Here is a 142,272-nt window from a genome sequence, read left to right on the forward strand (position 1 = left end):
AGAGTGGGGTCCAGACCGCTGGGCGCTGCCAGGCTGACAGAGCTAACAGGAGCAAAGACTGGGTGTGACATCAGGGGAGGCAGGTAAATACTTGGTGCTTTTCCAGCAGTAGATCTCAAAGCCCATTCCGAAATGGGGGTGAGGACCATTCCTCTCCCTCCGCTCCTTTCACCAACAGGGAGACCAGAGACGTGCTCAGCACCCAGGATGAAAGGGCACATGGACCTTGCCCAAGATCACTAAGCAAGTCAGAACCCAGGTCACTCCCCACCAGCCTCATGCTCAATCCAATGGTCCCTACCACTCGGACTCATGGGGGGCAGATATGTCGCGTAAGAAGGTGCCACAATTAACACCCCCTTTCTGACCTCAGGCATCATCTCTATTCCTTGGGCAGCTCAGCTCTCCACCCTGATGTTCTCTGCCCGCCCTACACCAGGAGCTGGGCCCTGCAGTTCACCTGGGGACCACCACTGCCAGCCCTCAACTGCAGGGCACGCAGTAAAACTGGCCCCATGCAGCGGCAACAGCGGCTGCCCCCTTTGTGGGTAAATACACCGTTCTCAGGGCTAGCACTGCACCAAGAAGAGATCTTCAGCTTCCCTGGATGCCCAAAGCTGACAAAAGCCACGCACCCACCGGTCTTTGACACCAAGATCTAATCACGGGGACCCCGCCTGAGATGCAGGTGAGGACACCTGTAAGTGTGCACACAGCACAATACAGTAAAAACAACAAGGAGTCCGGTGGCACCTTAAAGACTAACCGATTTATTTGGGCATAAGCTTTCATGGAGACTCCATGCATCTGCAGAAATGGGTTTTTTACCCACGAAAGCTTATGCCCAAATAAATCGGTTAGTCTTTAAGGTGCCACCGGACTCCTTGTTTTTGTGGATACAGACTAACACGGCTACCCCGATACACAATACAGTAAGGCATCAACTCCTCCCTTCCCCCCACCCCAGCTGAAGTGTCACCTCCCTTCCAAAGGCAGTGATGAGAATGGATGGCTGGCCAGCACTGACACACCCAGATGTCCCTCCCTTCCAGCCAGCCTTCAGGGCACAGCAGCACCTGCCCCACAAGCCCATTGTGCTGGGAGTTGGACAGCAGCCTTGCAACAGGTGGTTTTCAGCCCGGAGGCCTTGCTGCCCGGGGGAGATCCAGGGAAGCAGCCTGCAGACGCTGCTGAAAAGCATGTCAGCGCTTAGCAATACATCCCGGGAAAGATGCTGCAAAGCCAGCTGGATAACTGCCCTGCCCTTAGCGAGAGGAGCCATGCACTGCTTTGCAGTACCCTGCAGCTGGACACCAGCCACTGAGAGAAGCTGCACCAGCCTCACACCAGCACATTTCTGAAGCTGGATTTTTCCCAGGCAGCCAGATTCTCTCTCGCCCAACCCAGTATCCAGGGACGCTGGTGGGGCTTCCAGTAGCTGTAGCGAGAGAGGACGATGGCACGACAGGCGGATTTGCAGCCACGAGGGCTGGTGCCTTCGTGGTGCCCCGCGAAGCTGCTTGTTTCAAGTCACCGGGAGGCCAGCCCCGCCAGTCTCTGCACAGTCACTGCGACCGCTCCCAGCCCTTGTCAGCACGCATTTCTCAAAGCTGCAAGCCAGCTCCCAGCGAAGGGGACAAAGACGAGCACGCTGTCAGTTCCTGTCAGGGGACAGCGCCTCAGCAAGGTACTCAGGGCACAGGATTAGCTCAGGCACATGCATCTGTGGGGTGCAGGCACAGAGGGGATCTTGGAAAGCGAAGCTGCTCGGGAACCCGGAGTTCAAACCCAGTTCAGCTCAAAACCAGAGGCTGTTTCTGACCTGCCTGCAGAGCCACAAGCAGCTTCAATGTCACCAATCCAGGGAGGCTGGGCTCCAGGCTCCTGCCACAGACATGCCTGTCAAGCGCTCAGCAGGCCAGGAGTGGTTCAATGGCATCTCCCATTGCTCCCACCCATGATAAAACAGCATCTGAGCTGCCATGCCGTTTACCCACTGACAGGTGCTAGCCGGCCGGCTCTGGAGACTGATCCCCACGGCACGGAGAGCGGCCAGGCCAGTTAACCCCCCTGGAGAGTAAGCCTGCCCCAGGGAGGCCTGCCGTAGGGCACGAAGAGTTCTGTTGAGGGCCAGGTCAATCCTTTGCCAGTGGGGCTGGTGCTTTTTCTGCCGTGGCCACCTGTTTACTAGGACCCACCACCTCGGAGACTCCTTGGAGGGCAGAATTACATGGAAACAAAATCCACGTCAAAGCCTTCACTGCTCCCTAACCGAACAGGGCAGCAAGAGGCTGGATGGACACAGCATCTCCCAGGAACGTGCGCTCCGGCAGCAGGGAACCAGTCAATCCCTTAGCACTGGCCGTCACCTGCGAGAGGCACTATCATTTTAGCACAGGGTCACCGCACTGTGTCCCCCCATAGGCCACATCGGCCACTTGCTCTGAGTCCAAGGGCTGCTTCTAAGATCGCTGCTATGGGGAATGCAGGTGCCAGCTGACCTACTCGATCCAAGCAGCCATGTGAACTCCAAGGCAAGGCCCAGGCAGGTTTATTCTACGGTGCCCCGTGTGAAGGGAGGAATTTTGTTCTACACAGCTCTCTGCTACTGGGGGATTGTGTGGGGTTTGCCCCGGCTGATCTCACACCAGGTGAGACACTCCCTGCGCAGGGATGCTGCACCCATGCCATAAGTGTTAAAACTCAGCCACACAATGGTCCTGCCCGGGGAGAGCACAATGTCCTGCTGCTCTCTGGGCGGCTCGGGGCCAGCCTGGCGCTGTCGCAGCAGTGTTTGGTGTGCAGAAGGGACACACTGTGGGGAGATTCGGCCATGGCAGAAGCATGTAGCTGCTGTGCCGTGCTGCTGCCAGCAATGCTCTGGGACAGGCAGCAGCCCCGCAGCTGTTTCCAGCCACCAGGCGGGCCAGCCGGCGAGACACTTGGAGAGGTGCCCATGTGGAACGGGAGGAGGGAAGCCACCAGCACCAGTGATTTCCTCGGTTATTCGTGCTTAGTGTGAGGGAGGGAGGGAGGCCCCAGCTTTCCACCAGGGAAGGGAGAATCACTCAACAAGGGATTTGTTTTACCTGCAAACACCATAACCCCGGCATAGGCCCGTCCGTCACCCCAGCAGGGCATGCAGCCAAACCGCAGCATTCACAGGAGCTTTCCTCCCGGAGACACGGCCCAACCACCAGTGGGAGCCTGCACTGACCCCTCCCAGCTCCACCCACAGCCCAGGCAGCGGGATGGGGAGCCTGGGGTGCATTTGCACCAGGGGATGCCAGGGGCAAGACGTGAATGAGCCTGAGCTGAGGGATCCACACTGCCGGGGAACAGCCAGCAGGGTGTGCCTCAGCCAGAGGGCACGGCGATTCCCGGGTGCCCACACGGCCTGGCTGCTGGCTTTCACAAGGGGTCCAATGGCAGACAGAGGGGGTTGACTTCGGTGCTCTCAGGAGAAAGGCCACAGACTAGCAGCGAGGCAATGGCTTTGTGGCAAGGGGGCTCCTTTAATGTGGCGGCTTCTTCAGCCTGCTTTAAAAGACACATTTATTTCTGGTGTTCCCTAAAAGTATAAAATTGAGAGGGCAGGGCCTGGGCAGTTCCCATCTCTGCACGGCTGGCACCACTGGGCGCCCATCTCCAGCACATGATTCCACCAACACGGCCGGCCAACCGACCCTCCGACGTCATTCCCCACCGCCCTCCCCCCGCACACCAGTCTGCAGCTTCTCAGACAGCCGGCCCCACGGGGAGAGGCAGCCGTTGGCTCTTGCCAGCCTCCTTGCTCGGGTCTGTGCCCTCCGCTTTCAGCCACTCCATCTTCTGCTTGTGCTGCTGCACCGTGTCGGCCACGCGGGCGTCGATCATGGCCTCGGTCAGGACGCCGTCCTCGGACGCATAGGCTGCAGCCTGCAGGGGGGAAGAGAAAGCCAGGTGGTTAGAAACGGGAGGCCCTGGCCTCCTCCCTCCTGACAATACTCAGCACTTTGGTTCCTGAGCACCCTGCTAGCCACCAGCGCAACTGCCCCAGGGCAAACCAGCAAAGCTGCTATGGGCACGGCTTCCTGAAACCAGGGTAAGATTCACTGGGGCTAAAAGCAGTTTTGTCTGCCTGCCGTAGAGGTTTGCACCGGGATAGCTGCACTTGGGGGCAGAAAACAGGGCAAATCCCCATCCTGGACAAGGCTGTGGCTAATTTCAGTTTTTTCACCTTTGAACGATCAGAGGCAGCAAGTCTGGTCTCGCCTGGATTTGCAAGAGGGTCAGCGAGCTGCCCTGGAGCTCTCAGCCCTCACTTGAAGGGCTGGCATCACGTGCAGAGAGATCTTCCTTCCCGTTCGACAGGCATTTGACATACCTTCCCCCCTCTTTGCCTCCACCATTGGAGCAGCCTCACTAAAAATCCCTTTCATTGCTCGGGTTTCCCTTGCTTCATCCTGTAACCCTAATAGTTCTCCAGTTATCCACAGGGCAGACAAGCCCATCACTTCTCATGTAGCAAACAGTAACAGCAACACACTGTAGCTTTTTGGTGGTAAAAGAGAAAAAACAACTCTTCCAGGGCTTCTCTCCTCGTCATAAAGCAGCAGAGAAAAAAAGACAGACAATATTTCACTCGCAAATGCCACCTTTTATTTTTTAAAAAAGTGTATCCACTGCAAATCATTGCAAAGGGAAAAAAAATATTAAAGCACTCCTCTTTTGGGGGAGGGGATGCTAACTACACACACAGCCTCTTACAAAACGCTACAGATGCAAAAAAACTGAGACACATAAAAGACTAGCACAAAATGTAAGCCTGGTTATAAACCCATATTGATCTCCCCACTCCAGTGAGGAACAGAGGTCTCCATTCAGCTTGTGCCTCAGAACTGAGAGACAAATTATCACATGGCAACAGCCAGGCTTGTCTATTGCTAATGAAAGGTGCTAGACTGACTGCCCGAGAGACTGAAAACTTGTTTGCCCACGATAAGGTGCGGCATGACCACGCAAGGCCCCCACCCTGGGTTCCCTTAGCAGCTCTACCGTGTGAACTAGGCAAATGGCCACCACTCTGTGCCTCAGCGTCTCCATCTGTAAAATGGGACAAGTCCATGTGCCCCATGGCAGTGTGGGGGGGGGGGAGGGGGAATCAATGCTTCGAAGCGCTTTAAGCCCCTCAGCTGGGGGTGTTCCAGCAGTGCTAAGAATTATGGCAGCATTTCAGAAGAGCCAACAGAGGTGTCAGCCTGTCGTGGCCTCATTCCACTGGACAGCTCACCTCAAATGGAAGAACCCCCCTTTTCTACACCCTCCCCCTCCTCACTAGACTGAACTCCTCCCCTGAGCGCTTTCACCCACGAGCCCGCTTCCTCTGTGGACTCAAGCCGCACACGCTAATTCCTGCCTCCGATTCGTAAAAGCACGACACGTCATGGCAACGTCCGTCCCGAATACAAATCAGATTGAACAGTTCTGGGCAAGAAGGGCTGGCAGGAGCTTAACTTGCTTCCTAACAGTTAGCAACTTCAAAAGCCACCAGCAGCAGACCGGCCATTTGCCTTGTGTTCTGGCACAACGTCTTGTGTCACTTAGCCGCCCCCACCAGGAGTGCTGGGTGGTAAGGACAGACACATGGAGCAGGGAGGACGGCCACACTCTTTCCGCTATGCTACTCAAACTTGAGCGCCTCACCTTCCCTGCTAATTGCAATTGTGCCCCAGCCTCCACTGCCCCTCTCGTTTGCTCCCTACGCTCCCCCCTCCTGGACCTTGACCCTGCCAAATCCTGACAGCACCCTCCCCTCCCCGTGTGCCAATGGGAGCGAGGGTGCTTGGCACGATGCAGGATGGATCCCCTAGCTCATGTCCCCCACGCTGGGAACAGTCCCAGACTCCTTGCCACCTGCCCGCGTCTCCTGCCCCACTTTGTGCAAAGCCAGCCAGCCCTGCGCGCCACCTGCCAGCAGTGGTCCCCCGGCAGTCTGGCAGTGGGGCTTCCCCACGGATCCCAGGTGTCTGGCTGAATTACAGGAGAAGCTCTTCAAGGCAGAGGCCGCGTCTTGCATCTATAAAGCACCGGGCACAAGCACCTGGCTCCATAAATCATTAATGAGAGTCTGACACTGAGGCTGCCAGGCAACAAGGTTTGCAGCATTTAAGATCCAGCAGCCTATGAAATGGAACGCAATGGCTTCTAGCTCCCCCCGCTTGTTCTACAGGCAGACAGTAAACGAATCCAAGAGGGAGATGCTGCACAGCACTGTATCAGCAGAGGAAGGGGATGGCTTCACCTGTTCGTGTGATTCACGCCTCCCCATTACAGCAGGATCGGAAACAGCTCTCTCCTAATCACAAGGCACAAGGTTCCCAACTTGGTCCTTGCCCCTCTCCCATCCACCCTCTGCCCCTCTTCTTCCTCAGACAGCTGGCCAGCGAGCAAGTGGAGGAAGGCTTATCTGGCCACAGCAGGGCACTCCACTGGACATGCAGACCGTGTCAGATTCCCAAAGGCTGCATCACCCTCTCGTGTCTCCACCCCGGGAGACACTGGGGTGTAGCCTTGCAAATTTCTGCACTTGCCCTGGGCAAAGATTTTGTGGCAAGCAAGGTAACAATTGGTCGCCATCACCTTTGCAAAGGTGGGCACGCAGAGTTGAGGCCGGAGCCGGGAAGTCTGCACGACACTGCGGGTCACGCCCGGGGGAAGCCAAGACCCACAGGGGAAGGCAAACCTTGCCAGCGCAAAGAGCAGGCAGTCACAGGGCAGGAGTGTATTGCTTTTTGACTGCAATGGGCATCTGAGCACAGGCTTCTCCTCACAAAGCCAAGGGGACGTCCCACTCTCATCCCTCCCTAAAGGCACAGACCTGGAAAGGGAAGCGGATTTAAGTGAGGTCAGGACACCCCTCCCTCCCTTCCTCCTCCTAAGAAGCTGCTTGATCCCTCAGCAGGTGCTGCTTTGCAGCCCAGCTCTCAAGCCCAAGCTGTAACTACTTAAAGCCTCCTAGAGAGTGATTGGTTGGGGCAGGCAAGAGGGCTGACTGCTCACAGGAGGGTGGGGCCTGAGCAGGCCCATGGCAGAGCAGTTCAGCTCGCTCGCTGGTCACCTCTTCAGTCATGTTTTAGTAAGTCCAGAAGGAAGATTCCTGCCCCCTGGGGAGGTGCTGGGGGCTGCCGATCGGAGCAGAGGGCTGGAAATTAGGACTGCTCCATTCTATGGCCGCCGAGTCGCTGATGCACCTGAGATAAGCCTGTCCAACCTCTCTGCCTCCCATTTCCCCACCTTGGAGCAGGGGTAAATTCCCAGCTCACGGAGGTGTTTGTGCACCCTAAAGTTAGCGAACAGCATCAAGGCACGTGGTTGAGAAACGCCGCAGGAGGGGAGGAAAGGACAACGTGCCGGGGCTGCCACACGCTTGTCCTCCACATTCAAGCCCTTAAACCAGGCAGGGAGGCTTCATGCTGCACAGTGACATTGCAGGTCCCATTCTGTAGCACGCTGGCAAGGGAGCCCTGGCATCGCTTACTGGCCAGCCCGTCCCCATGAATGCTCATTATAAAGTGACGGGAGCCTGGGCGGCTCCTTCTCGCCCAGCACCTGCTGCGGTGAAAAGGCTGGTTTGAACATCCCTTCTTCATGGCTGTGTAGCCCTTCTCGGGATGCTACCAAAACTGCCTGTTTTCCCCCAGGGCAGCCCTGCAGTCGGGAAGATCCGGCATTTTAAAATGGGGTAAGCGCTTCCCTGGGATGTGTGTATGCACCTGTGGTGAATAGACAGGAGGCGTTCGCTTCTTCCCCACCACTGCAGAGCCCATCAATTCCATTGTGAAAGCTTCAGCAATGCTGTGCAGTTCACGCTCTGTTGATTTTCTCAATGACTTTCTATAAATAGAAAGCCCAGGGCCCTAGCTCTCAAGAAAGCAAATGGGAAAGCGGCTATCCCTTCTGGGAGTAGCTTACACTCTAAAAGCAGCCCCACGCTTCATTTATATTCATACTTCGCTCTTCCAGGCGGACATATTTTAACCCATTTTCTCGAACGCAACTTTGCAAGCTTGAGAACGTGGACCCAGACACGGACCCATTCTGAGGCAAAACTAAATAATTTTGTCTCTTGGTGAGGGAGCACAGCATAAATCCCTTCAGAATTATCTCACCGATTCTCCCAAAGCCCCTCTTCAAGGAGGAGAGATACTGTCACACTCAGCTGACAAGCTCTGATCTGTACGCCCCGGGTTGTGTTTACCAGAGATGGTGCAGCATAGGACAGCCTGCCCTGTAACAATCTCACCTTGAACACCCTTCAGCTCAAAGCACTTCACAACCATTCATTCTCTGCAAGGCAGGTATTCTGCAGATGAGACGCAGACGGGGGAAAGTCACACAAGTCCGTGGCAGAGGAGGGAACAGAATTCAGGAATACTGACAACAGCTCCCCTATTTCTAACTCTTGGGCAACTCTGCCAATGGGACAAAACCAGGATTCCTGGGATTCTCGTACAGCGAGGTTCTGAGAATCTTCCCTCGGTTAGCAGATGGGGGCTGTACCACTGAAAACTCACTTCATTTGCTGGTATTCCAGAGCAACAAGAGCAGCCACATATCAATGAGTTTCAATTCAAGATGTACAAGTCGGGAGCTTGGATAGTACTGGAAACATCTTGGAAGAAAAGACCATCAATACTTTTGCCGTATCAGTAAGGGTCAGCTTTGGAGAAGGCAAAGCCACCGGGACAAAGGGGAAGTCAGACTGACAATTGTCTGTAAAAGAGGGCTTAAGTCTTAATATGGATTTCTAGCATGCAGACTGTTAGCCGCACATTGGACAGAGGTGTAGTTTTCTAGTGCTAGCGAGTAGACATGCTGACTTTCTGCACCTTAATGTTTATGCGTAAACATAGAACGGGAAGGGACCTTGAGAGGTCACCTAGGCCAGTCCCCTGCACTCATGGCAGGACTAAGTATTAACTAGACCATTCCTGACAGGTGTTTATCTAACCTGCTCTTAAAAATCTCCAATGTTGGAGATTCCACAACCTCCGTAGGCAATTTATTCCAGTGCTTAACCACCCTGACAGTTAGGAAGTTTTTCCTAATGTCCAACCTAAACCTCCCTTGCTGCAATTTAAGGCCATTATGTCTTGTCCTATCCTCAGAGATTAAGAACAACAATTTTTCTCCTTCCTCCTTGTAACAACCTTTTATGTACTTGAAAACTTACGTCCCCTCTCAGTCTTCTCTTCTCCAGACTAAACAAACCCAATTTTTTCAATCTTCCCTCATAGGTCATGTTTTCTAGACCGTTAATCATTTTTGTTGCTCTTCTCTGGATTTTCTCTAGTTTGTCCACATCTACCCTGAAATGTGGTGTCTGGAACTGGACACAATACTCCAGTTGAGGACTAATCAGCATCTTAAAACAAGTCCTGGCAAACTAAGCCAAACTAAAAATAATTGACCATAACCCACAAGTTGGTTTACATTAGAGGATCAATTTTAAATCCAATTTACAATGGGATTAAAACTGCATTAGCTGTAACATCTATCCCGATCCCAATCCTTATTTAGGCAGGATGTTAGAGTCAGGGGCAATGCTGTTCACACAGCATACGAATACATATTATTTTAAGGTACTGGAGGCTAAGTGACACAGTGGGTTTGTGCACCAGCCTTTCACTTCTGCAAACCCTCATTCACCTTCCTATTGGTACAGGAGCAAACAAAAGTTTGATAATTTTTTATCCTAGTCCCTGGCTGGACGTTCATCCACATCACAGAACCACCACCAGAGTTTGGTATGACTGGTAACCCCCAGACTAGAGGATCATTACTGCAGAGACTAAGAACCCTAGTGATGGACCACGATGCCAGCAAAGCGGGGGGCAGGGTAGTGGTGGTGTGGTTGCAGGCGGAGATCAAGGTACATCAGCAGAGCTGAGGGGTCCCCGGACCCTGTGGCACTGGACAAGCAGGAGTCTCAGCAGCCCATGAAGGGATGAGTGCGTGTAGGGATGAAGGAGCGCACACGTATAGAGGAAGAGCGTGGGTTGGTGCAATTTATGGTGCAGTAACACAAACCCGGCATAGCACCCGCCTGCTGCAACCCAGTAGCTCAAACCCTTCGCTTGTGATCATCTGTTTCACCCAAAGTCAAACGCCTTTTTGACAGCGTTTTAATAGATGTGTTCTCTGCCTGCCTTTCTCCCCGGGATGCTGCTGACTTGGAGGGGTGGGGGAAATCAGAGGGCTGACAGTGCTGTGTCTGGTGTTTCATGGGTGATTTGATCAGGTTCAACTGGGTGGAAATCAGAATGGAAATCAGCTGCAGCATGGCCCTGGCCCGCTTTGAGTAGGCAGAGGACAGATCTCCTGGAACGCAGCAGCAAGCCTGCCATCTCGCTCCTGCAGCATTCGGTGCTCCGGCCAGACACGACGAGTGGTTTTGTTTGGTTTGAGACACATGTAAGGAGGTTTAATGATTACAGACAGCAAGACGGCAAACGACTGCTGGAGAAAAAGCTAATTAAGAAAATAGATACATGAATCTGAGACAAATTAAGTGACAGGCATGTTGCAATTACGCCTGCTCTTTGGGGATTAGCTTAGAGTCACGTCGAGGGCATAATACAAAATAGGCCAAAACAAAAGACAGATGAAATGATCCCATTGAGCATTTTGCTCCGGCATTCATAACTGACAATTTTTACTGGGACTTTGTGCTATAAGCTTCATTGGAATAGGTCAATTTCACTCTTTTTTTTTAAATTTAATAGTCTTTAGGCATATTAGATTTTGGGAGCTGTTGTGATGAGCCCATCTTGAGAAGATTTGGAAGCTTAAATACCTCAAGCCGGAATTGCTTCAAGGCTGCTTCGAGGACTTTTAAGGAGCACCTGGCTCACTGCATCTGCTGTTTACCAGCTTTAAGGCGTAGCTAGGAGTAGAAGAAAACCAGGACTGTAATGATGACACCATCACATTTGCTTTGTTCACAAATTTCCCCTAAGTGTTAGCAGTTAGCACTGTGAACGCAACATTTTTTAGGGAGGAGTGTGTGTGTGTGTGGGGGGGAACTGAGCTACCAATCGCAGCCTCTAAAGATTCTGGACCCCCACCATAGTGACCCTGTGGATGCATGAAGCCGCTGGCTGCATTCTAGGTATTACACTGTTGCAGTACCAAGGTGCCTCAGACTGGGGGTTAATGTAAGATTATGTTACACGAGTTTCTGGAGTAAAGCTAATCACAGATGACTAAAATAAAGACTTGCTGGTGTTCAAAAAGATGCTGATCTTTGGGAGTTCTTTTCTGACCATAGCCACATATTTGTTGTTGTTGTTGTTTTTTTAAAGGTACAGTAGGTTCCGCATCTCCCCCCTTAACCTTGCATATGCAGCACATTTTGTAACAAAGAATTCAGCAATGAAGGGATTAGTATGACCAACTGTGCAAGGGTATTATGGGCTGCAATGTCACCTAATACTAGAGACCTCTCTAAATGGTCTGGCTTAGCAGTGTTTAATTTCTACCACCTTAGGTTGAACCACAAGGGAAAGGGAAATGCAGTCAAGGAACAGACTGTCCACAAAGGGCAGGCAAGAGACAGTTTGGGAGCTGACTTATCTAGATGCAGTGGTTTGGGTTAATTTTATCTGCATGATGGAAACTTGATTACTGTGTCTCAATACAGTACACAAAGCTAAATCCTTCACTTGTGGGAAAGGGCATTATCCCAGCCTCAACTGGCAGTCCACCATAGACTCCTCCTTCAAGGCTGATACAGATCTACTATATTTATACCATCCCAAAAGATCAGCTAGGTTTAGAAGACCTTCTTTTAGTTAAAAACCCGCTTAGGGTACAATAATAAAATAAAATAATAATAATAATAATAATAGGTACCGATATAGTGGTTTTCATCCACGGATCTCAAGTGTTTTATCCAAAGACAGGTTAAGCAAAAACAGAAAAAGCTTAAGTAACTTTCCAATGTACATCAATGGCGGAACCTGAAATAAACACTTTTGTAAGGCACAACCCTCTGCTATGATAAATTGTGGCATGAAAACCTTTTTTACACACACACACACACACACACACACACACACACACACACACACACACACACACAGAGTGAGTTGAAAGCTCCTGAAATCGATGCTCATGGGGAAACAAACAAAAAAACGAGCTAGGAATCAAGGAGAGAAAGTTCAGTGCAAGAATCCCAGTCCTTGACACAGCTCTGCCAATGCACCATACCCAGACCGCTCTTCTCAAGAGACCTATGTCTGGTCAACTGGGTGGAGATTTCGCGATGTGCACTGGGATGTAACTGAATTAGTGACCCTATCCTTGCCGTGATCGGCATCTTCACCAGAAAGCCTGGGGCTTTAACTCATGCCACCATTTATCCAGAGGACTGTTTGGATCACATTTCTCTAAATGCCATGCAGCGTTTATACCCGAATAGTTTATATCCTGCTTATTTCTCCTCCCCTTGAATCTCAGCAACCCTCCGATTTTCCAAATGCCTTGTATACTGTGAAATCTGCAGATACGAATTTAACTGCTGTCATTTTGCATGACTGCTTGTTTTGTTTCAATAGAGCTATTGCTGGGATGTACATTTTACAGAAGTAATTAGGATAATGGCACTAAGGAAATCAAGGTACTGTACCTTCCCTCCCTTGGTATGCTAGTTCAAGATCACTTAAAGAATAAATGATGGACGCAGAGGTCATTCCTGGGGATTAATGAAGGCTGGGAGAGTTGATGGCTTCATGAAAAGCTGAGGGCCATTAACTGCAACCATTCATTACAGAAAATGCCTGGTACCAAGCCGCTTCACCTGCGTTAATAAGGTGGATTTTTTTTTAAAAATCAAGTAAATTAAGAAACCTGTTTCAATGAAAGGTTTGCTGTGTCTCTCCATAACACTATGTCTCTCTCCAAGACAGCTCAAAACAAGGACTCTAAGTCTAGACTTGGGATTTCACTGTAGGTGGGCAGCAGCCCATGTAGCTGCCCTGAGAAAACCAAGTGTGAACAAGGAAACCATTTACTGGGTGAGCGTGCCCTACTTTCAAGCAGAGAGAATGTGGTCTAGTAGATAGAGCACAGGTCTGGGACCCAGAAAACATAGAATCTATCCCCAGCTCTACCACTGCTGTGACCATCTCTTCCCATCTGTCTGTTTAGATTGTAAATTCCTCAGGAACTGTCTATGTACAGCACCTAGCGCCATGGGGCTCCAATCTCAGCTAGGCACCACTGTAATATACATAAAAACTCACTGGTTGCTGTCCACCAGTTGCTAAATCCCATGTACAGTCAAGACTTGGGGACTGACCTTATTAAGCCTCCTGATCAGGAAAGTAACAGCCATAATCCAAACCACTTAAGATTGCTGGATAGGTATCTGCCCTTTCAAATAATAAGCCAACCACTTCTTGTCATCATAGCCAAGGTCTCAGCTTTCACTGTATTCTGTAACTATGTGAGAGTTGGCACACCGCAGGAATGAAAAATTTACCCCAGCAAATTGATTTATTGAATCCCAAACAGACAGACAAAAATGAAGTAAGAAGACTGTCAACAGCACTCATGAGCAGTTGCCTCTGAGCCCAAATAATGTGTACAGCAATTCAAGTGGATCAGAAGGTAGCAATGCTATCTGCTGGTTGAAAGGCAGCAGGAACAAGTGGCTCTCAGCAGGGATGAATTGCACATGAACTTTGTAAGTGTCTGTGCAGTTGCTAAACGGTGGATTCTAAAAGCAATGTGTTGCAGCAGCGTAGAGAAAGTTGACTTTAGACGGTTGCAGCCAGCTTATAGGATTTGGAGTATTAGGATGAATTTTGTATTACCACAGCGCCTAGAAATCCTAGTCACGGAGCAGGACCCCAATGTGCTAGGTGCTGTACAAATTGTTGTGAACTTGACACTACTGGCTTTCTTCTTTAAAAAGTTTTACTTTTTTTTTGTATAAGTGCTCTCACCAATTACACGGGCAAGACAGGGTAACTATAGCTCTGAACAATTACTACCAGCATAGTGATTGTGTTCATTTTTCCTCATGTAGACACACGTGTGTGGAAGTAAAGAGGTTTCCTTTCTTTAGATTTGGGGATTAGTGGAGGAATGACTTTTAGTGCTCATGAAGAGGCTGAAATACCTGTCGAGACATCAGTATAACATGAGGCTGTGGAAGTGCCGCCCCCCCCCCCCCTTCCAACCAGATGCAATGTTCCAGATACTGCACTGGTGGGTCTCCTCAGCCAGAATGGACACTCGTGCTGAATGATGCCAATTCTGTGTAAGGATTTCTGAAACACGACAGTTCTCCACTAGGATAAGACTAGCTGCTTCCTGGCTCGTTTGAGTTACATCTCCCAGGTCCAGTGTGGATCTGGTACTGTTCTGCATATGAACAGCTCGCTTTCACCTTCTTCCTCTACCTGCACAAACCATGCTTCCAGCAGCTGTTCATAGAAGGAACGCTTTTTTTGGGTTTACCAGTAGAATCATAGAATATCAGGGTTGGAAGGGACTTTAGGAGGTCATCTAGTCCAACCCCCTGTTCAGGGCAGGACCAATCCCCAGTCAGATTTTTGCCCGAGATCCCTAAATGGCCCCCTCAAGGATTGAACTTACAACCCTGGGTTTAGCAGGCCAATGCTCAAACCACTGAGCGATCCCTTCCCCCCAAGTAGAATAGCAAACAGATTTGTCATCTCTTCCCCTAGTACAAACTATTACGGAACCCCCCGCCCCCAATTCCAGTTCAAACCCTCTCCCTTTTCACTGAACACGCAGTTGGCTTATAAAAGTCTTAATAGCCCAGTGCTGCAGCAGCTTTGCAAAATTGAACTCCCAGGGCAAGAAAGTGTTTGCTAGGTGAATAAAATACCATTCACTTCATTATGCGAAGGGCAGGGAAGCACACTGCGTGCCAGAGTTGCTAGGTTCACGAGACGCTTGCAAGACCGTGGTTCAAGTACACCTGAGTTGAGCGCAGGCAGCCCATCTAAAACAATGACCTTGAATTCACTTGGCTGACAGTGGAGAAGAGAGTGTGAAATTCAACTCAAGGAGCTGATTTACTGCCAAGGGGGCAAGGGGAAAGGACAAGACTATCTGTGGCTGCTATATTTCAGCCTTTAATCTTGTAAAGGAAGCCTGGCTGAGGCATTGCATAAGGCTTCCTAAGAGCACACTACACAGGACTTCATAAAGAGGCCCTGCAGCCCTTTTTAACGGAATGACCAACGATAGTACTGATCACTCATTTGGGGGGGGGGGGGGAAGGAAAAATTCTTGAGTGATTTAGAAGTTACTAGGTATGAAGAAAGCTGCTTGGCAGCTAATGAAGTAATCCCAACACCTGGCTTCCACATCCGATTTATTATTTAGCGCTATGACTGATTGGTTTCAACTCCAATCGCCGAGAGCGGGCAGTTGTGGTGATGTGGAAGAAAATGACGGCGTTCTCAATTACGCCTTTCCCGACATGGCTGGCTGAAGATGATCTGAGGCAATAGGCAATAAAGAATGCAAGCCGTACCGCTCTCCAGCCAACAGTGTTACGACTGCAAAGCATTTTCAGTCTCTCCACCGCTGACTGGTCCATAACCAGGGCTCTATAAACTCTGCAGCGTGAGGGCCCTGGAACTGGCTGCTCAATCGACCCCTTGCTGCAGAACTGTGCTTCACAATCTCGGCTTTAGTTTAAAAAAAAGCATTTCAAGCCCTTGTGTTTTGAGAAGCCAGCCCTAAAAACCAGCGCAAAACTCTACTAGATATCTTGAAACAACAGTGTGGGGAGGTGTGAACGGCCCTCTTCATATCAATGGGGCTTTCCTTTTGAAGTCTAATGACAATGACTTACCATTGCAGAATTATCCAGCTGATGTGCTGGTCCCACAAACCTGGATCAACTCCCATGCCTTTCTGGGTGCCAAAAATCCCAACCTATCTCCTGCTCAGTTGCCAAACCACTTCTAGCTTACTCTCTGCTTCCACCCCAAACTTCTCAAGTGCAGTTCTGCATTGTCAGTACAAAAGTCTCCAGGAAGATCAAAGACTGCAAGTGCAGGGACAGCAAAAAATAAATGGATTTACTATCACAACAGACACGGGATACTGCACTGATGGTATTTATCTTCATACTTAAGGCCTTCAAAATCTCAATACTTCATTCAAACGTAGCTGACACAGGTGCAGCCTGCCGCAGAGTGCTGCAAAACTCAGCGTTCTTGCTACAAAACTTGGGCCTGGTTTGTCATGAAGTACATGAACTGGGCCCTTATCCAAAACTGCCAGCAATCAAGACAAGAGTCAAACTCTTTGGCAGAATAAACCATGTAATTCCACTACCCCTGTCTCTCAAGTAGACCTATTCTGCTAAGCAAGGCAACTGACAAACCAGATTTGATCTGGTTTTGTAATACTCCTCTGATTTTTAAAACCTTCACTGAGTTGTAACATCATTTAGAACCTCACCTCCTCTTTATGCAGAAGGGAGAGCAGGTGACCCAACTGTCAGAAGATAATCTTTTAAAACTCAAAGCTGCACTTTCCAGTGCTAGACAGGGATGTCCAGAAGAGTTGTGTATATGTTAGAAAACTAACTGTACCCAAGTGTGATATGGCTCAATTTTTAACCAATGGTTCCTTGTGACAGAACAATTGACCACCAAAGGGAGTTTCTTTGATTTCATTTGGTCTGCTAACAATGTCTGAGTATTCTGAGGAAAACACACACACTTCAGGGCTTAAACTCAATCAAAGAAACCACCTTTTGATGAACATGCCACAAAAGCCAAGAGCTCTTGCCTTGCAATAAGTTCAGTTTAGGTATACAACATTTTGGAGTCTAACGAAGTACACAGACTTTTGATGGAAAGTGTTAAGACACATTTTTAAGTTGACATCACTAACAGTTTAAAATGCATTGGTTTGACCTGTGAATTTGTCGCTAGTCCAATTCATTAATCCAGAAAGAAGCTGTTGCAGGTACAGCATGAAATTCTTTTTTTAACACCTTGTGAAATTATTGCTGAGGCATGTCAGAAGGTAAAGGCAAAAACCCTGCTGACTTGTCTTTTTGTTCAGGATGTAGAATCAGCCATAAGCTTCCACTGACCTGCCCAGCTATCCCACATATATATGTGCTGAGGTTGATTTTCAAAGCTGGGTGCACAAGTACCAGTTACAATTACTGCATTTGCCTTCACAAATTGGGTATCTGGGCATGAAGATGGACAGCAGCTGTGCATGTGAATATGCAATTTATACGTACAATTGTAGGAATTGTGAGCGCCGCTCTAAACATGCAATTATGTTCACTTCTGAAAAATCAGGCTCCCCATGTCCACCACTGAGCTCATTAACATGAAGCCATAACACACAGAGTTACACATTCCAGCTAATTTCTAAGGAACACGCTGCTGAAAGGAAAGTTAATTCGATGTTTGACTTTTGAGTTGAACTACCAGATGTTTCCTGGTAGCAGCCATAACATACAACAATATCGTGGGGAACATTCTTCTGGAAGCTTCCCACGGTGGAATTGCAGAAGAGCTCTGCTATGGAGAAGATGCTTCATTTGATATTTTAAAAGATTAAGGAGCGGAACAGAGTAAGTAGCATCCCGGACAGAGAGCAGAGTATGTAATTGCTCTGATTGCCACAGAACAAAAGGTAGGGCTTGGGAACATGTAGATTTCTGCAACTGTAGGACCCAGGAGATTGGGAAGAAGATATGGGGACAGAGAGAGGAGACACATAAGGCTAACACCATTAAGATTAGTTACGTTTGCATGGATTAATTAGGAGCCAAGCATTACCACATTTCAAGGAGAAAAAGGGAAACTTTGTACACACTTTATTTCTTCATGGCAATGTGAAATTGTAACAGCAGCCAACTATTGACAAATTAACCTAGTACACCACTGGTTTTCAGCTCCCAAAGTGATCCAATCAGCCAGCTTTGGGAACTCCCTTTTATGGGGGATTTCCAAAGAGAATGGAAAATGACATAGGACCAGTGAAGCTAGAGCTAATGGCTTGTAACAGTCAGCCATGTGCCCAAATCCAGGCGCTGGGGGCAGGTTTGGGAGACAAAATAGCTTCAATTCGAATGGCAGCATCAGGTCGATCAGCAGGCTCCACACTCCAATCTTATTAAGTAAATTGCCAGTTTACTGCAAATTGTTATTCACTCCATAGAAATGATCACTCAGCCATTTCTGTACAAAGTCATTTTTGGTAATTTGCGATGGAGGGAGTCGATGCTAATGGACTCCCATGTTTACAGGGAGAAGGGTGTTATCCCTTTCAAGTGCAACAACAGCCCCATCTTGCAGCTTTGCTGGTCTCCCCAGCAGCAGGAAGGGGGTAGATGTGGGATTCTGCAGCACATGGTGGGAGTGTGAGAGGGCTCACCTCTGTGCGAGCAGTACAGGGGACAGGGCAGCGCAGCAGAGATCAAAATGCGAAAACGTAAACCGCTGCCATTGGCAAGGAGAATGCCCCAAGTTATGTCGTCCACAAGCTATTCTATAGGTTCTCTTGCGGCCTCCCAAACGCCTGGGCATCTGATCATACCTGAAACCTTTACGTTTGACCCAATGCTCTGTGGTACCCTTTTGTTCACATACAGTACACTCCTCTGAATTTCCATCATTAACACCACAATATAACTTGGGTAGGGAAGTCTAGCAACCCTGCGTAATCCCTACACTCAGTTCTGCTCCCGAGAGCTGTCTGTACGAATTATTTCCGAAGGCGCGAGGCTGAACAGATGCATTGAGGGTTAAATAAAAGTCAGCTGGACCGACTGGTGTAACTCCATTGAAGCGATGTAGATTTACATCAGTCTGGCTCATTCCGCATCTAGCTTATTTCCTTTTAAAATAAAACCCATACGACGAAGTTGTGAAGAGGGAAGGATGTGTTCATTTCAGCTGCTGTTTGGCCAAGCTATTAGAAAAGTAATTTTGAGACATGCGCTTTTGCAGGCAGACTGCCTTAGCTGTGAATTTCAGCAATTCTGAGGTTAGACTATATTCTGAGCCGCGGTTAATATACTGGGAAGAATAAACTCCTGATATACTACCAGCTTGTGGAGGCAGAGAATTCAGGGAAGATTTCCCAGGAGATGGTCAAAAGCCCATCAGGCTGAGCACAGGTTTGATCTCTGCCTCCAAGCTACAGAGAAGAGGGAAAAGCCAGTATGAGGATTGCTGGATACAGACTGAGTAAAAGGACGGAATGAAGGGTTAAATGAGAGAAGAGATTTATTCCCTGACTCCCAAGATTAGGTTTCATACCCGATTCCTCAAGTAGAATAGTAAATACTTACAACTTATACAGCGTTTTTCCATCAGTAGGTCTCAAAGGACTTCACAATGGAGGTTGGGATCATTATCTCCACTTCACAGATGGCAAAACAGACAGAGAAGTGAAGTGACTTGCCGCAGGGCACCCAGCAGGCCAGTTGCAGAGCGGGGAACAGAACCCAAGTCTTCTGAGCCCCAGTCCTGTGCTCTGGCCACTGGGCCACAAATCCTAAACCCCTAGCGGAACAGTTTAGCCAACAGGACTGCACTGTGCATGAAGTTAGAGAGGAAGACCCTGGGAGTTACAAGACCTGGGCAGATCACGGTCTCTGTGCCTCAGTCCCCACCCCCATGATGAGCACAATACTTGTCTCATTTGCGCATGATATTACTCAATTTGTGGCTGCAAACACAGCAATTGTGTACAGATTAGACATGCAATGATACACTTGAAGGCTAAAAATTTGGACTGGAAAGTATAAAAAAACCTAAACCTCTCCTTTTAGGTGTTACTATAAAATTGGGTTGGCCCTATTACAAGAGTGAGCACAGGCTCACAACACCTTTATTGGAAACAGTGACCCTTTGACTAATTTCTCTAACCGAAATTAGAGGATCTCCCCTTGCCGTACAATTAAAATGGTTTTCAAGTCCACCACATTTTATTCCTAAAGAGCTGTCAGCAAACATCTGCTCTTTCAGGTTAATTTCAAGGTAAATGCCCTTCAAACTGACAGGAAGATAGATCAGGCGATCGTGAGCTTATCTCAATATACAACTCAATCAACACACCTCTAGATTCTTCTTGCATGGAAAGGAATGCAAATGCCCCACTAGAAAATAAAAATTAACTTTTACTTGTATTCCAGCACTAAAAGAAATAAGGCAATTTTATAACAGCTCAGCGCTTTCATTTTCATCTGTGTCCTGAGACACATGGATAATAAAATGATTTATAGTCTGCTCTAACATCTTTTAAGAATAATTTTGTACCAAGATTTCCCATTAATTTGAAATACCGTTAGAAATTAAATCCCACGTGTTTCATGCAAAACAGACAAATAGTCTATTTGTAAACAATTTTGCTTAAATATTTATTACATTTCCTTTCCTTCTGTTTTAAATATGCAGGAAGGACAGGAATACATAGGTGTAACTAGTTTTTATTTTCCCTGATGCTTATTCTCAATCCAAAATCATAAGCTTTCATTGATTTCCCAATTTGCACACTATGCAATACCAGAAGATTAGGACTTCAGCACAAGAAGATATTCTTACATGAAAGCAGAATCTTTGCTCTTGAGGAGGTCTTTAGCAACAGAAAAAAAAATACAGAACATAAAAGCTATATAAATGGCATTATTTCTGGTATATATTAATTTCCACCAGGCCATAAGTGTGCATTTGCTTTAAAGATGCATAAAATGTACCCATAACCCCAGGACCTTACAATCTAAGTGAACAACTATTCACGTGGCATTAGCAGGCAAGATAAGAACATAAGAATGGCCACAGTGGGTCAGATCAAAGGTCCATCTAGCTCAGTAGCCTGTCTTCTGACAGCGGACAATGCCAGGTGCCCCAGAGAGAATGAACAGAACAGGTAACCATCAAGTGATCCATCCTCGGTCTCCCATTCCCAGCTTCTGGCAAACAAAGGCTAGGGAAGCCATCTCTGCCCACTGTGGCTAATAGCCACTGATGGACCCTATCCTGCATGAACTTATCTAGTTCTTTTTTGAACTACGTGTAACTTTCAGAGAAGTTGTATAACTCTTCTTTAGTAACTTTAAATCTGTACATGGCATATTGACTATGAAAAGGCCAAACTCTGCTCTCAGGCATAACATTGTAAATCCTGAGTTCTCCACCGAGGTGTAAATCCATCAGGACTTCAGTTACTGTGCAGAATTTAGCTAGAGGAGTCTGTTCAATCTTCTACACTTCAGTGTATCTAACCAATCCGGAGGCGTCACAGGCTTCTTATCAACAGTAACAGCCACAGCAATACAGATCGTCAGCAAGAGACCAATGCTACAGAGGAAAATACCCAGTTCCAATCTCTATTCCAGCAGCTCAGTAACATGTATTTACGCAGAAATCAGCAGGTGTGTATTTTGCGTTCTGCTTTGGGGCACCTGCTGTAAAAAAGCAACAGACGGTCTGCTCTGACTTCTGTAATTTACACCCAACAGAAGGTCAGGGGAGCTGCTTATGTGCAACAAGCTCTATGCCACCACCCCGGCATATGCCACTGTGGCTGCTGAAGAATTAAGTTTTAATGAGAAAAGCAATTCTGCAAGGCCTCCTTTCATGACTGCAAAGCCAGAAGAGGGAATTGAGCTGAAGCCAAATCACTGTGGGGCTGTTCTTTTCATCAGCCACAGATGTAATCCATGTCATAGCTCTGATGGAGGGAAAGGGGAGCAGGTAATGTGGCTGGCGTGTGGGCTTTGTGTGGGTCTGTATTCTAAGTGTGTCTCAGGACCAGTTCTGGTTCCAGGCTAAAAAGTGCTCTGAAGAAGGTAAGAGGAGGAGTTTTATTCCAGACTAAATGAACAGGCCACCATAATACAAAGAGGTCTCACCAGAGTACCAAACAATCTAGCACTAACACATGACATAGTACTTGGGTCTCAAATACCCCTCCTTCCGGAAACACTGATCAAGACTCGACCTTCCAGCCCACATCCACAGGGAGCACCGATGAAAAATGCATCCGCAGTGCCTCACCACAAGACCAAGCGCTCCTACGCATCCTATGGGATGCCACGTCAGGCTCCCAACGTTCCCGCTTGACTGAAGCGGAGAGAAATGTTAGCTAACCCTCAGCTGTAAACTTGGCGCGTGGGAGAGCATAGCCACATCATACGAGACCACTTCAGAGTGCACCATCTTTCTGTCATTACTTTGGGTGGATCCCCAGACCCCATAAGCAGAGCTGACCAGGAAAGCAGTGCTCTGTTGGATGCCGGGAAGCACCCCTGGGGTCTGAGGGAGGGGCCACAATCCACAAAGCACTTCGCTGCCTTTGTGAGCTACAGAAAACGGACAGCAAAGCTACTTTTCACATGTCAAAAATCCAGACACACGCCCAGCCCCTACTACCTGGACCCTCCCACTCCGAGGCCAGAATGTCAGAACAAGCCACCATCACTTGCCCGATAGCTGCTTATGAACTAGGTATTTTCAAATTTTTAACAATGACTTAGAAATCCACTAGCAGAGACCAAAGCTGTCTCCCCAGCACCTGTCTTTCCAATCTGTTCAATATGCTTCTTGTACGACACCCCAGATCCTGGATAACCATCAGCCCTCTGTACAGCATCTCAACGATCTCGGACGTGGGCTCTAAGCTGCCTGGATACCGCAGTATTTGCTTTGCTTTCGGAACAGCTACCAAACATTAGGAGGATAGGTTTCTGACTCTGCCTGCTCTGTCTTGGGTACCTGTTTCCTGACTGCTGTAAGGGGTGTAATTCCAGTGAAGTCTCTGCATCTGCTTCCACCAGGTCTGAATCTGGCCCCTCAATATTTGGCCCATTGGTCATCCCTGACAAACGTATCTCTATTGAGACCAGTGTCTGGCCAGACCTGCATCTTCGGGCCCTGACTCTGCTCTGTATGGAGGGCCGCCTGGAGATCTGCCCTTTTTTCCCTTGCTTTTGCAAGTGTGAACAAGACTGGGCACTGCTTCTCTCAGCTCATGCATCATTTATCATCATGCTCTGGTAGGCTTCCTTACTGAGCCAGTTTTCTCCAAGTCAGGTATTGATAAACCAATTGCAGGACACCCAGAACACAGCAAGAGGGGTTAAAATGTCACAGGGAAATGCAAAAGCTGACCGGCTGTTGAGGTGGGAATGGCTTATTGTAAGTGTCCCTTCTGCTACTGCTGTGCAGTGTGCTGGGTACTGGCTGACTGATGCCATCCACCCCAGAGCTGGCTGCATTTCAGCCATGCTGTCTGAGTGTAGTTTGTGACGTTCTATGTGAAAGGCAGGATTTGAGATTTCACTAGCGCAAATGTAAAGCTGCCGTCAGCTGATTGCTCGAGCATGGACTTGGGTTGAGCCCTTCCTTAAAAAAGAAAAACCACCCAAGAATGCCAGTCTTCAACTTCTAGCTTACCTGCCACGCCACAGCGAGTTGGGAGATCTCTCGGCCAGACATGCCCTCTGTCAACTTGGCAATCTCAGAACACTTTTTCCCGTAGTCAAACTCGGCCAGCTTTAGACGCCTAAAGGTCAGAAGCACAAGGATTAGTTTCCATGCAGTAACATCAGGAGAAAAATAAAAATGGAGGATGGGATTTTGAAAAGTGCTCTTGCATCCATTTAAGTCAATGGAAACAGAGACAGGCCAGTGCATGAATGCATGCCTGTTGGTGCTTGTGTCCCCAAAAAGGGGAGACACTCACTGTCACCGGGATCAGGAATAGCACATGGACTAATGCTAGCCACAGCCCTCTGTGGTGGGCTCCCAAAGGCAATGTGAGACTTCTGGCCTGATTTAGACCCTGCCGAGAATGTTAATTAGGCCATGGGCATCCTGAACTGAGGGAGTGGAGTCCGGCAAAGGGGCCAGGAACTGGCTGAAAATAACGGAGAGGTGGCTGCTGCACTGGTCAACAATCAATACTCGAGCAATTTTATCTCCCAGCAGCAGCTCTATTTTGGAAATTAGGAAACAAAGGCTCAAACTGGCCCCCCAGTGAACTCTTGATTGTCACAGCTGGTCATCAGCTCTTCTCTCATTAATTAGCGTTTCCCCTCTTGCTGGCAAAATTTCCACTTCTCTTCATGAGGTCTAAGCCAAATGTTCCAGCATTTCATAAGCAATAAGAAAAAAGGGGGATTTGCCGTGAGGCTGAATCTCTAGCCCATTTGTGGGCTGGGTGCCGGAAGGACAAAAGACAGCTCAATACAAAGTGCGCAGAGGACTGGGAATCAAGAGACCTGGGTTCTACCCCCAGCTCTGCCACTGGCATCCTGTGTGATTGACTGTCTCCAAGCCCCAGTTTACCCCAGTCCATAGCATGCTGACTCCCACCCCCATGACTGCCGTAAGAAGGGCAAAGAGGGGAGATTCTCAGAGGAGCCGCTAGGAATAAGACATTGTGTAACTATGAATCAGACGCTGAACGAGAAGTGTTCTGGAAGCAAGTTATATTCTAGAAGCAATGCGTGCAAACTGCAATATGGGTATTTCACAATAGGGAGTCTGCGGCTCACTATTCCCCCTGCAACTCTCAGGAGTGGATAAAGACACAAACCCCACAGTTTAATGAAGTATAAATGTTTGGCTAGCAAACGAAGACTGGAATAAACTTCTTAAGATAGCAGAGGGCACACTCGAAATAAGTCAATGCCTAGGAAATATTTCTTCTGCCTTCACTTTGCCCCATTTCCCCCTTCTCTAATTATCTCCTGATTGTAGTCACTAACAAGAGATGCTTATTCTGGGAGGAAAATAGGGAGAAGAACTCTGACAGACTGGGATATGCCCCAAGCCCACCAAAACTTGAAGTTACATTTTCTCGGCCTGATTTTAACATGCATTGCACTGTGTGTCACTAAAAGCAAGTGATACTGCCTTAAAATGAACCCAACAGGAGTGAGACTTGGGATGCCAAAGACAAAGTATCAGTTATTATCATAGCACTTATATGTCCCAGTCACGGACCTCATTGTGCAAGGTGCTGTATAAACAAAACAAAACGATGGTCCCTGTCCCAAGGACCTTACAACCTAAGTCTAAGACAAGACACAACAAATGGCTACAGACAGACAGTGGAGTACAAGGAAATGAGGCAATAATGGTCAGCATTTTCCCCAATGGTGTCTGCACACCAGCAGCCTAATCACGGTCACCAGGGTATGTTACCTGTCCCTTACCCCAAGCCTACTGGTCATTACGCAGCACAAACACTACTGAAGCCCAGAGGAATCCACCTTCAGACCAATAGGCACAATTGGCTGGGAAGAGGGCTTTGGTCTCCAGTGATGATTATCAAGGAAGAGCTTTTCTATGACAAGGACAAAACCTTTAATGACCCTACTGCTCTGAGGATAGGATACTTACTGTTTTCCCTCTGTGGCAGGCTTCAAGACGTGCTTATCAAAATACATCCTCACCAGACGCTCCCGCTCTTGTAACTGCGGTAGGTCAAAGTTCACCATTTCATCGATTCGGTCGTTGATGGCCCAGTCAAACTGCTCGGGCTGGTTGCTTGCTAAAACAAGCATAAACCTGGACGTAGGAGGGGTGGGGGGGGAGTAAGGAAGAGACAGGAGGTAAGATCAGTGAGAAAGACACCCATGGATGCAGATCCAATACGATGACTCATGACTGCTATGGCCCAGAGATCTGCACACCATACAGAGCCTATGTGCGGTAATCTTTCTTCCTCAAGCTCCCCAAGCCCATCTTCTCCCACTATCTAATGCTCCAGGGAAGGTCTACTTGCAATGCGGAAAGTGGTATTGGCATTGCTACCACAGTGACGGACGCGGGCTGGAAAGAGGCTTGTCGCATCAGTGCAGAAGCAGCTGGCTGGAGTATGAGCCCCCCCCAAGACCACCACCAATATCACCTGTACGAGCCAAAGCAAGAGACAGGCCTAGGTCTGGCAAGGGGACAGATTTCATCACACCTGAAAGCTCTTACCCTCTAGCAGCAGTCTGGTGGCTTAAATGAAACAAGCTGGGGGGGCAGCCTCAGTCCAGTTCCTAGTGCGCGCATGTCCACCCCACAAAAAGCCCTTGCTGGCCCTTTCAGTGGAAGCCCCAAGGACTGAACAGAGCCATCTTGGCGGTAGGCGCGCCCCCTTGCACGAGGGGAGTGACACTGGGAATGGCACACAAGGGAGGCTTGCATTGCTGGGGCTGCACGCGTTTTGTGACAGGAGGATTTGGGTCTCTAGGGCTCAGAAGCCAGCAGTTTGCAGGCACACTAATTCCTTTTAAAAGATGGAAACATTTAACAGCAGGGAGACTGCAAGTGGCAGGGAAATTGCTTTTGATTTAAAGCTGGGTAATGCTAGACGGTGTTTCCTTCATTGCGAACATCCTGTGAGAGCCCAGCCTTTCCAGCGCACCTAAGGGAAGCAGGTGTCCAAGAATGGGCAGGCTGACCTGACCTGACCCTCCTCTTGCCCCAGCACACTGGACGCTGCTCCAGCAACCTACCCCGCTCTTGCCCTCTCCCTCCCTTTCTGGTCGCTTCCCAATTTGCATTTTGAAAACGGAGCGGCTGCTTTTTCGCTTTGTGATGATGCGCTCTCCCCATGCCAATTTCGCTTTAGTGCATTAATTGATGCTACTGGCTTAATGGTGCAGTATAATTTGAAATGGGCTTTTTACAGCAGCTATTGGAATATTGACCCTCTTGCCGCTTGTTGAAATCCAGGCCTGCCGGGGGCCATGTTCTTCACATTTATTTGCAAAGATAACTTCTCTGGCCCAAAAGTCGCATTGGCATTCCCCTGAGCCATGGTGGAAGCACAGCTGGGCCTTCCTAGACAAAGGTCTTTCCTTGGCGAGGGGGAAGATTATGTGAGACAGCTCGAGAGAAGGGAGTGGGGGAAGTCGCTTGGAGATGTTAGTAACAGGTACCCAACATTGAGATTTCCCAATACGTCCTTTGGGGAAGCTAAGATCGGCTACATAAAACCTAGCACTCATTGAAGGCAGTTCCTGCTAAGTAACAGAACTCCTCAGGGTCCCACTGACACAGGTAACTCTAGTAGCCCATGTAAATACACCAAACAAAATCCCCATATATTGCTGGCAGGGAGGACTTCTCTAAAAAAGCTGCAGTGAGACTCTCTGAAAATTAAGCAGTGCACAAAATCAACAGGAGACGTTCGCTTCCCTAGAATGGTTCACTGCAGGAGTCATGGGCGAATTAAGTACTCATCAAAATGAGAAGCTGGCCATTTGGATTGGAGCATGGGACCAACAAGCACTGGAAGAAGCTTCTCCAGATCTGCCTAATGCACCTCAAAAAGGGAGCTAGAGCAAGGGGTTGGTATGAACCATTCCCCGCCTGCCGCTGGATCGCAGTGTGATTGTGACTCTGACGCCAGGCTTCAGTTTACCCTTGGAATTGTGAGCCATAAGGTTTGCAAAGCGCTTCACTCCTTGGGAGGAAAGATAGGAAATAACTTCGATAAATCTTGAGCTGCAACACAGTCTATTAATCCTGAGTCCCGGGGCTTCTTCTGGCAGAGCTCCCTTGCTGAGCTCAATTGCTTTGGCAGGGCATAGGGTAAAAGACAGTTCTGTTAAGTGACCTGATGGCTAGATTTTATCAGTTGTCACCCTTTAAATCTTTGCAGGTTTGCTTTAAAACAACATTACACCCACTCAGTATGTGCAGTGTTCATTCTACTGCCATACCTCTGGGAAATACTGAGGTAGCCCTGGTTAATTCTTATGACTAGTTGTGCTTAAATTCTTTGCGTTGCTAGAGCTTTTCAAAGTGCTTCAGAAAAAGAGGACAAGAATCATTAACCCCATTTACAGCTGGGGAAACCGAGGCACAGGAATTGTCCAAGACCAAAGAGAGCCAGGAACAGAACTCAGCTTTCATGTTTTGTGCTTCAGTGCCCTATGCAGTGGGCCACATTCCCACCCTTCTAAGGCAACTGAAAAGTTTAAGGGTGACCAATGTACATAAACAATAAACTTGGCAGACTATAGCTCCCATCGTTGCGAATGAGAGTCCTGGGGGTGCCCCGGGAGAAAAACTCCAGCTAGTGTCCTGAACCAATCACACAGCGTTACCATAACAATGTGCACTTCGTTATCTATGTCCTTCATTACGTTTTAATCACTGGGCATCTGACCTCCCCGCACTCAGAAAGGAGATGGCGATTTTTGACTTGGCTCCTTTATAAAAGGAGAAATTTAATCATCAAGCAGACTTGGCAAAGAACCAAGTAAAAAAATTACTTTAAAGGGGGAAAAAATCATCTTCATGTGACCATGATGATCGCAGGGAAATGATTCCCATTAAGCTAAGCGGTGCTCTCCGGGCAGGAAATGCTGACTACACAGAAACTGGGCACAAGATGAATGACAGCCAAGACAATTCATATGCACACGTATTTGACAAGAACACCAAACAATAATCTGCGTTTGTGGACGTACCTGACAGGCTCTTAGAGAACAGCTCTGGGTTTCCTAAGTGTATTTACAGTGGAGAGTACAAATATACTGAATCCACTAGACAGCTTGCTCAGAAGTGAGAACGGGGCCAGCTTTAGGCACACGAGAGAGATGCTCACCCCTCGGGCACATGGTCAGAGGGGGCACTAGAACAGTGCAAGAGCTGCAGGTCAAACAGGCACCAGGGAGTCCGGTTAAAGGGGTTCAAACACACACCTGAATGCAAGCCTACCACCTTCTTTAGTGACCCGGACGTCCATGAATCCAGATTGGACTGGTTTAGCAGAAATGCTAACTGCCCAAGAAGGGGAAAGTCTGTGCTTCTGCTTCCTTCAAGGCGATCTATAGACCCATATACTGCCCTTACCCGTTTCAGTGAAGGCTGCGCAGTGCACCTCAAGTGCTAAAACAGAGCCCTAGGTAGTATCTGCATGGATAAGGACTGCTCAGTCTCTTGTACCGTTTATTACAACGAGGTCTGTACAGGCTCCCTTCAACCACTTCCTGGGGCACTCAAAGAGCCTCCAAGTTTGAAAAACTGGAGTCTCCACTGGTACACTACATTTACAAGCTTCTTTTCTGTCTCCAAGGAAAGAGAAGCAGGTGACCGAATTTTTATGTTATTTTTAAGATGCAGTAAGTATCAGAGGGGTAGCCGTGTTAGTCTGAATCTGTAAAAAGCAACAGAGGGTCCTGTGGCACCTTTGAGACTAACAGAGGTACTGGGAGCATAAGCTTTCGTGGGTAAGAACCTCACTTCTTCAGATGCAGTAAGTCACTCAGTTTGCTCAGCCTAGATTTTTGTATCTCTTGATGGAGGAGATCAAAGGTCTAACTTCTAATGACCATCTCAACTTGTATACCCTGGCGCCAGGCAATAATGCTAGAGAGACTTCTGCCTGCTTTTACTGAACATGAGTTATTGCACTACAGGGACTGGGTTCTTACTTGTTGCTGTGCTGTCCCGTCCTGTGCAGAAATGCATTCAATGTCGCTCTTAGGTCTTCACTGATTTTCTCCTGCAAAGATACATTTCAGAGGAGGGTCAGTCACCTGGTGGTCAAGGATGGGCCACAACCTTTGCAAATACGAATGGTGATTTTTCTGTTATGGTAGTGCTTAGAGGCCCTGCAAGAAATCAGGGCCCCTTATGCTAGGCACTGTACACATACAGTGAGTGCCTGCCCTGAAGAGCTTACAGTCTACCTATTCAAGACCGAGTGGGAAGGGAAAAACACAGATGTGAAGTGACTTGCTCAAGGTTACCAAGCAGACCAGTGGCAAAGCCAGGAATAGAACCCAAGTCTCCTGGCTCCCAATACAGTGCTCTAGCCACTGGACCATGCTGCCTTTGGCTGAATAATATGTCAAAGGGAAGCTTTCACTTTCTATCTAGGTACTTGAAAGGAAGGAAATAAAAAGCTACAATGAGAAAAGGATTCCCTTGCATATGTATTAATATGATTTCTCCAGGGCTGGATGTGAAAACTCTTTAAACAGATCACTTGGATTCTGAGTGCTGGGCCTAGGGGCAAGATGAGATCTGCCTTCAACGCACAGCACGGGGAATTGTTCTTAAACAGGCAAAAAGGAATGTGTGGCTTTTTTTGGCGCAGCTTTGTTAGTGCTATGGAAAACAACTCGGCTCTGACAAGAGTCCAAGTCAGCCACTTGCTAGGGTAAAACACACCCGCAGGGGCACAGCAGTGAAATGTGGGACCATGTTTCCGCTGCCTCCTGTCATTTTAATTCCTCATTTTCTCTCCTACCACCCAGCCACCTGCAAGCTGTCCAACACACAGCTCACGCTACCCACCTCCCACTGCTCGATGGAGGAAGGAACAAATTCCCAAGTCAATCTTGAGCAATGTTTGCCCCACACAGCTGCAAGAGGGTAATTTCTCCTCTCCAAGTCTCTTAATGATGTAAGCAGTAGGGCACCTGCCAATTTTAATCATTTTTGCCTGTCGAGGCTAACTAGTCGGGTTAATCGAGAAAGCTGCTGGCTGAGTGACCGACCCCTGCCACACACAGATGGTGGTTGCAGGGAAAAGCACTTACTGTTGCCCTCTTCCGTAGGAATGCATCTGCTTCATCTACAAACAGCAAGAGGCTGTGAAGGGAAAAAAACAAAACAAGTAGAGACACAGGGAGACAGATACAGCAAGGGAAGAAGGCAAATGATCTAGAGCACCCTAACTGGCTTAGGGCTCCTCTTTCCCCAGACCTAATCATCAGAGGTGTCTAAGCTGAAGCTCCACCAGTGTATATGGGGAGGGGCTGTTGGCGGGGTCCCCTAGCTTTAGAATTTGTCCCCCATTGCTCAGAAATAGCCTGAATTGGAGAACTTTCAGGGCACATTGCAAAGCTTATCTTTTTCTCTCCAGATGTTTGAAAACAGGAGGGTGTGGGGAACAGCTGGTGGGGGTTCGAGTCGCATGGTTTAGTGGGAGTGGATAATCCTAAATTGTAAAGCTGCACTTGAGTGATGTTCAAGTAATTAAGTAGGGCAGGTGCTCTTTTAGCATCTGTACACTAAGTAAATGCACAGCTCAGGGCACCAGGCAGAAACCCAAGAACACAGCAGGCCCCGGTGACAGTATATTCCATATAAAAATTCCATGGCTACGGCTGCTATTTTACCAATGTGACTTTCGGGTCACAGCCACGGAATAAAAATTTCCCCCACTAACTAGTGGTATTTTCCCCATCCCCCTTCTTTATTAATTTTTTTGAACATACAGATGGAAATAATGGTTTTATTATTTATTCATTCCTCCAGGTAAAGCCAATGAATAATTCAGAAAAATAAATGCCTTGGTAACCCAAGATTTCTGGTCCCCGCAGGAGACGCAGGATAAAGAGAGGAGGCCAATGTATTATGTTCTCATCTATCCAACACAACCGATATTGCTTCCTTTCAAGTGATCCAAGTGCCTTTTTGGAAAAAAACAAAACAAAACCTTTTACCCAACTCCAGCTTCCCCGGAAATCGTCTCAGCTGCTCTTTCCCACCAGAACAGTTTCTTAAGAGTTGCCTCTGCCCCTGTTTCCAAATACTGGCAGCTTAGCGGAGGCAACAGCTAAACTACAACTCTGAAAGGCAACGCATGTCACCTGATGGAAGCTGTTTAAAAGCTTGTGAGAGCTGCTCCAAGAACATGCATGGATACATCTCCGGAACCTTTCCATTTACTATTTCTGGGGTGCAGCCTTGAGATAGATCAAGTGTGCAAGTTCAAATTCCAGACCAACTAGTGCTGTGAAATGTGGTGTTCTGACAGGGAGTCTAGAGGTGGAAACCTCATCTCTCCTCTCCCCTTGACACCCCCGCCCCCTTTCCAGAACAGTAGCTGCCTACTGACAGTAGGAAAAATGATCCAAACCTACAGAAAGCAGCCTGAGGTTCCTCCAGCCCTCTCTCAGATGGCCAATTTTCCAGTACACTGTATGCAGTGGAATAACCTGACATCTATGCCAGTCTATTTTCTTAAAAACTGTCTGCCTTCTGCCTTCCAGCTCCTCAAAATGGAGGCTGCAAACTCTTCCAAAGGAAGTTTATTTTGCAAGCTTTAAATAGCAACTTTTAGGGGCAAATTAAAACATTTTGGTGATGAACGCACCAGAGTATCAATATGGACACTGCAAGAGAATGTCTGTCTGAACCAATAACAGGGCACATAAATCACCCATTAGCCCTCTCCATACATCCTGCAAAGTAGCATAGGAGCAAAACGAGATGGCTCCCAGCCCTCTATTAGATTTTAATATGCCTGGGAGGGGACAAGGGTGCACATAGAAGAGTGGTATCAGCTTCATGCTGTCCTGCAGCTCGCATGAAGCAATTCACATCACCACAAATAGCTTAGCTAGGTCCTCTCTCAAGACTCAAGAGGGGGGATTTAGTCTGAATGAAAGAACCACTCCAGAGTGTTTGTTTTAAAGGGGTCTTGAAAAGGCAGAGAGTGTTTGTGCTTTGCTTCTTGATGAATGTCAATGTGTTTGAATGGATTGTTACAAACATCGAGAATAGAATACCCTGGTTTTGCTGGAAGCTCATTGGAGAACTAACCAGACAAGCAGGAGGATCATGACACCACAACAGCCTGAAACCTGAGCAACAGGAAAGGGGGGGAGGGGCATTAGACAGGCTCTTTAAAACCTGGTCATGTCTCAATTTTTGTTAACATTTAATTCCAACCACTGACGCACTTAGGAGAAAAGCTCTCCGGGCTTTACCACTCCCACCTCTTCAACTGGGAAATGAGAGAGCTGCCATTCCAGTTCTCCGTTCCTCTATGAAAACATGCAGATAGGACCAGGGGAGGCAAGCGCTGACAACCCTGAGAAGTCTCAGGTAAAGAGTAAGCAGAACATTCTTTTTCCATGAGTGGGGGGCCAGGAGGGGAAGAACTTTTTCAGCCCTTTATACATCATTAAGCAGCCGAAGAGGGCACCCCATTGCAGGTCAGTATGAAAAGGTATGATAGGGGATGGCTAACGTAACACCTGTTCCATTACAGTTCTGCCCGGAAGCATCTGTGGGTACATCTCCAGGGCAATCACAGGGTGTGACTGCAGCTCAAGTAGACGTATCTGAGCTAGCTTTAATCTAAACAGCTCAGGTCCTGGAGCAGCACGGTCCTGGGCAGGCTTGTACAGTGCTCACTGAAGCTCCTGCTGCCTCAGCTTTACTGGCCTAGGATCCAAGCTAGCTAGATTAAAGCTTGCTCGGGTACGTCCATTCAAGCTGCCATCACACCTTGTGACTGAAGTACAGACATACCCTATGATTCACAAATGCCTGGTCATTACGTGCTCCCATTCCACCAGGTCCCCCATCCAAGGTAAAGGATCTATGCAAAGCTCAGATGCCAGAGGAACTTCTACTTACCCTCTCTTACTTGTGTTAGCCCAGTCAAAGACTTTGTGCATGGCAGTAACTCCTTCCCGCCCCATGGGGGCGACATCGCCACCTGTCATGATGGCATAATCCATGCCTGAATGCATGGCTAATTTCTGGAAAATAAAGAGGGAAGAGAAAAGAGGGTGTGAGTGGTGATTAAGATGTTCTCATTCACTATTCAAGAGCACAGAGCAATGAGGTGGCAAGAGGGTGTTAAATTACTGACATTCTATGGCTTGGGATATGTCAGAGCCTCTCCACCTCATTTGCCCATCTGTAAAATCCTCAGAATACCGCCCCCTCACCTGGTTGAGAGTATTAATGCTTGCGAATTACTGTGCTGATGAAAAATGAAAGTACAAGTTGTATTAAAACCACGCTCTCAAATCACAGAGGGGCACATTAGCGTATTTTAAGGTGAAGGAAGACTGGATAATCTTGCAGGCAGACTCAGGACATCCAGATTCACAAATTTTAAGGCACAGAAAGGACCACTATAATCCTATAGTCTGACCTCCTTCACAGTACAGGCCAGAGAATTTCACCCAGTGATTTCTGCATCAAGTCCATAATTTTTGCTTGAGCTGGAGCACATATCTTAGAAAGACATCTCGTCTTGAGTTAAAGACCGAGTGATGTGGGCTGTTCCAATGGTTATTACCCCTGCCTGTTAAAAATTTACACTAATTGTAGCCTGAATGTATCTAGCTTCAGATTCCAATCCAGGTTTCATGTTATGCCTTTGTCTGCTAGATTAGAGACATAAAAAATTCTTCTCATTTAAGTATTTACACATCTTGATCAAGTCATTTCTCTCTCTTGGAGAAACTACATAGATTGAGCTTCTTCTGTTTCTCAGTTGTAAAGCAGATTTTCCAGAATTCAAATAATTCTCGTAGCTCTTCTGAACCCTTTCCAATTTGACATCCATGTTTTTTAAAAACAGGACACCAGACTCCCTCCCCTTGGGCAACTCATTTAACCTTTCTGAGCCTCAGTTTCCCACCTTCTGATTACACTCTGTATCCCTTTCTCTGCATTGTTTGTTTAGACTGTAAACTCTGCAGGGCACGGACTGTTTCTTGCCTGTCTGTGCAACAAGATGGGGCCCTAATCTCAACTAGGTCTTTTAGGGGTTAGAGTGATACAAACAAGAAGGGATGAAGCTCTGCATTTCTCTATTTGCTGATGGAGTTAAAAACCTGGATTGTTGTTGATTATTTAACTTCTCTAGCATTCAGCCTAAATTATGGAACTTTTCCTTCCCTTTTGGAGGCTGTTTTTAAAGCCTGACTCAAGTCCTTGATCTGGTGACTGCCAAGTGAAGGGTTTCATAAAGAAGCCTTTGGAGTGGGCCAGGGAATTTCACCCATAAACCCGAAAGTAAGAAAATCTGCTGTGCTTGTGCAGAATGCCAGCTGATCCATCAGGTGGGTTTGACAGGACGCAGAGACAATGTTTATGGAGCATGGCTTCATGCCAACTGGAGTTGCTCAGGACGCTGCGTCGTCGCAGGGTGGAATTATAGCACCAGAAGAACCTCCCTTCATCCCCCCAGCTTCAGAGCATAGACTTTAAAGCCAGAAGGGACCATCATGATCATCTAAGTCTGACCTCCTGCACATTACGGGCCACAGAACCTCACCCACCCACTCCTGACATAGACCCCTAACCTCTGGCTGTGTTCCTGAAGTCCTCAACTCATGATTTAAAGACAATGACATTAACTCCCAATTTAAACATCCCCCTCCACCTGACTACAGGATGCCAGTGGGGACTTAGCCTGCAACTGCCCGTGTCAGAGCCGTAGAGGGCTTGGTCGAGGGTTCCATCTGCCCCAACTCACAGGAACTTTGTCACAATAAACATTTTGCAGGAGGCGTAAGCATGAGCGACCGTCTGTTCCACACACACCTCTGGCCTCAGGTGAGTGTAGGAAAGAAGTAGACAGTAGAGAGCCTCTTCCTCCCCCGCGTCCCGCATCAGGAGGTGGTAGCCAGGAGCAGCTTGATGGAGCCCTGCCGCGGCCAGCAGGTTGGACTGAGAAAAGAACTCAAATCGCCAGTGCAGTCCTTGCCACCCAGTTCTGCCGAATCAGCTAAAGGGAAGTTGTCTGAAGGTCAAAGTGAACAAGCCAGTTTGTGCAGCCACAGCTACATACGCCATTAACATCTTCCCATCTCCAGTGAAACATGCTTAGCTGAACAGGACCAATTAATTGCTGGGCGGCAGGAGGCAGGGGAAAAAAAGCTTTGCTTTGTCCATTAAAATCACCCAGCTCCTGCTGCTAAATGTTAAAAGTGTTCTGAATCAGGCTGACAGTGCTGGGAGCTCAGAGCCACATCCCCGGTGTTCACATCCTGCCATCCGGCACAGCTACTTAACAGACTGTTGACCCATGGAGCCCTACACTGCAGGAGGCAGAAAACCCTGTCACGTTGCTCCATGCTGCCATCTTTTAGTGTTCACTGAAGACCGAGTCCATGTAGCTGCTTTGTTTTCTGTTAAAGCCTATCTGAATGCTAATGCTGTGGGACAAGTCGGTGGTTTTCAGCCTCTTTCCTGGTGGATCAGTAGCCACATCACAAAAGCCATCCATGCCACCACAACTGGCCAGTGATGAAATGGGCTATGGAAACAGAACTCCAGTGGCCACTAGAGGCCAGGATTGAAGGAGATCAATGAGGCAGTGTGGGCAAACAGCCACTGCTGCTGGTTGGGCTGTATCTGTCCTGTGCAGAGTGGACTTCCGTGTCCAGGGCTAATTAGCTCGCACTTTTCAAGGACAGCCATCTTAACTGACCAGTGCTTTCCACTCTTGTTGGGGAGAATAAGGTGACCAAAATTACAGGACACTGAAACTAGAAGACTCATTTAATACCTTAAGAATTGTATCCTAACAGGGAAAACACACACATTTCAGTATTCTAAAAATCACAAAATCTAGGTATGATTCCACACGGACACCAGACCTGCTTTGGAGAGCACGTTTCTACAACAGAAGGAGCAGCCCTGAGAGTTCAGTAGCCTGCAGAATCCTCTGACTTTCCTTATTTGGCCACCAGTTTTTTAAGTACTGGAAAGTCCAAGAGGGCACTGAATTCCCAGGGATGGTGTCCCCGAGTACAAGCGGGGCCCGACAGCACACCTTGCCATACACACCTGCTCAAAGAAAATATGCAGGAGGGCGTAATGGGGATGTGACCATCAAGATGGGGTGCAGACTTCTCTCCCCACCTCCCATTCATGGGAGCACAGACGCTTGGGATGGCAAGAGACCAACAAGAGCAGGACATATTTCCTTAGAATAAATCACAAGAAACTGATGCTTTCCTCCCATCAAATTGTTAAATAATGATGCCGGTAGCCTATGTCCCTTTACACTAGAGTCATGTTTGGTCTACACTTGTTCTTCTCAGAGGTCAAGTCAGCTGATCCATAATTAGACTTTACACCAATGATGTTCAGATGAATTCTAATAGCTAGTTTCCTATGGTACTGGCAGCATCTCATTTTGCTATTTAGGAAGGTTTACAAAGCCTGTGCTGCAGCTCCCCCACTCAGTAGCTATCCACCCGTATTTTAGTTGTAGCACGCCTGTGTAAGACCTGAGCGTCAGCTGTGCTCCACACCACCGCCTAAAGACCAAAGAATGAGTAAGTGCATGGGGTCTCTGCACCCAGGGGCTGGTGAATTCTGGCTGGCAGCAGGGTGTAGATTCAGTGCCATACAACATATTATGTGCCACCACCACTGTTATTCAAGAGAGACAGATGATCCAAACAGGAGTAATGGACTATCTGGTGGTGTAACAGGCTAATGAAAGCACAGCTCCAGCTGCGATAATGCTGCCTCTCCCTGCAACTAAATGTAATGCTTGTGAAAGGTGTTATCTCAGGAATCCTTGAAAGCTTATGTTTCTACAAACAGCCGTTCAGAAAGGGTGGAGACAGTTCAAGCCATAACATCTCCTCTTTTCCATCGATATGTCAACTCCAAACCTGAGGGCTAGCCTCGAGAGGCAAGATGCTAATTCAGTCTCCATGACCCATACAATGCTTTTCACAACATGGATGCTCTTAACACAGGAATAAGTCAATGAAAAAAGGTGGCAAATTCAAGACTGAAAAGGAATGACTTTTCCACACCACTACTGGCCTGTGGAACTCATTGCCACAAGAGATCACTGAGCCCAAGAGTACAGCAGGATTCAGGAAGGACTGAATGTTTATATGGATAAGAATATCCTGAATTAGAATACATTAAAAAAAAAAGTTTGGAAGGTATCTAAACTTCCCTGCATCGGGTCATAAGCCAACAGCTATCGGGGTTGGGCGAAAGTTTTTTCTGGGGCTTCGAGAGCAAAAGTGAAATCCATTATTTCTGTGTGAAAGTTGTGTGCTGTTTGTCAGAGTCAAATCCACACTAAATCAGAGGGAAGCACACAGAACAATTCCTACTTATCCAGCCCTCCTGCTCCCTCCCCCTATGAGTTAATAAGCAACAGGATAGCCCCTGCTTATGAGTCAAATATGATTAACAGAGGTGGAAATACCAGGGCTGGCGTTGGCATTTCACAAGTCATGTCTGCCAAGTGGCGCACACAGGCTGTTTCATGCCATCAGCCAATCCAGAGGGAACAGTTTCTCTCTCTAGGCTGAACACTAGAATTCAAGCCACTGGACTGGCTAGCCTGGAGCACAGAGCACAGCGCTATAAGTAGATGCCCCTTCTTCCTCACTCAGCGCCCCGGAACCCCACTACTCACACACAAACGTCAGGGCTCAGCAAAGCTACAGCAGTTGCTTGCAGCCCAGAGAGGTCTAGTTATAACACTGTAGGGTATTCTTTGAAAATCCACAACAGCTGGGCCATCAGGATCTTGGCAGGGCCTTACCTTGGCAAAGAGAGTCTTCCCAGTACCAGGCGGGCCGTACATAAGGATATTCCTGTACAAACTTTTGTTGTTTCTTGTATTTCGTGTTGCTATGGCAATGTCTCTCACCCGCTCCTCCAGCTTGGGCTGCAAGAGGAGAAAAAGTAAAGTAAAGTTTGGGAAACAGACAACATATCCGATACCCAGAGCTGGTCTCTGCATCACACACTGGTATAGGCAGATGGCTGTCAGTACTGTCTGCAGAGAGCAGGGTTGGAGACTCAGGTCTGATGAGTTCTTAGCCTGAATTGCTGCAGCTTATTGGCTTGGACTTGAGTAGTTCCTCCCCCTGCTTCAGGATTTATTGTATTTCAAGTTATAATTCCTTCAAATTCAAGCCACAACGAGCAAAGCTTTAGCTAAGAAGAATAATTTTTGGGACCGATAATGGATATGAACATTTCAGAATCTACCCTACTACGGATGCTCTAGGAGCTTATTTTCCATGAATTACCTACAAGAAGGGACGCGAGGGGGAAGGTATGTAACAAGCCAAGTTAGAAGCAAAACTATTGGTAGTAATAAATCTTCCATGTAAGTGGGAGTGAATGAATTTCTTATACATATTCTTACATTCTGAGAAATACAGAGGCAGATATTCCTACAGACACTTTTGTTTTGTGGTAACAGTCTCGAAAAAAAGCCCTTTAATTCACCTGATATTAAGAAATTAAATTCAGAAACAAATGTGCAAAATCAGTCCTGATGAGTGGATTGATAGCCATTCAGATGGTGTTCAAAGTCAAAGGCATATGTTCCTTGGTTCTCTGGCCTAACTGTGGATGTCAGAGCAGTAACAGTTCACAGATTAGAGACGACATGTAGAATTTGGCTAGACTATATTGCCACATTAACATGCTGACTAAGGAGAAAAATTACGCCGACTTAAGACTTCCAACTGCTCTGTTCAGAGGGATCAAAGTTTAGCAGGGTGTTTAATGTGTTCCATGCTGAACATGGAAGCTTATTACACTCTGGGTGCCCCAAGAGTGCTACATTTCCATATTACTGAACTGTAACAGAATTTAAAATGAAAGCAAGGAGAGAACCTTTGATATTTAGACACCAAGATCCTGGCCGGTTTGAGATAGCAAAAGCCGGTACTCACGCTGAGAACAACTCCTTCAAGAGCATCTTGAGCCTTGCTGGTAAGACGCTTGCCAATCTGAGAAGGAGAAATTCATTAAAAACCAAACACATTATGCAAATATGAGCACTAAGTGTGGGGTTCTCGACATCACACTGCCAGTCCCCTAGAGCAGGACTAGCACAAGCTGTGTCCCAGCTAACAGCGAACCAAAGGAAAGAAGGCATTTACCTTGATGGGATGCTTGAGTGCCTCCAGCACAGTAATGCGCGAGGTCTCTCTCACCAGGGAGGGCTTGCCCAGACGAGCTTCTATGTACCGTCCTGCAACCCCAGTAGCGTTCTTGGCCGTGTAAATCCCCACTGCCAGCAGGGTCAGACCTGCCACCTGGAGAAGAGGGGAAGATTCTGATCAACTTCCTTTGCAAGGCAATGCTAGAATGACAAACTGGAGTCTTTCCTATTGGCTGGGGACACTCAAGGCTGTATGGAGGGCTTGTCCACCTGCATCCTGGTGGAAGGGTGTTAAAGCACAGATCTATGCATCTCACACTGTAAACGGAACGGTGTTATAATGGAGGTAGATGCAAAATAATCTGTTTTGTTTCCGACTTGGTTAATCAAAATTTTGACAAATGAAACGGAAAATTAAATGCATCCTCAAGCTGCATTAGTTGCTAATTCTGTTTATCTTTGTGTATTCTATGAATGGTAGAGTAATGATCGGATTCATATTTACGTGCTAGTGTACAGAAAGTAAAGCGCACCTCTAATAACTACCAGTATGTGATTGCTCTGTATTAAGAAGGGATTTTTCAGTGGTCCCTCCTTTGAATTAATGGACAGGGCATCCTTGACCATCACAAAATCACCAATTAATAATCTATGTCAAATCTGGCCCCATATGTAGGTTTAACTGAAAAACAAGCAGCCACAAAACCTGAAAACCAACAGAACTGTTTCCATAAAAGTGTGCATGGATGTTCTCTTAGCTCACCGGTAAGGTTTGCACGTACAGCAACAGTGTTAGAAACTCACTGTAAACAGAAAAGAAACAGACCTGTCTCTCTCCATTGCCCAACCTAAGAGTGCACTGGGCTGCAAGCTCTTCAGGCTAGGGTACGGGTGCCCTTCATTTGTTCCATGAAGCATCTAACACATTTTGAAAATGTTACAGCCCCAGTTTCAATAATTTAGAATGTTACTTGCAACACAAGAGGATTTTAAATCTGAGCAAGTTCCTTTAAATACTTTAGAAGGATTTCCATAGATGAGAAACTCTGAGCACAGCTGTGAAATCAGAGTAAATCCAAGAATGACCGAGGCTCCAACTGGCAGTAACCTCCCTTGACCAAAGGGGCAGTCGAGGCCAGCTTCAAAGCTTGGCTCTTTCACAGAGTGCTTCCTACCGATGGTGGAAAATTTGGTTAAAGGAAACAAAACGAGGTTAAAGATGAATGAATCTTTGCTAGTGGCAGGAGGGCAGCTTGGTCAGCTGGAAAAATAATCCTGGATTTGTGTTATTCCTAACAGAGCTCTCAGGAAAGGAAGGGGCTTTCATATTGCAGCACTGTATCCTACGGAGGCCATGGCCCATCGGCACACCGTACTCTGCTGTCGGTCTTTGACTGGCACTGCTTTGATGGCAGTTGGAGAGCTGTATGGTACAGGACAGCTCCCAGAAGCTCAGACTGAGCTTCCCAAAAGGCACATTAGAGATCAGGCTCCCCGTTTTCAAGTTAAGAAAAATCCAATGTAAGGAAACAAAGGGGAAAAGCCCAAGTGCCCCATACCTCCTCGGCTATTTAGCAGCCCCTCAGCTACGCATGGGTCAACACCAGGCTGTTCCCTCATGTGGACAGGATTACCCAGAGCGGTTGACAGGAGAAAAACCCTGTCAGTGAAGGGAGCAGATATGGCTTGAAATCGCACCAGAAGCAGGTAAGCATGGAACTGCCAAATTCAATGTCACTTTACCACAGCCACAAGTCTGAATCATTGCATGCTGAACTAAGCGAAGGTACAGCTGCAGACTAGGGTTGCCGGGTTAGATCGTGCACCTCTCCCTCATGGCCCCTGTAAAATAATTTTGGGATAGTCACAAAAATCCTTTCCCTTCTTCCATTCCCTTCCTTTCAAAGGTTGAGGGGTTGGGGCATCTCCTTTATCCTTAGATGCAGAGGTACTCTGCTTCTGCATTCAAGCTGCCAGAGTCAAGAGCTGATTATTGGCCTGCTCTGAGTTTGCTATACAAATCTTTAACCCCAGTCTTTACAACGACCAGCAAACTACTGTGCCAAAGCCACACAGCCCTGAGTGATAGAACCCCGAAGGCTCTGCATTTTACCTTTAATCCCAATCCCCTTGGCAACAGTCCAGGGAGGCACGAGGGGGCAAACAGGATGGAGAAGTGGTGCCTGCTTCACCCTCCCCATCTCTGCCAACCAATCCCTCTTCCAACCAACTTGGTTTTATTTGCTCTAAATGAAACCAGCTTTAATTAGGATGAACTGCCCCCACCAGGAAAGCTGCCAGGAAGAAAGCTTCACTCAGTAAGGTGTGTTACCCATAGGCCGTTTAAACACCATCAGCAGCTGCTTTGACAAGCAGCCTGAAAATAAACTTCCTTCAACAGCCATTTTAGTGTCCAGCTGAACTCTTAAAACCAATAATTACCACATGAATTGAGTGCAGAGAAAACCCCACTAGTTACTGTGCAGCAAAACGCTTTGAACATGAAAAACGACAATTCCAAACGCCACAGGTGCCAATGTGGCACAAAGGGGGAGAGAGAGGGGGTCAGGGTTGTGCTGCAGAAAGCTAGTCCTATTTCTAGATTTTAAAGTCTCCTTAAATTACTCACTTATGGACCAATTTGGGGAAAGTGTCACAGCCCCATGGTGTTCCTGGAGCATTACTGCATGAGGGAACAATGATCTTCCAGCCAACAGAATCCTTAGCTGTTTTAACGAACTATGGTTCCGAGTGTCCTGTATGAGTCTCCTTAAAATGGCCTGACTTTCAGGAAACGCTGAGCATACAGGTTGAAAATCTGGCCCCTTTCAAGTGCGTCAAGTTGGGCACCCAAAATTAAAGCAACTTCTGAAAATCTTGACCCATATACACAAATCACTTCACCCACCACTGAAATGCAGTAACCCTGGGGTGGAACCATATATCAGTGCATAGCAACATGAAACAAAAGTCTAGGAGGGGAGTAGTGTATCCAACCAACACTGCACAGGAATTTCGGGAAGGCAGAAATATCCACCACCATATAACCACAAGACTAATAATTCATCTGCGCTCCTATAATTTCAGGGCTGAACCTTTTCAAACCAAACCTGGTTAAACGAGTATTTCCCTTAGGGGAAGCTTGGCTCCCAGCACTCTAGAGTATGGCAGCATTACTATACCGTGGGGTGAGTTATTTTTAAGTCTCCTCTGGACAAGAATGCAACTGTGTGCTGTGCTGGTGCCCCCCAGAAACTACTTCTTGGGATGAAGAGGCTATGACAAATGTCTGAATTCTGCTTGCTACTGAGGGCTAAGGGCAGCTGTTTTCAGATGAACATACACAAGCAATTCATCACCCGTCAAAATGAGGTCAGAGCTAGCACAAAATATGACGGGAGATACCAACAATTCAGGAAAAAGGGGTGCAAGGAAAAAAGGCAAAAAAAAGACTGCTCTTTTCAAGCTTCCTTGTCAGCAGGACCAGACTCCTCATCTCTATAGTGCACATAAATCTGGTAGGTGCTAAAGTTCCTAGCTCACGCCAGCTAGAACTTTTACACTAACTGGACTGTAAATGCCATGTAAGTAAAGAGCAACTTGAGGGTTTACAAGCAATGGTGGCTCAGAGCCCTTTTGGTATCACTTTACTAATCAGACGATTAATGACCTCTGGACAGACAGGCCAATACAGAGGCGTTATAAAAACAAAGGGACAGAGTTAATCAGAGAGACGGTAAAAATGATGTCCTGACGTGGACAGGTGTGTTGCGTGCAGCATCTTTTTGGAGAAAACCATAAAATTTTGTTTGGAGACTGCTGAGGTAGATAAAGTGAGTGCCACTGAGGAGGAGAGGAGGAAACTCATCTTGCCCTGTTGTTCTTGTTTTGGCCCAATGACCAGAGAACTTTTTAAGCCCAAAACATAAGCATTGTGATCAGGGCTTGGGATCTGTGCTCCGGCTCCGCTCCAGCTCCAGGCAAAAACCTGCAGCTCCACTGCTCCAGAGCTGCTCCGCGCTCCAGCTCTGGGCTCCACTCCAAAGTCCTGATTGTGATTACCTGATTATATTGATTCATTCAATGACAGCTCTTTAGATTTTCACCAGCTATGATTCACTCTAGTCCTATCACACTTAACATAGTCGAGCTCCCAGTACTAAACGGCAAGACACACTCATCTACTGGTATTACTGTTCAGTAGCACGGACCTACAACCACATTACCATGCAGTGCTGCATATCAGTGAGCTGCGATTAAGTTTGCCACTAGAGCTGTTCAGTCTAATGACCCTTATAAACATAAACCATTAGAAACACACTACAGAAAACCATGCACACTGAAGTAGTATTAGCATAGCATTCTGTACAGAATACCGCAACATTTTTAGGAAGGGCTAATACATACATGAAGAGGGCTGAAAACCCAACCCAGTACCACCTTGATTATCCAAACGCAATAGTGTGTGTGGGGAGGAGGAATCAAATTACCTGGGACAGCTCAGATAATCAAGACCATTTCCATTGTGATTAACGACATTGGAAACTCTTGGTATTACAGGGTTTACCTACAACTCTAACACTGCTCTTATTTCAAAAAGGACAGGAAGCTCTAAACATTATTCCTAGCTGACTTTAAGTGCCTGTTCACTTTTTCATACCAAAGACTGTAAATGAATAATATATGGAGCCCTGCTATACTCCATTTATCTTTGGCATCTAAGATTTCTGGGGAAATGCATCCAAAATGAACATGTTCGACCTGCTAGGGGGATTCACAGCAGCACTGTCTCTCTTGTGGCTCAGGGGCTTCTGCCCATTATAGTCTGGTCAGGGCATTTTTCAGGAGTACAGGGAAACGGGGATGGCTGGCCTGAGTGTGCTTCACTCAGAAGCATTACATCCAGAGAAACTTTGGTTCAGGCTCCAGTACAGTGCCTCTGAGCTCTGTTTAACCAGCATCTGTAGGCTACCCTCATTCCCTCTGCAACAGTCAGTTTAGATCAAAGAACCTTTCCCTTAGTTCTAGGCAGAAGACACATACCACTGTCTGTAAATATGGGGTGTGCGCTATCTACACTGAAAAGCTCAGGGATCTTGCAGCTCAACTCATAGGATCTGCCAGGATACCATTTCAAAGACAGTAGAAGAAAGTTTACAGCTGTGGTTCATCAGAAAGTCTCCTCTTACAGCCCTAATGTAACTGAAATTACAATTTTCAGTAGTGTTCTCTGCATCAGATTCCTATCAGCCTCACCAGCCCAGTTTGCTTAGGGCCTGATTCAAATTAGCTGCCTATTCTTTCTGGGAGACCCACTCGTTGACTTCAGTGGTAGTTTGGTTGAAATAAGAAAGGCTGAGGTGAGGTTGAGACTGAATAGAATGTAGTTCTACATTCAACCTACACAGCCCCTTACTAGAACGGGGCTGTTACAGCACCTACAGTGCAGAAGGTAGCGGTGACGGGGGAAGAACTGTCCATGGTCATGAATGTGGAGAAAAGTTAAAATTCTGCTTTTGCAGGCTACTCCCATATTTAATATTAAGCATCTGATTTAAAAGAACAGGCTTGGTAGAAGTAAGCATGAAAATAGGAGGGGGAATTTTTTGCATGGTAACAGTTCAAATACATCAACTCCCAGCTTCCCTGAAAAGAACATGAAATAAGCAAATGTGATCAGCTGAAGCAGTGCATGGAATTAGAGAATGTGTCATCATAATGCATCACGGATACAACCATTTCAGAGTGCACAGCATCAGAACACGGATGTGTTACAACTAGGCATGAGTAGATGGGGCTGAAGATACAGGTGGCCCTGGGACTCCTAAGTGTCAGTACGGGGGAACTGCAACAGAGGTGGGCTGTGAGCTGCATTTTAAAAAGGACCTAGTGAGTGGAAGACTAGCAGGGAACGGATACGATGGCAGCAAAGGCTCAGCCTCCAGCTGCAATCAGGGATTGGCAGAGACTACACCTGGCTGGAGGTGGGGGAAGCACAGCAGACAGAAAACAGCCACTCAGAACCCAAGACTAGCTTCAAAACTGAAACCACCTTGGAAGTTATAATCACCATGTTAAAAACCACAGTTCTCAGAAAACACAGGGCACAAAATATCCCCACCAATAAGCAAGTGAAGCAGAAAGACCCGAGACTTTCCCTCGGGTTACAGCTGGTGTCCAGTTCAACAATGCTGAGGTTAACTTGTACACTAGTTGCCTGTCAGACAGAGTAAGGCCAGCTGCCTTTCAGACCACACGAAGGGCATTCTGGTAAGTTGCTAAGAATAATGCTTCCAAGTGGGACAGATTAGAACAGCAAGACTTCAAACAAGACTACAATGTGTATGGGCATGTCTCCTTGCCCCCAGAGATGTAAAGCACTTGATGGCTTCCAAAACCCTTTATTTAGGCAACGTTGTTTGGCATTCCTTGTCATGTAAGCCCCAACAGTTGCTCTGCCCCCAAGGTCCATTTGCCATGACATGTGCAGGATCTTCTCCACTGAAAATCATATTCACTGTTAATTACAGCAAGTGGAAATTCTGCCACAATGCACACGGACTCTTCAGGCTGCCAAGGCTGTGCCTTGAACAGGATCGTTCCAAGGTGTATAAAGGTTGCCAATTTAAGAGTTAACGTTAAAGATTAACTAAGAACTCTCCACCAGATTATTACGACTTGACACTCAGATTACCTTTCGGGCCTCAAAGCCCTCTGCAAAGATGGCTACTGTCCCGCTTTCATGGCGCTAGACCTTAAATTTGCAGACGACGCAAAATTACTCAAGACAGTTAAGTCCAAAGCTGACGACGAAGAGTTACAAAAGGACCTCACAAAACTGGGTGACAGGGCAACAAAATAGCAGATGAAATTCAGGGCTGATAAGTGCAAAGTAATGCATATTGGAAAACAATCAAAACAAAAATGATTTAGGGCTATGGAGCAGCTTCCGTATGAGAAGCGATTACAAAGACTTGGATTGTTTAGCTTAGAAAAGAGATGACTAAGGGGGCGGGGGATAGGATAGTGACCTATAAAATCATGAATGATGTGGAGAAAGTGAATAAGGAAGCGTTATTTACCCCTTCACATAACACACAAACCAGGAGTCACACAATAAAACAAACATAAGGAAGTACTTCTTCACACAATGCACAATCAACCATGGAACTTGTTGCCAGGGGATGTTGTGAAGGCCAAAAGTATAATTGGGTTCAAAAAAGAATTAAATACATTCATGAAGGATAGGTCCATCGATGGCTATTAGGCACAATGGTTAGGGATGCAACTCTATGCTCTGGGTGTCCCATAACCTCTGACTGCCAGAAGCTGGGATTGGATGACAGGGGATGGATCACTCAATAAATTTCTCTGTTCATTCCCTCTGAACCATCTGGCACTGGCCACTACTGGAAAACTAGATACTGGGCTAGATGGAACATTGGTCTGACCCAGTATGGCCATTCTGATGTTCTTAAAAGGTTACTGCTTTGGAGTTTGGAAAGAAAGATGTTTGGAGAATAGGCAGGAGGAAAAGGCCAGTTCTGCAAAACACACCAGAAAAACTTAACAAGCTCTGTGCTCCAGAACCCAACAGCACAATTAGTTTACAGAATAATTAGCTTAATGTTTAACTTACAGCCAGATGCTGGTGATTCAAACCAAAGCAGCTCCAGCTAGAGAGGGGAAAAAAGCAGGATGCAGCAATTGCTTTTAGAGCCAGCAAACACACTACTTTTCTCAAAGTGAATGACAAGGTCAAACCAAGGGCTCAAGGGCAAATAGAATATGAACACCATTTAATTTTACTCACTTTAAGTGTGCGTAACAGGCCTGGAGGGCTCAAAATAACCTCAGATTCATAAAATAGCGGGAGGACCTCAGCATTCAATTTATCTCAATTTACAGCTGTGTTGGAAGGAATCCACAAGGGAAGGCAAGAAACCCGTTGCCTTTTCCAGCAACCCCTCTGTAAAGAGGCTCTACCCACAACCAATATCTAGACCACTACACGTGACCTCAGGCACAGATCTTCTCCTTTGACACATGGCAATTATTATTAGTGCATCACACAACTCGGTTAAGTCACTATTATAGGCTGCAAAAATGAAAATAAGACCTGCCAGAGAGATATCAGACTTGAATTTCACTATTGCACCCCTGCAATATAAGATATACACCACCAGAGCTTTGGGATGGACAGATAAAATAAAAAACCCAAACCCAGAGAAATCTCAAACCATTATTCCAGGCTCCCACATTCCCACTCAATAAATCCAACCACTCCAATTCTATTCAGGTTCTTATAATGTCACTATCATCATGGTATCCAAATGCCTCACAAAGGCCTGAGTAAGTGACAACCCAAAAACAAACAAACAGTCTTGCTCTCTTGGACCTGCAGGGAAAGTGAATTCCAGAACAGAGATCCCTGACAATATCCTGCACCAATCAGCTGAGTAGAACCATTGGGATTGCACATAAGGAGGGGCAGGGAGCCAGTAGGCCTCAGAACACAGGGCTAGGGCAGGGAAACCCTGAGATACAAGATAGGCTGATTCTCTCGCCCAACCCACCCCGACTCCCCAAATCCTGCTACCATAGATTTCCAAGTGGCAGAAAATACAGGTGTGAGTGCTTGAGAGGAAATAAACAGTTTAGCTTAAAACGCCAAGTTCACAACGCAAGAGCTTGTTATTTTGCACAAAGGCTGCAATAAAGCAGAGGTTTCTGGATCAGGAATTTGTAAGCTGAAAGCACCAGACAGCAAGTTTTAAAGTGATCTGAAGGCTCCAGATGCTCCAGGTGCAGCCTACATTCTACAAAAGGATTCACTCAAAGCATGTCTCGCTTTCACTGGGGTGGCCGTACAATGTGTCCTTTGTACCAGCCCACGCAGGAGCCTCTGTGTATAAAACGGGAGGGAGGAACAGACGGTGGAAATGGCTTTCAAGCAAGGTGTCCATTTTATCAAGCTGGGCTACTAAAAATATCTTCTCAAAATTACAAACCAGGACGTGTTGCTCAGTTTGTAACATTCTGAAGAGGAAACTTCATGGCAACAGGAACAGGCTGCCCTGCATTCTTGCTGTGTAAGTGGCACTGTGCAGTTTTAAGCCACAATTTACTCCAGCAAATGCAATGGGACTTCAAGCGCTTGACAGGCTTGCGGCTCTGTGGTGGAAAGGAAAATATGGTCTCAAAAAAGCTTCTGTAAAAATTCATTCAAGAGGTTGTAACAAATTTTAAGTAGGAATTTCTTCAACAGGTGACTCCACCGATTTTGTTTCAAGGTCAACTTTAGCCTGAGCAAAATCCTTAACATGAATAAACATACACAGGACTATATAGGAGCTTGGGGGGGGGGGGGGGGACTGAGGGGGCTCTGAACAGAAGAGTCTCGGGGCTTGAGTCCTTCCAGACTCCTCCACCAGTTCCCACATAAATAGAAAGTGTCCCCTATACATATCACCCGATGGCTTTGTGCTAAAGACGTGCTATTAATGCTACTGTATGCTGCCGCCAGGACTTCCAGGGAGAAAGTAAAAATGGTTGAGCATCATTCTGCATAACTGTACAGGACGAAAAGCAGGGCTTCCTGACCCAGCCTTGACACTGCATTTATTAAAGGGACAGCAACACAGCAGTAAGATGGGAAGCTTACAGATGCCGTTATTATAACGGAAACAAGAAAATCTTCAGAGATGGTTAAGCCTTGGCTCGCTTCCAGGCTTCAGGACTGAGCACATCCCCATGGGGTCCTCTACAGCAACCTCTCTGGACAGTTTAAGAGTGGCACCAATGAGAGCCCCACCCAGTCGTCTTCAGCTGGAGGAATGGTGGCAGACACACGAGATCTTGACAGCAAGCAGGGGGAATAAGGAGTGTAAGGGAAGCAGGACATCAGAGCTCAGGGGGAGAATGAAGAATGGCTTGCAGCGGCCTTAAAAAACTGTAGCATAAAATAGCAAATTAAAATCAGCTTTCGTGCTGCATCTCCTGTTATTCCCAGAAATGCTGAGAGTCCCTAGAGGGCAGAGCTTACTCCCTCAGAGAGAAACTAGAAGGGAGGCAGTGTCTTCATCAAGCCTCCTACCTGCTCCGGAGCTAGGCAGGAAAGTGGGTTACCAATGTCTTTTCAGTTCATTATGGAAGTAGGTCAGTGACTCGACTCACTCCATGTGGCCACTGGGTACTTTGAGAATTCACTAACCCAGCAAACTTGCACTTTGGAGCAGGGGGAAGGAATGTAGAGCCCTTGAGTCTGGAACTCAGTGTTCCAGAGGCAGAGTTCAATGACCATTAGGGTATGTCAGAGAGCACATAGAGATCATGGAAAATACCACACTACCGCTCCACCATGACCTAAAACAGGGGGTCTCGACCTTTTTCTTTCTGAGCCCCCTCCAACATGCCCCCTCCAAAACTCCTGTGCCACAATAACTGGTTTTCTGCATATAAAAGCCAGGACCAGTTAGGGGTTAGCAAGCAGGGCAACTGCCTGGGGCCCCATGCCACAGGGTCCCCCACAAAGCTACATTGCTCAGGCTTTGGCTTCAGCCCCGGGTGGTGGGGCTCAGGGTCCCAGACTTCAGCTCCATGCGGTGGGGCTTCAGCCTTCTTCCCTGGGCCCCAAGGAGTCTAATGCTGGCCCTGCTTGGCGGCCCCCCTGAAACCTGCTTGCAGACCCTTGGGGGCCCTAGTTGAGCACCACTGATCTAAAACACTCCCCTCACCACTGACTAAAATCAAGAAAACCCTTCTGGTCTCACACCACAGCCCTCCTTGCAGAAGATAAGGATATTCGCAGAAGATGGCCTGAAACCTGGGCAGCTGCCGAGATACCAAACAAAAATCTCATTGACAACCCAACTATGCAAGTGTCGGGCTTCTCCTCCCCACGGCGCGTATGGACAGCTCTAAACCGTATCTGCACCCGACGTGGAGGATGCGCATACTTACTCCATAGATGGAAAATGAGGAAATCGCCGAACTGTGACTGTGGCGTGGTGCCAACTGTCAGACACATCACGGATGACTGCCCCATCCATGCTCACCCTGGAGGTGTCATGGACAGTCACATGGCTACCCCCTCTGCTCTGGGCTGGAGAAGAGACCTTAAGATGCAGCTGCGGTCATGCCGTTGCTTTCACAGTTCCACTCTCGCCATAGGAAAGAAGGAGGGTATGTCTACACTGCACTTGAAGGTGTGACCATAGCACGGACAGGCATACCCAGGCTAACTTCCATCTAGCTAGCACTGGTAACGATAGCAGTGTAGCCATGGCAGCATGGGCTTCAACACGGGTCAGCAACCCAAGTACGTACCCAGGATCCCAGCTGACTTGGGAAGCTGGGAATGAGCGACAGGGGACGGATCACTTGATTACCTGTTCTGTTCATTCCCTCTGGGGCACCTGGCACTGATGGAAGACAGGATACTGGGGTAGATGGACCTTTGGTCTGATCCAGTAGGGCCATTCTTGTGTTGTACACTGGTTGCCCATACCGCCCCATCTACACTGCTATCGTTACCTGTACTAGCTAGATAAAGAGGGGCAAAGTAGATGAGAGTGGAGGCGTGATGGGCTGGGTAAGGACGAATGTTTGATGGACAGCAGTCCTATCTAACTGGTGAGTGAACATAAAACTGTGCCTAAAGCAGAACACCAGTATAGTTTATAAATCAGTATCTCTTATAAATATGTCTCACATTTTGAAAACAAAACAAAACAAAACACAGGTAGGTAAACATACAACAGCAAGTTTCCAGCCAAACCTAATACGGCCTCAGTAGCTGAACCTCAGATACGGCATCTTGCTGGTGCTGGTATCTTGCAGATCTTAGCAATGCAAAGCAATATGCATTAGACAAGATGTTGGGTAAGGCAAAAGCTGCAAGTGTCCAATGTGAGCTTTTCACAACGCATTAAAACACACAAATCAGGTTTAAAGCAGCGTTTGGGTAAGTTAGAGCCAAAATCCTACGAGTAAAGGGTTTTTGTTATTGTCCTTTAATATTAAACTGTGCCCACAATTTTTAAAGATTTCAGTGAAAAACTATTTCTGGATTTAACCACTCCCCTGGATGGTGTTGTAACCCCACGCGTGACAACTTGGTGCTAGTGCAGGAGACCCAGAGAGACACTGACCGCTCTCATCTTGCACTGCAAACTGAGTAAAATGCGAAGAGTAAAACAGAACGAATGGCTGATGATTAATTCAGCTTCTAAAATTATTTCTGCTTGGATAAAATAATTGTCACCACAGCAAAGGACACCTTACAAGATTGTTAGTCTGAAAGGGTCCTTTTAATGCTAATGCCAACAAACTCGGAAAAGGAACTCTGCTAAATGCTTCAGGACTGATCCAAACCCCACTGAAGTAAATAGGAATCTTTCCATCAATTTCAAGGGTCTTTGGACCAGCTCCTCGCAGCTTTTGTTTTGAAGTTGCAGAAGCTGCAAGCTCATTTAGTGAAGTTACTATATGTATTAGGCATGCTGCAATATCTAGGCATAACAGAAAAAGTAAGGAACATTACCATTAACTTGGGATTTATTTTATGTGTAAATTACTTCTGCATGGGAGGCATAAGGGTAATATTCATAGGAAAACAGCTCCACCTAGTCATTTATTTGAGCAGACACACTGAGGACTTAGTCTCTGTGTCCTTGGGAACTTTAGCATGCAGATTCCTTACACAATAAGCTGCACAATGCAGCTTTCATGCATGCAACACCAAAGGCTCAATCCTGCTTTCTGGTGCACTGCGTACATCAGCACTGATCTTGAAAGTTCAGCTACTGTGTAAATCGCAGATGACTTTCCAAGATAAGCAGCAGCAATGTATGTCATACAACAAGGCAGGAATGAACCCAATCTGCTTCGTAAAATTCCTTTGCAGAAACATACAGCTTCTTAAACATTTCTCTGCAGATTTTCAGCCCAGGGTCTAACGAGGGTGTCTGCGGTGCCATACAGAGTTAGACAGAAATACACCAATACAAAGAAAACTGCTGAGATGACCAGAGCATCATGCAAGTCCTTATTCAACACGACTCGAGTGCTAGATCAACCAAAGCCTCAAGTGTTCCTTGGATTTTTAAAATTAAAATTAAATGTTTAAAGTGAAAGAGTCATTTGATTTAAAGCACAAACCTCTGAAACGGTTAAATCCAAAGGCAAAGATTTAAAGAAAAAAGTTCGCCCCCTGGCTGAGAGTTCATTAACAATTTTAAACCTAGTGCTTTTCTCCTTCCAACAGCCAAATAATGAAGTCTCTGCAATTAGACTGCACTATAATGGAAGCCGTGACACTTCAGCATTGTTCTACCAACAGCACTGCTGTCATAAAGCTACTTCTGAGTAAACATTACTGCATTTCGGTGGTTCTCGACCATTGTCAGTAATGCCACCTAGTGGTACAAATACATAACTAAGCCTATGTACTGTAGGAACTGAAGTAACACGTTCAATAGCCACTCTGCTGCCAGCAGACTCGAGCGGGAAAATAAAAAACAAATGTCTCTTTTGTTAAGTGTATCTGATTCGCCTTTTGCAAATCAAAGCGGGTATTTGCAGCCTAACATCAGAACTTTCTTCTGCCCCAGTGATCTGTTCAAGATGAGAGCAACATGTTCACATACAATCAAGTCACTGTAACCACGAAACACTGATTATCCAAATCTGTTCAGAAAGCCACCAAAACCTGGTTGCACACTTCACCGTGTAAATTCTATCCTCAAGCTCTTGCTCAGAGCCTGGATTGCTAGATACCAAATGTACACATAAGGTACAAGAATGCAAACAGGTGGACGCCCTAGTAGTCTCACTAATCTCTAAGAGAGCGGAGTTTTTACTGATTTCCTTTTGTGCCTGCATGGTGCATGTACTGCATGATAGTTCAGAGTCTTGCTGGATATACAGCTTGGTTTAATAGAAGAGTTTGTTTTTCAGAACCAAAAATACATTGTGATGGAAAAACCAAAAAACCCTCAATTGTAAAAGCCAAGGCTTCCCATAGTATTCTCCAGTGAGTGTTAGACTCGTACCCAACTGCGTCTGTGGGTCCTGATCCAAAGACTAACATACGTTTTTGGATTAGACCACTATTCAGTTTCCCACTGCACCTGGTTTTATAAAACCAACAGGCAGAGGTGAGAAGCAGGCAGTAGGGCAGTGCAAAAATTAGTATGTATTTTTTCGTAAGAGGAGGTTGGTAGCAAAAATAATGGAGCCACGATAAGGAGGAGAAGAGAGGAAGATTAGCCGTTAGCAGGTGTTTAACAGCATAATTTGTATTTGTACTGTACAATGCACAGAAAAGAAACCCTTCCTAAGAAACTGCTTAATTGCCCGGAAAGCTTCTCATGACTCTCATCCACAGCTCAAATGGCAAGACCCAGTGCGCCTCTAGTGATCAATGCTTGGCATATATATGCTGACTACCCCTCCAAAGTGCTGTATGAACCTCAATGAAGGGGAAGAAAATGAAGGAAAAGTTTAGGGTGAATCAGAATGATTCTGAACACAGATCTTGTTGGAAGAGGAGCAGTTTCCCAAGGGAAGAGGAGGAAGCCCTGTCATTCAAGTCACTGACAACCAGAAAAGGGCAGTTTTTCCCTCTGTCATCTTAGTTTTCCAGGCTAGACCCCGGCCTATATTTTGAACATTAAAAAACAAGCCAAAAAACCCTTTGGGATCTTTGTTGTCCAGCCTAGAGTAAAGAGGGCATAAGCTTAACTTGATCCCCCTATTTGCAGCTACACCTTAATGCATTCAAGATACTCTTTCCATCCCACCTTGAAGAGTCACTTCCAATTTTATTACAGGGCCACTGACAAGACACCAAGACAGGCTGTTCTCTTTCCCAAAGATGAGAACAGAACAGGAAGAATGCATTGGAGTTCTTAATCAACACTATTAAATGAACTGCAATGTTCTACCAAACAAAAGGGGAGTAAAATAAGTAGAGATATCTGTGATTCCATTGCAAGAGAATAAAGTGAGGGTTGCGTTTTTACTGAAAGATGGAACTGTCCGTGTCTACTACTGATGAAAAAGCTAACAAAAAAGGTGTCAAGTATCAGGGGGTAGCCCTGTAGTCTGTAACTACAAAAACAACAAGGAATCTGGTGGCACCTTAAAGACTAACAGTCCTCTCCTGGAATTGACACCTCCTCATCCATTATTGGGAGTGGACTACATCCACCCTGATTGAATTGGCCCTGTCAACACTGGTTCTCCACTTGCGAAGTAACTCCCTGCTCTCCATGTCAGTATATAATGCCTGCATCTGTAACTTTCACTCTATGCATCCGAAGAAGTGAGGTTTTTACCCACGAAAGCTTATGCCCAAATAAATCTGTTAGTCTTTAAGGTCCCACCAGACTCCTTGTTGTTTTTCTAACAAAAAAGGTCACTTTGTAATCTAGTCAATTTCAGAAAGTGAGTTAGTAATATCAGATGCTCTACTTGTCCTTGTGACTCGGTCAGCTTCTTGGTTTAAAGACAATAGTCTCATTTTTAAAATAATTTCTCCTCTCTGCTGTTGCTGGATGAAAGACCCACTAAATCAACAGGCAGGGGAAATTGAATACTGGAGAAAAATGAAAATGACAGTACATCAAGTGCTGTAACATGTACAAAGTAAATGGGAAAAGTTTTCATTTTTGTCTACTCTTGTAATAATTATAACCTTGCATGTTAATTGGAGGCAGACTTGCAGACAGAAATATGGTTTTAAGTTGATGGCGTCTATCTCGGAAAGTCAGCTCTTAGTTTCTAACCCAGAATTTTTAACATTACCAGGGACAAGGAGAAAAAATACAAAGTCAGGTTTGTAAATAACTGTTGTCTATTTTCCAAAAGATACGTCCACAGCTTACCGTGGCTGTAACTTTATCCCAGTCTGTTACAAAGGCACGAAATCCTTCTCCAAACAACGTACCCGCTGTCCTGCAGAAAGAGAGCAGCAGTGTAAGGAGAGTCATTGGAGTATATGGCAGGAAAGGGGGAAGAATTTTAAGTTTTAAGGACAGAATTGCAAGCAGCTTACAAGATTACTCCAGTTTCCTTGATGACTTTCTTCAGAACCAGTCAAAACTAACAGTGTTCACACAGGAAACCGAACATACAGGGCAAATATATTTGTAATCGTCTCGTGTATCTGGGGTTAAATCCAAAAGAGCTTCTGGACCAAAGCTAATATGTTTATTTTTTACTCACTTCATTCATTCATTCATTCAAAGCACTTCATAAAAATCAATGAATTAAAGCGGACAACACCCTTGTGAGGTAGGTAAATTTTACGTTTGTTTTGTAGGTGGGGAAATGGTCTCAGAGATTAAGGGTGAAACCTCTTTTCACTGGAGCCAATGAGAGTGTTACCGAAGATTTTCACAGAGCCAGGATTTCACCCCAAAACGATCAGGTTATGGTCATGCAGTCTGTTAGAGAACTCAGACTAGAATGCAAGCATCCTGGCACCCAATACATGGCTCTAACCACTACACACAATAGTTCTCCTTTCCACTACACTATCCACCCTAATCACACCTGGAGATAAGGAAACAGCTCTTTTTAAATACGCTACTCTGGGGCAGGGAATAAAGGAACACCAGCAATAACTCTCTTTTCCTTCAAACTTGTGCAACCTCCCCCCCCCGCCCTCCCCCCAAAAACAAACAAAAAATCCCCCAACAACAAGGTTTTCTACACAGCCCCTGTTTGATGGGGGTAGTTTGAGGCAGTAGCAAGGTGACCAACTCCCCTCAGCTGGTTTGCACGTACTTGAGGGAATCTAACACTGTCTGGCGATGCTCAGCAGCTTTCAGGCGGATCTGCTCCCGAATGAGGTCTGCGTTCTCACGCTCAGCCTTTGCGCGGGCTCGCACTTCTGCTTCGATACGCAGCATCTCATTCTTGTGCCGCAACTCCATCTCCCGCTCCACAGTGGCTTTAAAAGAAACAAGGGGGTGGGATTTTACTCTGGGCTTTATCCCAAAACCCAGCTTTTGGGAGAGGGATAAATACTATCAGCTTTGCTACATGTCAGATGTGTGTGACCTGACAACAGTTTTCAGTGGTGATCAGCCTGCCCGACAAAAGGAAGCAAATCAATGCAACAGCATGAAAGCTAAGTCTAGGAGTCTTCCCTCTAAGAACGAGGAGGTGGTCATCTCTAAAATATTTAGACAGGACTGCACCAAGAATCATCATTCCGTTCTGGGAACATGTTACCAAGAGAATACACTGAATACATTTGTTCAGAGAAGAGCAACAAAAATAATCAGGGTGAGTGCGACATCAGAGAAAAGAATAAGAAAACGGAATATAGACTGGTCGAGATTGGCTGCGCAATGCCAAGGGGGACTTGTTAACATTCCACAAACCTAAGAATGAACACGCCGAGGATGAGCAACTCGGGTAATGGGATGAAAGTGAAAGGTCAATGTAGGCGGAGTATAAAACATTCCCCCAAGAGTGAAATCTACGAGACTATGGACAAGGTTGGCAGAACTCCATTTTTATTTTTAATAATAAATGTATAACTTTTTATTTTTCCAGCTGCCGGAAATTAAGGGGGGGGTAAGGTTGAGGGGTTTTTAGGGCCATGCTGACAGTGAGGCTGCAGAGGCTCCACGCACAGTAGAGGAGCCCAAGACACCCAGGCGCAAGGTGCAGGAAGTCTGTGGTCCTGGGAGGGTGGAGCAGAGACCCCAGTCAGGACTCTGAGGACAACAAGCCCTGGCCATGGGTGAGGCCGCCATGGTGCTGAATGGCTCTGTCCCCAGCTGGGAGCCCTCTGCTGTCATGGGAGTGAGGACTCAGCCAGCGCCAGCACCAGCGGTGCTGCAGAGGGATCTCTGACCTGCTGCAGGGCCACTGATATCCAATCCCTGCAGGCGCCAGGGGGAGACAGCACTCCCAACAACTGTCACCAACTGATATTTTTTCGTCGATTTCAGCATGTCAGCTGAAATGTATATGTCAACAGTTATCAATTTAAATCAAATCCTGTCAAGCCAAACTATTGAACAATCTCCCAACAAAGCGCAGCATTTGAGATATTTAAAATTAGAGACAAACACTAGGGATGCATTAGAGGGGACAGTGCTGTGCTGGACTGCAGCAAAGGGAACTGGATGACTTTACAGATCTTTTCCACTACGAATTTCTACATGCCTATAGAAAAAGCCAGGTCACAAACAGGACAGGCTAACAAGATACTTAAAATCAACACTAGATTTCACGTGTTAATGCTCTAGAGAAGTCCTAGCCAAACACCAGATTGATTCCAATGGTTCCTGATTAAATCCGGAGGGCAGGAATGTAGGAGTGCTGCATTACCTATTTTAACTAGACCACGAAGGGTTGGTGTATTGCAGTGTTCAGCCACTGGAGGCCACACTTGAGCGCTTTTATTTAAACAAAGGCTCTCTATAGAAGTTTAGCCTTTCCCAGAAATGAACTACAGGCACCAGCAACTCCAAGAGGTCTACAAGAGTACACAGTTCTCAGTAAGCTGGGGTTTAAATCTACCCTGCACTGCCAACATGCCTTAACAGTTCCCTAGTGCACTTTGATCTACTCCGCTTTGAAACAGGAGCAGATCAAAGTGTACTAGGGAACTGTTAATGTGTGTCAGCAGGGTCCACAAGGACAGTTCATTCGCAGCAGGCTAGTGAGGGTAGATTCACATCCCGGCTTGCTGCGAACTAAACGTTCATGTAGACCAGGGGTGGACAAACTACAGCCCGGGGGCCGCATCTGGCCCTACAGACGTTTTAATCCGGCCCTCAAGCTCCTGCCAGGGAGCGGGTCCAGGGCTTGCCCCACTCCACACAGCTCCTGAAAGCAGCTGCATGTCCTCTCTCCGGCTCCTACGCATAAAGGCAGCTCCGCACACTGCCCCAGCAGCTCCCATTGGCCGGGAACCGCAGCCAATGGGAGCTGCAGGGGCGGTGCCTGGGACAGGGCAGCGTGCAGAGCCACCTGGCTGTGTCTCTAAGTAGGAGCCGGAGGAGGGACATGCTGCTGCTTCTGGGAGCTGCTTTAGGTAAGTGCCGCCCAGAGCCTGCACCCCTGACCCCCTCCCCCAGCCCTGATCCCTCTTCTGCCCTTCGAACCTGTCAGTCCCAGCCTGCTCCTGCACGCTGAACTCATTTCTGGCCCCACACCCTAACCCCTAATTTTGTGAGCATTCATAGCCTGCCATACAATTTCCGTACCCAGATGTGGCCCTCGGGCCAAAAAGTTTGCCCACCCTTGGTGTAGACGAACCCTAAAACCAGCTGTGATTTAGCTGCTGCTTGCAGATCCTGCATGATGAGCCAGCCGGTATGTACTAGCACTCCAAATACAGTTCAGAGGTTGCTCTGAATAGCCACTTAATCCCCAACCAAAAGGGGAAACGGAACGACTACCTTACCTCGCTTCATCGCTTCCTGCTTCTGCACAGATTCCTCCTGCTTCCTCAAGTTCTCTTCATTAAGGAGTTGCTAAGAAGAAGAGATCGCATCAGAAGATGAATTCGTTTGGGAGAAAAGGCAAAACAGGAAGATAGAAAACTGTTTGGTGATCTTAAAACAGCTAGTGTGGGTGAAAACTGCAATCACATGCAGACCTAAACATTGCAAATGCTCTGAAAAAAAACAATACTTAAGAATTAAGTAGGTTCTTCTTCCAAAAACCCAGAGACTCAAATTCAGGATCTCATGTTCTCCCAAGCTACTTCTTGTTCCTTTGTCCTATCTGCGGTCAGTTGCTTTTGCATCACACACAGACCTGCTAGGCTTGGAATGCAGAAACCCTGAGGCTGTGCAAAAATCTAAGCCCTCCCATCACCGCGGTGCATCGCATCAGTCACTGGGGCATGAGGGTGGAGCATCATTTAGCATCATTGCTCCTAGTGAAGTTAACACAGATTGGCTAGGCTCTCAGCTGTTTTAGAAGATGGAACATCTTACCTGCTGCCGCAGCTGCGCTTCATAGCGCTGCCTTGCCAGGTTGTCCTGATACTGGGCCCTCTTCAAAAAGAAAAGAGGAAATGCATGAACATTAAGTACACAAGAAAAACCCTGCTCTAATCAGCAACAAGACTGGAGTATATGGAGCAAAAGAGATCAGGCTTTGAAACAACACTGTCAACGTGTTAGACCAGGGGTTCTCAAACTTTTGTATTGGTGACCCAGCAAGCCCCTGAGTGTGGCCCCCCCCTTATACATTTAAAACACTTTTTTATAGATTTAACACCATTATAAATGCTGGAGGAAAAGCGGAGTTTGGGTGGGGGCTGACAGCTCACGACCCCCCACCCATGTAATAACCTCACAACCCCCTGAGGGGTCCTGACCCCCAGTTTGAGAACCCCTGTGTTAGACAATCAGTCCTAGAAGAGCTCTGCTGGCTGAAGATGTAGGGCAGAGGGGGCTGATACATGGAAAAATTAGGGCTAATGACAAATGGCAAGGATGTTGAACCTTAAACATCAGTTTGTCAGCAATCAGAATGAAAACTGAACTGCATTTCCCCAATTTTAGCATCACCGTCCCAAGAGCTGTTAGAATCCATTGGTACACCCTATCAAAAAGCTGCTCAAAAGCCAGCCCATAAGAAGAAAAATCAGTTTGTCAAATTCTGGGTTAAGACAGTAATTTCCTGAGATCTCTTTCCAAAGAGTTAGATTCCAGAAGCCTTAAGAGAAACAGGGAAAATTAGAGGCAACCTGAGATTGCACTCCAAGTAATTTGGGGTGCATTTCATTGTCCAGCCAACAGACATGCTGTGTACGCCAGTAGTTTTCAATTCTTTTCAAACCATGACTTATCCCTGCAAGCAAGGATGCACCCCAGAATGTTTTACACCAATTCCCTGCAGCACTTAAAGATAATTCAAAGGCAGAGCCAAGGAACTGGTCCAATTTACTGGATTCTTTAGGGTGTCTGTGGGTCTGTTACAAGCAGCTATGAAAACCAGCGTCAACGGAACACCAGAGCTGGGGAATGAGGCGGATTCAACTGGGGGATGTCCTCTCCTTAGGGATAGCAACCCCTAGGTGGAGAATAGCTGGTGTAACTGAATAAGCCTATCATGGTGTGTTTCCCATTCCAGCCAGCGATCATGTCTTACCGCTTGATGCTGTCTGGTTTCTTCACTTAGTGTCTTTCTTTTCTCATCTCCTTGTACCCGGATGTGTTCATTCTTCAGCTGTTCAATGGCTGCCTCATATTCCTATGAGAAATGGGTCAGCATCCATCAGCTTAACACAAAAGCCTCCAGAGGGCTACAAATGACAATCATATTCTTCAAAATAATTTTCTAATAGGTTTCGGTTCCTCAGTGGGGTAATGAAGTTCTTAAGACCAGGGATCATATCTGATTTTGTGTTTTGCAAAGTGCCACGTACACATACCATGCTATATTAGAGCCTCAGATACCACAAATGAGTACTGGGAAAATAAACAAATGTATTGCCATTCTGACTAAAATGATATTCTGGGAGCTACAATACCAATACTAACCACAAAATACCGTAAGTTCTTAGCACGGACATAAACCCTGTAAAAGAGCAGAAGTTAGTTAGTCCAGCTGCAGTGCTGCTTTCCAGACTCTCTTTTTTATAAATGATATGAAGTAATGAAAATGCAGGGAAAGGAGGTGAACTAAAAGTGAACTCCTCTGTGCAAGAAGAAATCAAAATATCCTAGGCAGATTGCTAGACAATGAGGGCCAAAATCTATCCAATGAAGGCAGCAGAGATGCAGTAGGCATGAATTTGATCCTGAGGTTTAACATACCTTAATTTTGGACTGCTGCTCCATCTGCAATGTCTGTTCCTGCAGCTGAGCAAGATTAAGAGCATCTTTTGCATGGCCTGAAATGAATAAGGTTGTTTAAGAACTTGTTTCTGTAGTATTAGATCCTATTTTTCTAAGCAAACTTGGTGCTGGTGAAAGATGTCACACTCACAGCTCTAGAAACTGAAGCCTTCTATCTATAAAACGTTCAGTGTCTAGGCATTTTAAACACATTAATCATACTATGACCACAAGTCAAAAGGGCATTGAGCAATTGATTGCTTGATGTAACCATGTGCAAGAGCTGCCTGAAAGCAGCTGCCAACTCCAACTATTTCCCCTATGTTTAAAGAAACTACCCAGTGTTGAAGGTATTAGAGAAAGGTGTTTTGTGCGTTATGTTCCAAAAATTTGTTGAGCCCCCGCACTTCTGGCCAGGAACCTTCATCACCCTCAAATGCTCCCAATTCTTACAGTAAGGAAGATCAAAAACATTTCAGGGCTATTTTATTCCTCAAAAAGGAATATTTCAGGGCTCAAAAGTGTGTGCCTTATAATTTAATTTACAAATTATCATAATGAGGTGCTGAACCAAATACATGAATGAAAACGGGGGCCTGCTCACAGGATATAGAGTGTCACTTCTAGGTCATAGATCTGAACCTGATGCAGGTCAGAGGTCGCACAAGGTTATTAGTAGCTAATGGCAGCTGGTTAGCCTGTGTGAATTCATTTGGTGGGGGGCTCAGCCCAGCTTTTAATAAATCAGCTTCCATCAACAGAACTATCATTAACCCCACCAGTCTCTGCAGGAGCATGAAGCATTGACAGTCACGGAGACAAAACTCCTTTCGCTTCACAGAAGAAGTCTCTCCAAAGTAAGGAAGAGGCACATTAATGGAGCAACCTCACAAAGCTGCCTGTGCAGTACCTGTTCTGGAGCCGGACTCCGGGTCCCCGGAGCTGCGATTTTAGGCTGTGTCCGCCAGCACAACCCGGTAGTGAGTGATGGGTGTCGTGCCATCGGGACAGTTTTAATGTAGGACTAACCTGGGCACTGGGGTGTGGGCAAAGGCACTTAGAGTAAATTCAGCTCCACGCTGCACCTGTCACCAGCACCCCCCTCCCCCCGCTGTCCGGGATCCCCCAGCCTCGTCCCCTCCCCCACGGATCTGCCGTGCAGCCCCCACGGGCCCAGTCATCAGCCCCCAGCCATGGCGCCGCCGGCCTTGCTTTGGGGCACTTGCCCAAGCAACGGCTCAGCCCCCGCGGCTCCGGGCCTCCCTCAATCCCGAGCAGCCCCCAGCCCCCAGGCCCCCCCACTCACGGGAGGCCTCCAGCTCCCTGGCCGCCTTGGCCGCCCGCTCCAGCCCGGTGGGGTCAAAGTTGCTCCATTTGTCCTTGGGCGTGTGGCGGTCCCCGGCTCCGTCCCCCGCTGCGGGGCCGCCGGCGGAGGGCGGCAGAGCCATGCCCGCCCCGCCCGTGCCTCCATCCCCCGCCACGGGGGGAGACCGCGAGTTCAGGCCGAACAACCACGACATGGAACCCGCACCGCCGCCGGGAGCCAGCCACACGCGGACTAGCCGCCGCTTCCACCGCGCAGGCGCGGCACCGCCCTCTTGGCACCCATTGGAGCAGACCAGCGGGGCATCACCAGCACGTGAAACTTCTCGGGAGTTCTGATTGGTGACGCTGGGAATGACGTCAACACGTCCCTCAAAGAGTCATGCCCTCGGTCACGTGATCTCTTTCCCTACTTCCGATTGGTTCGATTCTGGAGTGTGACGCTCGGAGCCAGCTTTGAAGAGTACTTCGATTGGTTATCGAGACCGCTGAGGGGGCGGGACTTCGAGGTCAGGATGGGAGGTGAGAAGGGACAGACGGAAAGGAAACAGGGCGTCGCTTCCGCCTAGCAACGAGAGTGTTGCGGGCGTCGCTAAGGAGGGGAAGCCGCCGGTTTCCGGACATGGCGGAGCAAGCGCTGGGGGTGCGGGGCCAAGGAGCCCGGATCAGGTACGGGCCCGGGGGCGAGAGGGCAGGAAGGGCGGAGTGACTCCCCCATGGGGGAAGGGCGGTAGGAAGCACCAGGGAGTGATCCCCTGGGGGAGGGGGGAGGAACCCCAGGGATGTGAACCCTGCGGGGGCAGGGCCAGAAGGAACCCGGGGGGAAGTGTAACCCACCCCGCAGGAGCAGGTAGGAACCCCCAAGGGGTGATCCCCTGGGGGTTGGGGGAGGAACCCCAGGGGAGTGCCCCTGCCTAAGTGTTACCCACCCCCGAGGGGGTAATATGGACCTCCCCAAGGAAGGGGGCATGAACTCCAGGGGAGCACTTCCAGGAGGCAAGGGGGTATTGGCCCCAATGGAATGACCCTCAGAGGGTTGGGGATATGAACCCCCAATTGAAATGTGCATGGTGGGAGGCCCATGGCACACCTACTTTATTATAATACTTTGCCCTTCTCTAGCTCCTTTCAACCAAGGTGCTCGGCCCACAGTCATGAGTTCACACCCATCACCATGAGGTAGGAAAGTTCAAGTCCTAGGTACAGATGATGAAGCCAGTGCAGAGAGGAAAGGTGATTTGGCCAAGATCACACAGCAGCTCGGTGGCATGGCAGGCATTGACTCTAGGAGTCTGGGTTTCCCACCCTCGCTTTTGAGGCTTACACACATTATACTGTAGAAATGGGAGGCTTAACTTTACCATATTCACACTTTTGAGGAATTAATGAAAATGGACTGGCAGTGATCGTTTCCAGCAACAGGTAAGCAGCATCGCTTCCCAGCAAGAGACAGCGGAGAACGTAAAATTAATTCACTGTGAAATAGAGACAACCTCTTGTAAAAAGAAATAAATAGTTCTGCAGAATTTCTGTTCATTTATGACAACAAAAATAAGGTAAAGAGAAAGATAGTTGAATAATGATCAGGGTTCCTTCTAGTGTTTGCAATCCAGCCCGATAGACCAATGATGTGTTAACACCCAAGTCCCAGTTCCTGCAGCACTGGAAAAGACAGTTGATATCTAGTGACCAAAGGAAACGTTTCAGAGAAATGAAAAAATCCTTAACAAAGCACCTGCTGATCAGCTCATACCTGTAAGCTTGAAAGTCTTTATAATATTTATTTTAGCTTGTATCACTAGAGGTGCTATTCCTGTTTATGTGCACTGTAACAACACTTTTTAAAAGGTATCCTGGATAAAACAACAGAAATGGTAATTGAATGGCACAGATCAACACTAGCAGCCTTTGGAATGAGTGAAAGTATTTACTTTATTATACTATAGAGTATAGACACTAAGACAATGAAGGAAAACAAACATTCTATGTTCAGAGTGATCTGGAGTCTCAGATAACCAGCTTTTCACAATTCCAACTCCATTGACTTAAATGAAGTTCCAAGTAATTTACATTGTTATAAGTGAGAGGAAGCAATTCAAGTCTGTTTCTGTCTTTTGATTTCCACAATAACCACCTACTTCAGAGCTAAGATACCACCGGATGCTGCCATTGCCAGCAGGGCCAGCTTCAGGGTTTTGGCCGCCCCAAGCAGCCAAAAAAAAAAAAAGCCGCGATCGTGATCTGCGGCGGCAATTCGGCGGGAGGTCCTTCACTCCGAGCTGGAGTGAGGGACCGTCCGCCGAACAGCTGGACCTGCTGCCCCTCTCCGGAGTGGCCGCCCCAAGCACCTGCTTGACAAGCTGGTGCCTGGAGCCGGCCCTGATTGCCAGAGCCTGTGTTAAAAATAGTTCACATCTGAATATAGACTACTATGCATATTTATCAGATGGGTAGCTGTGTTAGTCTGGATCTGTAAAAAGAAACAAAGAGTCCTGTGGCACCTTAAAGACTAACAGATGTATTGCATATGTAATGCATATTTAGACTACAGTGGACACTTCCCACCAGTTTCAAGAGTAACACAAACACACACACAACCTGTTATTAAATTTAATAAAAACACTCAACACTAAAATGTTTTGTTTTTTCTTTAAAGAGAGAAGCCAAACAAATTCCTTAGCAGCACCCAGAAAACTACTACTCCTCACCATCTGAGCCTCAAAGGACCGGAAAAGAGCCAGACACTGCACAGCAACTGGGAAGGAACTTCATTATTTAAAAAACAAACTGGTAGGATATAATATAATCTTGATAAAGTCACCGCTTTGACAGTGGATGCTCTCTTTTTACGTAGTAGAGCATATCATTTGGAAAAGACTCTGGGCCCTAGTCAGGTTTCAAGTTAGTGTAAATCAGGAATAAGTGCTTTGAAGCCAATGGAGCCAACCAGTGTGAATGAGAGCAGGATAAGGATCACTTTATTTAAGCTATAGAAGACTCATGTTCAAAGGATATTTATCATAAACATACAAAATATAGATCTTTTTAATCCAAAATGAGAACAAATATATTTTACCAAAGGATTTAAAAATTGCATTAAGTGTTAAGTCACTTAGTGTCATCTGTATTTTGCATCTAGGAGAATGGTGGTGGTTTTTTTATAGGAAGGAGGGGTGTGGATAGTGCTCTAAATGTCAGAACTGACAAACCTAGATTCTCTAGGGGAGACTCAAACTTGGCCATATTTCATTGGTGCTGTATGTGTATAGGACCTGATCCTGCAAATGCTTACTACTGGACCTAGTGCTTGCTACTATAAGTATTCCCATGGAGATCATGGTCCCACTCACAGTAGTAAACGCTACAGTCAGTAGTTAGTGTTTGCAAGATTTGTCCCATAGCATATTAAGTGCTTTGAGATCCTTTGGAATGCAGATCCCTAAGAGATGTAAAATTATTGGGCCATATTCTCTGCTACTATTATTATGATAGAGATTGTGCTTTAAAATGAGAATAATCCCAAACTACCAATAGTTATCCTCAAAATGACTACATCTCATCCAGATTTTTCTATGGTCAGTTCTCATATGTCCAATACTTATCCTTGTCTGGCTTATTTATAACACATTGTATAACATCCACCCCTTAAGGGTAGAGCTGTGTGCCACAATACTTACACAGAATAATTCTTCTACCCCTGTGGGGCTGTGAAGCTTAGTTTGTAAAGTGCAGTGAGATCCTTTGACAGAAGTACCTATATGATCAGTTATTTCTGCACTGTGCTAACAATAGATACTGATAATGTAGAGCAGTCTACAAGAATAATTAATAACATTTCCTAAATAAATGCATTTTTTCCCACCTAGAAACTATCTTGTCTCCATATATAGAGGAGAGTCCCAGCATTGATGACTTAGAAGAAAGTTTGCGGAAACTTAAAGTTCAGGTGGACAGCTTGGCCTCAAGTCTGAGTTTTGACCCTCATCAAGATTATGCCATAGATTCTAGCACTACAGTCAACTCGAGCACCTTTAATTCTACGTGGCCAAGAGTTCATAATGGGACCTATGCAGAGGCAGACATTGGAGATTCACCAAAGCAATCTGCAGAGTCAGAGTGGTTTCTGAACCCAAGACATCTGGTCAAACCACTGGGAGAATATCCAGCATTAACAAGCTTAGGCCTTCCGACATTCTCCACATCACCCATCAACCGTGTGCCAGGGCTCCTGGGGAGTGAGATTGCAAGTCGGAACTATGTGCCGTCACTGGATCTTGCACATACAGAGTGTTTCCCAGTGAAGCTTGGTGCTCCTCATGTGATTGGAGTCAGGTCATTGTTGCCCCCTAAAATCCCAGTGCAGGATCGCTCTCCTGAAAGGTCCCTCTCCCTTGATCGTTCTGGGACCAACCGATCCCGTTCATTCTCTCCGGCTCCCAAAAGAACCCGGTGGCTAAGATCTCGCTCACAGTCACCTAGACCCATCTGGAGACCAAATTCTGCTAAGGCAAATGCCTGTGCCCAGCCTCCACCGCACTTTGGCAGGTCTAGGTACAGCAGAAAGAAAACCGCTTCAACCAGACAATCACGATCCAGAATATACAAACCAGGAGCCCTGGCTGCCAGGTCCTGTACTCCAACCAGGATGAATACAAGGGGAACACTGAGCTATTCTTGGAGCCCTTACAGTCTGCCCTCCACTGCTGTATCCTCCCCAACCGCTCAGGAGATTAATGAACGGTAAGAAAAGGCTTGTGCGGAGATTCATGCTTTCCACGAGTTCTTCTGTCAGTGTGAGTCCAGAACATGTTACTAGATAACTATCAGATGTAACTTTGGACCACCTTACACACTGGTTTGTCCAAACAGTGTAACACCCACAAGAAAGTACATTATATTCCCAGGCTATATTGTAATTTGGTTTTTAATTCGTTACCTTAGGGCTTGATCCAAAACCACTGTGAGTCTTTCCATTTGATTTAAAATGGATTTTGGATCAGTCCGAGGAGTGTGTAGTTTAAAACAAACCAACCAACCTGAAGTCAGAATTTTACAGTAGCTTTTAATGTAACATCACCTCTGTAGCCTGTAGAGAGGTTGGGGTAAAGTATTTGTGTCTGATAGAATGCATGCGTTCTGAGTGCCTTAATTATGTTTAGGGCTAGTTTTGACTCCATTAGGCGTTTTGTTACTCCTGAAGTGATGAAATCAGTGATACTTATAAACATCAGGGCAGGTCTATTCTACCCACAGGACTGGTGGATAATGATTGATCTTTCAGGTGTCAATTTATCATGTGGGGGGAGGGATAGCTCAGTGGTTTGAGCATTGGCCTGCTAAACCCAGGGGTGTGAGTTCATTCCTCAAGGGAGCCATTTAGGGATCTGGGGCAAAAAGCTGTCTGGGGCTTGGTCCTGCTTTGAGCAGGGGGGTGGACTAGATGACCTCCTGAGGTCCCTTCCAACCCTGATATTCTATGATTTAAAGTGAATTTAGTAACGTTGTATTACACCACTGTGGGTTCAGCTCTGGTGGCTACAATTTCAAGCTCAAAAGAGCAAAAGTCACCTCTGCTACTTGCTTCAGATTTAGAGCCTCTAGGTACACATAAAGACCCAGGATAGGGACCACACAGGCATTCACAAGTACAAGGGCTAGTCTGTTTTACAAGTTTTATTAAAGTGGCAGTTATGATTACCCATGAATATAAACATTCTAGAAAGACCTACGCACAAGTTAGAAATATAGTCATACTCACATCCTTAATGATATTCTTAGGGTCTGATGGATGTCTTGCCAATTGATCATCAGTAGAGGGATGATTCCTGATGCAGTTTTCCTGTAGGGAACTCATTTTACCCAGTCTGGGAGCCCTCTGATTCTGACTACACCTACGCTCTGTGCATGTGGATGAAGGTGTCCACCCTCTTTTTCCTTATTTGTATTGTGTCCCCCAAGAATATTGGGGTCTCCCATTTTTCATAGGTTGTTTGTAGTTCCTTTTATTCCCATTAGCAGTGATGCACATAGTGCACCCTGTAGTTAGGGCCCGTGTTAAAACAATGTGACTACTGGGTATCTTGTAGTCAAAAATTACTCTTAAGGTTAATTTTTCACAATACCACCCATTGGTACATCTTTTCCCATAATCTTGTGGCATAGGGTCATTCTTTGGTCACTTACCTATGTCAAGCATTTTTTAAGCCTGTGGCCTAGTATGGCTAAGCTGACATCTTCCAGACATCAGCCTGTGGGCCTTGCGTGTCAGCCCTACTGTCCCCAATGTCATTGGAGGTGCTAATTATTGTTTTAAGAGAAGTGGTTAGTGGATGATTACCTACGTTATATGGCAGTCATTCTCTCGTGATGTCTTGTACTTTAGAGCTTTATTAGTACGTAAAAATCCTACAGTGTGTGTGAGTCAAGCTTGCTTTATACACAACAGACTTACACAAAACCCTGAAAATGAAAAGTTAAAGCTTCTAACATTTTTTACTTCTTCACTCAGACACACACCTCCCTGCTAGAACAAACAGCATGGAACACAACACACCTTTAAGTCCGTCCCAGTAGGGATGTCAGTCTTCCAGCACTCCCTTCCTCAAACTCCCCTTCACCAGAAACAGCCGGCTGTCCCCTACCCCTTTATCTGGAAGATCACACGTGTTTGGGAGTAGGGGGAGCTGGAATGGTCCAGTGATTTTTGGATGCCCAGCTTGAGCCACCTTAAAGGGGCCAGATTTTCAGAAAATATCAAGCACCTGCCCTTTGAAAATCCATTTGGGCATTCAAAAATTGTAGCAACTAAACTCACTAGTCACTTTGGGCCACAGTTTGTAAAATGCTTTGAATTCCCCAGCTAAGAGATGTTATAGAAATGCAAGAGCTTGTTCTTGTTGATCGATCAGGTTTTTGCAGACTCTTGCAGAAGGTGCTGTTGGGAGGTCCCTGATAGAAATGTCCCCGTATCAGAAGGAGCTGGCTCGTCTCAGGCTGGAGCGCCTGCGTGTGGAGGAGGAATGGTTATTAGAACTAAAGAGGCAGCAAGAATTGGAGCGAACTCGGGGTCCAAAGCCAAAGTGGTAAGTGAAAATCCTCAACCTTGTGGGTAGCCCGAGTGGCCAGGCTGCATGCTGGGTTTCTCCAAATGAGAAAGGGTGCTTGGACCCAGGTCAGCTTAAAACTCCTTGGCTGCTACTACATATACAGTCTGGTGGAGAAATAACTTCGCAATTCACTATAGTGCTTCCAAAATACTTCACTCTGTCATCTAAAATCAAGCCAATTGCCTCAGGACTAAAGTTTTAAACCTTGACTTCTGCAGGGCCCAGTACTGTGAGCCAAAATTGATCTGTGCATGCACACAGATTTTGTGGGTGCAGATTGGTGCTGGGTTCTGAAAATATAGGAGCAGCTATTCAACCAGCAGAGGGACCACAAGCTAACAAACCTGTGATTCTGAAGCATTGATGATGCTAACAGTCATGGAAGTAGCCATCTCCTTCTATGCTCTGTGAGAAATAGTGGGGGGTGGAGGGGCTCATAGGAGGAGGAAATCAGTGTGCCAAAGAGTAAAGTCCAGGCTTGGTGTCTGTAAAGCAAGAGAGAGGGTATTGTTGTTTTTAATGTAAGGGGAAATACTCCAGGATCTCAGCTATGAGGGCCTTATCAGTACCTGGATAGATAGTGGGAGGTATTTTATTATTGAGCCTCTTAAAGAGTTTCTCAGAGTGAGGGTCACTTGGTCCTGCATGTCAGTTAGTGACTTGTGTCCTGTCTCCCATGAGGGTTCTAGAACATCCTTCTAAATTGGGCCCCACCCCAGGCAGGGTTGTAGCACATTGAGGCTACCTGTAGACTTAATGAACTTCCTTTAACCCACTGTCATGTACGGCTCTGTCTGATCACCAGCTGGGATGATGCCACAGAGTACCCTATGCATCACACCAGGAAGTCTTAGGGCATCCAGGAGAGAAAGGTAGGGGGCTGGAGAGGCAAGATTCTCTGCACACAGATATTTGGGGTTGCGGTTAGATCTTTTTTCGGTCCAGGCATCAGATAGGTTTGTGTGTTGGGCGGAGAGTCACAAATACAAAGGTAATGCTACTTTTTCATGACTGCCACACTGGCTCAGCTGAGATCAGAGCTTGGAAGATTTGGGGATAGAAGGAAGAGTCCAGAGGACAAGGCATGTTTGGGAAAGAACCATTTTTGTGGTGCCTGCCTCCTGTGGCTTTTATTATTATTCCCTTCTCAGAGCCTGTCCAGTACTGCTCCTTCTCTTTTCTAGGTATGAGATGAAAAACTCCCAGTTTCATTATGAAGCCCACAAGAATAATGAGTTGCTGAGGAACAGCCAGGACTTGCAGTCTGTGTATAACTATAGGCAGGAACTGGCATCCATGTCCAAGGAATTCCAACAGCATTTGAAACCTGCTCACCTGCACTCTCTCTAGTAATAACAAAAATGCACGGGAAGAGCTCTAACTAACCTGTGCTGGTAGGAGATGTGATCAGAGACTCCAACCTGTGAATTCTGGGAGGCCCCTGTGCTGTGCTTAATGAAGAGGAAACAAGATGGTGGAGAGGGGAATTCTTTAGACCCAATAGCCTATGGGCTAGTTCCACTCCAGTGCATCTTCAGTGCTGAAGTTGGCTTATTATCGTAAATAATAACTGACTAAATCACTAATGCTATTATTGACCTCTGTGCTAAGAGCCAGCAGAAAATCTACATGCTGGCCTTCCGCACAGGGGGAATTTTACCCTATGAGGAACTATCCCTAATCAACTTACTTGCAGTATAAAAGAGCCTTTTATTGAAGTGGAGGGGAAAGGATTGAGGCAAGGGAAGAGTTAAGGGAACAAATCTATGGAAAGATTATAATGAGGACCTCAGAAACAGCCCTAAAGCCCTATTTGTCAAATCCTGCAGCTGGAGATGATGAAAAACTCAGAATACGGCATTGATTGGCTCGGACACATTGCTAAATAGCATAATGGCATTTGTTCAACCTTTCCACTTACGGTGTCTTTTCTTTTCAACACCTGCTTCCATCAACGTGCAGTTTTAGAGTGACGCCTTGCTCTTTTTTACAGTTTCCTTCATTTTTTCTTTAATCCCTTCTGTAATTAGCTGCTGGCGAGTAGAGCATTCTACAAGCAGCAAGCTGCCCCGGTTCAGCTGCAAACAAAAGGCGCGCGGGTTCCCACAGCTACTTACAGATGTTCTGTCCTGCATGATCCCAAGGTGCAATGCAGACAGTTCTGGAAGCCCAAACAATGGCAGGTTGGTTTGTTTTGAAGATTTTAGCCTGCAGTGTCCATTATTTCCACAGTTTACAAGCAAACAGCCCAGGGACAATCCATCTCTGTTCCCTAAACAATATAATTAATTCTGCTTTAATAAATTGCTAATTAACCTTTTTAATTTTCCAACAGAGGCCTTAGAATATATTGATTGTTTTAATAAAACAATGTTACCAGTGATCATTGCTAGCAATCACAGGGGGGCTTTAGTAGGCCTTGGTTTGGAGCACTTCAGCTATGCAGCACAGATAATCTATTTGCTACACTGAAGGCAAAATATTTTGAACTGTTATAGAGGGGAGCTGGGAATAGGGACTAATTTCACAAGCACAGAAGGACCCGAACAAAGAAAATAAAGAATGTTATCACTCTCTCTCTCCTAGCTCATTTTGGTCTGACAAACAAATTGACTAATCCTCTACTGGAGATATCAATAATTGCTATTATTGTTTACCTCTCCTGGGGAAGCTACTGTTTTAACCTGCCAGTTGAACACTGGGAAAGTGACAGAACTATTGAGAATATTGTTACTTTGTTAAAATCCATTCCTGTTCATTTACAATTGCATGATCTGCCCTGGACAGTACAGAAAGATACCCTGTTAGGGGACTGATCACATCCCTTTTCCCAATAGTAGCCCTAGATAAACTGAAATGTTTCAAATTAAATTTACTTTTCACTGTTTATCCTGGTTTAGTTTGGGATTTCTGTGGGGGCATGAAGCTATCCCTGTCAGTTTCACTTTCTGCTTCTCATGCATTAGCACAATGGTGCTGTGCTTGTTTGGTAAATATCACTGGGAGGTTGGAGTTTAAATATAAAACTTTAACTGAACTAAAACTCCAAACAATTGTATTAGGTTTCATTAATCTCTCCCCCTCCTCCACTAAATCCTCCCTCCCCTCAAAACACAAAACCTAAACCCTGGGCCACACTTCCTGACCCCCATAGCCTCACAGAGCCAGTAACAGCCACACTAGAAAGTGAATATCTTTACCTGGTAGGCTGCATAGTCCTGTGGCTAGAACGCAGGACTAGGCATCAAGAGAGTTTGTTTCTTTTCCCAGGTCTGCCACCGACTGGCTGTATGAGCAGCGGTGTGTCATTGTGCCTGTCTGAACCTCAGTTTCATTATTTGTCAAATGTTGGTAATGATACTTACCCTCCTTTGTAAAGTGCTTTGAAATCTGTGGATAAAGAGGACTATATAGGGCCTAGGTATTATTGCCACTTGGTTGGGTGATGGATTTGTCGCTTAGAATTTAAGCTGTAGGGATTCATACTGTACATATGTAAGATTTTCTGACTTAAAGATGGGTGAAATCTTGGCCCTAATGAAGTGAGTGGCAAAACTCCCATGACTTCAGTGAAGCCAGGATCTTACCCTATGTGTTTTGGTAGCACGAGAAAATCATCATTGTTAGCGTATTCTCCATAGTACACATGGGCCAACTTTTTCTAACCCATCTAGATGCCTAAATAGGGATTTCGGAGCTTAATTTTAAGCATCTGTGTTTGAAAATGTGGCTCATTACATCATTATTTGGGGGTGGTTCTCTCTCATCTCACTAGCTCGTAAGCCTGTTCTTCCCTTTCAAGTGATCATTGTTTCCTCTTGGGATGACTGTTTTGTAGAAATTCTGTATAAATGAGAAACGTGGATGATTAATAAAATATTGCAGATTCTACCTCATGAATAGCCAATATTCCAAGGGTCTGGATTTTGCTGATTCTTGAAAGATGAATGAAATGAGGCAGCAAACAGCCCAAGTGACAACTACTGGGATTTTTAAAAGATTGTATGGGACTAAAATATTCTACTCCCGTTGAATTTCCATGGAATATGGGTGCTTAAGTCCTTTTGACACCTTGCAATCCCAGTCAACATACCATTCTTTGGAAAAGAGAACAATATATGCAACATTTATGTATTGCACTAAACCACCTAACGTGCAATTATGGCCACAAATGACCAGCAATAGTGACCCATTGTCTGCACTGGCTTTACACCTGTGCATCTCCAGCAGCTGCATTCACTCAACACAGAATTTTGTAATGTCTGTTCCAAATCCAAGCCAGAACTCAAAGCCAGAATTTTCTTCCTACCAACACTGGAAACTGAATGCATGACCTGAAAAAAAAGATGAAAGTCAAGTGGTGTCCTGTCTGCTTTGTACACAAAACCTGTGACATCAGAAAAGGAATGGGTGGGCCTTTTTCAGGCAAGTGGTTGTGGGTTATAAATTTACATGCAGAGTCAAACAGCGTACCATATTTACTACTAGAGAAAATGCTGTTGCAACGTGCGTTGAAATAAAGAAGATTCTCTTCTCACATCTTCGGCTGAACCTGAGGCTCTCCTCCCTGGCTTTAGGAGATGACCTGTTATAGATTTTCTCTTCTAGTTTTCCTAAGCAGATGCTGTATTTGCATTGGATTGGCCCTCAGAGGAAATGTCCGTTTGAAGGCATGCTCCCCCCAATCATGCAGTTTGGGGGTGATGAAGGAGAGAAAGCTCCCCACAGGCAGAGGCCAGTACGTTAGGCAGCGCTCTCATTTTAAGGGCATCTGCAAATGTTTGTTAGCTGTCAGTCCGGTTCCTCTGAAGATTTTAAAGGCTGGGATTTAATAACGTCCTTCATGGCAGAGTGCTGGAAGGAAGCCATCCATCCCCCTTTGGCTGTAGCATAGCCAGCCACTCCCCCATCAGAGCATGCAGAAGCATTGGCTTCAGCAGCTGCTTATGGTAGGGACTCACAGTGCTGCAGGAGAAAGGACAAAGGGGAAAAGAGGAGCCCTGAACAAACACCATTGCTCTTGGGAGCCTTTCATCCCACACATTGTTGTCAGAGCATTTTCCGGGCAGGCTGAACGCTTCCCCCTGGCTGGTGGGAACTGGACCAGCTTTTATACCCCACAGAACTATTTTCTTCTCCTGACCAATGCCAACAAACACACTCTCCCGCAGCCCCTTACCCCACCCCTTCTTGCAATGAATGGGGAAGGCAGTGTAGCTCCACTGAAGTCAATAGAGCAAGGCTGATTGATGCTAGCTGAGTACCTGCTTCAGTAGCCCTCTGAGCGTCGGTAGCTCTGAGCAAACAGGATCTCCCTGCAGCTTGGAGACAATCACTCAAGCACGTAAGCCAGAGCGCAGCTTCCCTTTGAAGTATGCTTGAGCCTGGGATGTTGCAAGGAAAAGCTGCAAGAAGAATTCATCCCAGAGCAGCAGGGTTTCTTATGAGTTAAGAAAACAAAAACACCAGAGTTAAACTCTGGAGCTGGGGCCAAATACGCTAACTTTTCCTGCAGAGAACTACTAAGGGCATATCCCTGGGTAGACTGGGACATTAGCTTTGAAAAGAGACAACTAAGGTGGGGGTGGGGGAGAATATGATAGAGATCTATAAAATCATGACTGTTGTAGCGAAAGTATATAAGGAAGTGTTATTTACTCCTTCTCATAACACAAGAACTAAGGGGCACCCAATGAAATTAATAGGCAGCAGGTTTAAAAACCAAACAAAATGAAGTATTTCTTCACACAACACATAATCAACCCGTGGAACTCCTTGCCAGAGGATGTTGTGAAGGCCAAGACTATACAGGGTTCAAAAAAGAACTAGATACATTCATGGAGGATAGGCTAATCAATGGTTATTAGCCAGGATGGGCCGGAATGGTGTCCCTAGCCTCTGTTTGCCAGAAGCTGGGAATGAGCAACAGGGAATGAATCACTTGATGATTAGCTGTTCTGTTCATTCCCTCTGGGGCTCCTGAATTGGCCGCTGTCGGAAGACAGGATACTGGGCTAGATGGACCTTTGGTCTGACCCAGTATGGCCATTCTTATGTTCTGATAACAAGTGAACTAAACTGGAAGGTTTCACTCCCTTTCCAGGTGGAGCAACACTTGACCGGCAATGTTCCAAAGACCCAGGAGGCCTCAACAAGAGGAGGCCGGGGAAGCCTGCTGTGCACAAGAATGTAGGCGTTCCTGTAGCAGATCCTACCAGTTGTCCCAGCTGGTGCAGTCTGCCACACTGGCCAGTACCAGGTGCTTCACAGAAAGATGGAAGAACCCCAAAGTGGGCAATAATGGACTAACCTGCTTGTAGCAGAAGCTCTTCTCTAACCTCCTCATAAGCTTGGCTCATTCTCTAAACCACAAGGATTCAGTTCCCAAGCATTTGAGTTTCAACCACTGCTTTCAACCCAGCGTGGCTGAATGTTTGGGGTTAATGGGCACCGCAGTCACAACCCTATATGCTCAAGCCCATTTTTTATGATCAAAAGGACATTTACTTTCCTGCTCCTTTTAAAACCCTTTTCATTTCTGTTTAGATCTGAGGCATCATTCCAACCAATGAAACACTGACTCATTCCCCTTTGCCCTTTTCTTTGAAATCTACATGTGAACTGTATACAGGGTGCAGCACAGAAGTTAAAATACATCCAAAGACATTACACAGGACGATGGGGAAAAAAAAATACGAGTACGTTGCTTTATCTCCCACCCTTGTGACATTGACAGAAATAGTCAACATTACTGTAAATCTTATCTAGGTATTTCTAACACGCTCAGCTTTATGGTATGTGTGTACCATGCCAAAAATCCTGTTAATGAAATGTTCAGCTTGGGAATATAAAACACACATAAATCAGACAATCGCAAAATTAAGGAGCTAGATTCTCAGTTGGCGTAAATCAGTGTAACTCCAGCTGAGGATTCAGAATGAGGATTCTACAGCAACATTAGCTTGGTTACATTGCATATCTGACCGACGTATTTTAATATTACTTTTTATTCAGTTCAATACATACCTTAATCAATATATAGAAAGAGGGTCTCCCTAGAACCATGAATTTTGAGTATTTCCTTCATAAGTTCTTGCCACAGCTACCTACCATGAAGGTGTATGCAAACAATTATATCGAGGCACTTATTATTAAAATGAATGCCAGGTTTTCCGCACACACCCCTCCTCGGAGCAAAAGTTACCTTTATTCTATTTGCCACCTTGTAAGCCAGCAGGAAAGAATCAGTCCAACTCAATAGATCTTGTATTTTTAATTTACTGTCTTCAAAAGAACGCATTACAATCGAGGGAAGGCAATGTTAATGCATAGTACGTTACACCGGGGAGTTGCGCAAAATTAAACGATCTCCATCTTACAGCAAGAACAAACAAGATGCTTTTACATTTTACTGCATGAAAGATTCAGGAAGCTGTATCTTCCCCTTGATGCAAGTGTAACCTTAATGTTAGTCAATTACACATGCACCTCCCAAAGGAGAACCCAGGCCCTGTAAGCTCTCCTGCTGGAGTCAATGGGTGACAGTCATCTCTGTGCAAAGGGCCCACCCAAGGTCTCTGCCCCATGTAAGCCACCCAGTTGGAGTTCAACATATCGGGTCCAATCAAGTCAATGGCAAAACTCCCAGAATCAGGCCCCTGAAGGGCTTGCAGGATCTAGCACATGGCTTCCCAGACATACAGGACAGCTATTAAAATGCTTCACGTGCAGGTTAAATAAGCAATGAACACCAAACAGAGTAAGCGTTTCTAGGAGAATACATGCACGTTGGCGCTGCGTCCTCGGGCACAGAGAAGTATTTACATCTCCTTCACACCCTACGCCCTGGCGGGTGGAACTGCACATTCAAAATGGCATTTTCACTAAGTACTAAAATGATCAGCGCCTCATTTCCCCCTACACACCTTCCCATCCCGAAAAGGCAGCAGGACCAAACCTGGCGGGCGAGAAAACAGCTAAGCGGTGTTCCTCCTACAGCGATCTCCTTTTACATGCAGTGCCGGATTTCAGGCAGGGCAGCAGCTATTTGAAAAAGTTTTTGATGTGACTATAGTGGTGGGGAAAGGTTCCTGGAGACTGCAAACAGGTAGCGGCGCCGGCAGTGCGAGCTTCCCCTCTATGGCCCTGCCGATGGGGGACTCAAACTCATTCAAACGGGACATGTCTAGGGGCATGAGAGTAAATTAATCTCCCTGATCCAGGTTGCCCTGGATCTTCCACCTGCTGGGCCAAACTAGCACCAACTATGTTGCTGGCTGCTTGTGGTGTGTGTGTGTGAGAGAGAGAAAGAAAAATGGCCATCTCAACTGGCCTTTCTGTGCCTATGACATGCTGCTTCTGATCCCAGTGGAAGGCAGAAAAGGGTATAATCTGGTACCTGTTCTGCCTTCCACTGGGATCAGAAGCAGCATGCAGGGGGGAAGCAGGATTTCCTGAAATCCCTTCATTTCTGAGCAGATTATTTTGGGGGTGGTGGTTTAGTATCCACGGAAGTGAGAGACTGAAGCTGTGTTGACGAGGCAAGCCCTGTATGAGCTTCCTTCACACAGTTTTGCCAATGCATGTCAACCTTGACCTGGAACAACCCTGCTGCTCCATTCCTGGGAGTTAATCACGCAAAGACTGCCAGTCTTCGGAGAGAGACATAAATCAAGGTCTGGACTGGTTGTGGTTATTAAATACCCCGGGGCGCTTTATAAGAGTCAGGGAGTTAACCACTGTGTCCTGGCCAAACTCCAGCTGGGTTTTTGCATCTCCTCTTCTCTCCTGTCCCCAAATGATCCTTCTAGCTGGATCATCCCTGCATATTCTAAGCACCTTTAAAGGCTCTGTCCTTCCACATCAGAGGTGGCTTCACTTCAGGGATGGATGATGGGAGCCCCGTTGCGATGCTCGTTGAACATCTGGGATGTTTGGATGGAAGGTGCTATTCATTAGGTGAATCTGTTCTTTGCAGTCCTACTGTATTCCCTGTCACAATACCTAGATCTGCCTCCCAAACTCATTGATCTCACTGGGCACAATTCACCCCTGGTCTAACTCCAACAGCTTCTATGGAGTTATACACCAGGGATCAATGTGGCTCCCAGCCACTTGTGATCAGTGCAAGGCCACTTATACTCTGCAAAAACCAAAACAAGACAGAAAATGAATAAAAAACAGGAAGCAAACAACGGTTACGATTTCCCACTTTGTCTTTCCGTCGCTAATTTTTCAGGCGTAGGAACATACGAAAGGCTAGCACAATTTTTAACCCGCACCCATTGCATGGCTGGGATCCATCAGCCCGTCCGCTTGCTCCAGCCAGCCAAGCTGTTTGATAAGCTGGGGGTCGTACTTTACAGTTTCAGGAGTCTAATGGGCTTGACAACAGCTAGGGGGAACCACACACCTCAAGGGGTAACGCAGGATGGGAGATGATCGGTGAGGTCCCTCTATTCATCCTTGTCCAATCCTTTCCCCTCACGCTGTAGGGGAACAGCTCAGTCCAGTGTCCCTCACGCGCTCCGTCTGTGCTTGTATCCTTGTGCTGCTGTGGCTGGAAAGGGGCCAAAGGACAAACCGTCAGCTCTGCCCATCTGACCCTCCGGGGAGACCTCAGCGAGCTCACCCTCCAAGACATAGCTCCACCATCGCTCAGGGGTGGAAGGGGAATATCTCGACTCCACCCTCCCCCTGGCCTTGCCTAGCCAGGCAGTCTCCAAGCTCTGACCTTTCCTCTGTCCACACAGGAAAACTCCTCTCCCTCCCCTCTCTTGACTACCGCAACCTCTTCCCCAACATGCCCCCCGCTTCCCCCCGGGTCCATTCATACTCAGATCATCTTCCTTTACCATCACTCTGATGGTACCGCCCCCTCTTTGAATCCCTCTGCTGCCTCCTCCCTCCCCCATTTCACCACGTCAAGTTCCAATCTTCTAGTTTTCACCTTCCAAGCCCTTCTCAGCTCAGCCCCTCCTTGCAATTCTGCTCTGGTGCCTTAGCTCACCTCCCCCCTGGCACCAGCCATGCCAGCACACCCACCTGCTCCTCCCATAAAGAAGTCCCTGCACTTTTTCCTGCCCTGTCCCCGATGCCTGGGACGCCCCTCCCTGAACTTCTCCTCCTTCAAGACAGGGGACGATAGGCAGATGGGTGATGTCAAAGCAGCACTGGACACCACCAGTAAGATTTTCACACTGCAATTCCAACACCCAGGTGCCCTGCTCCTCTCCTGCTAACCCCAGGTACTCTTTTGCAGGTTGGCACATTTCCTCCTGCCTGCAAAGCTGCGATTCACACCCCTAGGCCGAACAACAGGGCCATGTAGACCAGCCACAGCCACTAGGGGGAGCACTCTTATTAGAAATGTGTGAACAGCTGGCTGCATCACCCCCTGGGGGATGCCTCGAAGATTGTGGGGTGATGTATCGGCATACCAGCCCCCGAGCACAAGAGCAGCGTCATGGCAATTAGAGCCTGATCCAATGCTCACTGAAGTGGGTGGAAAGCTCCCCTTGATTTCAAAGGGCTCTGGATCGGGCCCTCTAAGAACTGAAAGAGGATTTCAGTGTCAAAGCGTCAGCAGCCTTTGGTTTGGGTACCTCCATTTTTATGTGACCAACTCCAGACCCCTCAAAGAAGCCCGATTTCCACAGCGCTGAGCACTCGCCTTGGGAAAACCAGGCTAAGCTACAGTCCCTCGTTACTTGTGAAACTCTCTGCCGCCGTCTCAGCACTCCGAGAACCCCAGTGCGCCGTTAAAACAGGGCTCCTCAGCCAAGGAACCAGAGCAAATCAACCTCCCAGATAACAGCGAGTCTCGGACAGGGTCAGGTTAAAACACAAAGGATTTAAAAGAAATCTCTCCAGGTCCCTCTACTGCACGTTACAAACCGGAATCCTGCCAACCCAGCCCCCCGGGTCTGATTTTCACAGGTGCGGAGTATCTACAGTGCTCACTGACGTCAAGGGGGGCTGCAGGTGCTGAGCACCTCTATAAATCAGGTCACTTCTGTCCTGCCCCGAGCCCATGGCTGTACCCAGTATACACTGTCGTGTAAGAGCAACCAGTGCCACTGGGCGTGGGTGGTCACCAATGGCTACTGAGCCAAAGAAACTGGCACTACCGCATCCCCTCACAAAGACACTCCCCCCCGGCACGAGGGCGCTAGTGCATTGCCCTCTCCAGGAGGGCTCCTGTCCCTGACTCACCATGCTGCATGTGAACCATGCGACACAGCCCCTTCCCTGGCTGGTTCCTGTACACGGGCTTCACGCACACTTTGTTGGCAGTGCCCGAGGCCAGGTCCGTCAGGAGCACGCTGTGGATCTGCGGCGAGACGCTGAGGAGTGACGAGGGGCCCGTCTGCCGCCGGCACCTCACTCGGTAACCGAGGACTGGCCCGTCGGCCGAGTCCCAGGAGGCCTTCAGGGTGTTGGGGCCCATGTCCTCGAAGCGCAGGTGCCTCACCTTGGAGCTCTCTAGTAGGGGGACGGGGAGAAGAGGAGGTTATGGGGGCCCAGTCATTTGGCGTCATCCCTCCTTCTGGGGTTGATCTCCCCCCTATTAGTGATTGGCGCTGAGAAGAGGGCGGGGTGGACAGCTCTGCAGGCCGCAGGCCCCTGTTTATCCTCAGAACAGGGACAGCTTGGGCAGTCACCGGACTCCCTCTGCATGGCTCCCCGTGCCCTGGAGGGGCCTGCTCTAGGCAGGAGGGGACAGTTCCATCTCCAGGGCTCGTGGAGTCCTCAGCCTCTCTGCTGACACGGACACCAGCCCATGGGAACTGGCCTGTGATACCCCCATGCCCCAACTCATCTCCCATCTCCGCCATTGCTCACTCCGGAATCCTTCTGATTAAATCAAGCCGGATTTCACCTGCTCTGACAAGCTAAGCTCCAGAGACTTCACTTCCTGGGAGCCGCCGACCCATGACACCCCCGTTACTGAGCTTCCACCCCAGTTACACCACTCACACTGGCGTGGGAGTTTTGGCATGTGCCCGAGGGGAGTTCATGACCTCCATCCCTCCAAGGCTCCAAGAGACAGGCCATGAGGAAGGAGAGGACAACAGAAACGACCTTCCGTCCCTGGGGACTCCAGCATCCTCCCAGCCAGCTCTGCTTGTGCTGCTCCAGGTGGCTTAGGAGGACAGACTCCATTGGAGACTTGTTGCACACCTACTGCTGAATTTTCATCCGTCCTATGCTTGTCACTCTGCCACATTTCTAGGATATGCATGCTCTGTTCCCTGAAAGCTGTATCGTCCCCCTGGCCGCATTCTACCCCCGGCCCCTGCTAGCTGGCTTGGCTGACCCACTCAATTGCTGGAGTCCTTTCCCTGAGGCGCAGCGCTCCCTTGCTGTGGGCTTTGGCTTTGCTTGCAAAGGCGGGGGGTGGGAGACACAAAACAGAGGGAGAAGGGCTTTCACCTCAGTGCCTGGTCTGGCCAAAGAGGTGGCCACATTCTGCAGGAACCCGTTTGACCGCAGGTAACAAGACCAGTCCCTGTTCAGTTCAAGCCCATGCGGTGTTCTCTCACAGCTGGGATGGTGGTGTCCTGTCAGCAGAGGGCCCCGCTCACTCACCTTCCTGCGTGCAAGCTTTGGCCGACAGGGCTTTCTCCTTCCCCGATTTATAGATGGCCGCCACCGTCACCAAGTAGGTGGTGTTGGGGGCCAGGTTCTCCACTACTGTGCTGTTGTGCGCCCCATCCACTTCCAGCAGCTTAGCTGAATTGCCAGGCAGCGGCCCATACAGCACCTGGTAGCTCCTCACACTGTCCGGCGTGGGAGCCCAGCTGACGCGGAAGCTGTGCGGCTTGGACTCCGAGATGAGAACCCGAGTTGGGCTGATTTCCTCTGTGGGGAGGAGGGAAAGGAAGACGTGTGTTGGGGTGATTCACGGCAGCACAGCAGTCTCCAGCCACAGCAGTGTAAAAACAGCAGTGGGAGCCTATTGGCCGTCATGGAGGCGGAAGCAACTCAACCTCAGTCAGACACGTCAGCACAGCCCAATCCTGCTCTAAATCAAAAGGCTCTCCCAGGGGACTAGTTTTCTACACTTCTCCCTCAAACGGGTCCAGCTTCTGCTCACAATGTCACCCTCTAGTGGCCACCGACTCCACGTCACCCGCTGGTGGTCACCAGTAGAGGATGGGAAGCTTGCTACCGGCGCCTCAGCTCAGACACCCGGATCTTTCCGCTCAGGCAGGAGCGGCTCATGGTTCTAGACCCAGCGGTCCCAGGTCCCATTCGGGGCGTGTTATACATGCCTGGGTTGTCACACGGTGATAGCGAGACGGGGAGTGCAGGTTTACGGAGCTCTTTCCACCTGCTTGGGCTTTGCTTCCTTTTACCCTGATGGGATCCACCGATCGGCACTGGGTAAGCCAGGGGAGCGCCGAGACTTCCAGTTTCTAACTAAATTCTGCTGTTTTTTTCTCTTGATTCATAAGAACGGCCATACTGGGTCAGACCAATGGTCCATCTAACCTCCTGTCTCCCACAGCGAGGAGTGAACAGAACCAGGCGTTTGGGGTGACCCACCCCTGTCTTCCCCTTAGAATCTGCAGAGATTTTAAGGCCAGATGGACTCTCACTGTGTGGCCATCTAATCTAATCTGACCTCCTGCGTAACCCAGGCCAGAGAATTCCACCGAGTGATTCCTGCATCATGCCCACACCTTGTGGCCGAGCTAGAGGGTCTCTCTGAAACCCAGACTCACTCTCCTCATGCCTCAGCTAGAAGGTCTGGGCCAGGGACTATTTGCGCTATGTGTCTCTATGGCACCAAGCACCATGGGGCCCTGACCCTTGATTGGTGCTACTGTAACATATGTCATCGTCTTACCTTCCAGCGTGGTGACCCTGGTGGTTTGCGGAGGGATATAGTGCTCGTTGGACTCTGGAACGAGCACGACCTCGTAGGTGGTTTCTGGCGAGAGATCGCTCAGGACATCTGTGGTGTGATCCCCGGACACCTGCTTCACCAGCTTCCTCCTCGGGTCGTCCGCAGGGGCGTACTGCAGCACGTAGTAGCCGGTGTCGCTGGAGAGGAGCCTAGGCCACGTCAGACGGAAGCTGCTGGAGGTGATCTCCACGGCGCGGAGCCGCTTGGCTCGGATAACATCTGGGAGAGAAACAGCAATAAGAAGTCACTGGAGGATCAGAGAAGTCCCACTGATTCCCTGTGCAAACAACTCTGTCCCATCGCATCTGCAGCAGTAGCTTCGTTAGGCACAGAAAATGCAGGTGAGCATTTTGCATTGCCCAGGTAGCTGGGGTTCGCCTCTCATACTAGGAGCTCTAAACACATTAGAAATAACTCTATACACCGCTCAAGATCACACTTAGTTGCAATGCAGCCACTTCTGGGGTGGAACAAGGCAGCTGTTTAGCAGCTCATTGCTACACTGCACAGCAGGTTGGAGCTAGACTGCTATGAACCAGTCCCTTTTTTTATTTTATTTTTTTTATTTTTAAGATTCTGGAGCACAAATGTGCCTCTAGCCTTTTCCTCAAAGCCATGAAGTGAGTGTAAACAGAAGCAGGGGAATCTGGTTCATTTTAGTTACTTCCAAGTCTAAATAACACCCCATTGTATCCGTTATCATCCATAGGCGCTTGTAAAGCAAGTGCATCTCTCTGCTACGACCACCAGATGGCAGTGGAAACCACACCCCAAAAAGCTGGCACAGGGCTCAGAACTGCACAGCTGTGTCTGTCTGGCGGGTGGCAGCTCTACCCCAGATGCCCACTACATAGTACCTGGCCTTCAGCTCCAAAGAGCCCTCGTTCAGCAGCATGCGTTGCTCTTGGGCCCTTCAGAGCGAGTGGAGGGACTGACGCTGAACAGAACAGCTACAGCTGGGACAGGACAGGGCAACTCTGCCACCGCCCGCCCTGCCACCGGGCCCCAGGCTGCTCTGAAAAGGCCCCTCCACATCATGTGTGTGCATGTGTGTGTGTGTCACCCAACCCCGCCGCAAGGACTGCACGGAGGGGTGGAGATACCTGCCTCACTGGGGCTGTGCTGATACCCACCCCCATTCCCACCCCACGCTCCTTTCACACTGGCGCCCGACAGTCCCGGGCTGGTATCACTGCCAGGCGGGGCTGGGCTGGAACCTCCGATCCTAAGGCCAGGGTGGCGTTGCTGTGCTTGGCCCGTTGGGTGAGATCCAGCCCAGCCCAGCCCAGCCCTGCAGTCACTGGCATGCAGCAGTCATCGCTGTACTGCTAATGCCTCGGGCTGGCACTTACCCGGCCTGCTGTGGCAACCCCGGCCCTGCCTGAGACGCTGTGCTGGGATGTTCACGCCCCACGTGGGCACAGCCTGCTGCAAGCAGGGGCAACTGCTTCCCTTGGGGGAAACTCTCCTTAGCTCACGCCGGGGCCGGGAGGGACACTCCACCTGAGAGGCAGGCAGTGCCACTGTCCCCAATTCACCAGTGTGGTAAACTGAGGCCTAGAGAGGGGAATGGTCTGGTTATCAGGCGCCCCCTGCCCTCTGCTCCCACTGACTTCTGGCCATGAAAGCCTCGCCCGAGCTCACACAGAGTCAGCGACAGAGCTGGGAACAGAACCCCCGAGCTCTGACTCTTAGTCCCACGTGGGTCACCCTCCAGAGGTCAGTCCCCTGCCTGCCAAGGAGCCGAGTCAAAGCATCTGCTCCTCCGGTGCACGGGAAGAGCCCAGCATGGAAGAAGAGGCCGTTCTCCCCAGGAGACTCCGTGCCCCAGCCCTGCTGCTGTGGAAGGGGGGCAGGGGAGAGTTAGGGGGGTTGTTTGGTATTTGCTGAGCCCCCTGCATTCATCCCGGCTGAGGTCACCCATCCCAGTGCTCCACAGATGCCCCATTGTGTTGTGGCGCTCAGTGCCGCAGTGTTCCCCGCCCCTGGCACTGCCCACTGCTTTCCCCCATTCTGTCCCAGAGGCGGCTCTCTCCAGGGCTGGCAAAACAGCAGAGCCCCCATTGCCCCCTGCCCTGACCCGTGCGGTCACTGATCACCTCTGGCCACATCCTTTGCCACTTCCCGTGGTACCATTGCAAAGCCCTTCTCTGCAGCCCTTTGCATCTCAACTCAGCACTTCTGGCGCAAGGGCCTTCTCCTCTGCAGCTCCCACCATTCCCAGGGCCTCAGCCCCCCCCCCTTGCCTTCGAAATGCCCCCCAAAAGCCTTTTCTCCCTTGCCTGAGCCTCTCCATGTTTCCATCCCTGCAGAGCCATCTGGGTGCGGAAACTGGAGAGGCTGGAACCAGACTGTGGCTTTTCTGTTGCTCCTGCAAGGGGGGAGCAGGACATTGCCTGGCCCTGGGACTGGCAGGGCTCCCCGCCTGCATTCCCAAGGCCTTGAGGCTTGTTCAAGGAGCAAACCCACCTCTCACCGTATTGGCCTGTGGGCCTGCCCAGTGCCCCGCTGACAGACTGCTGACAGTGCAGATTACTGGAAGCAGCAGGCCGCTGTCTGATAAGAGCCTCCCCTTTGCTTTCCGGGCTCCAAACCACACAGCTTCCTGCCCGAGTGGGAAAGGGAGGAGTTGGGAAAACTCAGCTCAGCCATGCGCCCATGGATGCCAGCCACTGACAGAGGGGAAGCCTTTGCATGGGGCTTTGACCAATGGGCCGTCCTACTGCATCCCCCCACTTCCATCTTGAGCTCAAAACACTTTACACATATCACTGTCCAACACGGACAGGTGGGGAAACTGAGGCAGGGCGTAGCCCTGACGTCCTGAAGAGCACACAGCAAATCCACAACAGAGCTGGGACCACCACTCAGATCTCAGGCATGCCCAAGAACCAGAAGCCCAGCCTTCCTCCTTTAAACTGCTGGAGTTCCAGGCCAGCTCCGTGGTACACCGGAAAACAGCCTCAGTTTTTCCTTTGAGCTGTTTATGGGCTCGCCCAGCTGGGAAGGAACATTCCACATCTGCCATGCCCTCGCTTTCTCCCTTCACACCAACAGCCAGCCAGCAACATTCAACGCCCCCTCCTCCCTGGTTCCCACCGTGCTTTGTAAGAACTCCTTTGTAAGCTCCCGATCCTGCCCCCCCTGCTGCTCCATGCTGTGCGATTCTTAAGGGCACAAAGGACCAGCTCATTTCAAAACTCGGAGACAGAGATTGAGGTGCTGGAAAGAACATTTATCCTGCCGAAAGCCAAATGCACTTGGGCTGGAAATGAATCATCTCCAAGACAGAGCCGGGTGGTGCAAACTAACATTGCTCCATCCATGGAACTACCCTGTTTTACATCAGCTGGGGGTCTGGCCTGTAGCTTGCGAACAGCATCAAGCTCTGTGCCCTGCTGCATAGCTGGAGCTGCCTTGGCCATAAAGCAAAGCCAATAGCCACAGAGAGCAGGGGCACGTGGCTTGATTGATTCAGCACCTTATGAATTTCTGATCTAAAACGAATGTTAGGCTAGCAAGATGTTATTCCCTAGGCATCCATCCCGGCTGAAGCTTTCCAATCACCAATGATTCCTGCACCCCAGACACCCCCTCACTCACCCCCCCATTAACAAAATGACTCTCTCTCAGTGTCTCTTTGTGGCTCATGTAGGATGGACACAGACAAGCACTTTTCACAGCCACGGGCTTGTTGGAAATTTCTTGACTCTCAGTGAGCCCAAGGCTAAGGTGGCAGGAAACCTGCTCTTTCATCATCTGCAAAGGAAACATTGTTCTTCTCAGTGCAGTCGGCTGGGTTGGGACCCAGGAGACCTGGGTCCAGTTCCCAGTTCTGCTGCTGGCTTGTGGGGTGACCTCAGGCAAACCACTTCTCCACTCTGTGCCTTGGTTTCACCATCTGCAAAATGGGGTTAAGCATACCGCTCTCCTTTGTAAAGCTCGTTGAGATCCAAAGTGCTGCATAAGAATTAGGTATTCATTATTGTTCTTCTATTACCATCTCCACCACTGGCTCAGCTGTGATCTTGGACAAATCTCTTCAGCTCTGTGCCTCAGTATTCCTATCTGGGCTGATACCTACCAACCGTTGTGAAGTGCTCCGAGGCACTGGGATGGAAAACGCTCGGTGCTAATAGGATCAGGCTCCCAAAGTTTGATTTCAAACGGAATGGCCAGTCGTCGTCCATTTTAACCAACAAACGCAGGTTAGAACAGACTGAATTCCGCCCGTCGAGGGTAGGGCCTCACATCTGCTGAGCACGGCGGGTGCTGTTTTTTATCAGATTGGGAAATCATGTTCCTTGACTACACAATCTATCCAGGTCCCTGACACGGAGCCTTCGCCGTGGGCTGCTGGAGCCCACAGACGGGCTGCTCCCCCTGTGCCTGTGCTGGAACCGGCTGCAGTTTCTATTGCTCCTCTGCGCGTAGGATCCTGCAGTGGAGAAGGTGCCAAAGGGTGATGTCCGTTTCTACAGACACAGCCACCGATCAGACGTGAGCAGGGATAGACCCACACGTCACCCCACAGGAATTCTTTGATTGCATCTCAGGTCCGTCCCTTGGAGAATAAAGCCAGACTCTCTCCCCCAACTACAGTACCTTGAGAATAGGTGCGTGTTTCTCACCATTTTAAGGGGACACTAGCAGCTTAATCATGGGCCGCTCTTCTCACCTGCGCTGGTGTACGTAGAGAGTAACCCACTGGAAGTCAGGAAGGATCCATTGTAGAACCAGGCACTGCCATATTAGATTGGACTCTGCTCCATCTGCTCCAGTGTATTTCAATGCCACTGTCTCTAAGAAGCAGCCTCATCGCCTGCGCTACGTTGCTCAGCCATTTCCCCAAGATCCGATTTGTTTTCCCTGTGTCCATCTGTCTGTCGCAGGTATTTCCCTGGTGCCCATTGCAGGCTGTGAGGATTTGGCCTGGCGAAAGGAGCAGGATCAACCCTTTATATCTTTGCTGCGCAGGGGCAGCACGGACAGCATCCTACACACTTGCTGTCTGCTAGCCAGAGGAGAGTGGCGCATTGACTAGGGGGTGACAGATTTAGGTTCCATCAATTCAAGCAGGAAAGCAAATGCGAGCGATTGTCTGCGGATGTAAAGCAATGGCGGACAGTTCAGAAGGGGTGCCCAACAGCCCCCCTAGACTGGAGAAGGCCAGGGAGGTGGGGGTGGAATGAAGTAACTACGGGGGAGACAGCTGCCCTGGTCAATCTCTTAGCATAGCCTGAATCTTCTCTCGCTTACAAGAGTTTTACACTGTCATAGCTCCACTGATTTCAACAGGGCTACTCCCGATTGACACCAGAGCAAGCCAGATCAGAACCAGGCCCACAGTCTGTCGAGCCATTTACATTCACCGACCTTCCCAGCACCCCTCACCGCAGGTCAGTTGATATTATCATATCCATTGTATGCGGAGGGAAACTGAGGCAGAGAGCTGATGTCACTTTTCCACAGAGGCAGGATTAGAAACCAGCAGGGGGGAGCCCCCATATGTCCCAAACATGAGTCTATTCCCCTTCTCTCACTCACTCTCAGCACTGCCTTTCTTGTTGGCTTGGATCTAAAACTCTAGCATGACTCCCAGACCAAACAGCTTTGGTTTATTGCCTGCTTAGATCTCTGAGCAAATCTTTAAAAGCAAAGGAGATGCTTCTGAAGGGAGCAAAGAGGAGATAAAGGCTAATGCAGCTCAGAGAAGAGGCATGGCCCCTCTGATTTACTCCCTTTGTGGGTTGTTCCCATGCTCACGTTCACACCTGAGGCAACTGCTGCATGGGAGCCAGGTCCATCCTGTGGGCGTATAGCAATGAGCAGGGATGAAACCCAGCCCCTTCCTGGACAGGGGTGGAGGGAGGAAACTGGCCAATTTCATTACAAAGCTCATTTGTGCACCTACAAAAGGCCTTTTAATGCTCTATCTTGTTTCAAGCGATGAGGACAGGATAATGATGATAATAATGCCAGCTCCAGGCCTTTTCCCATGCTGCCCGCTCGCTTGGAACGGCCTCCCTGCACTGCATGCCAGCTGCCCTCCCTTCCTTCCCATGGCATATGCGCTTTGTGCACACACAGCACGGCACCCGCAGCCCTGGGGAAGGGAAGGCGAAGGGCTCTGCACCAGGGCCCGCTCTTGGCAACTCTCAATTTTATCGAGGTAGTTGGTATTTGTCTTAAAGCCCCAGCTCCTGGAGTCATGGGCATAGGGGAGAATCCTGGATTCATTTAAAAAAAAAAATTCTCGACCTCACTGATGCAGAGCAAAGCTTGGCATGAGTGCAAGCCAGACGCTTACAAGCCAGAAGGCAAAGGAACACAGCACGTATCATTGCTGACAATCTCGTGACCTTCACGCCAGATCCTGGAGGGGCCTGACTTCTGGTTGGTGTGTGCTAGGAGCTGGCGATAACTCCCCCCGGCTTCTGGGCTGCTGCGGCCCATTTGCCAGCTGGAGTTTGTCCAGCACCTTGCACATTCCAGCCATGGCTCCGATATACATAGTACGTGCTCCCTGATCACCCAACTGGAGGGGAGGGGGAAGCCCCGGCTACTCTGCGGATGTGGTTAGTTTTCTTTTCTTTTTTATAGTTATAATGTATGATTTTTTCATCCTTGGTTTTCTAAATGTGGGCTTTTCTTTAGTGACAAAATTGCTGGGTCAATAGGAGACCATGGAAAGGGTTAATTGGCTCCTCCACACCGAGCTCTAACCAGTCTCCCCTCAGCAGGGGCCGCGCAGGGAAGGAAAACCTCCTTTCCAATAGAGTCCGTCTCCAGCAAGCGACTGGAACACCTCGTAGGGCCAGAGGAACTGGCTCAGCTTCCCAAAGAAATCCTAGAATACTAGGAGGCTTGGGCCAGGCAACACCCGGAGGAATGGCACTGAAGAGCCGCGTGGAGGACGAGAGTTGTAGGTAAGGACGTGCAAACGAGCACACGGCGTTCCGCTTTGCTTCGGCAAGGCTGGCTCCAGCACAGTGCACGTGACTTTTGGCTGCCTGGGTCTCTCTCCCGGCCACTTTGCAAAGGCTGACCATGAAAATCTAACCCACCTTTGGCCTTCCACTCTTACCAATCACTCCAGTTCCACTGCCACACTCGCAGCAAACCGGCTCGCTGCCAACATGCTAACCTTGACTAGTCTGGCCAGGATTTTCTTCCGAGGACTGCGCTAGCCAAAATTGTGCTATAGATCCTTCCCCTTGGCTATCTCCTATAGCACGTTACAACACGGCCTGTGGGATGCAAAACTCTGGGTCACAATTTCCATTGCTGGAATCCCGCTAGGAACCACGTTTAATGATTATTAAGAGAGCACCATGCCAGGTGGCCCCAGGGCAGGACTTTGATCCTTCGGTGAATGCCAGCCTCCACGGAGACATGCAGCCACGTTAGGTTAGCTCTGTTCCACAGGGTAAGCGCTAAGTGAGTCGACCCTGGCAACAGTTCTATCAGCACTGGGTTTATTCTGTGCGTGCAGCGGGTGGTCGTGATTATTCTCCTTTGTTTTAATGGGACAGCTTCGAGCCGCTTGACGTCTTTGAAATGTTGGTTTAAAATTTTTGGAAAATTTTCACCGTCCATTTAGAATGAACCCACGGTAATTTACAGCCCTATTGTTGAGTTCTACAGAGTCACTTCATGCTTTATGGCTTCCGGCCGCTTTATGGACATTAACTAAGTAATCTTCTAAGGCAAGCTGGTGTTATCCCTGTCTTACAGAGGGAGAAACTAACTCAGGGAAGTTAAGTGACTTACCCAGTGTCACAGAGGGAGTCAGTGGCGGAGCTGGGATACAACTTGGAAAATCTTAGTTCGCACTAACACATGCCACTCAAGAGCCCACACCACTGCCTAGATGTAGCCTGGACTGGTGTGCTTACATACTAAAGAACAAATTGTTACACCAGGCTTACTGGGCAGCCAGGTAATCTTTTTGGCTGGAATTTACTAGCGTGCTTCAGAGATTCCCTTATGTTTCGAAGGGATTTGGGCACCTAACTCTTGAAAATCCTAACCTTTATTTTCTACAGCTAAACCTCCAGCTCTGCTCCGAGGTCCCTGGGTAACCATTGACCCGTGGAGACAGAAGGACAGTTCTTGGGTTTGGTGCGTTTTCCTGCCTGGCTTGACTTGCAAGGGAAGCCAATGACCTGAACCTGTGATGATTTATTTCCAAATCTGGGGGGTTTCAAAGGAATCCAAACAACTCATGTCTGAGCTCTCCTCTCCTCTCCCCCACCCAGCAAATCATTGCGACGCGAACACAGCCTGCAGGAGGGAACAGACCCTGGCTTGTTTCCGTTGTAGCGTGCAGGGAGATGTTACAGCTGCAAGACCTTGTGGGATCTTCCCCAAAGGGAAGACAAGAATTTGTCCCCACTCTACCCCCAACCTCCTCAAGGCCTGGGGTCACTCCTGGACAAGCAAGATCAATGCCGCAGCTGTCCTGGGTCAATAGGAGGTCTCCCCACCAACACACACTATGGACCCGACCTCTGCTAGCAAAGGATGGGGAAGCCAATCTACCCCACACAGAGTGTCTAGGGGGATTCGTACCCCGCCAGCTCCTGAGAGCAGGGGCCTTCTTATCTTCAAAGCACGGAGCACTAGGGCCAGATTTTCAAAGGTATTTAGGCACCTAACGATGCAGAGCTGCACCTGGCAGGATTTCTACGAGCACAGAAGCAGGTTAAGCTCCTAACTCCTCAGCCCCTAGCTGAACAGTCAGGCACCTAAATACCTTTGAGAATCTGGCCTTTGTCATGGCAACCCACTCGGTGTGACGCTAGTGGAGGCTGGACCTCATGTCGAGGTTGAGGAGCCTGTTACAGTCTCGACAAGCAGAGCTGGTTCTTTTACCTCAGGCAGCAGAGGCTCCTGCTTTATGCCACGGCCCCCCAGATTCAATCCCTTCTGCGGCTGCTGAGCCCACCTGGGGGGCAGCGCGCCGTCACCCCTCAGCAAACATCTGCGTAGGGTACCTTTGCGGCAGTGCCAGCGAGCGAGGGTGAGATACCAGCTGACCCTGACTTTCACCCCTCCCCAGAACTGAGCGTTCCCAGAGGCGCCGCAAGGGCTGGCCACCTGCTGCTATTCAGTAAAATGGGCTTAGCCCATGGCGGGGGCGCAGAGGAACATTTGGCGGGGAGGGAGCGGCACCCAGCTGCGCCCCCAGCTTTGCCACAGCCCCAGCTCTTGGCCCCAGACCTGCCCCCCGGTGTAGCCCCAGCCTTGGCCCTCTTACCCCTGTCCATGTCCCCTCCCCTTCCCGGGAGCCGCAGCCCCACTCCCGGCTCCCGGGGTGGGATGTGGACAGGAACAAGGGGGAGTGTGATTGTGAAAAGTTTGGGGACCACTGGTTTAGCCCCTCCGTGTTCTTTGTGGGACTGGAGGAGTCGTTCTCTCAGGAGATTCCCAGCCCTGGCTTTGCAGGCCAGAGACCTCCACAGAAGGTTCACAGAAGTACCTGAACTCTAGGGCGCTTCCCCAAACTGAGGAACTGGCTGGCGTTCACCCCCACACACACACCCCAAAGGGGCATCGCTAACTGGAATAGCTCTCCCCAGGCCGGCCAGCGCATGATACCTATGATGGCGTCCCTCAGCTCCTTGGTGATGATGGGCATGTCATCCACGTCCACAAAGTGCAAGTGCTTCTCAGGAGGCTGGCTGGCAGCTGCCGAAAGCTCCAGGTAGTTCCCGCGCCCAGTGCTGATGATGAAGACCGTGACCCCCATGTCCTTCAGCAGCTGCATGGGCTGGGAGATGTCATCAGTAGAGAAGCCATCCGTCACCCACACCAGCACCTTGGGCACATCCGCCCGGGCGCCAGCTTCGTCCGTGAAGAACTTCTCCTTGGCGAAGGAGAGGGCTTTGCCCGTGTTGGTGTCCCCCATCAGCTGCTGCGTGTCCCGGATGGCCTGTTGCACTGCCCCACTGGACAAGTACCGGTCGAAGGGGAACTCTATGGTGGGCACCGTGCTGATGTGGATGATGCTGGTCTGGACGTCACTGGGGCCAAAGGTGAAGGGTCGCAGGAGGCCCCTGATGAACTCCTTGATCCTAGAGAACTCGTAGTAGGAGACACTGCCAGAGCTGTCCAGCAGGAAGAGAAGGTCCCCTTCTGAGTCTGGGATGAAGGGCTGGAGACCTGGCAGAGAGAGACAGAGAGGAGGTTATTGAGATGGTGTGACCCAATCCAACCCTTGCCATAGGAGTCTGGTAGCAGTGAATTTGCTTATCTTCGACCAGATCCTGAGGTCCATATGCAGGCACTCCAATGGGAATTTGCCTGAGTAAGGACCTCAGGACTGGCCCCTTGTTTATATGTTTTCTGACATGGCATAAAGACTCCTGGGTTCTACTCCAGGCCCTGCCACTGACTCTCAGTGCCAGCCTGGGCAAGTCACGTCACCTCTCTGCACCTCCCTTTCCCTGCCTGCACAGCAGCATTCGTTGTACTTATCTGCCTCACCCGCTGGGTGTGGAGCTTAATTTCTGCAGAGCAATTTGAGAGTCTGAGATGAGGAGTGCGAAGCAGGGAGACACAGACATAGACAAAGGCTTGTTCCTTTTAATATGGCCACAGACTCCATGTAGTGACAACGGAAGAACAGAATTTGGTTCTCTAAACACCTTTCTAATGGAGACATTTGGAAGCACTTAACCCAGAAATGGGAGTGCATGGAAGGGTCTAATCCAAAGCCTGTTGAAGTCAACAGCTTTGGCTGTTTGGACTCCGTGTGTGATGAAGGCTGGGGCGAGAGGCGTTTGCAGGATCACAAACGGGAGGGGAAGTGTTCATGAGACAATCCCTCCCGTACAACCTGGCTCACACCAGAGACACGTCTGAGGGCCCCGGTGCTACACGCACAGCCCCCGGGCTGCAGCACAAGAGGTGACGTTTGGCCCATCACTGCAAGCGGAGGTGCGGCTCCATAACATGCGAAGAGCCGTGCTACAGCACTGCTCCTGGGACCCGTGCCTTCCGCAGAAGGGTTAAAATCAAGCAGGCAGCTGCTGTAAACAGGGTCCTGGGTCACCCAAACAGCCAGCGAATCCCAGCGTTGCCGAGCGCCTCACACCCTCCCGCTCTTGGCAAAGGCCCGTGTGGCACTGAGTCAGGCCTGGGCTCTGCGAGCACCGTCCTTCTACGGGCATGTTCTGCACGCCTCCAGGGCAGTCATCAGCCAGCGGCGGCAAGAGTCAGGATGCAGAGCACAGCTCTGGTGGCTGACGAGCCAGGCAGCGGCTCGTGCTGCGTCTCTGCTCTCAGAGGCACCTCGCCAAGTTCCTTTTAAAGTCACATTTTGCAAAGAAACACACACAAGGAGGGAGGGAGGGCAGAGAAATGATTATTACACCGGCACCTGGGAGCCCCATTGAACTAGGCACTGTGCAGACATGTGGGGAGAAACTGCTGCCTGAGCCAAGGAGCGGGGGAAGCGGAGGAAGACAGAGACTTATGATGGAGAGTCTGCTGTGATAGCGGCATTTCTGTCTGGCTTATTTGTTCACGGCTGCGGGGCTGGGCTCAGAACTCAATACATTCTTCAGACCCTTATTACAAAAAATGCTGTCTGTGCTGCATGAATCCTTAGGGGGTTGAAATGCCAAGCAGTGGAAGATGAACTGAAAATGCTTCAGCGGGGCAGTGTGGAACTACCGTGTGCTAGTCTTGCTTCTCTGAACACCTGGGCCCTCAGCTGAGTGCAGGTCAGAAGAGAAATGAGGCTAGTAACCAGAGTCCATTCCCTAGCAGTATTGTCAGCCCCAAGAGTTCAAACAGCCATAAGATTGGCTTAGTGAGCTGGAAATGTTTTTAAAGTAAGAAGGTTTCAGTTCTTTTTATTGTCTTTCTGGGTTTTGAGCCTTGGTGTGTGTGTGTGTGTGTGTGTGTGTGTGAGATTGTCCAGCTCTTCCTCCCCCCTTTTCCACAAATGAAAGCTGAGATTCTCAGGTAATCACAGGACTCCAGGAGCTGGAGCTTTAACACCCCCCCCCCCAAATATCACAAGGTTTGTGAAGAAATCACAACAGCTGGCAACGCTGAATAGGGTATTGTTCGACAAGACTGGCAGCCTGCCTGTTACAGAGACCAATGACTGGGATCGCGGGGGTGCTGCACAGCAAGGATGAGGGGCATTGGAAGAACAGCCTGGAAGAGCAGGGCAGAGCAAGGCAGGGGGCATTGCCAGATCTGCGTGGGGAACCCAGGGCATGCTGCAGGGCAGGGTTGAGAGGCATTGGCAGAGCAGCGTGTGTGGGTCCGGGACTGGAGTGGGAGCAGGTGCTGGGGGACAGGAGTGAGGGGCATGGGGCCAGGAATAGAAAAGCAGGAAGGCCCAGAACTTTGAGGTGGGAGTGGGGGAAGGGAATGGGCTCAGGCCAGCCCCCCTAGGGCCTTTCCCCCTCCTTTGACAGCCCGGAAAAGAGGCCACGCCAGAGGAGAACGGGAAGGGAAAGCGGCACAGAGGGGAATCCATTCCCACTAGGTGGGCGAGGGGGCTAGCAGCGCTTTGCTCCAAACATGCAGCTCAAATGCCGCCTGAGCCAAGGAGCGTGGAAGCTCCTGGTGCAGCCCGGAGTAGTGAGCGCTCTGCCCTCAAACGGTCTGCACAGGGGAGCCAAAACCACAAGGCAGGAGACAGTCGAATGGGAACTTTCCCAAGAAAGAACCGCTCAAAGGAGGCACATACACCTCCCACCCTGAGCCTGCTGGAGAGAGAGAGAGAGAGAGCGCACGCATCAGGGGCAGGCATCAGGGGAAACCAAGCAGCGAAGGGACTAGGTGAAAGGGAAGACAGGATGAGCAATGGCAGAGGGCTGCCAGGGGGACGCACGCAGGTCTCTGAGAGGTGCAGTCACCCAGCTGGCTGGGGAATGGCTCAGGGGAGCCCAGGGGATGCAGATCGGAGGAACAGGATGGGAGGAGGGACAATTTAAAACTTCCTGTGCGTGAAACCTCTCGGTCTCTCTAGGGCAGGGCTGGAAGCCACATGGCTTGAGAAATTTAAAGTTGGACTAGACAATGTTGTGATGAGTTGGTGTGTGTGGGTGTGTGTGTTGGGGGGGGGTGTATCCATGTCTCTATCCTCCCTGCATGGAACCAGAACTACTCAACTGTGTGTCATAGACCCCTACGCTGCTGACAGCTAATGGGGATTCTCCTTTCGCCCAGTGGCAGGGGGTGCTTTGGAAACAGGAGGGTCTATATTCTACCCCATCAAGTTCCAAGTGGCCACGCTGCCCGCGAGGTGGAAATGCTAGTATATTGTCACAAATGTAAGTGCACCACCGGGAGAAAACCTGTGGGGTGCAGGCCACATGCCCTTATTGACCTTTCCTATCTTGAACATCTAGGATGTTTTTAAAGCTCTTTGGAGAGTTCAGTCTCTAGCCCATGGATGCTGGTTTAGCATCTCGGGGATACAAACTCATCCCTGTGCACCCCTTTGCTCCGAGGCCAGCTGGCTCAGGTCCAGGACCCGTCTGGATATAGGGTTCTCCTGCGAGGTGCCTTCACTTTACTGTTGATCCTCGGTGTAGGTTAGATCTGGGCCCATCCTGTGGTGGCAGGGGGTGTCTCAGAGTGCGTGTGTGTTTCAGGGTGTGTGTAGGAGGGGTGCAGAGTGTGTCAAGGGCGTTGGGGGCAACCGCGCATGTCGGGTGTGTGCGTTGGAGCCGGTATTTGGCAGGGGGCCCATGCATGTCGGGCATGTACATTGGGGCCAATATTTGGCAGGGGGCCCATGCGTGTAGGGTTTGTGCATTGGGGCCGGTATTTGGCAGGGGGCCCGTGCGTGTTGGGGCGAGCGTTTCGGGAACATCAGAACACATGAGCACGGGGACCAGAGCACTGCATTGCTCTGGGTGCGTGTGCAGGATGGCGGGAAGTGTGTGTGTGATTGTGTTTGTTAGCTCTTCAATCTAGACACCTGCAGCTGAAAATCCCAAAGGCAACACGCCCTGGAGTCACCAGAGCCCCATAATGACCCTCCCCGTCCGCTGTTTGCAGGTCTTCCCTGGAAGCAGCACCCGGTTCCTGAGGCCAGCGGCTGACTAGCCCATGAACCTGTCTCGGGTCTGATGTGCCGGCTCACGGGATGACATAGCCGTTCCAGCACACCATGACCTGGCAGCAGAAGTCACATGAATCCCCCTCATTACACTCCCACCCGACAAGGGACAGCATTGAAGTCAGAGGGTGGCGACTACGTGGGAGATGCCCAGAAGAGGCACTCACGGAGCTTACGTGCATCACAGCCGCCTCGGCCTGACCCAGCCTGGTGCAGAAACACACCCACCAGCACCGCAGCATTACAGACCCGTTCGCAGAACAAACCACAACACAGAGTCCGTTTCAGTGACATTTGAACCCATCTTTAATGTCAAGAGTTGGGGGCAGCCCTGCAGCAGGGCAATAATTCATTGTAAAACTTAGCTCTGATACAGCACTTCCCATCCAGAGAGCTCAAACGCTCCACAGCATTATCGTCTCCATTTTACCGATGGGCAAACTGAGGCAGGGACTTTCCTGAGGTCACTCATCAAGTCAAGGGATAGAACCCAGGTCTCTCAAGGCCAAGGGTCGAGCCTTCAGCTCACTGGGCCACACCGCCGGACAGCCACATGAGTGCTATAGTAGGTACGGGACCAACAAACCGCACAGAGGGATCTGCTATTTATTCACAAAACTGGCACAGCCTGGGCAGCGGCAGCACGAGCGTCAACCCTGACCTCAGCTCGGGGGGGGAAATCTACTCTCCATGGCCCATTGAGTCCTTGGCCTCTCAATGGGGGTTCTGGAGAAAGAGACACCTCAACCCACCTGAGAGGAGACTTTCAGACAATACTAGCCCGAGCCAGATTCAAACCAGTGATGTACAGGGCGATACATACACCCTGGCCGCTAGCTTCAGTCCATTCGGTCAGAGGGTTCCACATTGGCTGGTTGACGTGTTTGGATTCCTGCAGCAAGTCACTCCGCTCATGCTGCCACTGCTCTGTGCTTCCCCCTGCTGGGTCACACACCCTGCTGTACACCCAGGTCAGATGGCAGGGCCAGCTGCTTGGCTGGCAGGCCAGGGCGAGAGCGCTTGGCAGCACAGTTGCCATCTCCTGGCGTGATGTCATCTGTTTCCTTGTCTCTTCTCCTACCCCCATCCGCCAGAGGGGGATCACCTAATTTTCCGAATGTTGCAACAAGAAGCTGCAATGGCTCCTGGCCCTGGCAGGGTCTGGATGACCTGGGACTGGAGGTGGCCCAAGGAGTCTGCTCGTCAGTGGTAAAGAAGATCATGTGCACTTGAACTCCCTGGGCAAAGCAAGGCGTGCCCCACGAGGGAGAAGGCTCCAGTAAAAACCCAGCCCTGCCAGCATTCCTGAGTCACTCAGCAGTCAAGAAAGGCACTGACCAATAAAACCCACAGCGCAGCCACTCCCAAGAGGAAACTATCAAAGGAGGGATGTGAACCAGCATCCTGCCAAACCTCAGATGATACCACCACCCACTGAAAGGCTAGATAGAGCCATCATGCCGTGCTGGAAATGGACATGTTGATTGGCTGGCACTCCAGGAAGTACCACATCTTCGAAACAGAACTTCCTGGAAGGTGGCTAGATTTTATTGTTTGGAGAACCTGTGCAAGGAGGCAGGTGTATATTTTGCAGCTATTTATGGGTATCACAGAATGGCTGATTCCCTCCCCTCTAGGGCTGAGATATCCAGGTTTGCTCCTTTATAAAACAACAACAACAACAAATGCTATATCAGGCTCAGCTTCCCCTGACACTTAACCCCAATAAAATATCAATAAATTGCTCCCTCCCACCCCCCGGCCTCTCTCTGTTCACAGTTGTCACTAGACTAGAGCTGTATCGCAAAGCATGGGACAGGAGCACAACACGCTATAAGGCGCTAGGCTCTTCCCTTTGCATTTTCTTTTTTTAATGTCCTTGTAATTGTATCAGTTCTTTCCTCCCCTTCATCCTCCACATTTCATCAGAGATGGAAGGGGACCCCCTGGGGTTCAAACTGCTGGTTAATCCTGTGGTGCTTTGCAATCAGCCCCTGCTCCAAGCAACACGGAAATGTAATTAATCCTCGAAGCTGAGATTTCTCACCTCCAGCGGGATCTTTAAGACAAGGAACCCACCTCAGCATCATCAACCCAGCCCAGTGACAACCATACACAGACCTCGCTAGGGCGGTTGGGTTTGGGTTGCTTTATTAAACCCATCTCTGTTCTCTTGGCAACTGGTAAAGAGACTTCCTTAAAACGTGCTTCATGGAACTAGCTCCACCCTTGGGACAGGAGACCCTGTTCCACTGCTGGGCTCAGAGCTCTGCAGCACTGTCTGCTCTACCCCTGCGGAGCTCCTGCAGCAGCTCTGCCGATGCACCTCGTGCCCCTTATTCTAAGGCACAAAATCGCCTCACCTGGGGACTAACTGTGGGAAACTCATGTCACTGGTGACCCCAGGCTGTCCTGGAACCCAGGTCTTTGGGAACAAATGGCAGAGCCGCACAGCCCCGCTCTCCCACTCGCTGACCTTTTTGTACTGCAGCGTGCATGCCAGCCAAGCGAGGTATGGGCTCCGCGACTGGAAGCGATCAGTGTGGAGATCACAACGCTGTCACGGGACCATCGAGTTGCTTGGCTTTAGCTGGGAGAAAGTAGCTGGCCAAAGCTTTCCTCCTGCCTGAATTGAGATATCAAAAGATGATGCTGGCCAAAACTCCCCTCCCTTTCAGCGGTGTCACCCCATGCACGGTGTGCTGCTTGATTTATATGGGACTCAGAACTGGTAGGAAGAATGGAGCGAACTCAAGAGCCAAGAGACATCAGTCACCAGTCTCTTAATTGTGCCTTAAAACCTCCAGCCCTGCCACTCTCTCCACCCCCACTGTTTTGCCCTAAGGGGAAAAAACCCAGCACCCTCAGAAACAGAGCTGGAGTTTGGTTGCTGAAGAAAGCAGGCTCTGTTCTCAGTGCTGCCCCAGTCCGAACAGATGGGAGGAGAAGGACTTGCCCTAGGACAAAGGCATCAAATCTCCCAAGAGGGGATCTTTACCATCGACCCAACCCTGGGGGTGTTGCTCTGGAGTGCCAGGCAGATTAGAGAGAGGAGAGGCTGTACTGCAAGCGAAAGAGACCACACTGTTTGGGAGATGGAGGGTGTAGGGGATAAAACACAGATCTCTCCAAATGAGGGATGCTCACACACCCAAAAGACCAAAGCTGTTCTGCAGGGTAAGCCAGGGGCAGTCAGCGTGCACCAAATATAAGCCACAGATTGAGAAATAGCTCTTCAGCCAAGCTACTTTTAAGGCTACAGCAGTGTTGCCACATCTCATGGTTGTCTTGTGATACTTGGTGCTTTGCATAAAGCCCCGGCTCCTGGAGTCCTGTGATTAGAAGAGACTCACAGCTTCCAATAATAAATAAATAATAAGACGTTTCTAGCCCTCGTGGAAGTGGAGAAGAGCTGGAAAATATGACCCACGTGCCCCCTGCCTGACTGGGATTTCTCTGCACTGCGCAGCTCCTTGCTGGGGCTGAACGAGCAGGTGGGACCCTGTCCAAAGGGTGCATGGAAGGACAGCGGCTGCTACATAGGTTGGGTTGGTGACCTCCATTCCCCTTCTCATCCCCTGCGTAGTGCCCAGCACTCAGACTTTGGGGGTTAAACGTCATCCAGTATACACCAATACCGCCCTCGCATGCCCCCAGAGCTAGCTGCGTAAGATGGCCAGGTCTCTTTCCACTTCACTGTGTCTAGGCAATAATCTTACACACTCCCACCATAACACAGAGGGCGAAGCGAGCAGGGCTAGCGGCAGCAGCAGCTCTCAACCTCACGGCTTTCAATCAGCTACTCTCCTCCAGGAGTTTGTGCCAAAATTGCCGCTAAACCCCAGGTTCAGCCTGCCTTCAGCTGCTGTTTCCTGCCTTCACACTCACCAACGGATCTGTATTTTCAGGGCAGCATAACTGCCTGGAGAAAGACAGCAATCCGTCCATCCCAAAGGCCCGGCTCAGTGCTGCTCTGCCATACACCGTGCTGGTGCGAATCACACAATGCAGCTGCAAAATGCAACCCCTGCTGCTGCACAAGGGTTTTGCATGGGAGTAAATGATGGCACAGGGTATAGGGCAGTGATGAATTGGGCTCTAAATGTTCTCCTTTCTATAGGCTGGATTTTGATTTCCACTGGTGTAAATCTAGAATGACCAGCTAATGCTGATCTCAATTACACCCATGTAAACCCAGAGTAATGAGGAGTGGAACTCTAGATTGGCGCCGGGGGGCTGAGATAAGAATCTGGCCCTAAGCATGCTGCAGGTCATGCACCCCACTCTCTTAGCGGCAGCTCTCTGATAATGATGGCTATTGAATTAATGCACTGACCGGTCATTCCTGAGAGCTCAGAAATGCCACTGGCCACCCAATAATGTCCCTGCATTGTTTGCTGCAATTAACAGTGAAGCCACAAGAGTGTTAAGTGTGAGCACCAGGAAGAACCAGACGTGTGGACAGGGCCGGCTCCAGGGTTTTGGCCGCCCCAAGCAGCCAAAACCAAAAAAAAAAAAAAAAAAAGCCGCGCCCGCAATTCGGCGGGAGGTCCTTCACTCCGAGCCGGAGTGAGGGACCGTCTGCCGAATTGCCGCCGAATACCTGGACCTGCCGCCCCTCTCCAGAGTGGCTGCCCCAAGCACCTGCTTGAGAAGCTGGTGCCTGGAGCTGGCCCTGCGTGTGGACTGACTTTCTGTCTTCCACTTAGTCCCTCATGCCTGCCAATCCACCCCACCACACACCATGCTGGTAAATCAAACTAAGCCGCGCACGACAGCCCATCCCACACACAACCAGATGGTTTTCTCCAGAGCACTTTATGCAAAACTTTAGAGGCACCTCTGCTGGGAGCCATAAAACACCGAAGAGCGAAGCAGTCGGATTTTGGAAAATAATCTCAGACCAGCTGAGCAGCCGTTGCATTTCATTGCAGAGTTGTAAAACTAAAGCAAAGACACCGAGATTGCAACTTGGCGTCTCGTGTCAGCCACATCCGTTTGATAAAGCTAGAGGCTTGCTCCTTTTTAACGTCCTCTTCAAAGCAGGTCTCTCTCTTAGGCCAGGCTCGAGAAGTGCCATGTACATTACCAGGGCTGGTTACATGAATAAGAATAATCATTTCTGCTTGTGTAGGCATCAGAAAATCCTGGCTCAGCACCAGGAGCAGTAATGCCAGCCTGGGCACAGGAATCTAGCTTGGTAAATTATGTCCCTGGGGCCAGATTCCCGCACTCTTACACTGAGCAGTGCTTTACTCTGCAACGAGTCCCGCTGAAGTCAAAGCAAGAACCTGCTCATCTTGAGTAAAGGTGGCAGAATCTGCCCCTGAAGGCTTCTGACTAGAGCCGGTCAGGAATTTTTAGACATCGCTTTTTTTTTTCTTTTTGGTCACAAGCTGCCAATTCCTCAAAATTGGAACACGTTGGTGGGCAAGGGTCGGGCCCGACAAATCTCTCGTTTTCAAAAACATTTCGAAAGACGTTTCAACACTAACATTTTTCATTTTAAAAAAATCTCCCTCGTGTGGGTTCAAAATGCCTTTTTGTTTCATGAAATAAGCTAATTCCAGTAATATCTATCTATTAAACAAACACATACATACATACATACATAAGTCATCACAAGAAAACATTTCACAACCATCAACCTGAAATGTGTGGATGGAGCCAAACTGTTTATTTTCCAGACTGTCGGTTTGCGAAGATGTTCACGAGTTTGATTTTTTGTTCTGATCTGGGACAGGAACGTTTTTGGAATCATCAAACTTTTCCCCAGGATGGGAAAACTGTTGCCCACCCAGCCCTCCTTCAAGCCCTCAACTGCTCCCCCAGCAGGAAAGGCTGAGAATCTGGTCTCCAGACCTGACTGAAAGTTCACATCTCCTCTCACCCAGCCTTCTATGCCACAGGTGTGGATGCTATCCTATTAGCCCGTGAAATCCACCTGCAGCTACTGTTATTAGAACATTCAGAGCCTAGACTTTTTTTCTACCTATAAACAAATGAAGAATTAACCAGACGCTACTGATTTAACCCTCACTCTGTTGTCTGAAAACTTTTTTTTATTCATTACTGTCTCAAGTGACAAGTTACTCTAGAGATCCCACCCACCCCCTGATTTTCCACTTTGTTTACCTGGTGTCGGTTTCACTGCCAGTTCCCCTGTTGTTTGCAATGGGTCTTTCACACAACACATGGGCAGAGGGGAAATATTTTAAAGGGGAGAGAGGAGGGTATCTAATTGTTAAAGCTCAATAATTAGCAGGAGTACCTGAAGTTATTTTTTAAATTAAGATTTCTGCACTAAAGGAGCAGGCAGCCCTTTCCCTCGGACCGGCCTGAGAGCTGCAAGGTCCCGAGGCAATTGCATGTTATTTGTTGCAATAAATAACAACACAGACAAGTTTGCTCCCTGCTGGGGCAGTTTCAGGGAGTTCACTCCCTCTTTCCCCCGCGACTGCCTGCATCCCGGTGACATTGCCAGGGTCAGAGCCAGGCTAACCCCGGGTTTTCCAAGCACTCACCTCTCTTAGGTAGACTCTGCCCCAGCGCAACTTGCAGCCACAGAGCGAGCTGAAGCGCCGTCCTGGCAAACATGGCAAAACTACCTGCGATCCCAAAGCCTGGCGCGCTGAAGGCGGATGAGCGGCTGGAGATCAGGCATATTCCGGGGCAGGGTCCCGCAGCCTGGCCGCTAGCGCCGGGAGATCAGAGCCCCCGCTCCCGAGAGTTTTTGCTGCGCTCTTGCGGATCCGGCTCGGGAAGACGCGTCCCCTCCCTTCCCAAGTCATGAATCCTCCCCCCCGACGGGAGTGGCTGGAGGAGCAGCCCATGCAACACCCCAGCTGCGGCGTTCAACTTGCCTCCGGAGCGCGGAGCTGCTCGCGGGCGGAGTTTGCCTGTGGTTGGGCTGATTTCACAAACGGGGGCTCCCGCCCAGCTGCAGTAAAGAAAAGCCAAGACTGGGCGCCTCTCTCCCCTGAGCTGGACCGGAGGGAGAAGGGGAAATGGGTCCCCCCCAGGGCATAATCGCACCGGTGATACTGGCTAGCAGGACAAGGATTCCACCAGGTCTTAGTGCTACTCTGGTCTGACCGCCTGGCCCCTAAACTGACCAGGATCCCAAGACCCAGCACTCTCAGACAAACTTCCCGGTTGTACCCCAGGAACCACCACTGGACCTGGCATCCCAAAGTGCAGTAGAAAAGCCGCCACCTCTGGGGTGGAGGGTGGCAGCCAGGTGGGCGCTGCACATTGTGGCTGGTCCAGGTGACAGCTGCTACATAGCCACCTCTGAGCCGCCCCCCAGCAATGCACGTGGGTACCTGTTTGAAGTTAAGCAGGAGTTTAAATACTTTGCTGGAGGGGGCATAAAAGAGTTTCTCCTTTAACTCATGTGGCAAGGGACATGTACCAAAGATCTCAGGTTTGATCCACAACAGTGACTGCAGAGCCTAATATATGCAGCCTCATTTTGTCCTACTGGAAGGAAGGAGGATTTTGGTCCACAACACTGGGGTAGGACTCAGGAGATCTGGGTTGAATTTCTGGCTCTTCCACAGATTTCCTTTGTGACCTTGGGCAAGTCACATCATCTATATGCCTTTGTATCCATCTTATCTAGTTAGACTATAATCTCTTTGGGGGAGGGACTTTCTCTTATTACGTCTAGGTGCAGAACTGGGCATAATGGGGCCCTGATCTCATCTGCAGCCCCTCGGTGCCATTGGAACACAATAATAGTGAGAACCACTCCATGCCTTTCCTGTGGTTTGTCCTTTTGCAACGGGATGACACATTTTTCAATGCAATCAAAATGTAAAGCCCGGGATGCAAAGAGATGGGAGTGCTCATTAAAATAAAATTCCTCCGGCTCAGAGGGTGAAAAGCGCATGGCATCTGCTACTGCAGACCTGAGCCAAAAAAAGTTACTAATGGAGAAAAAGCAGAACATCACACTTGATTGCTAAAGAGCAGTCGATTGTCCTTCCATTTTATAAGGAGAGTAACTGGAATGAGAGAGGACAAAAAATAGCAGAAGAGGAAACTTTTGAAGCTGTGGGGGGGAGGGGGAGGATTTCTGAAAGTTGTGAGCAAAGTTTCTCCCAAACTGATTTTGTATCTCCCCTCTGGGGAATCTCAGGAAAGTAACAACAGTTACAAGCTGTGCAGGGTGGAAAGAAATTTGGATGCAAATTCCCCAGTGAAATGGAAAGATAGGAGGGCCCCAGCAAATTAGGGCCAGCGTGGAGATATGTGGCATCAAGCAGCCAGTTTTAACTTCTGGGCCTAGTGGGGCACATGTGACCACACCCTAAGCACGCCATTGCAATGCTATGAAAGGACGAGCTTGGTATCAAACTGCAGAGTGGGAGAGTTTTGCATCCAGGTTGTCTGACACTCTGTTACTTGTTCGGGTAACACGATAGGAATGAGTCAGTCTCACGCCATGATTGATTCACACGGGCAGGAATAATCGTTATCCCAGAGCCTGGTGAACGGGGACGGTCCAAAACAGCTGCTCTCGCTCCGACCATCTGGGATTTGTAAGGCCCTGCCCCTGGGGGTGGCAGCTGAACCCTGCTGGGGGGAATCCTGGCCAAACGTGGTTGCTGCTAGCTGGTTTCCCTGGCCGACATGGGCAGGGATGTTTGGATAAAGGCTGAAGGGCTGAGTCCCAGGTTAGAAATCGTGGGCCTTATCCAATACCCAGTGAAGTCAGTGTCAGTCTTTCCATTGATTCCTGTGTGCTTTCGATCCATCAGCATGGTACAGAGCTGTACTAGAGATAACCCAGGACTGCAGGTGCCTATAACTCCCACGGAAGCCAATGGAAGCTGACGGTGCTCAGCACGTCTGACAAGGAGCCCATCAGTCTGTCGCGCAGTTTGGGGCGGGGAAGCTTATCACTACAGGGGAGCTGGGGAAATTTGGGGGTGTTTATCACCCAGATAAATCAATGGGGTTTGGTACCTAAGGTGATTGTTTAAGGTGGCCAGGGCAGAGTCTATGCAAGCCAGCAGGTGCTGGAGGCCGCTGAGCAGGTATGTGCTAGGACTGGCCCTGGGTTTATCAGTATGGCCACTTCATTCCCAGCACTCATCCATGCAGGATCAGAGCCAGCCCTGAGACCCACCTGCCTAGATCTGGCCAAGTTCAAGGAGGGGGATCATTTCCTTCCATCACTCACTCCCCCAGCAAGACTGCCCATTCGGCCCTGCACCACCCCAGCCTGCAAAGGTTTCAACCCGTCTGCTCCCAGGAGCCCTGCTTAGGGAAGCAGGAAAAAGCAGATTGGAAAATTATTAGATCTTACAGAATTGTGTTTTATTTTAAAGCCCTGCTGCAAGGGCCAGATTCTGATCTCACTAAAACTGGTGTAGATCCAGAGTAACTCCACTAGCGTTTCAGGAATTAGGGCCACATTCTGCTCTGAGTTACTCTGGGGTAAATCCAGAGTGACTCCATTTTTAATTACATCCAAACTGGATTGTAGGTCATCTCTGAATATGGAACAAATGAGACCTGGAGGGTTAGTCTTTGAGAACATTGATAATCCTGTTTTATTCATGTCCCAGCTACTATCGGGTTTTAACTCAGGCTGTTAACTCTCTTACACTGAAATTACAAACCCATTCAGGAAGGCCTAGCAAGCTAGAAAATGACTCTTTTTAATGTAGTGGAACTGCATGCCGTTAAAAGCTGCTCCACCCCAGAGGCAGATGCATTCCAGTGCTGCATGAAGCAACTCCCATATCCATCAGGCCCAATCCTGCAGACACATACACGTGTATAATCTTGGGTACACGAGAAGTCCGATGGCAGGATTGAGACCGTACACTGCAAAGTTCTTTGCATTCATTTTTATTAGTAGTAGTGGTGGGGCCCTACCAAATTCATGGTCCATTCTGGTCAATTTCACGGTCACTGGATTTTAAAATAATAAATTGCATGATTTCAGTTATTTAAATCTGAAATTTCACAGTGGTGTGTTCGCAGGGGTCCTGACCCAAAAAGGCGTTGGGGGGGGGTTGCAAGGTTATTGTAGGGGGGTTGCGGTACTGCTACCCTTGCTTCTGTGCTGCTGCTGGCGGCGGTGCTGCCTTCAGGGCTGGGCAGCTGGCAGAACGGCGGCTGCTGGCCGGGAGACAAGCTCTGAAGGCTGCGCCCCGCCAGCAGCAGCGCGGAAGTAAGGCTGACATGGTATGGTATTGCCACCCTTACTTCTGCGCTGCTGCTGGTGGGGCGCTGCCTTCAGAGCTGGGTGCCCAGTCACCAGCTGCCGTTCTCTGGCCACCCAGCTCTGAAGACAGTAGCACAGAAGTAAGGGTGGCAATACTGCAACCCCCCTAAAATAACCTTGTGATCCCCCTGCAACTCCCTTTTGGGTCAGGACCCCCAATTTGAGGAATGCTGGTCTCCGCTGTGAAAACTCTATGTTATAGGGTAAAAGCACACCAAAGACCAGATTTCACGGTGGGAGACCAGATTTCATGGTCTGTGATGCATATTTTATGGCCGTGAATTTGGTAGGGCCCTGTGTATTGACAGTCGTTCCTATAAGCACTCTCTAGCTCAGGGGTCGGCAACCTTCCAGAAGTGGTGTGCCGAGTCTTCAGTTATTCACTCTGATTTAAGGTTTCGCGTGCCAGTCATACATTTTAACGTTTTTAGAAGGTCTCTTTCTATAAGTCTATAATATACAACTAAACTATTGTTGTATGTAAAGTAAATAAGGTTTTTAAAATGTTTAAGAAGCTTCATTTAAAATTAAATTAAAATGCAGAGCCCCCCGGACCGGTGGCCAGGACCCGGGCAGTGTGAGTGCCACTGAAAATCAGCTTGCGTGCCGCCTTCGGCATGCATGCCAGAGGTTGCCTACCCCTGCTCTAGCTGAAGGATGCCAAAACTCTTTGGGGCGCTATATGCCGGAATCCCACCACTTGGAGAGGAAATGCAGCAGCTCCTCTGCTCTCGTCACACTACACGACACTGTTTCTCTGACGTGAAGCCTGCCTTCCCCATTACACTGCAGGGGTGTTTAATTCGGCACAAGGCAGTTACTCAGATAGCCAGGACCATGGCACCAGCTAGTCACCTGACTGATGACAAGAGCCAAGGGGTCTTTAAAGACCAGGAATGCTGGGGACATTGGACTGAAAGGCGACAGCTCATGCTGGGGCATGAATTCAACCCTGACTCAGAGGAAGGCAGGCAGCCAGTGAGCCATCAACACTATATACTGCAGCATCTGGGTTCTCCTTGGAGAGCTCCCATCCAAGTACTAGCCAGGCCTGCTCCTGCCCCCTGCTTGCTGAGCTGCCAGTGCTGTCCTCTCCATAGGGTCACACCTAGTTAATTAAAGTGGGCTAGGTCCTTGCATGGTGGAAATCGGCAAAGCTCCATTGAGGTAAAAGGAGCTACACTGGATTTATGTCAGGTGAGTAGCCGGTCCTGTTTCTAGTCCTCAATTAACTGCCTGTCCAACTCATGCCACCGCAGGGCTCAAGTCAGCTCGTACTTTTATTTGGCATTAAAGACAACGTACAAAAATAGTGACCTTGGCTCCCTGCGGTTTTCCGAACGTGTCTGGCGATTGGTATGTATACACAGCAAAATAATATCTTACGTTTATAGGCTGTCTGTCAGCCTGAAGGCTCCCTACAAATTATATACAGGAATTGCTTCTCCCAGCATTGGAATGCAGCCACTTCTGGGGCGGAGTGCGGCAGCAATTCAACAGCACACTACGACAGTCCACAGAAGTTTAGGACACAAAGGGAAAAAATTGCAGGGACAATTTAGGGCAGGAGAATGCAATTACACAAACTGGAAGAGGGCCAGGACCCTGGGACAAATGTCCAGATGTCAACAATAAATGTCAAGGGACTGTCTGAAAAAAAGTGCCACCTAATGCCATCCTGGGGCACTGCTTCAGCAGGGACAGCGCCTCCTATTGACTCACCAATGCCACTCCCAGGGGCACAGCGGCCTGTTGGGATATGGCATCCTATTCTAGTTCCTCCTCTAACTGGAGCTCACATGGCGAGCTGCTGTGGAGATGAAAGGAGAGAGCTTCATCTAAGCTCACGCAGCTAGACATGGGGATGTCAGATGTATAATTCACTTTGAGTGGTGTGGGTCTATCTAAGCAGAGACATGCCCTGGTGACGGGCTTCTTCTTCCCGCCGTGGCGCCCAGCGGTGGGATAGCCCGCCATTCAGATCAGCCTGGAGCCCAGTCCTACCCACTCCAGGCAGCCCCAGGGGAGCCGGCTGTCACCTCGCGCAGACGCTCAGGTTAAATCGCGCACACCAAAGTGACTGGTGGCTCTTGGGAGCCTGATGAGCCTGGAAAGAATGGAAACAATGGCCCCCTTTGTTCTCTGGGCTGGCACCAATGTGCCGGCCTGCAAGCGCGGAGCATTACAATGCCATTCCAGTGTCACTCCCACCCTGGGTGTGAGGACCGATACAGAAGCCTGCCAGCTGGGGGGAAGGGACCCGCTGGGGCATCAGTGTGCGCTCAGACAGGGCTCTACAGACGCAGCAGGAAAACACTCGAGGGCCAATTCTCCCTGGTGCGCAGGCCCCTATTCACCACCCTTGGGCAGAAACTGACCCTTCCTCTGTGAACATCCAACTGCTGCAGTCCCCAGTGGAGCGGGTGGGTCAGTGAAGGGAGTGGTGGGGGGAAGCAGGCGCGGCTATTCTCTGTTTCCCCCGGGCTATAGGGAGCCAGGGTATCACAGCGGAGGTTAGAGCTGTCTGCCAACAGGGGCCCTGCCAGGTGCTGGAGTGTGGGGACTGCCAAGGTGGCTGAAAGCCAATGTAAGCCCCCTGCATCAGGGGCTGGCTGCACAAGCTGAGCGGCGGGGGTCTCGGTCCAACTTTTCTGTGTAAACTCCTGGGTGCCCAGCACCGTCTGGCTAGTGCCCCTGCCCAGCATGGCGAGAGGCTGGGCTCAAAGGCTGTGCGTGGTGCAGGGGCGGAAGGTAACCCAGCTAGTCCCTTCCCCTTTGCGTGGTCTGTCTGCATCCACAGTGCAATGAGTTAGTAAAGGGGGAGGAGGCTGGCCGCTCTGAGGGCCCCTCCCCCCAGAACTGGGACCACACACGCAGGTGCTGAGCAATCTACTCCCTTGGTGTCTTGCCAGGGAGCTTCAGCCCTGACCCTGAGGGATCCCCTCCTGCAGTGCAAAGGTTAAATGTCTATGGCCCACTCAGTCCTTGACTCTCTGCAGAGCCGGCCTAGAAGGATGCCCATTAGCACCCGTTCCTGGTGCGGGATGGGGGATCTGGACTTCTGCCCACTGGGCCCTAGGCCGAGACCCCAGAGTCACCTCTGATTGGCCACCAAACAGCCACGGGTCCTTTTAGCTTCTGGTCCCCACCGGTAACCGCCACAGCCATGCAGCCCCCACTGCACAATGACTCGGGGGTTGCTGCTGCCTGACTCACCTTGAGGGGAGAGCTGTAACAGCAGCTGTTCCAGGGTTAGCAGGAGGGGCCATGTCAGACGGGTGGGCTGAGGCACACAGAGAAGGGACGTGAATGGTGGGGCCAGATTTTGACCGAAAGATTCTCAGCTAGTATAAATCAGCATCGCTCACTGCGGCCGATGGGGCGAGGCCCATTGATACCAGCTGGGGATCTGGCCTCAACTCTTCCCATTCTCAGCCTGGCCTGAGTCAAATTTCACTGGCCCGCATCATTTTAAATACACACTTCGATCTATTCTTTCAGCTGTTCGTATTCTAGCCAATTCTACCAGCTAACCAGCTCTTCCTAATGCCCTGTACCGTGCTTGAGCTAATCAGCTGCCGCTCACTTAGGGGGACCAGACAGCAAATGTGAAAATCGGGCAGGGAGTGGGGGGTAATAGGAGCCTCTATAAGACAAAGCCCCAAATATCGGGACTGTCCCTATAAAATCGGGACAGCTGGTCACCCTATGCTCACTTATTGCCGCGTCCATCCAGAAGTGCCTGGCTTTGCTAGGAAGAGGAAAGATTTTGATCTGTGAACCTGCCCCTTCTAGTCCCTATAGAAAGAACCTCCCTCGGCCCCTGGATAAAGAGCGATCAGATTTTCCAAAGTCATTAGGATCCAAATAGCACCACAGAGAGAGCGATGGAAAATGTGTACATTGGTTCAAGCTATAAAGTTTCATTTCAGCAATGGACGCTCCAGCTCAGTGCATTTGCCTTTATACTAGCGTGGTTTCTTGCTTTCATTTTTTTAATGAGGTTAGATATTTGCAGCTAGAGCCAGAACACGTGAGCAAACTACTTCGGGCCAACGCAATGAAAGGAACCTCTGATTGCAATTGGCTTTACGGCTAGAGCAAATCATGGGGCTGATAACGAGACTAGCAAATTGTCAAGCGCAATAAATCACTTCTAAAAGGTACTGGAATGCTGGAGTGTGACTCATCTGCCTCACGCCTGCCCCTCGCACCTCCCCGGACATTCAGCTTAGCAGCCTCTCCTCAAGGTCCTCTGATCTCTGCCTCAGAAGATTTGGGGGTGCCAGTGTCAGAGCCAGGGAGAGCCAGGTTCCTACCTGGAAAAGGAGGGTACAGAGTAGGGCAGTAGTTCTCAAACTTTGTACTGTGACCCCTTTCACATAGCAAGCCTCTGAGAGCGACCCCCCCTATAAATTAAAAACACTTTTTTATATATTTAAACACCATTATAAACGCTGGAGGCAAAGCACGGTTTGGGGTGGAGGCTGACAGCTCACGACCCCCCCATGTAATAACCTCGCGACTCCTTGAGGGGTCCCAACCCCCAGTTTGAGAACCCCTGCAGTAGGGTCTTCCTTTATCCAGACCCACCTCAGCGTTCACTGGGGTTTGGCTAATTTGAACCATCAGAGAGAGCCAGGCAGAGTCAGGGCTGCATTTGGGTTTCCTAGCCCTCGCTGGCTGGGGAGCCGTCAATCAAAGGCGAGGGCGGTTTGGATCCTGCTCCCATCTCTATGACTCCCAGCAGTCTGGGGTGCACATGTGCAGACAAAGCACTCTGGGTTCAGCTGGTCTTTAATGCTGATGGGAGAGGTGCAGTAACAGGAACGTGCTGCCCTAGAAGTTCCCCCCTGAGCCTAGCTCCCATCACCACTCTTTGCCGGGCAGCCACTGCCAGGCGAAAGTGCAAGGTCCCAAGGCCCTGAAATAGTCGATCCCTTTGGCCTGAGCCAGCATGTCCCCTCCCTGATGGTGACGTACCCCTGCCTTCTGCATCCCCATGCCACAAATGCAGCCCCTGGGCTCTGAGGTCCCTTTGCCTCCTGCAGGCTCATCCAATGGATGCCAGGGAAAACTAGGGGGCGCTGTGCCTGGACTCATGCATCTCTGCGCTGATCCCAACCGTAGCAGCAATTTTCTGCCACACTCTGGCCCCGGGGTAGGTTCTAAAGTCCAAGTTCTTGCATCAGATATTGCTGACAATGCTCCTATGATTCCCTGTGTAGTCACTGCACGGCCAGTTTCTCCCCCTCCCCTTTGCCCTGGGGCGCTCCATAAAGCCAGTTCCGAGTCTCTTTTATTGGCCATCAGCTGCTCTGAGCCCAAAGTAGGAGAAAATGATTTGTCACTGATAGACAAGCTTAATCCCGCAACACTTGCACCGAATCCTGACATGTCTGGGGGCTGTAGTGTGTGTCTGGGGCCGACATCAGCGTTGCCCTTCTCAGCAGATCAAGCCAGATGTGCTCAGCTGTCTGCAAGCCCTGCATTCCTGAGCAGCGGTCCTTCCTCGGTCAGGCAGGGCGCAGAGTTCCCAGCACGGCATTCCAGGGAACGGGCGAGGGCGGAGGTCTCTGTCGAAACTGACCCAACCTTGTCTGGCTGTCATCGTGAAATCCCATTTTAAAAACGCAGGGCAGTGTTGGGGAGGGAGGGAAATGCACAAGTCCAATTGGCAGGCCGGCCGGGACAGAAAGATAACCTGGCATTCACCCCAGCCACAATGCCCTGGGCCTCTGTCATCTCTACAACATCAACTGGGGAGTAAAAAAAACCTGGGATGTTACTGCCTCCTCCTATAAGGCATCACATTGCTTATTTCATCCTTTTGCAAACTCTCCCCCTGAAGGAGGCGAAGTCCTCCCAACACGGACAGCCCCCGCCGGCTCAGCAAAGCCCCTGGTTTCAAGTCACCTGTCTACACGCCAGCCCCAGGCACCAGCCAGGAAAATAGGCTCAGTCCTGGGAAAATCTGACCTACGTGCATAGACTGCTCCCAGGACGCAAAGCGCAGCCCTCGCTGTCCAATGCAGACCATGCCTCAGGACGGGTGACTGCAGACTGTATCACTGTGGGGGGGAGGGAGCTGCGTTTTAAAGATATAATGTCTCCATTGTGCTCAAGCAGCCTGGCCCATTGCCACTGGTAGCTCCCGTTCTTCCTTTACATTTGCAAAAGGCATTTGCATGCCCCTAGCGAGCCCTTTGGCAAGGGCTGGACTGGAGCAGCCTAGGGTTATTTATGATCCCTTCCAGCCATACATGCTTCCATTGGCTGTTGTTAAAGGCTAGTGACATATGATTTCACTACAGGCGTGAAGGGACGACAGGGCCTTTTGTAAGAAAAACAGATCTCTGAATTCCATGGCGCTTGGTGTCAGCCAACTTTAGCATGTGTCTGGGCAGCTAATCAGGCCCCTGACCTGCTGAACTGCAGCGGGGACGATATATTTTTTAAACACACATGGACGCGTGGATTTCCCTTCCGCCTTGCCTGTGGGTTTCAAAGGAAAGCTCTTGGGGCCAATAGAGGCATTCGCCGGGCTGGGCGGCTGGAAAGACAGCTGCACTCTGAACAGCAGCCAGCCACTGACGAAGAGATGGATTCAAGCCACGCAAGATGGCCCTGGATACTGAACACCCCAATGTCCGCGAGTGGTTTGTGGCTCATTATAAACACAGGGCCATTAACAAAATTGAGCTCAAAGTTCAGGGGGCTTCAGAGCTTGGGGCTTGGGGCCGGTGCGTCTCTACAGGTCTGTCGACACTGCAATCCTGGGGCGTGGTTGCGGCATGTGTCGACATGACTGCTCTAGCTTTACTCGGTCTAGCTTGGATAGCAGAGCAGTGACAGCACGGGCTCCGGCGTGGGCTAGCTGCCCGAGTACGTACCAGGTGCCTGGGTGGGCTTGTACAGCCCGCAGTGAAGCCCATGCTGGATGGAGCTAGCTCAGGTGTCCACCCTGTGGTTGCACTGCAGACCTCCCCTATGAAAGCAGGCCAGGGGCTCCCCTTGTGTCTCCATTTACACCTGTGCAAAATGAGGGCCAAATGCTACCCTTGGTGTCCGCGAGCGGGGAATTCTGATTTGGTGGCGTTCTACAGCCATGTGGCTCAGGCATAAATAGCTGCATATGCCGCAAAGCCGGGGAGAATGAGCCGCAGGAAAGGGGCTGATTCTCCACTTGCTTATCCTGGTCTTACTCAGGGGGTAACTTCATTGACTCCTGCACCGCCGCTCTCCACGTCCGCCCGTGAGCCCAGGCCCAAGAGGGCACGTTCTGGAACGCTATTAGGCCCCCACCATTTTTATAGATGTTGCTTTGCCGATCAGCTGGGGCTGGAGCTCTGGCTCTGAAGACAACCCCTCTCCCTAGGCGTCAGAGCCCGAGCCGGCACGTCCACACTGCTAGTTTTAGCGTGCTAGCCTGGGCCCTGCTGGCGTGAATCTGTCGACCCAGCAGCTGTGTAGACGTACTCTCCGTGGCCTAAGTCCTCCGGCCTTTCAGTGGGCATTGTGCTCCCAGTGTCCCTTGGGTGCTGGTTCTTAGTGCACAAGCAGGGACTGGCCTTTTGCTTTGGCCTCAGAACGTTCGCTCTTCACAGCCTCTGTGGTTCTGCTGCAGCTGCTGTGGGGTAGCGGCAGGGGACAGCCTGCTCCTAAGCGCCGGTGCTGGAGATGGGGCAAGCTAATGCAGCCGCATCTATTTACTCCAGCGGAGCATTTGCTGCACCAGGCACAGGGAGCCGCACTGGAGGGCTGTCTTGCCCCCTGTAGGTTGCACAGCGAGGCAGCACTGAAGCGGTTAACCAGCGGGACTAATACTAGGAGAAGTCATCATGCATTCAAGGGGCGCCTGGCTTCTGCCTCTCCTCAGGTGGGTCAGGAATAGGCCCACCTCTCCCCGACAGCCGTCGCTTCCCATTACCTCCACTCCCGCCTCCCGGCATGCGGCAGGCTGAGTTCATAGCTGCTGCGTTGTCACAGCAGATATGAACTCTCCTACACCCCACAGGAGATGCTCGCAGTTGTCTGCACAGATCAGTTTATGCTTGAGTGCGTCAGCCCCGCTCTCCTGGCCCTGCTTACGCTGGTCCCGGAGGAAGAGGAAGTCATTTAAACCCCCTGCATCAATGGGCAGGACACAGGCAATGTGACCATGCCCTGGCGTTCGGAAAGCATGAGTCAGGCCCCCCAAAATCATGAGATGACAATAATAAATGGGGTGGGGGGGTGTCTTCTTATTTGAATTCCGGGTATTGAGCCTCTAGGGGTCACGTTCTCCAGCTTTTTCTCTGCAGCCGCGAGGACTAGAAAGTTACTTTTTCATTTAACTGAGAGCGGAGCTCATCAGGGAACATAGACGCCGACTCCGTGGGTGCTCCGGGGCTGGAGCACCCATGGGGAAAAATCAGTGGGTGCTCCGCACCCACCGGCAGCCAAGCTCCCCCCTGCTGGCCTCCTTCTCCCCCCCCCCAGCGTGCCGCGTCCCCACTTCTCACCCTCCCTCCCAGCACTTCCCGCCGCCCCGCCGCCTAACAGCTGTTTGGCGGCGCTTAGGACTTTCCAGGAGGGAGGGGGAAGGAGAAGAGGCAGGCCAGGGGCGGGGACTTGGGGAAAGGGGGTGGAATGGGGGCAAACCCAGGGCACAGGTAGGAAAGAATCCAGGAGTCCTGACTCCCTGTCCCCTAGTCTAACCAACCAGACAACACATCTCTCTTCTGTCCACCATCCTACTCATTATCTCGATTGCCTCATTCTCACGCACAGCAACGAGGATATTTTAAGACTCTAACAGTTCATACATAACGCTCACAAAAAGATTTCGCCACATAGCTGAGAGCTTGGCCTGCAATACGCATTTCCTTTGGTCTACAGAAGATTGGCTCCCGCTCAATAGATCTAATCCGGTTTTAACGTCAATCCTACACCGCAGCAGCAGCAGCCTTTTCGGGCACGTTGGGTACCATGGTTTCCGCGAGCAGCTCTGGAGAGGCGTCGTCCCAGTTTAAGGATTTGGAACCAGTCCCAGTGAAGAATTATTTTGGGCTGTTGAAGGGCAAAGGTCTCTGAACGAACACAGTGCACTACATGTTGACCTTGAAATGTGCTCCTTTCAGCCCAGCAAAACAGCGCAGCAGCTCACCATTGCAAGTCATCATGCCGAATTTGGTTTTATTAGACTTAGAACTCCGCATGTGCAAAGATCTGGACTGACTCTAGTTTCTCGTGGTTTGACGGCAGCATAACAGACAGCAGCACCAGGCCCATGCGGCTATGCAGCGTTTCCCACGTGAAATCATAGGTGCTGCCGCACCCCCTGGCTTGACGTGGTTTCCATCCTATCCAGAGTTTACAGTTTGGTTCAATGGCTCTTAGCCCCCCCACTATACAAATTGTTCCAGCCCCCTTGTGTGAAATCAAGCCTTACTAACATCAGTGCCGGAAATGATCTCCTAGCCCTCATTTCCCGGGGTTTTACAGCATTACGTTTCTCCTGATTTAGGACCAGATTCTGGTCTCAGTTACACCCGTGTAAATCTGGAGTAGCTCCTCCAACGTTAACTGCGATCTGAGTCTGGCCCGCTCCTGGGTGTCAAATGCGAGTTGAATCTGCTCTTTAGTATTTCCTGGGAGCTCTTTTTTGAAAATTTGGCTTTTCCTTGTCACCTTGCTTTGCTCTGTTGGGAGAGCACAGAGACGAAGCGCTTGGAAAGGCCAAATGAACATGAACCTCGTCAGGATTTGATTTCCTGAGCAAGTCACAGTCAGCAGAGAAACTGAAATTTCCCTCTGAACAATGAGGTCTCGCTCCGTTCAAGGTCATCCGCCTCATGACATACGGAGAGGAAGCGTTATTGTAAATGATCTGGGTGCGTGAGATGAGCGATTGTTAGTGGGAGAGAGAGCCGTGTGCGTGCATGGCAGTGTGTGTGTTTGTGTGAGATATGCCATTGTTTAGCTGGGAGGGAGAGACGTGTGTGTCTGTCTGTGCAGCTGTTACATGTGCAGACTGTGCACGGTGTGTGGTGGGGTGGTGGACAGATGTGGGTCTGTGACAGTCCCGATCAGCTCCAAACTTGCCCCCTTGTTAGCTGGATCAGAATTAGGGTGCTAAAAATAGCGCGTAGCTGTGACGGGAGGGCTAGTTGCTCCGAGTACTTACTAGCCAGACGCTAGGCAAGGGGCAGCTGTCTTTTGTAGCACGCTAGCATGGATAGCTCCTCAAGCGGCAACTTACACCTACAGCTCCAAGGGGAGGCATATGGAGTTGCTTGCTCTGCGTGTGTGTAACTAGTTAATCGCTAAGGACAGACAGCGCCGAAACGTGGAGCAGCGTTTCTGGGGTTTGGAGAAGCAACCGAATGTGTTGCATCTTGCAGGGGGTTAGAGCAGCTGACCCTTGAGGTCCGTTCCAACCCCCTGGTTCTCTGACTCTACGGTCCCTCCAGGGGAAGGCAGCAGCCCACCGCCAGGGCTGGGCAGGGCTGGGGCCTGCGTGTAGTGTGGATAGCTGCAGAGCTGTTAATCTGCTCTATCCCAGCCTTAATCCAGCATAACCATGTAAACAAAATCCACCTTTGAAATCCCCCCCTGAAGATTGGAACCTTCAGCCAAATTCAATATTTACCCTGAAGATGGGAAAGCGCCTCGCTGGGACGGGGCCAGAATTAGGGTGACCAGATGTCCCGATTTTATAGGGACAGTCCTGATTTTGGGGGCTTTTTCTTATATAGGCTCCTATTACCTCCCACCCCCGTCCCGATTTTTTACACTTGCTGTCTGGTCACCCTAGCCAGAATGCACAGGGTAGAACCTCCCGGCCACGGGGCCGTTCCATCAGCTTTTGCTTTGTGCAAAAACAGCAAACAAGCCACCAAACAACCCCAGGCAATGATCTGCCCTCCCGCCCCCTCCCTCGGGGCTGGGAGCCAAATGCAGGACATTGCTGGAGACGTCTGCGCCAAGAGCTTCTCTTTGATCCCAGCCTCGATCCTTTGTGGCTTTTATTCTGCTTTCTTCTCCGCTGTGACGCGGCATCCGGAGGGGCTCCAGTTTGGGCAACACCACAGGGTGACTCTGCTCTTCCAGCCACGCCGGCTCTTGGTGTTTATTGTTCCGCTCTTTGTTTTCTAGCAAGGTGGGGGCGGGGAAATGATGGGAGAGGGGCCAAGAGCCGGTCAAGCAGTGGAGGTGCCTGGAATGGAAACACAGGCAGCCCCTAGCCCAGGAAATGGCTTGCGGTTCACCGGGCATTTTCCACAAGGAGATGCAGGGCGTGATCCGGCCAGATGGCTGCAAGGTGCAGCAAGGTGAGGTGCAGCAGCAGAGAGAGGGCATCCACCTCTCGTGTCTGACCCGCACCATCCGGCTTCCAGCCTGGGGAGTCTCAGTGTGGATCGGCGCCTTTCATACAGCCCCTGCTGCTGGTGCAAGAGCCTTCTCCTCTGCGCTTCCCGCACTCGGGAAGTGCCTTGCAGGGCCTCTTGGCCTCATACCAGCTGTAGTCCCAATGTCCCGCTGGCATCCCCTCTCCTCTCCCTGGCCTGCACGTTGCTGCTTCTCGCTCCTGTGACTCGTGGCTAGTACAGATTGGGGGGCCCCCTTTTCATGCCTGGGCCCCCTCCATAGGGTAGGGCCAGTGGCTAGGACACAGGCTGGGGACTCAGCACACCTGAGTTCAGCCACGTCCTCGCCCGTGCGACCTTGAGCAAGTCATTCCGTCTGCCCTGGGCTTCAGTCCCCTGGCGGGTAGGTGGGGACGACACTTCCCTTCCCCGGGCTCTCGGTTTGTGCAGTGACAAGGCCAGCTAAACAGCCAGCCCTGTCCACCATGGACCCTGACTTGCCTCCAGGCCTTTTCCTACCAGTAAGGCGCCGAACTGGGCCTAGTTCAGTTCCTGGCCTAGTTCAGCTACTGCATTTCGATCACAAAGAGGAACAGGCACAAGGAAGCTCCAGGCTGGGATTTGCATGCCAGTGAAATTGAATAGGCACCTAACTCCCTTAGGCTCCTGGGAAAAGCGCCGCTCTAAAAATACCTTCTAGTTCTTCACTCCCCAAACCTTTACATTCAGGCCTGGTGGCCACTGGAGTCACGTCTCATTCCGCTTAGGAAGCAGGAGGTGCTGCCCAGCGGGGGAAAGGTCCTGTTCATAAAGGAGCAGGCTGGAACGGCGCCAGCCTTGCCCTCGTCCCTGGCCTCGTCTCTGCTTTCACCGTTCTGGGTCCTCAGCCCTTTGAACTTCCCCTGGAACGATGGGTGCGAATGGTCCCATAAGCTCAAACTGACCCCTGATCTGCTCCAAACACGACACCAAGCTCACGGGAAAGTTGGCCTCAGGCCCCCACTTGAAATTCAGCCCCTATCCCCCTGCAAGTTCAGTCCAGCTCCCAAACCTTGTGGCCAACCTGGCCCTGGAACGAGTTTCACCTGCTTTGGGGGGTCGGTCCCGGCCGGCAGTGCAGCAAGGCTCAGGCCCAGAGCCCGCACCCAGCACCCAAACTTCCTCCTAGAGCCCATGCCCTGCACCCCTCCTGCACCCCAACCCCCTGCCCCAGCCCAGAGCCCACACCCAGCACCCAAACTTCCTCCCAGAGCCCATGCCCTGCACCCCTCCTGCACCCCAACCCCCTGCCCCAGCCCAGAGCCCACACCCAGCACCCAAACTTCCTCCCAGATCCCACCCCCCTGCACCCCAACCCCCTGCCCCAATCAAGGTACCTCATTTTATTTTCATTTACTTCCCATTACTTATAATATAGGAGGAGGATGAAGAAAAAAAGAATGAAAAAGGGAGGCGGGGGAGATAAAAGAGAATGTTCTTTTTCTTGGCTGGGGCCCGAGGGGCGGGGGGGGGTGAAAATGAAGCTGCTCACAGGGCCCGACTAACTCTAAATCTGCCACTGGTGTTATCCAGCCAAGGTCACTGTGGCCTCGGTCAAAGCATTGCTGTGGTTTATGATATTTTTTCCCAGGCTGATTGGGGTCGGGATGGCTGCCTGCCTCCCCTGGCCTGGGGACTCATTGGTCCATGACTCCGAGTCCTCCACTCCTTATGCTGGGCCACATGCCACATTGATGCAGGGAGAAGCTGTGGCTTGCAGCCCACGACTCTTTCGGGGTCAGCTCCAGGCCTGTCAAAGCCCCAGAGAGGGGCGGAGTGGGGAGTGTGAGCACAGCACTTGAAGGAGGATGCAGCTTCTGGGTGTGGGCTGGGGGGAACCTGGGCAAAATATGGCTGCCAGGGACAGGCTGCTGCTAAAGTGAAACGCGTCCCCGGGCTGATCAACAAGGCAGGGCTCCCCTACCACTCTCTGGGGACCCGAGCCCAACTGCAACGCGCAGGCCAGTGGGGTGAGTGCAGACGGAAAAGAGAATCTATGGGGGAGGTTAGTGCTGGAAAAATAATTGGGGAATTCCCTTTAGAGCACCGTAGTCTCCTTTTCTGAATGCAGGGCCTGGACTGTCCGGTCAATGTTCTGTCTCAATCCCCCGCTGCAGCCGGCGACTGTGGGAACCTGACGTGCATCTGCCGTGGTATCTAAACCAATGACGTTGTCTTTCTTTATCCCGGCAGGCACGGTCCGCAGGCAGAACAGAATGCTAGAGCCAAACCCACCTCCCTCCCAGAACATTTGGATCTGGGTCTCGGTGGTTCAAACCCATCCCGGGTTGTGGCTGCTAAGTTCATCACACTTTGAGTGCGTGGCTCCTGGCGCTGCTGGGAGCTCAGCCGAACTGGCACAGTGGGTGAAACTTTATAGCTAAGGAGACGGCCAAGCTTTCAGAGCTAGCCCCGTGAGTCATGTTATCCTAGGCACACAGAATTAGCGCATAGTATTTCCCATCTAACAGAGTGATGCTGTTGACTATGCGAAAGGAAGTGGGTTCCGGCTCAGGACTGGGCTTAAGGAGACGTGAAGGCCATTTTCAGCTCCGTCGTGGGCTCAGTGACCTTGGGCAAGTCAGAGCATAGCTGCTAAAGTCTCTACCTGTAAAATGGGAGTAATCCATACTGCTTACCCACCCGCCAGGAGACAGAGGAGAAATTAACTGTTGTGCAATGCATTGTGATGTGGTAGTGTCGCCCTCTAGTGGTTGACCCCAGAGTTAACAAGAACCTGCTGTTTACTAACAGCTAATGGAGGTATTCCTTTAGCCCAAGTGGTACTTGCCCTTTTGGTGCTGTAGGTCGCTGGTTTGATACCCCCCTATGGTGGTTGTATGGCTCAGTCTGTTAAACTAGTTAGAGCTACAGAAAGAGCAAAGTGTTATTATTAAAGCATGGTTCTGTCTATAGATAAGAACAAGTTGCGCAACTCAGATCTGGATGTGGATCCAAAATCCTTAAGGGGGGGGGGGGTGAAGTTATTCTTCCCAAGATGGGTAGAAATTAGGCTGGGAGGATGTTGCAGGGGAGGGGAGAAGTTAAGAATTTCAGGATCACGTCTAGGAAATCCTGTTTAAAAACCAAATTCCTGGAAGGCATGAGGGAGCCAGCAGGTTCTGCCAGGAAGCGTTATCGCGGATGGCTCTCATTCTCTCATCCCAGCTCCCGCCAGCTTCGTTCTCCCCCCACGCTGCGGTAGGGAAATAGTTGCAATTCCTCCGGTACAGAAAGTAAGACCAGGCTTGGTGCATAAGAAGAAAAGCAGAACAATTCCAGTCTCTTTGGGAAAGAAGGGACTTTTGTTCTGCAGCTCGGTGTTGTAATGTTTGGCCTTAAATGAAAAGAATGACAACACCAGCAACAAAGAACCCCCCCCGACACACACACACACTCAAACAAGTATCGGGGTAGCCGTGTTAGTCTGTATCTACAAAAACAACAAGGAGTTTGGTGGCACCTTAAAGACTAATAGATTTATTTGGGCATAAGTTTTTGTGGGTGAAAACCTCACTTCTTCAGATGCAAGTAGGGAGAAAACGGCTGGCAGAACCCCCTGGTTCCTGTACTCCTTCCGCGGAGATCCAGCAAGCTAAAAGGGGTTTGCATCCCGTAGTCAAACCAACACGGCGCAAAGCATCTTTGAGAATGCTCAGCCTGCCCCAGGAGGGGAGTGCAGTCAGGTCACCTACTTGTAGGCTGTTTATTTGCTGTAAATATTTATCAAACCCAAAGTCCATCAGCAAAGCTCCACGTTTTCCCAGAACCGGTTGGGACCGACATGCGTCACGGCTCAGCTACCGGGGAGGCAGCCATTCCTCCTGCCAGTGGGTCACGAGCCAGATCATATTACGCAGGGGAAGATTCGGCCCTGTGCAGGCACCAGTGAAAGGATGGAGGAGAGGCTCTTTATGCCTTAGTGAGGAGCTACCAGAGCTGACGTGTCCCCTGCTCAGGCTAAGGCAACCCTGAGCCCTGCCCTAATTTGTGACCCTGTTTCAGTGACTTCTGATGGGGCTCTACCTGGGTGCAGAACTGCTCAGAGCATAGGTCTGCCCTAGCCACGCCCCCTCAAACACCAGCTCTGACCTCTCCTTCCCCGCCAGCCTGCCCTGCGCTTCCCTCCGTGCCCCAGGCTGCTCCAGATGGCACCAATCCTAACCCTGCTGTAGGGGCTTCCACACCAGGGCCTTGTGGCTGCCCTCTGGGGCCAGCCAGAGCACAATGACGAACTGAGCCCACGGGCTGGGACTTTCCGAAGCGCTCAGCATCAGCCCAGTTCTCCTCCCAGAGGCATCAATGGGGGGGTTTACGATTGATGTCAATGGGAGCAGACAGCGGTCAGCTTTGGAAAGCCCAGCTCCCGCTGACAGAGCTCGTTGTTAGCCCCTTCATAAAACTGATCGGGACTTTTTCAACACATAGGGGTTGGGTTTTTTTGGTCAAAGGAGAGCTGATTTGTCAAAACCGAAACCTCACTTCCCAGCGGCCCCAGTTTTGCCCAATGGCCCAGTTCAAAAAAGCGCAGAGAAAAAAGAAAGTTTTGAAATTGTCGAGCGGTTTCATTTCCAAATTTCTCAACAATAAAAAAAAAGTCCTGGTTTTCCAGTTCCACGTGACTCTTCGTTTAGAAAGTTCTGCTAATTACAGTAAAAAAGATCAAAGGGAAAAGGTCAAAATCAAGAGGGAATGGTTCGATGGACTGCAAATGACAATAAATAAATAACATAGCGGGTTGCCAGGTTGCAGAGAGATTCGAGGTGGGAAAAATGTCATGCTTGTACGTATTTACAAGACGAGACCTGCCTGCCCTTCACCCCTAGCACTGCTCAGTCACTCTCTCACCCTCTTGTGAGGTAGGTAAGTATTTACCCCTCTGCAGTCCATGGCCCACCCTCCCTCTGGAATGGGATGTAAGACGCTCCCACAGCGTCTGCCTCATCTCACGCCAGGCCTGAATTCAGACCGCTGCGTATACAGACCAGTGTGCGGACCTGCGTATCAATACCGGAGTGACTGCTCTATACCAATCAGCGGGGAGCGGTGTGGAGAGAGGGGGTGTGGAGAGAGGGGAAAGCGTGATGCTCTCTCTGGCTCTGGCGGGGTGTGGGCAATGAAACGTACTCTGACAAGTTCCCCTCATAGCAAAGCAGAGAGGTCACGCTGGAAGCAACCAGGAGCTAATCCCACTGGGGGTCACCAGGATTCATCAGCCTTTGCAGGGTCCCTGCGGTGGCCAGCTTGAGGGGGAATCTGTAGTTGTTTTTTTGCGTGCAGGCCCACCCCACAGGCCGGGTCAGGATCGGGGCTTCATTGCCCTGGGCACCGTGCAAACGTAGAGGGTGTCACCGTCCTGCCCCAGGGAATTTATCATCAGCGGCATCAACCCTGCAAACAGTTCCAGGCAGGCTGACCTTCGGGCACGGGAGGAGTCACGGTGAAGTCAATGGGAAAACTCACATGCTTATTCGTGCTTGTCTGACTTGTCTTCCAACCCACTGATCCTGCCCGTGCTCAAGCGTGTATGTAAGCGTTTGCAGGCCTAGGGAGTCGGAGCCAAGACAGACAGGCGCTAGTCAGACAGGAGCCCAGTCAAATCTCTGAGGCAATAGCAGATTCCTGGCTTGCCTTTTTTTAACCCCCAACCCTAACTCGAACGTGAGTTTATTTTTAAGCCGTGTCTGTTTGCCGTTAGTTTGTTCTAACTCTAGGGTGACCAGATGTCCCGATTTTATAGGGACAGTCCCGATTTTTGGGTCTTTTTCTTATATAGGCTTCTATTACCCCCCACCCCGTGCCGATTTTTCACATTTGCTGTCTGGTCACCCTATCTAACTCCTGCCCATTGAGCTTTCTTGCCCAGCTGCAAACACTGCCTCCTGGGTGGGGGGAGTGGCTGGAGGCGGTTTAGGGGTTTGTACGAACCCTTGTAAAACGAGACAGCTGAATTCCTCCTGGCTCCATCCCTCCCACCCTAAGATTCCCAGCAGCTCCTTGGTGCAGGGAGTGTCCAGCTGTTTGAAAATCATCTTAGGGGCAATCTTTGCAGCATTTCAAAACACTCCCCGGTTTAGTGCAATGACTAGAGGGGGCTGAGCCTGCTAAGGACCAAGCAGGGACCCACGGGAGCAGACGGGCTCTGTCTCTCCTAAGGGCACGTTATCCCGTCCCCTGCAGGACTCAGCCCAAGGACATGAAAGAGCGTGAGAACGGGGCGCTCCACCGAGGTGCAGCCCCGTGGTCGGCAGCTGCACAGCTCAAGGCCACTGGCTGCCCTTTGCAAGACAGATTGGGAACAAAAGGGGCTGCTCAGCGTCCCTCGGGAGAGCCATAAAAAGACACATTCCTCTTTTACTGCATGTCAGCAAAAGGAGGGGATGGAGCAGACAAAGGTGCAGTGCCCTGGGAACTCTGTGCAGATGTTTCCCTCTGGAATGCTCTTGACATTGGGATTAGCGCCTGGCTCTGATGGGAAAGGCCTCCGGAAGTGGCTCATATACAGAGCGATTCTCTTCTCGCTTAGGCCCGCCCCCCAAGCCTGCGTTAATGGCAAAAGCAGCTGCAAATTTCCCGCCAGCATCACTGATCCAGGCTCAGGGGGGTGACTTGGTGGATGCTCATGGAGTTACACCGGTGTAACGGAGAGAAACTCAACTCCCTTCATCTGCAGAACCAGCTCGGGAGCACAGAATGCAGCTCACTACACATGTGACATATCCGAAGTGAAGTCAGACCCGCCTCCCAGTGAAATGAGTGTTTATTTCAGGATCTAGGCCAGGCAGAGACCTTTTTAACACACGCAGCAAAGACGAGATGAGTTGAGTTTATTGGCTCATCTCCAGGGTCCCTGTATCCAGGGGTGTACAGAGGTGGCTGCTTTGCACCTGGGGAAGAAGGTTTATTGGCAATGAACAGTGCTGGTGATGGAGGCGTCCAGGCCTCCTGGGCTGAAGGGAACCTAGCATGGGCTCTGCCATGACCCAGCACTCCTCCCTGCCGCCCTGGGACCTACAGCATTAACTCTTTCAGTGCCTGCCAGCATGGGCTCCAAGCCTGTGTCTGGATTTCAAACAGCCCGACCTCTGTGGGGGGTTGAGGGGGGGGGGTTGGTTCAGCACCTGATAAAGAGAGGGGGCCAATGGGGAAATTTGGAGCTGGCTCTGGGTTCCGCTTCCAAATACCCCACAATGTTGTGGGGTGGCTGGATTCGGGGGGGCTGAGGAGGGGCAATTTGGATCCTTCTCTAATGTAACCCCCAAACCTTCTTTCTTTCTTTCTTTCTTTCTTTCTTTCTTTCTTTCTTTCTTTCTTTCTTTCACAAAACACACTTTGTGCCTTGGACTGATGCCGGCCTGACTCACCCCGGGTTACTGCATGGGGGTCTGCTGCTGTAAAAGGCACTAATGAGTACAGGGGTGGGGGAATCAGACTCTACCTTTGTTGCCAGGCCACGGGGTTTGTTCTTCCCCTCCTGGGGCTCAGAGCAACTGTCAGATCAGACGGGGACTCCAGCGCATTCAGTGAGATAAGACCAGACCCCTTCGTTGGTGTCGATTTGATGACTTCTCTCTCACCCCCTGAAAAGCACAGAGAAGCCCTGACAACATCTTCCCCATAATAACAGAGGGAGCTAATTGCTGTGAAACACCCACTGACTGTTAATTACAGGGGCCTGCCCTGGCTAATTGCTCAGTAGTTCTGGGGAATATTAACCATATTCCATCAACGGTGATGGTGCAGCGTTAATAGTGACAGGTTGCACTTTTCAGCTTCAAGTCCCTGGCAGAAATGAGTTGACGAGCCCCTCAGCGTGTGTGAGCTGCGAAGCACAGTGCAGTAAGAGGGGAGGACGGCAACGCTGACATTTGGGGGTGTTAGCAAAACCCCGCAGCATTCGACCTGCATCCCCTGCTATCATCAGAACCGCTCGGTGTTGCAAGGGAGCACCCACAATGCACCTGGCTAGGTGTCTAGAAAAATTCCTTCCTGGAAGTGGTGCAGGAAGGTTCCAGCGTTGAGACACATGCGATATCTTACTGGGGGGCCGATAAAAAATCCACGGCACAGCCACGGCTGGCCCAGGTCAGATGTCTTGGGCTTGCAGGGCTTCGGCTGTGGGGCTATAAAATGGCTGTGTAGACTTTTGGGCTCAGGCTGGAGCCTGGGCGCTGGGACTCTCCCTCCTCGCTGGGTCTCACCGCCCAGGCTCCAGCTCACGCCCGAACGCCTACACGCCAAGTTTACAGCCCTGCGAGCCTAAGTCAGCTGACCCGAGCCAGCCTGGGCCTCGTTTGGCAGTGTAGACACACCTTTACCAGCCCCACACTTACTGCAGGAAGGGTGGTGCTGTGGGTAAGGCACTGGATGGAAGCTTCGTTTGTGAGCTGGGGCAAGTGATGGCATTGCATCGTGCCTCAATTTCCCTGTCTAAACTGGGGATGCAAACATTTGTCTTGTGTAGTACAGCTAATTCTTTGGGGCAAGGGCGATCTCTCCCTCTATGCATGTGCAGCACTCAGGGGGACTTGATCTCAGGCGGACCTCTAGCTGGTGCTGCAAGACATTCAATAATTACAACCACAGCTTACCCCCGTGAGCAAAGGCTGGAGAAGGGGGAGTCCCACCTATCTATTTCTAGGGGTAAAGGCTGGAGGCATGAGCTGCGATGAAATTGCCTGGGGGCGGGGGTTGATAAATGGGGCCCCGGGAGCTGCTTTTCGCAGAGTTATGGACTAAAAGGTTCTGCGACCAATATCCTGGATTCATGCCACGGTGAAATTGCACAGGATTAAGCGAATGTTGTCTGAGAAGAGACGTAATGTAAACTTCAGGGGGGAGGCGCACAAGCAGTACGTGGCCCCGTGATGAGGAGAACTTGATAATGGCACAAAAAACACCTGCCAAAGAAAACTGGAGACATTTCTGGGCGGCTAACTCCCCCTCCCCACCACCAGCTGGCTCCCTCTTTAACCTCCAGTCCCAGCTGCACCCCGCTCTGTGCTGACACCGAGCGTTGCCCACACTCCATCAGAACGTGTGAGAGAAGCTCCTCCGTATACCGCCCCTGCCCCTGCCAGGCTTGTCTGTTCCTACAGCCCCCAAGGGGGGGACGTTTAGCCGCTGGAAGTTCTCCGGGGAAGGGACCATTTTTTTGGGTTGTATTTATGCCAGGCCTGGCCCAATGGGGCCCGGCTGCGTGCCGGGGACGTCTAGGCACTCCAAGTCAAAAATAATGAGCTATCAGAGACGCAGGTGACATTGGGCCGGTTTCCCCACTGCTTCGTGTCCTGTGCAGGGAGAGCCTGTGAGTGAGTGATTCTGAGTTGGCAGGTGCGAGCAGCGATACTAGGCGGCAGGTCAAACCCACTGGCTCCAGCGCTCCCAGACTTCAGTTCCACGACCATCGTACTAATCCCCCAGTGTCTTCCCTTGCCATGTCTCAGGACTGTGACAAGCAGTGGGCTGCCGATGGACCTGAGGCTGTTATCCTTCGCTCCTGGCTTGGCAAGTCCAGCCCTGTATCTTGCACTCATAGGACGCTGCTCTGGATTGCAATGACTAATGACATCTGACTAACAGCCCGAGCAAAGCAAAGGTCAAGGAGGGCTCAAAATTGAACCCAGATTGCCTGGGAGAGCATCAGCCACAAGACCATCCATCCTGTCAGGTGCGCCATGGTTGTCTCAAAACCATTTGAGTTGCCGTTAATGAAGAAATCCGAGAAGTCAATCTCCATCAGAAGAGAAGAGCAAATGCCAAAGGCCATCAAGCCTCCTCCATATATCGCAGTGTGATTTGCAAAGGAGGGGCACGGGGCATTATTCCCACTTCACAGATGGGCACACTGAGGTACAGACGTGCCTGAGTCTGTAATGCTGCAGGACAGGGTTCAGCTGGAGAGTGGGGCACACAGGCAGAAGGGAGCTGGTGGGGCCAGCAAAGTTGCCGTGATGCTGCAGGGAGTGCAGAGCAGAAGAAGTATATCGGGAGGTAGAAATAAACCCACACACCCCAGATAGACTCAGCCCCGAGTCCTTCTACTCGTGTCTTATTTTTTTCTGTTCAGTGAAACCGTGAGAAACTTTTTAAAATTCAAGCTTGCGGCAGGTGCTGAGCCGCTGGGAGTGCCTGCCCCGTGACACGGCGGAGATCACACCTCCTGCTCCTCTTGTCCATCATGTGTAGGAAGTTTGACAGGCGCTGTTTAGCAGATCTCGCCCACGTAGGGGCTGTTGCGGCCTCCGCTCTCTCCTCTGCATTCGGGCACCTGTCAAGGAGATGCTGCGTGTGGCCTTGTGTTACTGCCAGGCCAGGCAGGATGCTTGGAATGGGAACAATTAGAGCCTCTTCTCTTTGCAGCAGCTGACCCGTGTGATCGGCAGGGCTTCTCAAGGGAGCCAGCAGGTGATGGAGAGGTGATACTGGAAGGCAAATGAGAACCTAGAAAATTAGAGAGGAAATTGAACTTTTCATGGGGAGGGGGAAAGGATTATCTTTTTGCATTTCACCAAAACTATAGGGGGCGGGGGGCAGCCCAAGGGGAATTTCACTCCTTGCCCAGAATTCCCCAAGCACTTGTCCAGTTTTGGCCAAGACGTAAACTCGACATTGTCCTTGCTGTATAGTTTTAAAGCTGTTCCTTCCAGATCAGATCCCGGAGCTTAGCTCGATGACAGTAATAACGGTCTGTGCTTTGGGATGGTGTACAGTACAGTCACAATGGCATCTCCGTAATGGTGTACGGTACAGTCACAATGGTGTCTCTGTAACGGTGTGTGGTACAGTCACAATGGTGTCTCTGTAACGGTGTATGGTACAGTCACAATGGTGTCTCCGTAACGGTGTGTGGTACAGTCACAATGGCGTCTCCGTAACGGTGTACGGTACAGTCACAATGGCGTCTCTGTAACGGTGTACGGTACAGTCACAATGGCGTCTCCGTAATGGTGTACGGTACAGTCACAATGGTGTCTCTGTAACGGTGTATGGTACAGTCACAATGGTGTCTCTGTAACGGTGTACGGTACAGTCACAATGGTGTCTCTGTAACGGTGTATGGTACAGTCACAATGGTGTCTCTGTAACGGTGTGTGGTACAGTCACAATGGTGTGTTTTTTGTAACAGTGTAAGGTCCAGTCACAAATGGTGTTCCCCTCACAATGGTGTACAGTACAGTCGCAATGGTGTGTCTCTTATAACAGTGTAAGGTACAGGGTGCTTATCTACCAGGGAAGTCTGAGGACTCATTCTCCAGCTACATGTAATGGGAGCTAGGTACAGCGTGGGAGAACAATAGACCACAGGCAAGGAGGCAGCCATGTGTGTATATGTTCCCTTTGGGAGGGGGTTAATCCTGGCTCTGTCACACTGCACCCTGCACTCTGGGGCGATTTACAGCCGAGGACTATGGGCCAATCGACGCCTCACACTTGGAGATCGCTCTGCCCGTCCCCAAAGGGGACGCCGTAAGGACAGTTGCCCAACAGCCCTTTTCTCCAGGACTGGGGTCAATTCTGGTCCCTCCAGTCTACCCCTCAGACCACCCTAGCTGGCCTGGGTGACTTACATGCTGCACTGATTTCCAATTAGCCCCTGGCGTGGGTTGGCGTGTGCGTTCCTGTTAACCAGAGCCAAACCCCACGGAAGAGACTCCACGGTCTGCTCACCAGATGGGACGGGAAGGAGGCGGGAGCTGGCGCAGAGATCATTCGCAAGGCATTTACTCTGCCTGCCTGTGGAACCTGGGCCCGATCCTCCTCGCACCCAGCCGAGTGTGCACCAGCAGGTGTAACTCCACGGAAATCAACGCGAGCGGCCACCGGTCTAGACCTGGGGAAGGGAGAGGAGAATCCAGCCCAGTGCCTCATAGACCAGCCGCTGAGAGGGTAAGAATGTAAATGTAAGGAACCGCTTACAACCCCCAGCGATGTATTTAGTGACTGGAAGAGGGAGTTTGCTGTAACACATCCACTCCAGATGCATTGGCTTGAGGTCAGGGGCTGCCTTGCTGGCCACTTCGACAGCCTTCCGCTTCCCCCAGCTCGGTTATTTATGGCTTAGGCAGCAGGGGTGGCCTAAGGAGCTCCACGAGGGCTGTAACCATTTGCTAGGGCATGGGCAGGCGGCATCTCTAAGTGGCAGGGAGGTGCTTGGCAAGTCACCCCTGGCATTCGGCAGATGCTTTCCCGCTCTCGCTGCCAGATGGAACAGATCCATTCTGGAGCCGACCACTGCAATGGAAGAATCTCCTCACGGGGTAGCCCATTAGTCTGATTCACTTAAATCAGCCTGAGGCTCAGACGGGCAATAACTTATTTACTCTTATGAGACACTAGTGGCCATTCACCCAAGGGCTTGGGCTCCGCCAGCTTTCATAAGGGTCTGTATTTGTGATACATATCTCTAGCTTGAAGAACTGAGGTGGGTGAAGGTCAGGGGAGCTGCATTTGCTGGAGACGAGACCATCACACCAAAAACTACAAGTGTGCATGGAGCTGTACAGACATAAAGAGGCAAGGTCTGTTCTGTGTCTCTGGGGTGAGCTCGTGGGTGGGGAAGGAGCATGAAGTCAGCATGGGGGTGATGCTAGGAGAGGAAGGCGTGTCAGGAAGGGGAGCAGCACTGGGGAGGGGTAGCAGGAAGATGGGACCTAGACTGAGGGCTGGGGGAGCTCAGAATTTTTGCCTGGGGAGGATGGGGCTTCAGCCCCTGTCCGCTCTCAGCCCACCCACACAACAGGGTGTGTCGGGCTGAGGCAGATTATTTACTCCCTTGCTGGCAGTGGGTTTCTGCGGATCCTGGGAGCAAAGTGGATTTGATCATGAAATTCCAGGACTGCCTTGGGATCGCATCTCCCCACCCCCCATTTCCACCTCCTCTCCAGCTTGCTTCCCTGCTCTCCTCTCGCTTCCCTCTGCCACCCCCTTCTCCCCCTCTCTCTCCCCACCAGCTCTTTTTGCACTTCTGATCTTTGTCCCTTGGGTGTCCATGTCGCCTCCCGGCTGCCAGACCTTCCCTCGCTCCCGCAACCCTCTAGCACCCTGGATCCCTTCCCTGACCCAGATGAGTCATCCACAAACTCCCGGAGCTGTAAACACAGAGCCTAGTGGTATTGCATGGCACAGTCCTGCCTCCTCCCTGTTTACTGGCAGCAATCACAAGTCTAGCCTAGCTGGGAAATAAACAGCCTTATCTCCCCAAATTAGCTCTCACGGGCTGAGCCTTCGTGCCAAAGGCAGACTGCAAGCGCTGGAGGGGCACATTGCAGCGCAGCGCCATGTAGGAGCTGGAGAAAGAGTCCAAGCTCCTTTCCACAAACAAGTCTTGGGTGTCTGTGATTTCTCTTGAAAATGGAGTTCCCCTTCCTCACCTCTTTTCCCCCCTTGGCATCTGTAACTGGTGATGGGGGAACGTCTACATGTTTGGGGCTCAGGCTCCCCCCCAAAGACAATGGCTGCTTCTGAGAGTCATCTGAACTTCCTGGAGCCCCTGAACTCAGGCATTCATGAGCACGCTCTTTGGGATTCCTGCTGTTTCCTTTCAAGCTGGAAGCTGCAGGCAAACATCCTGCTTTGGGATACTTTGAATGTTGGAATGCAGATGAGCAGAAGCATCCGCAGAAACGAGAAATAACGGGAACAGGGAGGGGAGGTCAGTGAGTCCGACTCTTCGGGCCTGCCAAAGGTTTTGGTTCAAGTTATGGGCAAACGTTCCATCTGAGTGGTAGGGTATCTCACCTGGTTTGCTTCATCCTAGCAACAAGGTGCACTCTACAGCCATGACACTAACACAGTTCCACTGATCAATGGGGATTGTTTGTTTCTGAGAACCATGTTATTACCCTGTGTTTAGGCCATTCCCACTAGCTAGGTATGGTTTTATGGTATTCCTGTCTCCACAGCTCAGCCCATACAAGCTACCTGATAGAACCATGCAAGCAGGTTGCTGTTAGCAGGTTTTCAACTATAGCATGGACAAGTCCTTGTTTAGCTTCTGGTTATCTGCTGGTGGGTTTTTGTGGGGCTGGTCCTAGTACTTTGATTGCTTGTTTCCTTATAATCCTTCTAGGGTAGCAACTCAGGACACTGTGCTTCTTAACTACTTCAGTGCTGGCACGAAGGGTAAAATGCGTCTGTGGTGCTACCTCCTGTAACTCGTGTGCCCTCCCTGAAGTGCCACTGTTTAGTGGTAAGTAGGTACTTACAACATCACCACTATATTTCGCTGCAGCAGATGGCAGCAGGGTAAGTGTGGGATAATAATAACGACAGATGCCCAGCTCCGCTGAGGCCAGCTATGACACTGAATTGGCTGCAGGCTGGAATTCATCCCAATACCTGAAATAACAAAGGAGAGAATGGAGGTTGTTATCGCCTCGTCTTCACGGTGCCACCATCTTGGATTTCATGCCAAGACGGCGACAGTTGTGTCTAGAACTAATTATTACTCAATAGCCAGAAGAACGATGTTCAGAATTTCTTAGAACACAACGTTTCAAAGATGGAAAATAACCCCAAGAGTCTAGGAAAGTGAGTGCTTCGAGCCAGCGTGGTTGATGGGGAGAGGTCAACCAGCATGGACTAGTGTTTGCAAATGGCATGGAAGCATGAAAACGGTGGGATTTGGTGGCAGAAGAGGCCCTGTCACTTCTTGAAGTCTGGGTCCAAATAAAGGTCAGGTCACAAGTGAAATGAACGGAGTGCCCTCGACCTTCTGCTTAGAGGCTGCTTGTGCACTTCGCAGAGACATCCCCTCCAGTTCTCCACCGTTTGCAGTCTCTGCTCAGGAAAGGCTCGATGCTGCACTAGCAGGAGGGGTGGCATTAAGGTGAACTGGGAGGCGCTCAGTTGAAAGCCGGCTCAGTGACTGCCCACCTTATGCTGAGCCAACTCCTGCGCCCACAACAAGTAAATGATTCTTCTTCATTCCATCCATTGTCTGGTCCTATCTGCAGCATGAACGCTCAACAGACGTTGATCGAGTCATTCCTGCAGTGCTAGCAACATTCCCTGGTGGTCAAATAGGAGAATGTTAAAAGAAATTAGCCCCGAGCACTGTGCAAAGACAAGAGACGCTTTTCTCATGCACTGTAGTCTGCATTCCAGAGCAGCTGGTCCTCACGACAAATGCATCACCCCAACCTCAAGGCTGCTGGATATGCAAGACATCAAACCCGTCTGGAGGTTTATTATTCTCCCAAATGGCTGCCATGAATTTCCTTGTCACAAGACACTTCATGATGTCATTCTTGGAGTTCTTCCTGCTGCCTATAGGAAAAACACATTCCTCACCTCCGTAACCCTTTCTCTGCAGGCAAGTCCTCCTACGATTGGCTACAGGACAGTTGGATGTACTGGACCTTCTGGTCATGCCGGAGTCACCTGTTTCATGAAGGTGTCCAGTACTGAAGGGGTGACGATGCTTCTCTGAACGTGCACAGGTTAATGACACTGGTTCATTCTCTACAGTTTGCAGTTGCCTCTGAGACTGCACTGCAATGGGATCCCGTCATCCCGGATTGATGCTACATGCTTAGCACCGTCGCCAGCTGCCAAACAAAATTCATCCAGCTCTACATTAAGAAGGAGGCGAGGGGGGATTGGTACAGTTTAAAAAGGGCCAAATGTTGCTGTGTGGGGAATAACTCCCCCGAAGTCAACTGTTCTTCCATTGACTTCAGGGAGCCACATTGATTTACACCAGCCGAGCATCTGGCCCCAAAGTGTTCAAGTGGTTTCTGCAGACTCCTAAGGACAACCATTATTTCACAGTCATCGGCACCATCCCGTGCGGCTCCAGTTAGAGTGTGTGTATTTACTGGATGCTATTAAGGAAAACCAAAGAGAAAGTGTCTCACAGGAGGATCCCAAGTCACAGGCAGCATGGTGTGGCCGCCAGCAGCAGGTGCGGATCGTTAATGGTTCTTAACTTGGCAACCTGCTGACTGTAACGTTGCCTGGAATGATCCCTTTGTCTGGCTAATGCAAACCCAGGAAATCTCTTTAGCGGTGTATCGGAGAACGGTGTAGCCACTTCCTGGGCCTGTCCCTGACCTCATGCCGGTGTCATAGTGATGCAGTGTATCACCATTGGGTCTACTGGATTGACTCCTGACCCCTACGTTGGTGTAGTGAGAGATGTATGTGGGGTACATGAGAGCAGTATCAGCCTACGTGATGTTCAGAAGAGAATGGAAAGAGGAGATGAGGGCAACCCGATAGCCTGGGAGCTGAGCGGAGGTGGGGGAAGCCAGGCAGGGGAAGAACACAGGATTTGTCATTGAAACGTCGCCCTCTTTGAAAAAGACAAACAGCCAGGCCACGAATAGGAGCACCACAGCAGGAGGATTCAAAAATCACCTGGAGTAACTGCCTCCACCACAGTCTCACTCATCCCTCTGCACTCCTGGGAACCAGCAGAGGCCCCAACCAAACAGTGGCCTGGGGTGTTTTTACAATGGGTGTACACGGAAGAACAGAGCCACATGCTGTGTCTCCAAGGCATCAGAGAGAGGCTAGACAGTTTGGCGTTTGAGCCCCGATGCACCAGTTCTGAACAAACACCTGCTGGGTGGGACGGGATCCAGGAACAAAGAGACGTGGGCGAGAGCTTTTCGATGAGTGAGAATTACTGGAAAGAAAAAATGCCCGTTGGCTGCCAAACCTGACTTTACACAGGGCATGTGGGATATTTCACAATCGAGACTGTTCCAGCCACCTGTCTCCATTTCCTCTCTCACTCTGCTGATCTTCTGCCCTTTCCCCTGCTAGTGCTACTGTCAGCCCTTCACGCAGGACTCCGACAAACCAGCCTGAGGACGGTTCCTTCCAAACATGCATTCGAATCTCAGATTTGGTCCCATTTTTCTGTTTATAACCAATTGCCCATGAAAGGTTCCAGGTGACTGGTTGGAAAACACCACGCTGCAGGCGATCATGGCCAACTCTGGCCTCCCTGAGAAACGTCAGCCAGCTGCCTGGGGAGGGCGCTGTCTGCTGGCTAGATGCGGGGACTAAGAGCAGAACTCCTGGGTTCCACCAGAGCAGGTCAAAAGATGTCAGCCTCCCTCAGTGGACCTTGGGCAAATCAGCTTAACCTCTCTGTGCCCCAAGTTTACCCAGCAGTAAAATGGGGGTTTAGCTGTGAGGGTTAATTACTGTTTGCAATCTGCTTTGAGCTCCTTGGATGAAAGCAGGTAGTGTCGCACAAGGACCCCATGTAAGCTCTCCCCTCCATCCCTGCAGCCCCTCAGGCAAGCTACGGCCCTGCACCTTATATTACTCATTGTTAATGAGCATTTGCAGAACATGGGACACAAACAAAGCACTTTCCAAGGCCTAGAGCAAGATATGACCACGGTCTTGAAAGGATTATTGCTCAACACAATGTGCTTGCCTTAGCTAGCCACGCCTGTTCTGTCAGTATGGCAGAGCTGGGCCTGGTTCCTAGGGACGGATATTGGGGATGTGGATGTATCTCCACTCTGTCCCAAATGCTCTGGTCAGAACATCCTGCCATTTGCTGAGGCCTGGACGTGGCCACAGCTGCATTGGCCAGAGTGTTGCAGAGCTAAACCAAGTGCTCCCGTCCCGTCCCGTCCCAAGGGCAGAGCCCCTTACTCTGCATCACTCCCAGTCTTGGTCGCGTGAGGTCCGGCATCACCAGGGGGCGCTGTTACACATAGTCTTTTACGTTCTTTTTCTCAGCGTGGGAGCAAGTTTGGACTCTGGAGAAGACCTGCTGGGTTACTGTTCGTTTGGGTTGTACAAGCTTTTAGTGTGGAAGCAGCTTGGGAAGAGAGGGAGCTGTGCCAGCAGCAGCAGCAGGTAACTTTGCTCTTTGCCTTGGGCTCTGGGTAGAGTCAATGTGTCAGGCAAAGTAGCTCTCTGGGAATGGGGCACTGGTGTTGGGCTGAGATCCCTAGAAGCAGGGGTTGTCCTGCATGTTGTCTGCCCACCTCTGTTCTAGGGCTGGCGCATACATGCACATAAATGAAGTTACTCAGAGAATATCCCCAGACGCCATGCCACCGATTTCTCCTCCACTGGGAAGCCAACTACAAAGTCTCGGCCATCGGCTCCCGCTCCTCCGAGGGGCGACTGGTGTGAGAATGGGACACTGACCCAAGCAGTCGCCAGTTTCAAATGCAGGCATGGCAGCCCATTGGATAGCCTGACAGATGCCTTTGGTTTCCCAGCCCTCCGTCTCTCTGCCTGTGGTTTTGCTCTAGTCCCGACCACCGGGGATGTGACTCCGTTGCTTTCGCTTTCAAACTCCACCTGCTGGATCCAGGGCTCTGGTAGCCATAAGGAGACAAGGATGACGGGATCCCCGAGAGATCACGGCAGACTTGGGGGGAGCTGGCTGGAGCACAGGTCAATGTCGTTTGTCTTCCTTTGGGACCAGAGGCTCTTTTGTACGGTTGTGAATTGAGCCCACCCCAGCCCCGAGCCCACGCTTCGCCCGGTTCTCAGAGCTAACTAGCCTGCCGTCCGTCGGCCGCAGGAGCTGGGAGTGAGAGGCCTCTACAAGCACAGGTCAGCAGCTGTGAGACATCTGGTTTCCAACGTTCAGACATAGATAATGGCGTGTAAAATAAAGAACCGGGGCAAGGGAAGGGCAGAGCAGTTATCAGCTGGATTGTACAAGGGGCCTGATTCTTCCCCACTGGAACTCCGCTGATGCCAATGGAAATGGAGCGGGAAGGTATTTGGCCCAGTACGTCTTGCAAAATATGCTACCCTGAAGGGACCACTCCCCTCCCCTGGCCCTAGCATTAATCCTTATCCCTCCCCATCAGCATGAGACAGCATGGTCTAGCAGATAGGAAACGGGTCTGGGAAACGGGAAATCAATGTTCTCATCCTGGCTCTGCTATGGGACCTTGGCAAGTCACTTTCCACCTCTGTTTCTCCCACCCACCCTTTGTCTGTCTTGTTTATTTAGCTCCTAAGCTCTTTGGGGCAGGGACTGTCTCTTGCTAGGTGTGTGCACAGCACCTCGCAGAATGGGGCCCTGATCTCAGTACAGGCATCACTGGGATATAATACCACCGAGAGCACAGTGCGCGTGCAACGCAATACCACCCAGAGCACAGTGCGCGTGCAACGCAATACCACCCAGAGCACAGTGCGCGTGCAATGCAATACCAGAGCACTGTAAAACACCAACCAATGTATGAGAGCAGTTCACTAGGTGATCGAAAACTCTCGTTTGTAATTAACAATAGCCTAAGTTCCAGTAACTGGATAAAGGAAGGGCATCGCCTCTTTCCCCCCCCCCCCCCCCTCCGCTGGCAGTCCTGATGGGATTGGCTCACCCAGCTGGAGAGGGAAGGGGATGTGGAAGATCAGACAGCCGGCAGGGAAAGGGGCCTTTCTGGCTTCCAACAGCTGCAGGCTTGCGTGTATTTCCCCGTTTCTATTTTTACCCCTGCTTATTTGTGCAGTGGCCAGGACTTGATTTCCTTAGCTAGACAGTGTGTGTGTGGGAAACAATGTAGCGGCGACATCTGAAAGCTGGGAGGCAAAGCCAGACTCCGTTCTGATTTCCTGTGGCTCGAGCCTGTCTCCTCTGCTGCTTTGCTTCTTATCTCTCACCGAGGTTAAGACAGACCCCTGAAACCCTTGGCCGGCACTGCCCATCCTGCTGCTGCTCCTCTGCCGACACACAGCTCTCCAGGCAGATTCAAGCAAGCAGCTCCTGGTTTGGTCCATCTCTTGTTTCCGGTATAGTTTTGCTTGACCTTTACAGTTCAAGCCCCAGCAGTGTTACCTGGGTTGTCACTCAGTGATGTCTACAAGGCCGGGGAAGGTCTGACGGTAGCACAGGCTAACAAGCCATGAACGAACCCAGGGTCCCCAGCTGACTTGTACGCTGGTTGCTAGCCCGTGCTAAAGCCAGTAGTACCGCATCTACCCCGCTATTGTTCAGTGCTAGCTAGATTAAAGCTCTCATAGGTATGCGTCCCCATTCACGATCACACCCTCCCTTGCGGCTTAGACACACCTTAAAGGTGGTGGTGTAGTACAGATATCCTGTGCTAGAAATAAGTGGCTAACACAGTGAGTTGAACAAACAAGGGGTGTATTAGCAGCAATCTCCAGTGCCTAGCTAGGGCTGGGTGCTGGGAGAGCCCCTCTACACATCTGAGAGCTCCAGATCTCACAGCTTTTGAATTTCCCTTTAAATATCTGGTGCCCCCAGAGCACCTTGTTAGCTGCGGTGCAAAAGCCCCAGTTTTCCCAGCGGTAACTGAGTATGTGCTGAGACAAGACGACACACAGGAGGAAAAACCTCTCCACACCGCCTGTCACCAAAAGTCACCGTCAGCCTCATCACAGTAGGAGCCAGGCCGGCCAGAGCCAGTGGGAAACTCTCGACAGGCTTCACTTGTAAGCTGCTCACATGGTTTCCTGCTCTGAGCAGCTCAGGGAGGCCGCGGATATTTAAAGAAAATGAAATAAGAACCTGCAGGGCACAATGCAGCGGAGCTGAGCCCAGCCTCACACGCTGTATCCAGCTGAGGGAGGAGCTGGCCGCCGTGTCGGCGCAGCATTTCTCCACCGGTCTAGCTCCTGAGGCTGGTGGAGAGCTGCCGAGCATTTCTCCATGAGCGTCCTTGCTGGACTCCACCCTGGGTCAGTTGTGGCCGATAGGCATGGCCATTTGGTGGACCAGGTAGAATGAGTTTGTGGTCTCCAGCCATTTCCTGGTGGCTACCAAGAGCCCTGTCATAGGGCATCCCCACCTGAAGCACCCTCCTGTGGCAGGCCGCAGCGGGACAGGTACGCCTGCCTCAGTTTCCCCTTTCCGGTAACCCACTAACTCTGTGCAAGGCTTATCCTTGAGTCCATCAACATGGTTTATTACCAGCACATCATTCCAAACAGTTCATAATAAGAGTCCATTTCTCACCCCAGTGCAAGCAGTCATTAAAACCCAAGACAACTCATCTCTCGGTGCCCCATGTACCACATACCGGTACTTTCACGCACGCCGACACTCTGTCAGTCCTCTCCTGTCCTTGTACCAGGACAGCCACCCCAGCCCTTCCCATTGGAGTGCAACCCTGCTTTTCCCAGTGGGAACCCCACAGACTCCCTATACTGCCTCCCCAGTACACCCGAGGAGGCAAGCTCCCCCATTTCCCTGGAGGGGCTCTCTGCATGCTTTCTGCTGTTTGCAATGGGCCTTTCGGGATACACAGTGCTACAGCCGTAGAGACCTCCCTCTCTGCTAGGCACGAGGTTCTCCGTATTCCTGCCCCTTGCTCTGCTCCAAGCGAATGGTGCGGGCTGGGAACGAGTCATTTAATACACGTTCCCGGAGCCGTGCCGTGAGAACAAGGGCCTGGCGGGTCACTCATAAGAGGGGACGGAATGTTAATCTGCTAACCGAGCCCTGGGATTGTGGGTGGCTTAATTTGTTTGCCAGCAGAAACTCGGCCGATGGCTTCAGAGACTCCCTTTAAGGGACTCTGGGTAGCACGGAAGTGGGTAAGTGACTTAGGAGCCTGTGTCTCATTGACAGTCAGTGGGAGCTAAACTGAGGTGCTTGTGCAAAATGTTACCGTCTATCGTGGAGGGGCTCTCATCTGCCTCTCAGCACAGCCTGGACCGGGGATCTGGAGGGAGAGGCAGCAAGGGAATTGGGTGTTTCTTTGTAACCAGAGCTGGGGTGGGGGACGGGGACGTTGTTTTCCATGAAAAAGGATGGTTCATAAAAACCAAAACTTTCCCCAGAAGTGTCTCAAAGCCCCACCCCAGAGTAGCCAATAGGAGACAGAGCACGGAGCTGGGGACCTGATCCTGAGTTTCCCATCTACCAGCTGAGGGCTCTAACCACTAAGCTACTGACCATGCTGGGGAGGGGGAGCTCTCCCCAAGGGCTACTGTGCAGACTGCTTTGTGCACTTCGTGAGTGCCTTTAATCATCTGAGCCCACACTCTCTCCTCCCCCCGGCGACGCGCAGCTGATGAGTGGTTTAATTCACACCTTGCAGATGGGTAAACTGAGGCACAGAGGGCTCAGGCCTCTCACAGCACTGTCTAGCTTTCAGGCTTGATGCCTATAAAACAGCAGCAGAAAAGATCCCCACCAAGACCCTCGCTTCTCTCATTTGACTTTGTGGTCTCTCAGACTGGATATAAAGCTGGGTTGATGAGCTGGATCTCACCTTAAACCTAATTCTGAGCAGCAGAGTTTAAAAGAGAACTGGATAAATTCATGGTGGTTAAGTCCATTAATGGCTATTAGCCAGGACGGGTAAGGAATGGTGTCCCTAGCCTCTGTCTGTCAGATGATGGATATGGATGGCAGGAGAGAGATCACTTGATCATTACCTGTTAGGTTCACTCCCTCTGGGGCACCTGGCATTGGCCACTGTTGGTAGACAGGATACTGGGCTAGATGGACCTCTGGTCTGACCCGGTATGGCCTTTCTTATGCTCTTATGTTCTTATGTTCCCTAAGTACACCACCGGTGCTGGTAGTGTCATCCTATGTACGGATCAGCACCAGCAGACAGGATGAGCCTCTGAAATCAAGAGAAACTCTTCCACGCGGGTCTGAATACCTCACAGTTCTGCATCAGCCTCACCAAACCACCTCGAGGATGGGGCACGCAGGAGCACAGCAGCTCTTCAGGGCAGCGAACGAGCCACGCTGTGTATAGTACGAGGAGTATTTTAAAACAGAGGCCG

General features: G+C 49.8%; 3 protein-coding genes and 1 long non-coding RNA gene across 5 annotated transcripts; 1 reads left to right on the forward strand and 3 right to left on the reverse strand.

Annotated features, from left to right (window-relative positions):
- Positions 1–3,495: 3,495 nt before the first annotated feature.
- Positions 3,496–63,100, reverse strand: LOC101947677 (ATPase family AAA domain-containing protein 3-like). Its single transcript, XM_008167289.4, has 16 exons — positions 62,800–63,100; positions 61,473–61,549; positions 60,805–60,906; positions 59,643–59,702; positions 59,105–59,174; positions 56,464–56,629; positions 55,560–55,629; positions 39,668–39,823; positions 39,458–39,514; positions 38,311–38,436; positions 33,402–33,526; positions 30,569–30,620; positions 29,456–29,526; positions 25,419–25,586; positions 23,466–23,574; positions 3,496–3,918 (listed from the first exon to the last, which is right to left on the reverse strand). Exons 1-16 carry the CDS (start codon positions 63,011–63,013, stop codon positions 3,739–3,741), a joined length of 1,803 nt encoding a protein of 600 aa, XP_008165511.2. The 5' UTR covers positions 63,014–63,100; the 3' UTR covers positions 3,496–3,738.
- Positions 63,101–63,281: 181 nt separating this feature from the next.
- Positions 63,282–76,506, forward strand: LOC101947937 (uncharacterized). Of its 2 annotated transcripts, none has more exons than XM_005292918.5 (5): positions 63,282–63,485; positions 65,473–65,606; positions 66,683–67,556; positions 69,725–69,898; positions 71,107–73,818. In XM_005292918.5, exons 1-5 carry the CDS (start codon positions 63,439–63,441, stop codon positions 71,270–71,272), a joined length of 1,395 nt encoding a protein of 464 aa, XP_005292975.2. In that variant the 5' UTR covers positions 63,282–63,438; the 3' UTR covers positions 71,273–73,818. The 2 variants fall into 2 exon arrangements, with proteins under 2 accessions (XP_005292975.2, XP_065431153.1); XM_065575081.1 differs by lacking the exon at positions 71,107–73,818 and adding an exon at positions 76,026–76,506 and having other exon boundaries at positions 63,303–63,485.
- LOC135976956 (uncharacterized) lies at positions 68,477–70,531 on the reverse strand. The gene is made up of 2 exons (XR_010594234.1): positions 70,267–70,531; positions 68,477–69,818 (listed from the first exon to the last, which is right to left on the reverse strand). It is a non-coding gene; the product is annotated as an uncharacterized LOC135976956 (long non-coding RNA).
- Positions 76,507–77,176: 670 nt separating the features above from the next.
- VWA1 (von Willebrand factor A domain containing 1) lies at positions 77,177–104,781 on the reverse strand. The gene is made up of 6 exons (XM_008167288.4): positions 104,457–104,781; positions 93,441–94,004; positions 83,778–84,056; positions 82,514–82,786; positions 81,137–81,406; positions 77,177–79,481 (listed from the first exon to the last, which is right to left on the reverse strand). Exons 1-6 carry the CDS (start codon positions 104,527–104,529, stop codon positions 79,441–79,443), a joined length of 1,500 nt encoding a protein of 499 aa, XP_008165510.2. The 5' UTR covers positions 104,530–104,781; the 3' UTR covers positions 77,177–79,440.
- Positions 104,782–142,272: the final 37,491 nt, after the last annotated feature.

This window comes from Chrysemys picta, chromosome 21 (assembly GCF_011386835.1).
Source record: "Chrysemys picta bellii isolate R12L10 chromosome 21, ASM1138683v2, whole genome shotgun sequence".
Lineage (NCBI taxonomy): Eukaryota > Metazoa > Chordata > Testudines > Emydidae > Chrysemys > Chrysemys picta.

What these genes read in the sequence shown, in the direction of transcription:
- LOC101947677 (XM_008167289.4), bottom strand. Translation starts at nt 63,013, where the DNA reads ATGTCGTGGTTGTTCGGCCTGAACTCGCGGTCTCCCCCCGTGGCGGGG. An exon ending in TCCTACGGAAGAGGGCAACA is followed by an intron (nt 29,527 to 30,568) that starts GTAAGTGCTTTT and finishes GTATCTTTGCAG; the next exon opens with GAGAAAATCAGTGAAGACCT. An exon ending in AACTCGCTGTGGCGTGGCAG is followed by an intron (nt 3,919 to 23,465) that starts GTAAGCTAGAAG and finishes TCCCCCCTGCAG; the next exon opens with GCTGCAGCCTATGCGTCCGA.
- VWA1 (XM_008167288.4), bottom strand. Translation starts at nt 104,529, where the DNA reads ATGTTTGCCAGGACGGCGCTTCAGCTCGCTCTGTGGCTGCAAGTTGCG. An exon ending in CAAAGCTTGCACGCAGGAAG is followed by an intron (nt 81,407 to 82,513) that starts GTGAGTGAGCGG and finishes TCCCCCTACTAG; the next exon opens with AGAGCTCCAAGGTGAGGCAC. An exon ending in CATGGTTCACATGCAGCATG is followed by an intron (nt 79,482 to 81,136) that starts GTGAGTCAGGGA and finishes GCCCCTTTCCAG; the next exon opens with CCACAGCAGCACAAGGATAC.
- LOC101947937 (XM_005292918.5), top strand. Translation starts at nt 63,439, where the DNA reads ATGGCGGAGCAAGCGCTGGGGGTGCGGGGCCAAGGAGCCCGGATCAG. An exon ending in ATTATTTAAAAAACAAACTG is followed by an intron (nt 65,607 to 66,682) that starts GTAGGATATAAT and finishes TTTCCCACCTAG; the next exon opens with AAACTATCTTGTCTCCATAT. An exon ending in GCTCAGGAGATTAATGAACG is followed by an intron (nt 67,557 to 69,724) that starts GTAAGAAAAGGC and finishes TTGATCGATCAG; the next exon opens with GTTTTTGCAGACTCTTGCAG.